Source organism: Protomyctophum bolini (assembly GCF_963924005.1).
Source record: "Protomyctophum bolini genome assembly, chromosome: 2".
NCBI lineage: Eukaryota > Metazoa > Chordata > Actinopteri > Myctophiformes > Myctophidae > Protomyctophum > Protomyctophum bolini.
The window spans coordinates 14,876,554-14,981,827 of NC_137863.1; the positions used below are offsets into that span (position 1 = coordinate 14,876,554).

The window sequence follows — 105,274 nt, forward strand, 5'->3', positions numbered from 1 at the left end:
CATCATTTTGGACCATGGGCTATAGCCCATATCGTACGGCATACTATAGCGCGCCGTTTTTCATCATTTTTGAAGATTTGAAAAAAATGACGAAATGACAAAAACGAAAGGTTATAGCCCATGTTTTTTGAAATTTTGGAAAAAAAAGTTAGCCTTGTTTCTCATCATTTTGGACCATGGGCTATAGCCCATATCGTACGGCATTCTATAGCGCGCCGTTTTTCATCATTTTTAAAGATTAGAAAAAAATGACGAAATGACAAAAACGAAAGGTTATAGCCCATGTTTTTTGAAATTTTGAAAAAAAAAGTTAGCCTCGTTTCTCATCATTTTGGACCATGGGCTATAGCCCATATCGTACGGCATACTATAGCGCGCCGTTTTTCATCATTTTTGAAGATTTGAAAAAAATGACGAAATGACAAAAACGAAAGGTTATAGCCCATGTTTTTTGAAATTTTGAAAAAAAAAGTTAGCCTCGTTTCTCATCATTTTGGACCATGGGCTATAGCCCATATCGTACGGCATACTATAGCGTGCCGTTTTTCATCATTTTTGAAGATTTGAAAAAAATGACGAAATGACAAAAACGAAAGGTTATAGCCCATGTTTTTTGAAATTTTGAAAAAAAAAGTTAGCCTCGTTTCTCATCATTTTGGACCATGGGCTATAGCCCATATCGTACGGCATTCTATAGCGCGCCGTTTTTCATCATTTTTAAAGATTTGAAAAAAATTACGAAATGACAAAAACGAAAGGTTATAGCCCATGTTTTTTTAAATTTTGAAAAAAAAAGTTAGCCTCGTTTCTCATCATTTTGGACCATGGGCTATAGCCCATATCGTACGGCATACTATAGCGCGCCGTTTTTCATCATTTTTGAAGATTTGAAAAAAATGACGAAATGACAAAAACGAAAGGTTATAGCCCATGTTTTTTTTAATTTTGAAAAAAAAAGTTAGCCTCGTTTCTCATCATTTTGGACCATGGGCTATAGCCCATATCGTACGGCATACTATAGCGCGCCGTTTTTCATCATTTTTGAAGATTTGAAAAAATTACGAAATGACAAAAACGAAAGGTTATAGCCCATGTTTTTTGAAATTTTGAAAAAAAAAGTTAGCCTCGTTTCTCATCATTTTGGACCATGGGCTATAGCCCATATCGTACGGCATTCTATAGCGCGCCGTTTTTCATCATTTTTAAAGATTTGAAAAAAATTACGAAATGACAAAAACGAAAGGTTATAGCCCATGTTTTTTGAAATTTTGAAAAAAAAAGTTAGCCTCGTTTCTCATCATTTTGGACCATGGGCTATAGCCCATATCGTACGGCATACTATAGCGCGCCGTTTTTCATCATTTTTGAAGATTTGAAAAAAATGACGAAATGACAAAAACGAAAGGTTATAGCCCATGTTTTTTTAAATTTTGAAAAAAAAAGTTAGCCTCGTTTCTCATCATTTTGGACCATGGGCTATAGCCCATATCGTACGGCATACTATAGCGCGCCGTTTTTCATCATTTTTGAAGATTTGAAAAAATGACGAAATGACAAAAACGAAAGGTTATAGCCCATGTTTTTTGAAATTTTGGAAAAAAAAGTTAGCCTCGTTTCTCATCATTTTGGACCATGGGCTATAGCCCATATCGTACGGCATTCTATAGCGCGCCGTTTTTCATCATTTTTAAAGATTTGAAAAAATTATGAAATGACAAAAACGAAAGGTTATAGCCCATGTTTTTTGAAATTTTGAAAAAAAAAGTTAGCCTCGTTTCTCATCATTTTGGACCATGGGCTATAGCCCATATCGTACGGCATACTATAGCGCGCCGTTTTTCATCATTTTTGAAGATTTGAAAAAAATGACGAAATGACAAAAACGAAAGGTTATAGCCCATGTTTTTTTAAATTTTGAAAAAAAAAGTTAGCCTCGTTTCTCATCATTTTGGACCATGGGCTATAGCCCATATCGTACGGCATACTATAGCGCGCCGTTTTTCATCATTTTTGAAGATTTGAAAAAAATGACGAAATGACAAAAACGAAAGGTTATAGCCCATGTTTTTTGAAATTTTGAAAAAAAAAGTTAGCCTCGTTTCTCATCATTTTGGACCATGGGCTATAGCCCATATCGTACGGCATTCTATAGCGTGCCGTTTTTCATCATTTTTAAAGATTTGAAAAAAATGACGAAATGACAAAAACGAAAGGTTATAGCCCATGTTTTTTTAAATTTTGAAAAAAAAAGTTAGCCTCGTTTCTCATCATTTTGGACCATGGGCTATAGCCCATATCGTACGGCATACTATAGCGCGCCGTTTTTCATCATTTTTGAAGATTTGAAAAAAATGACGAAATGACAAAAACGAAAGGTTATAGCCCATATTTTTTGAAATTTTGAAAAAAAAGGTTAGCCTCGTTTCTCATCATTTTGGACCATGGGCTATAGCCCATATCGTACGGCATACTATAGCGCGCCGTTTTTCATCATTTTTGAAGATTTGAAAAAAATTACGAAATGACAAAAACGAAAGGTTATAGCCCATGTTTTTTGAAATTTTGGAAAAAAAAGTTAGCCTCGTTTCTCATCATTTTGGACCATGGGCTATAGCCCATATCGTACGGCATACTATAGCGCGCCGTTTTTCATCATTTTTGAAGATTTGAAAAAAATGACGAAATGACAAAAACGAAAGGTTATAGCCCATATTTTTTGAAATTTTGAAAAAAAAGGTTAGCCTCGTTTCTCATCAGTTTGGACCATGGGCTATAGCCCATATCGTACGGCATTCTATAGCGCGCCGTTTTTCAGCATTTTTAAAGATTTGAAAAAAATTACGAAATGACAAAAACGAAAGGTTATAGCCCATGTTTTTTGAAATTTTGAAAAAAAAAGTTAGCCTCGTTTCTCATCATTTTGGACCATGGGCTATAGCCCATATCGTACGGCATTCTATAGCGCGCCGTTTTTCAGCATTTTTAAAGATTTGAAAAAAATTACGAAATGACAAAAACGAAAGGTTATAGCCCATGTTTTTTGAAATTTTGAAAAAAAAAGTTAGCCTCGTTTCTCATCATTTTGGACCATGGACTATAGCCCATATCGTACGGCATACTATAGCGCGCCGTTTTTCATCATTTTTGAAGATTTGAAAAAAATGACGAAATGACAAAAACGAAAGGTTATAGCCCATGTTTTTTGAAATTTTGAAAAAAAAAAGTTAGCCTCGTTTCTCATCATTTTGGACCATGGGCTATAGCCCATATCGTACGGCATACTATAGCGCGCCGTTTTTCATCATTTTTGAAGATTTGAAAAAAATGACGACATGACAAAAACGAAAGGTTATAGCCCATGTTTTTTGAAATTTTGAAAAAAAAAGTTAGCCTCGTTTCTCATCATTTTGGACCATGGGCTATAGCCCATATCGTACGGCATTCTATAGCGCGCCGTTTTTCATCATTTTTAAAGATTTGAAAAAAATGACGAAATGACAAAAACGAAGGTTATAGCCCATGTTTTTTGAAATTTTGAAAAAAAAAGTTAGCCTCGTTTCTCATCATTTTGGACCATGGGCTATAGCCCATATCGTACGGCATACTATAGCGCGCCGTTTTTCATCATTTTTGAAGATTTGAAAAAAATGACGAAATGACAAAAACGAAAGGTTATAGCCCATGTTTTTTGAAATTTTGAAAAAAAAAGTTAGCCTCGTTTCTCATCATTTTGGACCATGGGCTATAGCCCATATCGTACGGCATACTATAGCGCGCCGTTTTTCATCATTTTTGAAGATTTGAAAAAAATGACGAAATGACAAAAACGAAAGGTTATAGCCCATGTTTTTTTTAATTTTGAAAAAAAAAGTTAGCCTCGTTTCTCATCATTTTGGACCATGGGCTATAGCCCATATCGTACGGCATTCTATAGCGCGCCGTTTTCAGCATTTTTAAAGATTTGAAAAAAATGACGAAATGACAAAAACGAAAGGTTATAGCCCATGTTTTTTGAAATTTTGAAAAAAAAAAGTTAGCCTCGTTTCTCATCATTTTGGACCATGGGCTATAGCCCATATCGTACGGCATACTATAGCGCGCCGTTTTTCATCATTTTTGAAGATTTGAAAAAAATGACGAAATGACAAAAACGAAAGGTTATAGCCCATGTTTTTTTAAATTTTGAAAAAAAAAGTTAGCCTCGTTTCTCATCATTTTGGACCATGGGCTATAGCCCATATCGTACGGCATACTATAGCGCGCCGTTTTTCATCATTTTTGAAGATTTGAAAAAAATGACGAAATGACAAAAACGAAAGGTTATAGCCCATGTTTTTTGAAATTTTGGAAAAAAAAGTTAGCCTTGTTTCTCATCATTTTGGACCATGGGCTATAGCCCATATCGTACGGCATTCTATAGCGCGCCGTTTTTCATCATTTTTAAAGATTAGAAAAAAATGACGAAATGACAAAAACGAAAGGTTATAGCCCATGTTTTTTGAAATTTTGAAAAAAAAAGTTAGCCTCGTTTCTCATCATTTTGGACCATGGGCTATAGCCCATATCGTACGGCATACTATAGCGCGCCGTTTTTCATCATTTTTGAAGATTTGAAAAAAATGACGAAATGACAAAAACGAAAGGTTATAGCCCATGTTTTTTGAAATTTTGAAAAAAAAAGTTAGCCTCGTTTCTCATCATTTTGGACCATGGGCTATAGCCCATATCGTACGGCATACTATAGCGTGCCGTTTTTCATCATTTTTGAAGATTTGAAAAAAATGACGAAATGACAAAAACGAAAGGTTATAGCCCATGTTTTTTGAAATTTTGAAAAAAAAAGTTAGCCTCGTTTCTCATCATTTTGGACCATGGGCTATAGCCCATATCGTACGGCATTCTATAGCGCGCCGTTTTTCATCATTTTTAAAGATTTGAAAAAAATTACGAAATGACAAAAACGAAAGGTTATAGCCCATGTTTTTTTAAATTTTGAAAAAAAAAGTTAGCCTCGTTTCTCATCATTTTGGACCATGGGCTATAGCCCATATCGTACGGCATACTATAGCGCGCCGTTTTTCATCATTTTTGAAGATTTGAAAAAATTACGAAATGACAAAAACGAAAGGTTATAGCCCATGTTTTTTGAAATTTTGAAAAAAAAAGTTAGCCTCGTTTCTCATCATTTTGGACCATGGGCTATAGCCCATATCGTACGGCATTCTATAGCGCGCCGTTTTTCATCATTTTTAAAGATTTGAAAAAAATTACGAAATGACAAAAACGAAAGGTTATAGCCCATGTTTTTTGAAATTTTGAAAAAAAAAGTTAGCCTCGTTTCTCATCATTTTGGACCATGGGCTATAGCCCATATCGTACGGCATACTATAGCGCGCCGTTTTTCATCATTTTTGAAGATTTGAAAAAAATGACGAAATGACAAAAACGAAAGGTTATAGCCCATGTTTTTTTAAATTTTGAAAAAAAAAGTTAGCCTCGTTTCTCATCATTTTGGACCATGGGCTATAGCCCATATCGTACGGCATACTATAGCGCGCCGTTTTTCATCATTTTTGAAGATTTGAAAAAATGACGAAATGACAAAAACTAAAGGTTATAGCCCATGTTTTTTGAAATTTTGGAAAAAAAAGTTAGCCTCGTTTCTCATCATTTTGGACCATGGGCTATAGCCCATATCGTACGGCATTCTATAGCGCGCCGTTTTTCATCATTTTTAAAGATTTGAAAAAATTATGAAATGACAAAAACGAAAGGTTATAGCCCATGTTTTTTGAAATTTTGAAAAAAAAAGTTAGCCTCGTTTCTCATCATTTTGGACCATGGGCTATAGCCCATATCGTACGGCATACTATAGCGCGCCGTTTTTCATCATTTTTGAAGATTTGAAAAAAATGACGAAATGACAAAAACGAAAGGTTATAGCCCATGTTTTTTTAAATTTTGAAAAAAAAAGTTAGCCTCGTTTCTCATCATTTTGGACCATGGGCTATAGCCCATATCGTACGGCATACTATAGCGCGCCGTTTTTCATCATTTTTGAAGATTTGAAAAAAATGACGAAATGACAAAAACGAAAGGTTATAGCCCATGTTTTTTGAAATTTTGAAAAAAAAAGTTAGCCTCGTTTCTCATCATTTTGGACCATGGGCTATAGCCCATATCGTACGGCATTCTATAGCGCGCCGTTTTCATCATTTTTAAAGATTTGAAAAAAATTACGAAATGACAAAAACGAAAGGTTATAGCCCATGTTTTTTGAAATTTTGAAAAAAAAAGTTAGCCTCGTTTCTCATCATTTTGGACCATGGGCTATAGCCCATATCGTACGGCATACTATAGCGCGCCGTTTTTCATCATTTTTGAAGATTTGAAAAAAATGACGAAATGACAAAAACGAAAGGTTATAGCCCATGTTTTTTGAAATTTTGAAAAAGAAAGTTAGCCTCGTTTCTCATCATTTTGGACCATGGGCTATAGCCCATATCATACGGCATTCTATAGCGCGCCGTTTTTCATCATTTTTAAAGATTTGAAAAAAATTACGAAATGACAAAAACGAAAGGTTATAGCCCATGTTTTTTGAAATTTTGAAAAAAAAGGTTAGCCTCGTTTCTCATCATTTTGGACCATGGGCTATAGCCCATATCGTACGGCATACTATAGCGCGCCGTTTTTCATCATTTTTGAAGATTTGAAAAAAATGACGAAATGACAAAAACGAAAGGTTATAGCCCATGTTTTTTGAAATTTTGAAAAAAAAAGTTAGCCTCGTTTCTCATCATTTTGGACCATGGGCTATAGCCCATATCGTACGGCATACTATAGCGCGCCGTTTTTCATCATTTTTGAAGATTTGAAAAAAATGACGAAATGACAAAAACGAAAGATTATAGCCCATGTTTTTTGAAATTTTGAAAAAAAAAGTTAGCCTCGTTTCTCATCATTTTGGACCATGGGCTATAGCCCATATCGTACGGCATACTATAGCGCGCCGTTTTTCATCATTTTTGAAGATTTGAAAAAAATGACAAAATGACAAAAACGAAAGGTTATAGCCCATGTTTTTTGAAATTTTGAAAAAAAAAGTTAGCCTCGTTTCTCATCATTTTGGACCATGGGCTATAGCCCATATCGTACGGCATTCTATAGCGCGCCGTTTTTCATCATTTTTAAAGATTTGAAAAAAATTACGAAATGACAAAAACGAAAGGTTATAGCCCATGTTTTTTGAAATTTTGAAAAAAAAAGTTAGCCTCGTTTCTCATCATTTTGGACCATGGGCTATAGCCCATATCGTACGGCATACTATAGCGCGCCGTTTTTCATCATTTTTGAAGATTTGAAAAAAATGACGAAATGACAAAAACGAAAGGTTATAGCCCATGTTTTTTTTAATTTTGAAAAAAAAGGTTAGCCTCGTTTCTCATCATTTTGGACCATGGGCTATAGCCCATATCGTACGGCATACTATAGCGCGCCGTTTTTCATCATTTTTGAAGATTTGAAAAAATGACGAAATGACAAAAACGAAAGGTTATAGCCCATGTTTTTTGAAATTTTGGAAAAAAAAGTTAGCCTCGTTTCTCATCATTTTGGACCATGGGCTATAGCCCATATCGTACGGCATTCTATAGCGCGCCGTTTTTCATCATTTTTGAAGATTTGAAAAAAATTACGAAATGACAAAAACGAAAGGTTATAGCCCATGTTTTTTGAAATTTTGAAAAAAAAAGTTAGCCTCGTTTCTCATCATTTTGGACCATGGGCTATAGCCCATATCGTACGGCATTCTATAGCGTGCCGTTTTTCATCATTTTTAAAGATTTGAAAAAAATGACGAAATGACAAAAACGAAAGGTTATAGCCCATGTTTTTTTAAATTTTGAAAAAAAAAGTTAGCCTCGTTTCTCATCATTTTGGACCATGGGCTATAGCCCATATCGTACGGCATACTATAGCGCGCCGTTTTTCATCATTTTTGAAGATTTGAAAAAAATGACGAAATGACAAAAACGAAAGGTTATAGCCCATATTTTTTGAAATTTTGAAAAAAAAGGTTAGCCTCGTTTCTCATCATTTTGGACCATGGGCTATAGCCCATATCGTACGGCATACTATAGCGCGCCGTTTTTCATCATTTTTGAAGATTTGAAAAAAATTACGAAATGACAAAAACGAAAGGTTATAGCCCATGTTTTTTGAAATTTTGAAAAAAAAAGTTAGCCTCGTTTCTCATCATTTTGGACCATGGGCTATAGCCCATATCGTACGGCATACTATAGCGCGCCGTTTTTCATCATTTTTGAAGATTTGAAAAAAATGACGAAATGACAAAAACGAAAGGTTATAGCCCATATTTTTTGAAATTTTGAAAAAAAAGGTTAGCCTCGTTTCTCATCATTTTGGACCATGGGCTATAGCCCATATCGTACGGCATACTATAGCGCGCCGTTTTTCATCATTTTTGAAGATTTGAAAAAAATGACGAAATGACAAAAACGAAAGGTTATAGCCCATATTTTTTGAAATTTTGAAAAAAAAGGTTAGCCTCGTTTCTCATCATTTTGGACCATGGGCTATAGCCCATATCGTACGGCATACTATAGCGCGCCGTTTTTCATCATTTTTGAAGATTTGAAAAAAATTACGAAATGACAAAAACGAAAGGTTATAGCCCATGTTTTTTGAAATTTTGAAAAAAAAAGTTAGCCTCGTTTCTCATCATTTTGGACCATGGGCTATAGCCCATATCGTACGGCATACTATAGCGCGCCGTTTTTCATCATTTTTGAAGATTTGAAAAAAATGACGAAATGACAAAAACGAAAGGTTATAGCCCATATTTTTTGAAATTTTAAAAAAAAAGGTTAGCCTCGTTTCTCATCATTTTGGACCATGGGCTATAGCCCATATCGTACGGCATTCTATAGCGCGCCGTTTTTCAGCATTTTTAAAGATTTGAAAAAAATTACGAAATGACAAAAACGAAAGGTTATAGCCCATGTTTTTTGAAATTTTGAAAAAAAAAGTTAGCCTCGTTTCTCATCATTTTGGACCATGGGCTATAGCCCATATCGTACGGCATTCTATAGCGCGCCGTTTTTCAGCATTTTTAAAGATTTGAAAAAAATTACGAAATGACAAAAACGAAAGGTTATAGCCCATGTTTTTTGAAATTTTGAAAAAAAAAGTTAGCCTCGTTTCTCATCATTTTGGACCATGGACTATAGCCCATATCGTACGGCATACTATAGCGCGCCGTTTTTCATCATTTTTGAAGATTTGAAAAAAATGACGAAATGACAAAAACGAAAGGTTATAGCCCATGTTTTTTGAAATTTTGAAAAAAAAAAGTTAGCCTCGTTTCTCATCATTTTGGACCATGGGCTATAGCCCATATCGTACGGCATACTATAGCGCGCCGTTTTTCATCATTTTTGAAGATTTGAAAAAAATGACGACATGACAAAAACGAAAGGTTATAGCCCATGTTTTTTGAAATTTTGAAAAAAAAAGTTAGCCTCGTTTCTCATCATTTTGGACCATGGGCTATAGCCCATATCGTACGGCATTCTATAGCGCGCCGTTTTTCATCATTTTTAAAGATTTGAAAAAAATGACGAAATGACAAAAACGAAGGTTATAGCCCATGTTTTTTGAAATTTTGAAAAAAAAAGTTAGCCTCGTTTCTCATCATTTTGGACCATGGGCTATAGCCCATATCGTACGGCATACTATAGCGCGCCGTTTTTCATCATTTTTGAAGATTTGAAAAAAATGACGAAATGACAAAAACGAAAGGTTATAGCCCATGTTTTTTGAAATTTTGAAAAAAAAAGTTAGCCTCGTTTCTCATCATTTTGGACCATGGGCTATAGCCCATATCGTACGGCATTCTATAGCGCGCCGTTTTTCATCATTTTTAAAGATTTGAAAAAAATTACGAAATGACAAAAACGAAAGGTTATAGCCCATGTTTTTTGAAATTTTGAAAAAAAAAGTTAGCCTCGTTTCTCATCATTTTGGACCATGGGCTATAGCCCATATCGTACGGCATACTATAGCGCGCCGTTTTTCATCATTTTTGAAGATTTGAAAAAAATGACGAAATGACAAAAACGAAAGGTTATAGCCCATGTTTTTTTTAATTTTGAAAAAAAAGGTTAGCCTCGTTTCTCATCATTTTGGACCATGGGCTATAGCCCATATCGTACGGCATACTATAGCGCGCCGTTTTTCATCATTTTTGAAGATTTGAAAAAATGACGAAATGACAAAAACGAAAGGTTATAGCCCATGTTTTTTGAAATTTTGGAAAAAAAAGTTAGCCTCGTTTCTCATCATTTTGGACCATGGGCTATAGCCCATATCGTACGGCATTCTATAGCGCGCCGTTTTTCATCATTTTTGAAGATTTGAAAAAAATTACGAAATGACAAAAACGAAAGGTTATAGCCCATGTTTTTTGAAATTTTGAAAAAAAAAGTTAGCCTCGTTTCTCATCATTTTGGACCATGGGCTATAGCCCATATCGTACGGCATTCTATAGCGTGCCGTTTTTCATCATTTTTAAAGATTTGAAAAAAATGACGAAATGACAAAAACGAAAGGTTATAGCCCATGTTTTTTTAAATTTTGAAAAAAAAAGTTAGCCTCGTTTCTCATCATTTTGGACCATGGGCTATAGCCCATATCGTACGGCATACTATAGCGCGCCGTTTTTCATCATTTTTGAAGATTTGAAAAAAATGACGAAATGACAAAAACGAAAGGTTATAGCCCATATTTTTTGAAATTTTGAAAAAAAAGGTTAGCCTCGTTTCTCATCATTTTGGACCATGGGCTATAGCCCATATCGTACGGCATACTATAGCGCGCCGTTTTTCATCATTTTTGAAGATTTGAAAAAAATTACGAAATGACAAAAACGAAAGGTTATAGCCCATGTTTTTTGAAATTTTGAAAAAAAAAGTTAGCCTCGTTTCTCATCATTTTGGACCATGGGCTATAGCCCATATCGTACGGCATACTATAGCGCGCCGTTTTTCATCATTTTTGAAGATTTGAAAAAAATGACGAAATGACAAAAACGAAAGGTTATAGCCCATATTTTTTGAAATTTTGAAAAAAAAGGTTAGCCTCGTTTCTCATCATTTTGGACCATGGGCTATAGCCCATATCGTACGGCATACTATAGCGCGCCGTTTTTCATCATTTTTGAAGATTTGAAAAAAATGACGAAATGACAAAAACGAAAGGTTATAGCCCATATTTTTTGAAATTTTGAAAAAAAAGGTTAGCCTCGTTTCTCATCATTTTGGACCATGGGCTATAGCCCATATCGTACGGCATACTATAGCGCGCCGTTTTTCATCATTTTTGAAGATTTGAAAAAAATTACGAAATGACAAAAACGAAAGGTTATAGCCCATGTTTTTTGAAATTTTGAAAAAAAAAGTTAGCCTCGTTTCTCATCATTTTGGACCATGGGCTATAGCCCATATCGTACGGCATACTATAGCGCGCCGTTTTTCATCATTTTTGAAGATTTGAAAAAAATGACGAAATGACAAAAACGAAAGGTTATAGCCCATATTTTTTGAAATTTTTAAAAAAAAGGTTAGCCTCGTTTCTCATCATTTTGGACCATGGGCTATAGCCCATATCGTACGGCATTCTATAGCGCGCCGTTTTTCAGCATTTTTAAAGATTTGAAAAAAATTACGAAATGACAAAAACGAAAGGTTATAGCCCATGTTTTTTGAAATTTTGAAAAAAAAAGTTAGCCTCGTTTCTCATCATTTTGGACCATGGGCTATAGCCCATATCGTACGGCATTCTATAGCGCGCCGTTTTTCAGCATTTTTAAAGATTTGAAAAAAATTACGAAATGACAAAAACGAAAGGTTATAGCCCATGTTTTTTGAAATTTTGAAAAAAAAAGTTAGCCTCGTTTCTCATCATTTTGGACCATGGACTATAGCCCATATCGTACGGCATACTATAGCGCGCCGTTTTTCATCATTTTTGAAGATTTGAAAAAAATGACGAAATGACAAAAACGAAAGGTTATAGCCCATGTTTTTTGAAATTTTGAAAAAAAAAAGTTAGCCTCGTTTCTCATCATTTTGGACCATGGGCTATAGCCCATATCGTACGGCATACTATAGCGCGCCGTTTTTCATCATTTTTGAAGATTTGAAAAAAATGACGACATGACAAAAACGAAAGGTTATAGCCCATGTTTTTTGAAATTTTGAAAAAAAAAGTTAGCCTCGTTTCTCATCATTTTGGACCATGGGCTATAGCCCATATCGTACGGCATTCTATAGCGCGCCGTTTTTCATCATTTTTAAAGATTTGAAAAAAATGACGAAATGACAAAAACGAAGGTTATAGCCCATGTTTTTTGAAATTTTGAAAAAAAAAGTTAGCCTCGTTTCTCATCATTTTGGACCATGGGCTATAGCCCATATCGTACGGCATACTATAGCGCGCCGTTTTTCATCATTTTTGAAGATTTGAAAAAAATGACGAAATGACAAAAACGAAAGGTTATAGCCCATGTTTTTTGAAATTTTGAAAAAAAAAGTTAGCCTCGTTTCTCATCATTTTGGACCATGGGCTATAGCCCATATCGTACGGCATACTATAGCGCGCCGTTTTTCATCATTTTTGAAGATTTGAAAAAAATGACGAAATGACAAAAACGAAAGGTTATAGCCCATGTTTTTTTTAATTTTGAAAAAAAAAGTTAGCCTCGTTTCTCATCATTTTGGACCATGGGCTATAGCCCATATCGTACGGCATTCTATAGCGCGCCGTTTTCAGCATTTTTAAAGATTTGAAAAAAATGACGAAATGACAAAAACGAAAGGTTATAGCCCATGTTTTTTGAAATTTTGAAAAAAAAAAGTTAGCCTCGTTTCTCATCATTTTGGACCATGGGCTATAGCCCATATCGTACGGCATACTATAGCGCGCCGTTTTTCATCATTTTTGAAGATTTGAAAAAAATGACGAAATGACAAAAACGAAAGGTTATAGCCCATGTTTTTTTAAATTTTGAAAAAAAAAGTTAGCCTCGTTTCTCATCATTTTGGACCATGGGCTATAGCCCATATCGTACGGCATACTATAGCGCGCCGTTTTTCATCATTTTTGAAGATTTGAAAAAAATGACGAAATGACAAAAACGAAAGGTTATAGCCCATGTTTTTTGAAATTTTGGAAAAAAAAGTTAGCCTTGTTTCTCATCATTTTGGACCATGGGCTATAGCCCATATCGTACGGCATTCTATAGCGCGCCGTTTTTCATCATTTTTAAAGATTAGAAAAAAATGACGAAATGACAAAAACGAAAGGTTATAGCCCATGTTTTTTGAAATTTTGAAAAAAAAAGTTAGCCTCGTTTCTCATCATTTTGGACCATGGGCTATAGCCCATATCGTACGGCATACTATAGCGCGCCGTTTTTCATCATTTTTGAAGATTTGAAAAAAATGACGAAATGACAAAAACGAAAGGTTATAGCCCATGTTTTTTGAAATTTTGAAAAAAAAAGTTAGCCTCGTTTCTCATCATTTTGGACCATGGGCTATAGCCCATATCGTACGGCATACTATAGCGTGCCGTTTTTCATCATTTTTGAAGATTTGAAAAAAATGACGAAATGACAAAAACGAAAGGTTATAGCCCATGTTTTTTGAAATTTTGAAAAAAAAAGTTAGCCTCGTTTCTCATCATTTTGGACCATGGGCTATAGCCCATATCGTACGGCATTCTATAGCGCGCCGTTTTTCATCATTTTTAAAGATTTGAAAAAAATTACGAAATGACAAAAACGAAAGGTTATAGCCCATGTTTTTTTAAATTTTGAAAAAAAAAGTTAGCCTCGTTTCTCATCATTTTGGACCATGGGCTATAGCCCATATCGTACGGCATACTATAGCGCGCCGTTTTTCATCATTTTTGAAGATTTGAAAAAAATGACGAAATGACAAAAACGAAAGGTTATAGCCCATGTTTTTTTTAATTTTGAAAAAAAAAGTTAGCCTCGTTTCTCATCATTTTGGACCATGGGCTATAGCCCATATCGTACGGCATACTATAGCGCGCCGTTTTTCATCATTTTTGAAGATTTGAAAAAAATGACGAAATGACAAAAACGAAAGGTTATAGCCCATGTTTTTTTAAATTTTGAAAAAAAAAGTTAGCCTCGTTTCTCATCATTTTGGACCATGGGCTATAGCCCATATCGTACGGCATACTATAGCGCGCCGTTTTTCATCATTTTTGAAGATTTGAAAAAATGACGAAATGACAAAAACGAAAGGTTATAGCCCATGTTTTTTGAAATTTTGGAAAAAAAAGTTAGCCTCGTTTCTCATCATTTTGGACCATGGGCTATAGCCCATATCGTACGGCATTCTATAGCGCGCCGTTTTTCATCATTTTTAAAGATTTGAAAAAATTATGAAATGACAAAAACGAAAGGTTATAGCCCATGTTTTTTGAAATTTTGAAAAAAAAAGTTAGCCTCGTTTCTCATCATTTTGGACCATGGGCTATAGCCCATATCGTACGGCATACTATAGCGCGCCGTTTTTCATCATTTTTGAAGATTTGAAAAAAATGACGAAATGACAAAAACGAAAGGTTATAGCCCATGTTTTTTTAAATTTTGAAAAAAAAAGTTAGCCTCGTTTCTCATCATTTTGGACCATGGGCTATAGCCCATATCGTACGGCATACTATAGCGCGCCGTTTTTCATCATTTTTGAAGATTTGAAAAAAATGACGAAATGACAAAAACGAAAGGTTATAGCCCATGTTTTTTGAAATTTTGAAAAAAAAAGTTAGCCTCGTTTCTCATCATTTTGGACCATGGGCTATAGCCCATATCGTACGGCATTCTATAGCGCGCCGTTTTCATCATTTTTAAAGATTTGAAAAAAATTACGAAATGACAAAAACGAAAGGTTATAGCCCATGTTTTTTGAAATTTTGAAAAAAAAAGTTAGCCTCGTTTCTCATCATTTTGGACCATGGGCTATAGCCCATATCGTACGGCATACTATAGCGCGCCGTTTTTCATCATTTTTGAAGATTTGAAAAAAATGACGAAATGACAAAAACGAAAGGTTATAGCCCATGTTTTTTGAAATTTTGAAAAAGAAAGTTAGCCTCGTTTCTCATCATTTTGGACCATGGGCTATAGCCCATATCATACGGCATTCTATAGCGCGCCGTTTTTCATCATTTTTAAAGATTTGAAAAAAATTACGAAATGACAAAAACGAAAGGTTATAGCCCATGTTTTTTGAAATTTTGAAAAAAAAGGTTAGCCTCGTTTCTCATCATTTTGGACCATGGGCTATAGCCCATATCGTACGGCATACTATAGCGCGCCGTTTTTCATCATTTTTGAAGATTTGAAAAAAATGACGAAATGACAAAAACGAAAGGTTATAGCCCATGTTTTTTGAAATTTTGAAAAAAAAAGTTAGCCTCGTTTCTCATCATTTTGGACCATGGGCTATAGCCCATATCGTACGGCATTCTATAGCGCGCCGTTTTTCATCATTTTTAAAGATTTGAAAAAAATGACGAAATGACAAAAACGAAAGGTTATAGCCCATGTTTTTTTAAATTTTGAAAAAAAAAGTTAGCCTCGTTTCTCATCATTTTGGACAATGGGCTATAGCCCATATCGTACGGCATACTATAGCGCGCCGTTTTTCATCATTTTTGAAGATTTGAAAAAAATGACGAAATGACAAAAACGAAAGGTTATAGCCCATATTTTTTGAAATTTTGAAAAAAAAGGTTAGCCTCGTTTCTCATCATTTTGGACCATGGGCTATAGCCCATATCGTACGGCATTCTATAGCGCGCCGTTTTTCAGCATTTTTAAAGATTTGAAAAAATTACGAAATGACAAAAACGAAAGGTTATAGCCCATGTTTTTTGAAATTTTGAAAAAAAAAGTTAGCCTCGTTTCTCATCATTTTGGACCATGGGCTATAGCCCATATCGTACGGCATTCTATAGCGCGCCGTTTTTCAGCATTTTTAAAGATTTGAAAAAAATTACGAAATGACAAAAACGAAAGGTTATAGCCCATGTTTTTTGAAATTTTGAAAAAAAAAGTTAGCCTCGTTTCTCATCATTTTGGACCATGGACTATAGCCCATATCGTACGGCATACTATAGCGCGCCGTTTTTCATAATTTTTAAAGATTTGAAAAAATTACGAAATGACAAAAACGAAAGGTTATAGCCCATGTTTTTTTAAATTTTGAAAAAAAAAGTTAGCCTCGTTTCTCATCATTTTGGACAATGGGCTATAGCCCATATCGTACGGCATACTATAGCGCGCCGTTTTTCATCATTTTTGAAGATTTGAAAAAAATGACGAAATGACAAAAACGAAAGGTTATAGCCCATATTTTTTGAAATTTTGAAAAAAAAGTTAGCCTCGTTTCTCATCATTTTGGACCATGGGCTATAGCCCATATCGTACGGCATTCTATAGCGCGCCGTTTTTCAGCATTTTTAAAGATTTGAAAAAATTACGAAATGACAAAAACGAAAGGTTATAGCCCATGTTTTTTGAAATTTTGAAAAAAAAAGTTAGCCTCGTTTCTCATCATTTTGGACCATGGGCTATAGCCCATATCGTACGGCATTCTATAGCGCGCCGTTTTTCAGCATTTTTAAAGATTTGAAAAAAATTACGAAATGACAAAAACGAAAGGTTATAGCCCATGTTTTTTGAAATTTTGAAAAAAAAAGTTAGCCTCGTTTCTCATCATTTTGGACCATGGACTATAGCCCATATCGTACGGCATACTATAGCGCGCCGTTTTTCATAATTTTTAAAGATTTGAAAAAAATGACGAAATGACAAAAACGAAAGGTTATAGCCCATGTTTTTTGAAATTTTGAAAAAAAAAGTTAGCCTCGTTTCTCATCATTTTGGACCATGGGCTATAGCCCATATCGTACGGCATACTATAGCGCGCCGTTTTTCATCATTTTTGAAGATTTGAAAAAAATGACGAAATGACAAAAACGAAAGGTTATAGCCCATGTTTTTTTAAATTTTGAAAAAAAAAGTTAGCCTCGTTTCTCATCATTTTGGACCATGGGCTATAGCCCATATCGTACGGCATTCTATAGCGCGCCGTTTTTCGTCATTTTTAAAGATTTGAAAAAAATTACGAAATGACAAAAACGAAAGGTTATAGCCCATGTTTTTTGAAATTTTGAAAAAAAAGTTAGCCTCGTTTCTCATCATTTTGGACCATGGGCTATAGCCCATATCGTACGGCATTCTATAGCGCGCCGTTTTTCGTCATTTTTAAAGATTTGAAAAAAATTACGAAATGACAAAAACGAAAGGTTATAGCCCATGTTTTTTTTATTTTTGAAAAAGAAAGTTAGCCTCGTTTCTCATCATTTTGGACCATGGGCTATAGCCCATATCGTACGGCATACTATAGCGCGCCGTTTTTCATCATTTTTGAAGATTTGAAAAAATGACGAAATGACAAAAACGAAAGGTTATAGCCCATGTTTTTTTTATTTTTGAAAAAGAAAGTTAGCCTCGTTTCTCATCATTTTGGACCATGGACTATAGCCCATATCGTACGGCATACTATAGCGCGCCGTTTTTCATAATTTTTAAAGATTTGAAAAAATTACGAAATGACAAAAACGAAAGGTTATAGCCCATGTTTTTTGAAATTTTGAAAAAAAAAGTTAGCCTCGTTTCTCATCATTTTGGACCATGGGCTATAGCCCATATCGTACGGCATACTATAGCGCGCCGTTTTTCATCATTTTTGAAGATTTGAAAAAAATGACGAAATGACAAAAACGAAAGGTTATAGCCCATGTTTTTTTTATTTTTGAAAAAGAAAGTTAGCCTCGTTTCTCATCATTTTGGACCATGGACTATAGCCCATATCGTACGGCATACTATAGCGCGCCGTTTTTCATAATTTTTAAAGATTTGAAAAAAATGACAAAATGACAAAAACGAAAGGTTATAGCCCATGTTTTTTGAAATTTTGAAAAAAAAAGTTAGCCTCGTTTCTCATCATTTTGGACCATGGGCTATAGCCCATATCGTACGGCATTCTATAGCGCGCCGTTTTTCATCATTTTTAAAGATTTGAAAAAAATTACGAAATGACAAAAACGAAAGGTTATAGCCCATGTTTTTTGAAATTTTGGAAAAAAAAGTTAGCCTCGTTTCTCATCATTTTGGACCATGGGCTATAGCCCATATCGTACGGCATACTATAGCGCGTCGTTTTTCATAATTTTTGAAGATTTGAAAAAATGACGAAATGACAAAAACGAAAGGTTATAGCCCATGTTTTTTGAAATTTTGAAAAAAAAAGTTAGCCTCGTTTCTCATCATTTTGGACCATGGGCTATAGCCCATATCGTACGGCATTCTATAGCGCGCCGTTTTTCATCATTTTTAAAGATTTGAAAAAATTACGAAATGACAAAAACGAAAGGTTATAGCCCATGTTTTTTGAAATTTTGAAAAAAAAAGTTAGCCTCGTTTCTCATCATTTTGGACCATGGGCTATAGCCCATATCGTACGGCATACTATAGCGCGCCGTTTTTCATCATTTTTGAAGATTTGAAAAAAATGACGAAATGACAAAAACGAAAGGTTATAGCCCATATTTTTTGAAATTTTGAAAAAAAAGGTTAGCCTCGTTTCTCATCATTTTGGACCATGGGCTATAGCCCATATCGTACGGCATTCTATAGCGCGCCGTTTTTCAGCATTTTTAAAGATTTGAAAAAAATTACGAAATGACAAAAACGAAAGGTTATAGCCCATGTTTTTTGAAATTTTGAAAAAAAAAGTTAGCCTCGTTTCTCATCATTTTGGACCATGGGCTATAGCCCATATCGTACGGCATTCTATAGCGCGCCGTTTTTCAGCATTTTTAAAGATTTGAAAAAAATTACGAAATGACAAAAACGAAAGGTTATAGCCCATGTTTTTTGAAATTTTGAAAAAAAAAGTTAGCCTCGTTTCTCATCATTTTGGACCATGGACTATAGCCCATATCGTACGGCATACTATAGCGCGCCGTTTTTCATCATTTTTGAAGATTTGAAAAAAATGACGAAATGACAAAAACGAAAGGTTATAGCCCATGTTTTTTGAAATTTTGAAAAAAAAAAGTTAGCCTCGTTTCTCATCATTTTGGACCATGGGCTATAGCCCATATCGTACGGCATACTATAGCGCGCCGTTTTTCATCATTTTTGAAGATTTGAAAAAAATGACGAAATGACAAAAACGAAAGGTTATAGCCCATGTTTTTTTAAATTTTGAAAAAAAAAGTTAGCCTCGTTTCTCATCATTTTGGACCATGGGCTATAGCCCATATCGTACGGCATTCTATAGCGCGCCGTTTTTCATAATTTTTAAAGATTTGAAAAAAATGACGAAATGACAAAAACGAAAGGTTATAGCCCATGTTTTTTGAAATTTTGAAAAAAAAAGTTAGCCTCGTTTCTCATCATTTTGGACCATGGGCTATAGCCCATATCGTACGGCATACTATAGCGCGCCGTTTTTCATCATTTTTGAAGATTTGAAAAGAATGACGAAATGACAAAAACGAAAGGTTATAGCCCATGTTTTTTGAAATTTTGAAAAAAAAAGTTAGCCTCGTTTCTCATCATTTTGGACCATGGGCTATAGCCCATATCGTACGGCATACTATAGCGCGCCGTTTTTCATCATTTTTGAAGATTTGAAAAAAATGACGAAATGACAAAAACGAAAGGTTATAGCCCATGTTTTTTTAAATTTTGAAAAAAAAAGTTAGCCTCGTTTCTCATCATTTTGGACCATGGGCTATAGCCCATATCGTACGGCATTCTATAGCGCGCCGTTTTCAGCATTTTTAAAGATTTGAAAAAAATGACGAAATGACAAAAACGAAAGGTTATAGCCCATGTTTTTTGAAATTTTGAAAAAAAAAAGTTAGCCTCGTTTCTCATCATTTTGGACCATGGGCTATAGACCATATCGTACGGCATACTATAGCGCGCCGTTTTTCATCATTTTTGAAGATTTGAAAAAAATGACGAAATGACAAAAACGAAAGGTTATAGCCCATGTTTTTTTAAATTTTGAAAAAAAAAGTTAGCCTCGTTTCTCATCATTTTGGACCATGGGCTATAGCCCATATCGTACGGCATACTATAGCGCGCCGTTTTTCATCATTTTTGAAGATTTGAAAAAAATGACGAAATGACAAAAACGAAAGGTTATAGCCCATGTTTTTTGAAATTTTGAAAAAAAAAGTTAGCCTCGTTTCTCATCATTTTGGACCATGGGCTATAGCCCATATCGTACGGCATTCTATAGCGCGCCGTTTTTCATCATTTTTAAAGATTTGAAAAAAATGACGAAATGACAAAAACGAAAGGTTATAGCCCATGTTTTTTGAAATTTTGAAAAAAAAAGTTAGCCTCGTTTCTCATCATTTTGGACCATGGGCTATAGCCCATATCGTACGGCATACTATAGCGCGCCGTTTTTCATCATTTTTGAAGATTTGAAAAAAATGACGAAATGACAAAAACGAAAGGTTATAGCCCATGTTTTTTGAAATTTTGAAAAAAAAAGTTAGCCTCGTTTCTCATCATTTTGGACCATGGGCTATAGCCCATATCGTACGGCATTCTATAGCGCGCCGTTTTTCATCATTTTTAAAGATTTGAAAAAAATGACGAAATGACAAAAACGAAAGGTTATAGCCCATGTTTTTTGAAATTTTGAAAAAAAAAGTTAGCCTCGTTTCTCATCATTTTGGACCATGGGCTATAGCCCATATCGTACGGCATACTATAGCGCGCCGTTTTTCATCATTTTTGAAGATTTGAAAAAAATGACGAAATGACAAAAACGAAAGGTTATAGCCCATGTTTTTTTTAATTTTGAAAAAAAAAGTTAGCCTCGTTTCTCATCATTTTGGACCATGGGCTATAGCCCATATCGTACGGCATACTATAGCGCGCCGTTTTTCATCATTTTTGAAGATTTGAAAAAATGACGAAATGACAAAAACGAAAGGTTATAGCCCATGTTTTTTGAAAATTTGAAAAAAAAAGTTAGCCTCGTTTCTCATCATTTTGGACCATGGGCTATAGCCCATATCGTACGGCATTCTATAGCGCGCCGTTTTTCATAATTTTTAAAGATTTGAAAAAATTACGAAATGACAAAAACGAAAGGTTATAGCCCATGTTTTTTGAAATTTTGAAAAAAAAAGTTAGCCTCGTTTCTCATCATTTTGGACCATGGGCTATAGCCCATATCGTACGGCATACTATAGCGCGCCGTTTTTCATCATTTTTGAAGATTTGAAAAAAATGACGAAATGACAAAAACGAAAGGTTATAGCCCATGTTTTTTTAAATTTTGAAAAAAAAAGTTAGCCTCGTTTCTCATCATTTTGGACCATGGGCTATAGCCCATATCGTACGGCATTCTATAGCGCGCCGTTTTTCGTCATTTTTTAAGATTTGAAAAAAATTACGAAATGACAAAAACGAAAGGTTATAGCCCATGTTTTTTGAAATTTTGAAAAAAAAAGTTAGCCTCGTTTCTCATCATTTTGGACCATGGGCTATAGCCCATATCGTACGGCATACTATAGCGCGCCGTTTTTCATCATTTTTGAAGATTTGAATAAAATGACGAAATGACAAAAACGAAAGGTTATAGCCCATGTTTTTTTTAATTTTGAAAAAAAAAGTTAGCCTCGTTTCTCATCATTTTGGACCATGGGCTATAGCCCATATCGTACGGCATACTATAGCGCGCCGTTTTTCATCATTTTTGAAGATTTGAAAAAATGACAAAATGACAAAAACGAAAGGTTATAGCCCATGTTTTTTGAAATTTTGAAAAAAAAAGTTAGCCTCGTTTCTCATCATTTTGGACCATGGGCTATAGCCCATATCGTACGGCATACTATAGCGCGCCGTTTTTCATCATTTTTGAAGATTTGAAAAAAATGACGAAATGACAAAAACGAAAGGTTATAGCCCATGTTTTTTTAAATTTTGAAAAAAAAAGTTAGCCTCGTTTCTCATCATTTTGGACCATGGGCTATAGCCCATATCGTACGGCATACTATAGCGCGCCGTTTTTCATCATTTTTGAAGATTTGAAAAAAATGACGAAATGACAAAAACGAAAGGTTATAGCCCATGTTTTTTGAAATTTTGAAAAAAAAAGTTAGCCTCGTTTCTCATCATTTTGGACCATGGGCTATAGCCCATATCGTACGGCATTCTATAGCGCGCCGTTTTTCATCATTTTTAAAGATTTTAAAAAAATTACGAAATGACAAAAAAGAAAGGTTATAGCCCATGTTTTTTGAAATTTTGAAAAAAAAAGTTAGCCTCGTTTCTCATCATTTTGGACCATGGGCTATAGCCCATATCGTACGGCATACTATAGCGCGCCGTTTTTCATCATTTTTGAAGATTTGAAAAAATGACGAAATGACAAAAACGAAAGGTTATAGCCCATGTTTTTTGAAATTTTGAAAAAAAAAGTTAGCCTCGTTTCTCATCATTTTGGACCATGGGCTATAGCCCATATCGTACGGCATTCTATAGCGCGCCGTTTTTCATCATTTTTAAAGATTTTTAAAAAATTACGAAATGACAAAAAAGAAAGGTTATAGCCCATGTTTTTTGAAATTTTGAAAAAAAAAGTTAGCCTCGTTTCTCATCATTTTGGACCATGGGCTATAGCCCATATCGTACGGCATACTATAGCGCGCCGTTTTTCATCATTTTTGAAGATTTGAAAAAATGACGAAATGACAAAAACGAAAGGTTATAGCCCATGTTTTTTGAAATTTTGAAAAAAAAAGTTAGCCTCGTTTCTCATCATTTTGGACCATGGGCTATAGCCCATATCGTACGGCATACTATAGCGCGCCGTTTTTCATCATTTTTGAAGATTTGAAAAAAATGACGAAATGACAAAAACGAAAGGTTATAGCCCATGTTTTTTGAAATTTTGAAAAAAAAAGTTAGCCTCGTTTCTCATCATTTTGGACCATGGGCTATAGCCCATATCGTACGGCATTCTATAGCGCGCCGTTTTTCATCATTTTTAAAGATTTGAAAAAAATTACGAAATGACAAAAACGAAAGGTTATAGCCCATGTTTTTTGAAATTTTGAAAAAAAAAGTTAGCCTCGTTTCTCATCATTTTGGACCATGGGCTATAGCCCATATCGTACGGCATACTATAGCGCGCCGTTTTTCATCATTTTTGAAGATTTGAAAAAATGACGAAATGACAAAAACGAAAGGTTATAGCCCATGTTTTTTGAAATTTTGAAAAAAAAAGTTAGCCTCGTTTCTCATCATTTTGGACCATGGGCTATAGCCCATATCGTACGGCATTCTATAGCGCGCCGTTTTTCATAATTTTTAAAGATTTAAAAAAATTACGAAATGACAAAAACGAAAGGTTATAGCCCATGTTTTTTGAAATTTTGAAAAAAAAAGTTAGCCTCGTTTCTCATCATTTTGGACCATGGGCTATAGCCCATATCGTACGGCATACTATAGCGCGCCGTTTTTCATCATTTTTGAAGATTTGAAAAAATGACGAAATGACAAAAACGAAAGGTTATAGCCCATGTTTTTTGAAATTTTGGAAAAAAAAGTTAGCCTCGTTTCTCATCATTTTGGACCATGGGCTATAGCCCATATCGTACGGCATACTATAGCGCGCCGTTTTTCATCATTTTTGAAGATTTGAAAAAAATGACGAAATGACAAAAACGAAAGGTTATAGCCCATGTTTTTATAAATTTTGAAAAAAAAAGTTAGCCTCGTTTCTCATCATTTTGGACCATGGGCTATAGCCCATATCGTACGGCATACTATAGCGCGCCGTTTTTCATCATTTTTGAAGATTTGAAAAAAATGACGAAATGACAAAAACGAAAGGTTATAGCCCATGTTTTTTGAAATTTTGAAAAAAAAAGTTAGCCTCGTTTCTCATCATTTTGGACCATGGGCTATAGCCCATATCGTACGGCATTCTATAGCGCGCCGTTTTTCATCATTTTTAAAGATTTTAAAAAAATTACGAAATGACAAAAAAGAAAGGTTATAGCCCATGTTTTTTGAAATTTTGAAAAAAAAAGTTAGCCTCGTTTCTCATCATTTTGGACCATGGGCTATAGCCCATATCGTACGGCATACTATAGCGCGCCGTTTTTCATCATTTTTGAAGATTTGAAAAAATGACGAAATGACAAAAACGAAAGGTTATAGCCCATGTTTTTTGAAATTTTGAAAAAAAAAGTTAGCCTCGTTTCTCATCATTTTGGACCATGGGCTATAGCCCATATCGTACGGCATTCTATAGCGCGCCGTTTTTCATCATTTCTGAAGATTTGAAAAAATGACGAAATGACAAAAACGAAAGGTTATAGCCCATGTTTTTTGAAATTTTGAAAAAAAAAGTTAGCCTCGTTTCTCATCATTTTGGACCATGGGCTATAGCCCATATCGTACGGCATACTATAGCGCGCCGTTTTTCATCATTTTTGAAGATTTGAAAAAATTACGAAATGACAAAAACGAAAGGTTATAGCCCATGTTTTTTGAAATTTTGAAAAAAAAAGTTAGCCTCGTTTCTCATCATTTTGGACCATGGGCTATAGCCCATATCGTACGGCATACTATAGCGCGCCGTTTTTCATCATTTTTGAAGATTTGAAAAAAATGACGAAATGACAAAAACGAAAGGTTATAGCCCATGTTTTTTGAAATTTTGAAAAAAAAAGTTAGCCTCGTTTCTCATCATTTTGGACCATGGGCTATAGCCCATATCGTACGGCATTCTATAGCGCGCCGTTTTTCATCATTTTTAAAGATTTGAAAAAAATTACGAAATGACAAAAACGAAAGGTTATAGCCCATGTTTTTTGAAATTTTGAAAAAAAAAGTTAGCCTCGTTTCTCATCATTTTGGACCATGGGCTATAGCCCATATCGTACGGCATACTATAGCGCGCCGTTTTTCATCATTTTTGAAGATTTGAAAAAATGACGAAATGACAAAAACGAAAGGTTATAGCCCATGTTTTTTGAAATTTTGAAAAAAAAAGTTAGCCTCGTTTCTCATCATTTTGGACCATGGGCTATAGCCCATATCGTACGGCATTCTATAGCGCGCCGTTTTTCATAATTTTTAAAGATTTAAAAAAATTACGAAATGACAAAAACGAAAGGTTATAGCCCATGTTTTTTGAAATTTTGAAAAAAAAAGTTAGCCTCGTTTCTCATCATTTTGGACCATGGGCTATAGCCCATATCGTACGGCATACTATAGCGCGCCGTTTTTCATCATTTTTGAAGATTTGAAAAAATGACGAAATGACAAAAACGAAAGGTTATAGCCCATGTTTTTTGAAATGTTGAAAAAAAAAGTTAGCCTCGTTTCTCATCATTTTGGACCATGGGCTATAGCCCATATCGTACGGCATACTATAGCGCGCCGTTTTTCATCATTTTTGAAGATTTGAAAAAAATGACGAAATGACAAAAACGAAAGGTTATAGCCCATGTTTTTTTAAATTTTGAAAAAAAAAGTTAGCCTCGTTTCTCATCATTTTGGACCATGGGCTATAGCCCATATCGTACGGCATACTATAGCGCGCCGTTTTTCATCATTTTTGAAGATTTGAAAAAAATGACGAAATGACAAAAACGAAAGGTTATAGCCCATGTTTTTTTAAATTTTGAAAAAAAAAGTTAGCCTCGTTTCTCATCATTTTGGACCATGGGCTATAGCCCATATCGTACGGCATACTATAGCGCGCCGTTTTTCATCATTTTTGAAGATTTGAAAAAAATGACGAAATGACAAAAACGAAAGGTTATAGCCCATGTTTTTTGAAATTTTGAAAAAAAAAGTTAGCCTCGTTTCTCATCATTTTGGACCATGGGCTATAGCCCATATCGTACGGCATTCTATAGCGCGCCGTTTTTCATCATTTTTAAAGATTTTAAAAAAATTACGAAATGACAAAAAAGAAAGGTTATAGCCCATGTTTTTTGAAATTTTGAAAAAAAAAGTTAGCCTCGTTTCTCATCATTTTGGACCATGGGCTATAGCCCATATCGTACGGCATACTATAGCGCGCCGTTTTTCATCATTTTTGAAGATTTGAAAAAATGACGAAATGACAAAAACGAAAGGTTATAGCCCATGTTTTTTGAAATTTTGAAAAAAAAAGTTAGCCTCGTTTCTCATCATTTTGGACCATGGGCTATAGCCCATATCGTACGGCATTCTATAGCGCGCCGTTTTTCATCATTTTTAAAGATTTTTAAAAAATTACGAAATGACAAAAAAGAAAGGTTATAGCCCATGTTTTTTGAAATTTTGAAAAAAAAAGTTAGCCTCGTTTCTCATCATTTTGGACCATGGGCTATAGCCCATATCGTACGGCATACTATAGCGCGCCGTTTTTCATCATTTCTGAAGATTTGAAAAAATGACGAAATGACAAAAACGAAAGGTTATAGCCCATGTTTTTTGAAATTTTGAAAAAAAAAGTTAGCCTCGTTTCTCATCATTTTGGACCATGGGCTATAGCCCATATCGTACGGCATACTATAGCGCGCCGTTTTTCATCATTTTTGAAGATTTGAAAAAATTACGAAATGACAAAAACGAAAGGTTATAGCCCATGTTTTTTGAAATTTTGAAAAAAAAAGTTAGCCTCGTTTCTCATCATTTTGGACCATGGGCTATAGCCCATATCGTACGGCATACTATAGCGCGCCGTTTTTCATCATTTTTGAAGATTTGAAAAAAATGACGAAATGACAAAAACGAAAGGTTATAGCCCATGTTTTTTGAAATTTTGAAAAAAAAAGTTAGCCTCGTTTCTCATCATTTTGGACCATGGGCTATAGCCCATATCGTACGGCATTCTATAGCGCGCCGTTTTTCATCATTTTTAAAGATTTGAAAAAAATTACGAAATGACAAAAACGAAAGGTTATAGCCCATGTTTTTTGAAATTTTGAAAAAAAAAGTTAGCCTCGTTTCTCATCATTTTGGACCATGGGCTATAGCCCATATCGTACGGCATACTATAGCGCGCCGTTTTTCATCATTTTTGAAGATTTGAAAAAATGACGAAATGACAAAAACGAAAGGTTATAGCCCATGTTTTTTGAAATTTTGAAAAAAAAAGTTAGCCTCGTTTCTCATCATTTTGGACCATGGGCTATAGCCCATATCGTACGGCATTCTATAGCGCGCCGTTTTTCATAATTTTTAAAGATTTAAAAAAATTACGAAATGACAAAAACGAAAGGTTATAGCCCATGTTTTTTGAAATTTTGAAAAAAAAAGTTAGCCTCGTTTCTCATCATTTTGGACCATGGGCTATAGCCCATATCGTACGGCATACTATAGCGCGCCGTTTTTCATCATTTTTGAAGATTTGAAAAAAATGACGAAATGACAAAAACGAAAGGTTATAGCCCATGTTTTTTTTAATTTTGAAAAAAAAAGTTAGCCTCGTTTCTCATCATTTTGGACCATGGGCTATAGCCCATATCGTACGGCATTCTATAGCGCGCCGTTTTTCGTCAATTTTAAAGATTTGAAAAAAATTACGAAATGACAAAAACGAAAGGTTATAGCCCATGTTTTTTGAAATTTTGAAAAAAAAAGTTAGCCTCGTTTCTCATCATTTTGGACCATGGGCTATAGCCCATATCGTACGGCATACTATAGCGCGCCGTTTTTCATCATTTTTGAAGATTTGAAAAAAATGACGAAATGACAAAAACGAAAGGTTATAGCCCATGTTTTTTTTAATTTTGAAAAAAAAAGTTAGCCTCGTTTCTCATCATTTTGGACCATGGGCTATAGCCCATATCGTACGGCATACTATAGCGCGCCGTTTTTCATCATTTTTGAAGATTTGAAAAAATGACGAAATGACAAAAACGAAAGGTTATAGCCCATGTTTTTTGAAATTTTGAAAAAAAAAGTTAGCCTCGTTTCTCATCATTTTGGACCATGGGCTATAGCCCATATCGTACGGCATACTATAGCGCGCCGTTTTTCATCATTTTTGAAGATTTGAAAAAAATGACGAAATGACAAAAACGAAAGGTTATAGCCCATGTTTTTTTAAATTTTGAAAAAAAAAGTTAGCCTCGTTTCTCATCATTTTGGACCATGGGCTATAGCCCATATCGTACGGCATACTATAGCGCGCCGTTTTTCATCATTTTTGAAGATTTGAAAAAAATGACGAAATGACAAAAACGAAAGGTTATAGCCCATGTTTTTTGAAATTTTGAAAAAAAAAGTTAGCCTCGTTTCTCATCATTTTGGACCATGGGCTATAGCCCATATCGTTACCGTCCAGTCTGAGATGGCGGGTTGAGGCGGGCTTGGGTTGCTGGGAGGTTGCGTGGTGGCGGGGCTGCGGGTGGCGGTGAGGACGCGCCTGGCGCGCTGGGTCGTCTGGATGGGTGGAGGGAGGGTTGGTGCCGGTGGTTGGTTGCGGGTCTCGCGACCCTTCTTCTTCTCTGCGCGAAGCCTTCGGATGCGGGCTTGAAAGCGGCTCCGGATGAGGCTTTGCCTGGAAGGCTGGGAAGCGGCGGCCTGGGGGGCTGTGGTGGGACGGCTGTCAGCGTCGCTGGACGAGGCAGTGTCCGAGATGAGCGTTGGGCTCCCTTGGATGCCCTCGGGGAGATCGGGGTCGTCGCCCGAGGTGGAATAATCCATGGCAGGTGAGCCGGTTGCTGGTTTCGAGTTGCTGGTTTTTTCCTTGCTGGTCGTATGTGTACGAGCGTTTCTGCGAGTACGAGCATGCATACGAAAAGCATAGAGGATGCTGGGTTGTATTGGGCGGGTATAAGTAGGCTCAGGTTGATTGTCATGGAGGGCGGAGGATGGCGTGAAGGTATGGTCATGGTGTGTTTCTCCGCCTCCTGAACATCAGTTGTTCCAACTACATTTATAGCCCATGTTTTTTGAAATTTTGAAAAAAAAAGTTAGCCTCGTTTCTCATCATTTTGGACCATGGGCTATAGCCCATATCGTACGGCATACTATAGCGCGCCGTTTTTCATCATTTTTGAGGATTTGAAAAAAATGACGAAATGACAAAAACGATGGGTTATATCCCATGTTTTTTGAAATTTTGAAAAAAGAAGTTAGCCTCGTTTCTCATCATTTTGGACCATGGGCTATAGCCCATATCGTACGGCATACTATAGCGCGCCGTTTTTCATCATTTTTGAGGATTTGAAAAAAATGACGAAATGACAAAAACGATGGGTTATAGCCCATGTTTTTTGAAATTTTGAAAAAAAAAGTTAGCCTCGTTTCTCATCATTTTGGACCATGGGCTATAGCCCATATCGTACGGCATACTATAGCGCGCCGTTTTTCATCATTTTTGAGGATTTGAAAAAAATGACGAAATGACAAAAACGATGGGTTATAGCCCATGTTTTTTGAAATTTTGAAAAAAAAAGTTAGCCTCGTTTCTCATCATTTTGGACCATGGGCTATAGCCCATATCGTACGGCATACTATAGCGCGCCGTTTTTCATCATTTTTGAGGATTTGAAAAAAATGACGAAATGACAAAAACGATGGGTTATAGCCCATGTTTTTTGAAATTTTGGAAAAAAAAGTTAGCCTCGTTTCTCATCATTTTGGACCATGGGCTATAGCCCATATCGTACGGCATACTATAGCGCGCCGTTTTTCATCATTTTTGAGGATTTGAAAAAAATGACGAAATGACAAAAACGATGGGTTATAGCCCATGTTTTTTGAAATTTTGAAAAAAAAAGTTAGCCTCGTTTCTCATCATTTTGGACCATGGGCTATAGCCCATATCGTACGGCATACTATAGCGCGCCGTTTTTCATCATTTTTGAGGATTTTTAAAAAATGACGAAATGACAAAAACGATGGGTTATAGCCCATGTTTTTTGAAATTTTGAAAAAAAAAGTTAGCCTCGTTTCTCATCATTTTGGACCATGGGCTATAGCCCATATCGTACGGCATACTATAGCGCGCCGTTTTTCATCATTTTTGAGGATTTGAAAAAAATGACGAAATGACAAAAACGATGGGTTATAGCCCATGTTTTTTGAAATTTTGAAAAAAAAAGTTAGCCTCGTTTCTCATCATTTTGGACCATGGGCTATAGCCCATATCGTACGGCATACTATAGCGCGCCGTTTTTCATCATTTTTGAGGATTTGAAAAAAATGACGAAATGACAAAAACGATGGGTTATAGCCCATGTTTTTTGAAATTTTGAAAAAATAAGTTAGCCTCGTTTCTCATCATTTTGGACCATGGGCTATAGCCCATATCGTACGGCATACTATAGCGCGCCGTTTTTCATCATTTTTGAGGATTTGAAAAAAATGACGAAATGACAAAAACGATGGGTTATAGCCCATGTTTTTTGAAATTTTGAAAAAAAAAGTTAGCCTCGTTTCTCATCATTTTGGACCATGGGCTATAGCCCATATCGTACGGCATACTATAGCGCGCCGTTTTTCATCATTTTTGAGGATTTGAAAAAAATGACGAAATGACAAAAACGATGGGTTATAGCCCATGTTTTTTGAAATTTTGAAAAAAAAAGTTTGCCTCGTTTCTCATCATTTTGGACCATGGGCTATAGCCCATATCGTACGGCATAATATAGCGCGCCGTTTTTCATCATTTTTGAGGATTTGAAAAAAATGACGAAATGACAAAAACGATGGGTTATAGCCAGGGGGGCAGTCAGACGGATATTTTGTGAAGCCACTAAGGAAATGAAAGTTCATATAATGGCCTGTTGTGGCGCTGTCATTGGGCTCAAAAAAACCCATAGCCCCATAGAAGTCCATGTATTTTGGCCCAACTTCACCTAGACTGTATTACCTTAATAAACATGGTCATGAATACTTTTTGCTTCCAGTCACTAGTTTAAAGTCTCATTTCTAATGTCATAATATTCTTTTTGGAAAATTATGGTCCCATTTATTAAAAACATGACCATAAAGTCGCGCATGTTCTGAGGGGCGTGGCTACCGTTACAGTCTATGAACGGGATCCCCCACCCACTCGAGTCAAAATAAAAACCAACGAAGAAGAAGGGGGAAGTCCCGCCTCGTTGTCTGGGCCAGCCAATGGCCAGCTGGGCCCAAACGGATCTAGAAAGATGGCGACTTCCATTGCAAGGACTGACAGGCTTCATTTTACGTTCACGTTAGACCCGTGGAACGCTTTGTCCATATTTTTTACAGTCTATGGTTATAGCCCATGTTTTTTGAAATTTAGAAAAAAAAAGTTAGCCTCGTTTCTCATCATTTTGGACCATGGGCTATAGCCCATATCGTACGGCATACTATAGCGCGCCGTTTTTCATCATTTTTGAGGATTTTTAAAAATGACGAAATGACAAAAACGATGGGTTATAGCCCATGTTTTTTGAAATTTTGAAAAAAAAAGTTAGCCTCGTTTCTCATCATTTTGGACCATGGGCTATAGCCCATATCGTACGGCATACTATAGCGCGCCGTTTTTCATCATTTTTGAGGATTTGAAAAAAATGACGAAATGACAAAAACGATGGGTTATAGCCCATGTTTTTTGAAATTTTGAAAAAAAAAGTTAGCCTCGTTTCTCATCATTTTGGACCATGGGCTATAGCCCATATCGTACGGCATACTATAGCGCGCCGTTTTTCATCATTTTTGAGGATTTGAAAAAAATGACGAAATGACAAAAACGATGGGTTATAGCCCATGTTTTTTGAAATTTTGAAAAAATAAGTTAGCCTCGTTTCTCATCATTTTGGACCATGGGCTATAGCCCATATCGTACGGCATACTATAGCGCGCCGTTTTTCATCATTTTTGAGGATTTGAAAAAAATGACGAAATGACAAAAACGATGGGTTATAGCCCATGTTTTTTGAAATTTTGAAAAAAAAAGTTAGCCTCGTTTCTCATCATTTTGGACCATGGGCTATAGCCCATATCGTACGGCATACTATAGCGCGCCGTTTTTCATCATTTTTGAGGATTTGAAAAAAATGACGAAATGACAAAAACGATGGGTTATAGCCCATGTTTTTTGAAATTTAGAAAAAAAAAGTTAGCCTCGTTTCTCATCATTTTGGACCATGGGCTATAGCCCATATCGTACGGCATACTATAGCGCGCCGTTTTTCATCATTTTTGAGGATTTGAAAAAAATGACGAAATGACAAAAACGATGGGTTATAGCCCATGTTTTTTGAAATTTTGAAAAAAAAAGTTAGCCTCGTTTCTCATCATTTTGGACCATGGGCTATAGCCCATATCGTACGGCATACTATAGCGCGCCGTTTTTCATCATTTTTGAGGATTTGAAAAAAATGACGAAATGACAAAAACGATGGGTTATAGCCCATGTTTTTTGAAATTTTGAAAAAAAAAGTTAGCCTCGTTTCTCATCATTTTGGACCATGGGCTATAGCCTATATCGTACGGCATACTATAGCGCGCCGTTTTTCATCATTTTTGATGATTTGACAATATTGAAAAAATGAAAAAAACGATGGGTTATATTGAAGCGTGCACCTACACACGCACATGCGTATGCACACCTGGACCTGTAAATGAAAAACACAAAAACTAAGGCACTGGTGTCGGACTTCTGGTTTACCGGAACGGGGTTCAACTCCCTGCAGTGCCCTGCTCAATGTGTTGTATTTACCGGAAAGGATGGGAAACATTAGCAAATTGCATCAAACAATGCATCAAAATATCACTTTCACCTAGAAAGCTAGAAATGTTTTGTAGCCCAATACATTCTCTATCTATGGCAATAGCACAAACTTTGGCATGCTACTAGTCCTACATACTTACACCTAGAAACCCCATTCAAACCCATTTAGGTTCATCTTACGGTGGACATTTGCCTGAAAAGGAATCTTTGAAATGTTTCATAGTTTTAGAAATATAGTGCTTCCAAATTTGAGACATTTATAATGGGGCTCAATGACAGCTCTATGGCACGTCAAAAAGTCACTTTCACCTAGAAACTACATTCACACTTATAATTATAATTATTATAATTCAGCTTACTGTGGGCACACATGCTGGAACTTTTTACTTTGAAATGTTTGTAGTTTCTGAGTTATTTAACTTAAACGCCCAATGCATTCTCATGGCAATAGCACAAACTTTGGCATGCTACTAGTCCTACATACTTACGCTTACGGTGGACATGTTTGCCTGAAAATGAATCTTTGCAATGTTTATATAGAAATATAGTGCTTTTAAATTTGAGAAATGTATAATGGGGGTCAATGGCAGCTAGATTTCTGCACGTAAAAAACCCTTTTGTTTTCCTTGTTCTATAAGTCTCTCAGTGAATCCAGTAAGTGGCGGTGGCATGAGGCTCGATCCTGCAAGTGCAGTAGTGCAAACACCCAGGAATCAGCGATCTATCCGCTCCACCATCACTACCTTTGCCGGACTGGGTGAGATTTCCGTGCACTTTAATCTTCTCCTTCCTTCAAAGTAAAGTTTCAGAGTAGCCTATAGAGCAGAGTGGGATTTGAACCCACAATGTCTGGATCATGTGGACAGATAATTAACACTGTGAGCTAGCTGTGTTCTATCTTGGTTTCTGATGATATTTCTAATGTGTTTAATCCGTTCTCAAAATGGCTAAAAGTGTGATGTCATGCTCATTTCAGCACAGCTGGAAAGCCTATTTCAATTTTCAACCAATTGCTTGGTCAGTACTTGGTACTAATATAAATATTTCATTCCACTTTTGTCGCGACTCCTCTGTGTACCACCAGGGGGGGGGCTCAAGTACCACCAGTGGTACTAGTACCAGTGGTGAACATTTCAATGTTTGAACATTGGCTCCATCTGGTGGCAGATGAAGTTGAAGCACTTCTAAATGTGGCCAAAAGAACAGTACAGCCTGTACCACTTGCAGCAACTCCACTCACATGTACAGAATGTACAGTTGCTCTGCAGTTGTTAGATCCATAGGCTAAGGCAGTTCCATAAATACAGTGAGGTGATACTGTTAAGAAAATATTAAATTACATGGTCTACAGTACACATTTCCTATCCTTTTCACTTTAACTGTAAATGACTGCAAAACATCAAGTTAAGAAATAAAAAATAAGCAACCATTTAATCATCATAAAAACAGTGCATTGTGTACAGCGAACATAAAAATAGTAGTGAACACAATGATTCAAAGCCACATGGCAACTCTGCAGCAGAACTGTAGCCTATGTATATTGACCTTTGAGACGGACAGTAGTTTGTACCGATAGTTTAGTTTACAGTTTTTACTATTTCAACTGCCTCCATTTTAGCCAATTAATGTTTGATACGCTAAAATGGTTGATATTAATTATCAAATAAAAAATAAATATAAAAGAAAGGAGAAAAAACTGTTTAACACAATACTGTATTAATAGGCGTGGCTACAACTCAAATAATGAGTCACATTCAAATTTATACAAACTTTCAGATAGAGGCACCAATAAACATGAATCTTTTTGTCAGTCCCCTTTCTACATGTTATATAGGCCTACTTGTAGGACATCAAGTGATGATCAAATATATCTGATACTTTCTTCTTCTTTGTATTTTTTTGTAGTTATCTTTTTGTATTTTTTTAAAGCAACACACTTTCCAAAATGGAATCTTAATGTTATTAAATTGGCAATTTAATATGACTATTTCAAAGGGGCAATACCTTAAAAGAAAATAACTTACAGTAAGACCAGATAGTTATAACACAACGAGGGCCAGCCAGATGTTGTTCATTAAAGGCCAATCCACCAATGCAACTCCTTGCAACTTCTTGCAACATGCAACTACTTTTGTTTTGCAACCACCAATGCAAGGAGTTGCATTGGTGTGGACTGGCCTTAAAATTGTTTTGTTGCAAGTTGTTGCAAGGAGTTGCGACTAGTTGCATTGGTGCGGTTTCTGGCAGTATTACTATTGGAAGGGCAACTCATGACACTCATGACCTAGATTTATATGTCATTAATCAATAATGTACATCATATTGTTAATTAAATATAAGAATAGTGAACAAGACCCATGAAACCTAATTTCTAGGGATAGAATGATGGCAGAAGCCCTCTTGAGCATACCGTATCAACAGTATGGCTGTACTGGCTTGACCTCATGGCAACGAAACCTTCTGTATTCTTGCCGTGCGCTTGCCCTTATGGAGATAAAATTTTCATTTGACACGATTACCTCCTATTCTGCAATACCCAACTCCACAAAACCATCTGAATCATCCTCTTCCAAAGACTCCTCCAACTCCTGCGCCGCTACAATTTCATCTGTGACCTCCTCTTCTGCCGTTTTCTCAGGTAAATCATAATTATCAACTTCCTGTTCTACAAACTCCTCCTCCTGCTTAGCCTCCTCCTCCACCTGCTCCTCGTCGTCTGGGCTATTCGTGACTTCCTCTACATGTTCTGACCCTACCTCTGTGGCATGCTCCAACTCTTTCTCCTCACCCTCTTCTTTCTCCTCCTCCACCACCTCTTCTTCCTTTAGCTCCTCTGTGGGAGATGCGACCACCTCCAGCTCCTCAACAGCTGGAGAAGCCTCCACATCAGACTCAGCATCAGTTGACTGAGAACTGGGTTGACCTCCACTCAGGAGCTGGAATACAGAACACATGCAGGCAACATTACTGTGACAGGAATGTCAGTTTGGAAGGCATTAGTCATGACCTGTATACTGTGGAGAAATTTGGTTTTCTGTGAGCAGGCCTAATTGGTGTACAACTGTACACAGGAACAGATAGGGCCTGCAATTACACTATTACACATTACAATCCAATCTAATATAGTTTGTGGCTTTATCTACTCCTAGGAAGTTATGACAAATTTGATTGTTCCTCAGTGTGAGGAACAATAAAATTTGTCAGAACTTCACACCACTATTTTGCTTGTTTTCCCACAGCATGTGATGCTGCCAAGATCAGCAACAGATCAGCATGACGGAGTTATTCATACATAGCCACTCAAAAAGCCAGCGTATCATACTTGGCTATGGACGTTCTTCAGCTGAGCCTTGATGTTAGTGTGGAGGGACTGTGATGTGATTAACTGTTCATCCAGGGTCTTCTCCACTGAGCTGAGTTTCTTCTCCAACATCAGGGCCCTCATTGCTTGCTCTGCCTCAACCAACTGCCTGAAATGCACACATAAACAATAGCATACAAGTATCAATATTTTCTCTTTTCCCTGATAGGATTCAATGCCTTATATGATTTGAACCCTAATCCACTTAGCTGTGTACCTTTGTCGCACAACAAAATAGCTGATCTACAAGCCTGCAATGTGTAACAGCGCCACACTGTGAGCTTGTAGATCTGCTATTTTCGGTGCGGAACGTCACCGTAGCAGAACTAAGAGTAAATCAGCTATATACACAACACTTACTTTATCATAACCACATCTTGGCTGTTTGCATAGAGCGCGATTTTGTGAAGATCCAGGGCCACTTTCATGTCGTTCAGCTCAGACGCATGTCCCTCCATGCGCGCATTAAGCGCGTCCATCACGTTGACCTGTTCGTTCAGTCTGGAGTTTGTGCTGCCCACGGCGCTGTTTAGCCCAGCCACACCCGCCGCCAGTACAGAGCTGGAGCTCAGAATGTTCGCCACGCTCTCTTTCACGGCATCAAACTCCTCGCTCTTGTTCCTGAGCATGGCATGGAGCATGGCGGTGGATGCTGCGACCTGCTGCATCTGGGCCAGCTGGCCATCAATCTCGGAGTGAAGAGACCAGATCTGGGAGTGCAAGTCGCTGTTCTTCAGACTCTCTGACGTTTCCAGGGCAACCTCCGCCTTCTGCTGAGCGTCTTTCTGAGCTTCTTCCAGAGCCGATATCCTCTCCTCTATCTCCACTTCTGAATGCATCTACCAAGTGACGCGCGCACACACACACACACACACACACACACACACACACACACACAATTGCATGATTGCATTTAGTATCAATATATTTTACAGTATCATTTGTAGGATTATAATAACAGGTAACTAATGAACAATGCTGATTGCTGAAACACACTAATAAGCCAGTCCTGACTGGTGGTAGTGTCTGTCGACGATGTCACACTGTCACAGACAGTCGCACTGTCAACGTGCAGAGGAGAAACGTGATCAGGAAACTGTCTACACATGACTAAAGATAGAAGACACACATGTCGCATAGGCCTACATGCATGCATGCCTATTGCCTAACAGGTCAGCAGTTTGAAAATCACTGAGCTATCATATCATGTTTTAAAAATGTGCAGTTAATTTACTTATACTTTAAAGCAACATTTGTAAGAAAACAAACATAGTTTACTGAATGATTAATTTCATGTTTTGAGAGTAGCTATATGCTATTACCTGTGCGTCTTTCATACCCAACACGTGCTGGAAGTTTGTGATCCTAGTTTGCATCGCAGTGAAAGACTCCGATAGCTGGCCCAGTGTGTCTTGCTGCTGCATGCAAAAGACACCGAGAGTGGATCCACCAATTCCGATGATAAGGAACAATAGACCCGGCAGGACATAGCTGCTTGTTCCACCCGACTGGTGCGCTGACGATTCTATCAAATATGAGCCGTCTTCCTGCTTGCTGCCAGGCTTAGATTTGCGCTTGGTCATTGTAAAGTAATTTTATATATTATTAATAATATTTATGATAGAGAGACCGCACGGAGTGGTGCTTTAGAGTGTAAGTGGCAATGAGTGTCTGCTAGGTACCCACGCTGTACTGTCCCTGCCTCCCTGGATCTTGTCATTCATTGGACCACTATGTGCAGGGGAAGTGTTGGGAAGGGGGCGTGGCGCGATCTTATGTAAGGGAAGGGAAGCCCTTATAAAAGAATATCGATCATATATGTCGATATATATGCACATGATACTGTGGGACACACGATGAGATGAGACATTATGCACAAACATTTTATTCAAAACAATAAATGTATTCATTACAATACAATAGTTTCATCATGTCATGACTCATGACCAAAACAAGCTCTTCTATGAAGTACGTATAGTGACTATTAATTGTTTGACTTTGAATTGACTATAGGGAATAGGGACACAACAGAGTTGAGAAATTGGGTATTTAGTATGCAGTAGCAGTAGTAGCCTAGATAATAAATGGGCAGTTGATGTCTTCATGGTCTTTTAAGTATTTTATTTGTTGTCAACATAACATTTTTGAATATTTTGCCTTCTATAAGTTGTTAATGGTATGGTCACATAGGCCAAATTGCTCAACATATGCAAGTTAGCATCCGGCAATTTCTACATGCTGGGGACCCATATACTCAACATTTCTAACATAAAACCTTGGTGTACTCAACATGTCCGGGTTCACAACGGGGCTCTATGGGCTGGCTACTAGACTATTAGTGTCTAGGCTTTTCAAGTGCCTACTCTGCTTTAGTGCAGTTTACCTGAGCCCACTTTGTTTTGGTGCCCAGTTCACATACTAGGCCTATATTCCATGTACTGGGGGCATAGTAGCCGGGCCCGGACAAGGCCAGACTAATAGAGCTATATTTATTCATTGCACTGGCAAATTCGTCTGGTTTCCAGGTTAGAGGCATACATTGTTGTGTAATAGTTACAGTACAACAGGTTACCAATTTTCAACATAGTCTTCATATAACTGGTAGTCCTACTCACTAATGTTCATTATATAATGCGGTATAAATTTCTGTCTACTTTTTTCCTCAGAGGTTTCTTGTGACTGCCGCAGTGACTGCACTCTGACTTCTGGTGCGATATCCACTCAAAATAACATCATGAAAACCAAAAGTACTGGATCGCACACAGTGGCAAGAGTACATTTCAATTATTTTACTACATAATAGTATCAAGTATGAATGAAAACTACCACAACTTAAAGCTCAAATACACAGTATCAGCAGCCAATACTGAATTGAGTAGAGTAGCCTAGTGCACAAGGTCTAAGAAACGTCTATCACACCAATGCATCATTCCAACATACAGTATCCTTCATTCAGGTTGCACGTTCTCTTCACCCTGTAAAGAAAAATAAATAAGTAAATAACACAGAAAATGTGATCACAGAAACACTTGCATTGCCTACACCAGTGGTTCTCAAAGTGGGGTCCAGGGACCCTCAGCGTTCCTTGAGGCGGTTCCAAATGGACCCTTAGTTACAGGTCTGTATGTGAGAGTTTACAAATGAAGAGAGAGGGTACTTAATAAAGGTTTGGCCCGGGCCGCCGGCGTGGTGGTCCAGGCACACTAGGCTGCAATGCCAGCCTGACAACTTGTCGCGGGTTCGAATCCCAATCGCAACAACCTTTGCTGCGCGCTACTCCCCTATCAATAAAGGCATAAAAGCCCAAAAATGTATCTAAAAAAAGGGGGGGGGTTGAGAACCACTGGCCTACACACTTGTGTTGCTCCAACAGTGAGTGTTCAACTTGTGAATGTGTGTACCTTTGACACTCAGCATCATTGAGCACTCAGCTGTCCCAAGCGAGTTGTTCAGGGCGATTGTGTATTCCCCAGTGTCCTTGGGTCCAACTCTCAGTAGCAGCATGGAGCACACCCCGCATACGTTGGTGATGTGATAGTTGCTGTTGGTGTTCAGACTGATGTTGTTACGATACCAGGTCACACACGGGGTGGGATTTCCCGTGACAGCGCAGGTCATGTAGCACTCGTATCCCTGTGGGGCCAGACGCTGCTTCAGGGGGACAATAAATGACGGAGGTGTCTGGAAGTCAAGGCCTTTTGACTCTGGCATGTCCAGTTTGAACGTCACTGGGTGGCAAAGGAAGGGAGATCATAGAAACAGTAAAGTATGCATTGTAATATACGGTAAACAAATATATGCACTCTTGCAAATTAATTATTGTACACACAATGAGGGAAACTGTTTCCACTCATCTTAAAATAGTGTTTATAAAACATATCAGCAAAAAAAACTATTGACGATGTTTTTCACTTTAAAGAAACTAAATGCACATACCTTTTTCCTTTTTGGTTTCCCATTTTGGGGAGACAGATGGCACAGAGAGACCCATGTCATTTTTAGCAAACACCCTGAACAAATACTCTCGTCCAGGTATGATGTTGACGACTGTGAACTTATAGTTGAAGAGGTTGTCTGCCACTGTCCTCCAAGTGGGCTTGAATGAGTCCTTCTTAGCTATCATATAATGCAGTCTGTCATCCCTTTTTTCATCGGGAGAAGGAGTCCAGGACAGGGTCACTGTTCCTCGGACATTCTCATCCAGCTCCACTGGGCCTGGAGGTTTGGGATCATCTGAAATCAGGGTAGAATACAGAGAAACACATTACAGATGATACAAGATTCTTTATCATTATACATACATACATGCATAATAGAGTACAATTATTGGGTTTTGGATCGCTGACATTGCAGCAACAAGAAAAATCTTGTGTGTGGGATGTGTTTAAATAATATAAATAATATGAGTCTTTACCGGCCACGCCTCGGTCTTAACTGGCCATATAGGTCGGACTAATGGGATGTTGGACTTATGGGCAGTCCCTGTGTGGGACGTGGGTCCTGCTTTAATGAATACTACAGTGTAGTGTAAAAAGTGTACAGTAGGCCTATATGCATGTAGTAATAATAGGCATTAGAACTCCATGTCAACGGATTAACATTCACCTGTAACTCTGATCTCAATATTGAAGGTCTCTTGCCCCACAATATTCTTCACGATAATGGTATAGATGCCAGTATCAGAGCGCTCAGTGGTTGGGATCAAGAGCTGCGAGCCGCCGTCACAGTTGGTAATTGATACATGTTTGAGCACAGGAAGGCTGTCCTTCAGCCAGGTGATATCTGGAAAGGGAGAAGCCTACAGACAGAATGCAAGAATTGAGGGATACAATCTGGATAATATTTAAGAACATGCTTTCTGCAGTGAATCCATTATTACCAAGAAATGCTGTGTAGCATTACCTCAAAGAGGATGTTGACACGGACAGTATTCCCTGCTTTCACAACCATAAAGGTCTTCATTTTGCCATCTTTAAACTTTGGCCTCACTTTGAGAGAAAATGTGAGATAACATTTCTTTTTTTCATTACTTGATATTAGTTCTGCACATGCACTCTCAGTTCATTAATTGAGCCAACTTTGATGTAAGCGCATCATTATCTGGCTTATACAGCATCTAGAAAACTTTTCCAATACACCACTCATCCTTCTATGATGTGTTAAATAATAATGTACCTTCTTTGCCAGACTACCACATTTGCACCATAATATGTCAGATATGAGTTTAGAAGTTTCGTTTTATATATATACTGTATCTATTCACTTAAGCTGAGAAATCACCAATAATTTATTTCAAAATGTAAATATTTCTTACCAGGGGGAGGCATAGCAATGACATAATTGTCAAAGCTACAAGGCAATCCATCACCTCCATAATTGGTAGCAATCACTCTCACCCAGTATGCAGCCATTGCCTTCAAGCCAACCACGGTAAAGGATGTTCGATTAACTGGGTTGGCATTACAGCGACTCCATTCAATGTCCTCAATGGGTCTGATCTCCACAAAATACCCTAGGGCTTCATCCACTTCATCTTTCACCACCGTAGGTTTAGTCCAAGCCAGGGAAAATGTGTTGTAATCAGAGGATGTTAACTTCAGGTCTATGACTTTACCTGGAGATTCTGGAAGGAAAGTGAATGAATGTGTTACTGGCTTAGCGTAAATAGTATTCTTTGTATATTATAGTGTATATTCTATTCTTTGTATATTATATTTGTGTATATTCTTTGTACATTCTTTGTATATTATGGTGTACATTTGCTGGTAAACTTTAAAATAGAATGGAGAGGTCGCACAACTCGTAGTCCCGATGCATACATGCTGTGCTTTGACACTGTATTTACAGTCAAAGAGAAAATGCAGATGCGTCAAGATGAAAGAATCCAGTATTCATTGACTTACTCATAGGATCTCTTGCAAAGACTGTATCACATGGAAGGCTAGGATCACCAGCGCCAGACAGATTGACAGCAGACACCCTGAACTCATATGCTGCACCCTCGAAAACATCTTTTACTGCATACTTTGTATCTAAGAGAAAGGGAAATAGAACATCATATGAAATGAAAAAAAGCATATCTTGTTTCATACACATATGCAGCATGGCAGGCATAAATCTCCAAATCCTCTGCAAATTAAGTATATTCTTGTAAATGCTTTCCCAGTAAGCTTTACCAATGAAGCATTTCAACTCAATCTGCCACTGAAGATTAACAGAGAGGGTAAAGCTATGAAAATTGTATTGAAAAGGATTGTGCCGTTTTTGTGCAGTTCTTTTGCTTGATTATTGTACACACATTCCACAAATGACCTCTTATTATGTCTCACATTTCTAGAACGTATGTATACTGTACTCATGTGAGCACTGCAGTACCTTTGATTGGCTCATTTTGGTTCACAAGAGTCCAATAGTTGCTGCCGCTCTTGTGCTTTTCCAGGTTGTATCCCACTATTTTGCTTCCGCCAGTGTCACAAGGAGGAGACCATGTCAGATTGATGCAGTCTTTGAAAGCACTGGCCACTTTAGGGGCTGCTGGAGATCCAGGGAATCCTGTAACAACAAAATTGGAGCATTTTCTTACTCTATCTATATTGTGGTTTATAAACATTTATTAGTTAGTCAACCGGCAGCCTTTTGATCACAAGACAGCTGAGCTGCCCTAAAATAAGTCTACCCCTCTGCCGCTCAATTTAAGTAGCCAGGAGACCATGCATTCGCCCTTGTGTATTGGTCTGGCTGTCTGTGTCTGTCCTCAGATAATCTTACGTACTAGGACGATCAGTGTCAAATTCATTGTGCATGACACTGTTGGAATATGGCAGCGACAAATGTAAAAAAAATAAAAAATTAAAAAATTAAAAAGATATCCGCATAGCAATCCTATGGCTATGGTGCCACGAAGCTATGGACTGGAATTAGCAAACTGTCTGTTCATCCAGATTATGGGATCTACAGTATATCAACTGTCCAATTACAATGCTTGATTCTGACCCTCCAGTTTATGGGACTAGACCAGTACGTGCCCGGTCTGTAGAGCACCGAGTCGGTAACAATGGAAGTTGAAGATCCATGTCCCACCCGGCTATGCAATACCCATTCCACCCATCTGTCCGTGTCCCTTTTATAACCCATACGGTATATGGAGATTTCTATATCTGTCTCTCTGTGTCCCTTTATTCCTATATATGGAGTGTCAGGCATGCCCAAATATGGAGTGGTGTGATGTCAGAACAGGCCAGCTCCATATATAGACTAAGTAGAGCCCGGGCAGAGGCCTTTTGTGGCGGTTCTGGTCTGGACAACCGTGGGTCCGACACCGGGCAATGCACTCCCTGTGGGGATGTAGAACGCATGTGTTGAATTTTAAGTCGGTTGGGCTAACGGTTCTCAAGTTACGTGCATTACAGCCGTACACACGTACAGTATGTACGTACAGAGACATGGCACCACTCGCCAATTCCAGACATACAACTTTGCTGGTAGAAGCCGATGTTATATTAACACCAAAATATACATTTATACTTGTGACACCAAACCCAAAAACTTCCCACGTCTTCATGTCACTACACATTCAACTCAGTTTGAGCTGTCAATACAAGGCCTAATACAGTGCCGTCTTGGAATCACAGACAGAGTTGCCGAACAAGCATGCTGGAATTGACAATAAAATATTTTGGGAGATTAGTGTAATCCTTAGAGCAATCCTTCTCTTTTTTCTCTTTTATTACTTTCTTTCTGAGGACTATTTCCTGAGACTATGCTCTCATGGTCTGCCACCTTTCAGATATCGATGTGTACATCTCATCCTGCAGGCCATTACTGTTACATTTGACTGTATATAGAGTAGCGGTAATGTCAATGACATTACAGAACCTCCTCTCACAAGGTTTCACAAAGTGAATGTGGGTCAGTGAAAACCTGACACTTAACATTTCACAGACTGACTAGCGATACAAACATAATTGGCACAACAATATTAAGGCGCAGGGGGATTGGGGATTTGAATAACAGAAATCTGAGAAAAGGTATTTTCAGAGTTGGGAAGAGAGTAGAGACAATGTACAACTGGTAATCACATGCTATAGGTGGTTATTAGGGCATACTTTCTGGTAGAGAATTACACCTTTCTTCAGTAGTTCCCATTATGCCATTATGCCTGCAGATGAGTGATTGTGTTCTGACTGATTTATATGAATACTTACGTAATACACCAGCTGGGATATCTTCGGACTCAAGGTAATCACTGACTCCTTCTGCATTCTTGGCTCTGATTCGATAGCAATACCTGCGTCCTGGGTCCACATCTGTGTCTTTGTAGCTAGTATTGTTACCAGGGATCTCACCCAGATCAGTCAATTTATTGCGGCCAACTTGTTGGCGTTGCAGGAGATAATGGGTCACCGGACAACCACCAGTATCCTTTGGCGGCTTCCATTTGAACTCAACAGATGATGAAGTACTTTCAATAATATCTACTGGTCCTTGTGGTGGGGTGGGTTTGTCTGTTGAGACAGAACTGAATCAATATCTCTTTAGTAAAAGGAACATCCGGAGAAACGACATTCATGACCTTAAATAAGCCTGCATTATAAAATGCTTAATCATAATCAAGTTTTCAACAGACAATATTTGTTTTTGTTCAACTCACCGAGGACAATAAGCCTAGAAATCGCCTCTAGTGTCCCATATTCATTCTTAATTTTGATTTTGACTTCACCACAGTCTTTTCTTTGGCATTTCAAAAGACGCAGCTCACTCTCTGTGTCGGATGTGTCAATCCTTACTTTCTGGCCAGCCAGAAGCTCATCACCATCCTTGTACCACTGCACAGTCAGTGGTGAACCACCAGAGAAAGGCAGATTCCAATCTGCATTTTCACCTGCCTTTATAATAACTGATTCAGAGAATTTGAGCAGGGCGTCCTTGTCAATTTTTGGTGGGTCTTCAATTTGTGAAAAGAAAACAAGATATATATTACATATTATTGTCATATAAAGAAATAAAGACTGCAATCTTTCAAATCAAATACAAAAACAAACATTTCCAACAACACTAACGATAATCCTCACCTCCAATATTAAGTGTCGCTTCAGATTTACGCCCATCTGCCTCAAAACGATAGACACCTGCATGATCTTTCATACAGCAGTCAATAACCAACTTGTGGCAAGCTCCATCTTTGATGATCTCTACCCCATCTCCACTAGTTAGCTGGTCAGAAAAAAACATGTTGAGCATTAAGTTATTGAGTCATTATTTAATTTATTGTACTTGAAGCTGTTAACAAGATTGTGGCATTTGACTTACCAAAACGTCATCTTTATACCAACATCCCTCACTGGTTTCATTGCTCAGTTTGCAGCTTAGCTCTGCCCGTTCACCAACATTAGCTGCAGTATCTGACAGTCCACTTAAAAAGCGAGCACTCTCATCTGTAAAACAATATGGCAGAGATTTCAACTAAGATAACTCCACAGGTATAAAGTTACAGTATATATGTACTACTAAGCATTACATTTCAGATATTTGAAATAGTAGTAAAGTATCTGTCAAGAATTACAACGCAAATGATTATGCTTAAAAGGGCTATCAAATTTGGAAACAGGACAGAAATTATGTTACACAATTCTCTCATTATACTTGGCATAAGAAAACCAAACATAGTGATGCTTGGAATTGTCCAGGGTCACTTTCCCAATGATTCGTATACAGTATGTCTCTCTCTAGTGGTCTACATGGGGTACTGCAAGAGGTGTCCCTGCCAACTCAAAATTAAATTTCAAATGGCTCCAAACAACTAAATTGCATCACATTTTCATTGGAAATGTTTTCTGAAGTGTATTAGTTCACAGCTTCAAAACTGTGAATGACCCAGTGGTCCTTGAGGGGGTTCCAGGGGGTCTCCAGCAAGATATCATTAAAATCAGTTCAACCACATTAACACTATTTTAATACAAGGCTATTCAAAAATAGCCAATTGACAAGCTCACAACGTATCACGGTGAGCTACTAAATCTGCAATTTTCTAAAAAGGGTTCCTTGGCACAAATACTTTTCAGATGAGGGTCTCGGTGGCCAAATACATACAATAACTTGCGTGTCCTTGACATGAAAATGTTTGAGAAAAACTGTTCTTACCAATGACCAATGTTTCAGGAACCAAGGGACCAATTCGGGCTCGCTTCTTTGTCTTATCACTTCCATCCCCCTCCTCCTTGTTTTCACCGTCTCCCTCTGCTCCATCCATCCTATTCTTGCCATCTCCTTCTCCACCATCTCCACCTGCACCATTGCCAGAACCGTCACCGGAACCATCACCGGAACCATCACCAGAACCATCTTTCCCATCTCCTCCATCCCCACTTGCAGCTGCAAGTTTAGCCAGGTCCTCTCCCCCTGTTGCAGCTTTCTTGCAACCTTTACCACCACTTGGGTCCGCTGAGTATAGTAACAGTCACACAGGAAAGAGAACGAGAGAGAAAAAAATACAGTACCGCACGCACACACACACACACACGTTTGTTTAGTAACAGAGGTCCCCCCTTCTCTCCAGCTCTTTAAAAAACAAAATTCTCAGGTCAGGTTACCAATTTTATGTCGGGTTACCAATTTCATCCAATCATAAATGATACAGGATAAATCAATTTTAAGTAATGAACAAAAGGGTTTTCTCTGATTGGATTAAATTGACCTGAACATTTATTTTCTGCATGTCTAACCCATGTTACTGAACAAATCCATCTTTAAGTTTCAATTCCAGCACAAGAATAAGGTCTTAAAGCAGTCCCACCTTCCACTGCGAGAGAAGCGCTGCTTTTGGCAAGACCCGCGATGGCATAAAAGGTACCCTTATCTTCCATTGCAAGGTCTTTCACTGTCAATGTGTGAATGAGTTTGTCCTCTGAAACTGTGATTTCATATTTGTCTCCAGGTTCAAGCGACGAGTGCTCTGTAGACCATGTAATCCTGTTGAGGGGTGTTGACAGGACACATTGGAAGACAGCGTCTTCATATTCAACAGCCTTGACATCCTTAAGGTTGGCAGCAAACTCAACCGATGGGACTAGAAGAGTGCAAGAGAAAGATAGTGTGCGAGGTAAAACTTTTTTTTTCTTCCTTTTTCTTCATTAGCAAGACAATGATTGCTTTTTAATAAAACAAAGGGAGGTTAGATTATGCCTTACTTTGAAGATCGGTGGCGAAAACATTGGTGTCATCCACATCAACCTGATAAAACCCAGCATCGTCTTGCTCAGTACCATTGATACTGAAAACATACTTTGTCCCAACTTTGTTAAGAGTGTGCTTCGCTCCCTCACCCTCACCATATTCAACCGATTCGCCATCCTTGATTTGGGAGAGAGTAGGCCACATTTTAAAAGTAAAGTACATTTGGGCAGGGATGGCTTAAAGATGGAGAAATTATGAAAGCAACGTTCACCTTACCTTATATAAAGTAACTGTACTGTTGGGATCCTTTAGCTTCAAGTCCAGCTCAAATTCCGCTTTGCCACTTGGTTTCAACTCTATTTGTTTCACATTGTCAATTTTCTCCACAACCTTAGAGTCAATCATAGGAGATAGGTGATACAGATTACACTGCAAGGACAGTGCTTGCTTATGTACATGGATAAATGTTACTACTACAATTATACCTAATTACTGATCCAACTTTATGTCTGTCTTCAACTTTATCAACCTACCTGATTCATCACAAAATCCTTTTTATTTGTGTATAAAAACATTAAATATCCAAACAATATTCATATAGCAAGATTTGCCATTTGTTCGACTGTGAATTTTGCCATGGAATATGCTCACAATTAGTATAACTTGTGTTAAGTTAATAGTATACGTTTTGCATCGTGTTACCTCAATTTGAGACAAAAATGACAAGACATCATAAAAAAGGCATCAGTAGAGAGACAGCATCTCATCATCATTAAAGGATTCACCCATTTTCAACCCAACTTCATATAATTGGTCCTCACTAATGCTCATGATAAAACTGTGCCATTTTTTTCTACTCCGTCGAGTCTCATAGGAGGGCAGTGTTTTCAAACAAGATTCTTCTTTTTAAGATTTGTATTACCACAAGAACAATGGCTTCCATTATAGCATAGCAAATTTACCAGGAATATAAAGCCTGCAGTTTCCATAAGCTTTGATTCCTATTTCCCAATAGATGAGGTCACTGGTAGGCGGGTTTCTGAACTGTCAACAGCCCTCCTCTGAGACACATACTAAGAAATCCTGTGTCTCGTGTCAGTCACATCCCCATATATGGTTGCCAATCCATCATGTCTCATCATCATACGCTGTACACTCAAGACACGCTCCATATATGGCCAGTACAGAATTAATTCCCTATGTGGATCTGATCCCCCATGCCAAAGCACCAGCGCTTGCCCAGCAGTCTGCCGTCTGCCGTCACCCAGGCGGATGCATGCACGCGACCTCGTCCTTTACGGCCAAGGTCGCTTCTCTTCGTTTTTATACTGGTATACAAAGATAGGTTGAAAATCGGTGAAGTCGTCCTTTAATAACACACCTTTTTCTGTTCATCCTCTCGTTCCTTCTTCAACTGGTTGAGTCTCTTCAACAGCCAACGGAAGTCAGAAATGCCAAAGTCATAACAGATTCTTTCATAGTCCTTCTTTTTGGCACATAATAGCAGTTCCAGGAGCTTGGGGTCAATCTCTCCCTCTTTTGGTGGGAGTGGTTTTTTCTTTTTTACAACAACACTGGGCAGAGACACAAGAAAGAATGGTTCATACTAGACTAAGATCTTTTTGCTTAAATTGTCTTGCGAGACAGATTCAAATTGAACTATGAAAAGTATTGTTTCTTTCTTTCTTTTACGTTTTTTTGAGCATTTTTCTGAAATCTTGTTCTTCACCTGCAAGACAATCAAATCAATATTATGAACATGGACATGTGAATGAATAAGATAATAACAATCTGGTTTAGGTTACTTTGAATGATGAAATCAAACGTTTTGGGCCAAACAAATAATTAGAAAAAAGAAAAACAACAAAATAAGTGTTTTACCCTGCCCTTTTTTACTTCTTTCTAATTATTTGTTTGTCCCAAAAAATTGTGTTTGTTGTCATGAGTTGTTACGATCCGAGTTGGCTTTCTTTGAGTCGTAAAGGTCTTTAAATAAATACTTTCTGAAACGTCTATGGGAAAAATGTATTAGAAATTGTCAGCGACACTCTCCAATTTCCCTCCAAATATTTGCATACGGGGACCTGGTTGGTTATAGCCTGGTTAGCCTGGTTCGAATCTGGTTGGCTCGTCACCATTTCGGCCGTGATTTCCTCCCACAATTGAGAGGGGCCAGATTTACCGGGAATCTGACTGGGGCAATATTCATTGCAAAGGCAGATGAAGGCTGGCTCTAATATTGCAAGTATGCTAATTAGCATCATCCAAGGACAGAAAAGAGTAAAATTCATACTTTACCTTCCTTTTTTTTGTCCGCTCCACCTGAGAATTAAATGTTTTTCATAAGTATCTAGTCCAACTGTAAAATATGGCAGTCATAGAATGAATGAATTGCTAATCTATTAAATATTAAATTGATCTCTCACCTTGTAAAACATTCAGTAAAGCAGTACAATTTGCCATTCCAAATTCATTGGTGACAACACATTTGTAAGTGTCAGAATGTTCTGGAAGCGCATTGGTTATCTGTAAACAATATTGTCATACTGTAAATTGTATCCAGAGTGCATATATTGATATTTTCACTCAGATATTTACATGCACAACAAGCTGCTCTAATTAATCAAAGTTGGGTTATTGTGTGCGTGTGTGTGTGTGTGTGAGAGTGTGTGCTGTGTGTGTTTTAACTTATATTTTCTATTATCTCACCTCAAGAACGTGTTCTTTATTTCTCTCATTGTATGTAGTCTTATATATCTCTTGATTATCGCATTTTATTTTACTGTGTTCTCGTTCCCATGTGACCGTTGGTGCCGGCTGCCCACTGACCATTACTTTGAAAATGACCTTTTTACCTGAAAAAATAAATAAATAATATTATTATATATAATAAATACATAACATAAATTAAATAAACGTATACATGTATATGAAGGAATTATTACAATATAACAACAAAACCAAAGTACATAAGCCTTCTCATATTTAAATGACCAAAGCAGATCATATACAGAAAATAATATTTTACCCTGTTGAACTTTCAGTGGTAGGGGTTTATGGACGATATCTGGGGTTGTCTTTCCAAGGGGCACTTGCTCAACATACTGCGTGATCATGACCCCGGGAACTCTGGATCTCTTTTGGATGCACACTATGAGATAAATAAAATCACACTTTAATAATACCAGCCTTGGGGGAGGGGGATAAATGCACAGTATGAGTCCTTTGAGAATCTGCCAGAAATCTAATAGTAGTGCTTCTCATGTTTTATCATTTAAAATGTATCTCATGCAGTCATATTGTAAAAGAAAAAGAAGAAGACGAAGACGAAGACGAAGAAGAAGTTGTATCTACAAGGAAGTAATTCGGAGAAAAGCTGTCAAGATAGCAAATGACCCCACTCTGCAGGGAGTTCGAACTACTTCCCTCTGGTAGACGGTACAAAGTAGGCTACCTAAAGCTAACCGTAACATCTTAAACCTGTTTTTAATGTATTTTTCACTGTTGTCCTGCTTGTTGCCATGAACATAATTGTGTGTCTTTTTTATATCAATCAAGTTGCCTTAATTCAAGTGGCACATGCCAAAAAAATATATATATATATTTATATTTAAATGTGCCTATATATTTTAGGGGCATGTCTGTCATGTGGTCTGCATGAACAGCCTTTCTGATACTGGTAGATCACAATACGTTTTGGCCACCCATGTGTTACTAGGTTCACATAATATGACAGGAAGATTCCTCCATGTTTAGGTTGTATTTCAGCAAAACCACCACAAGAGGTCAATGTGTCCTTTCTATAATTAAGTCAGTTAAATGAAGGCATGTGGCATGCAGCTTTTCATTAATCACAGTCTAGGCCCTATAGAGCGTCGCAGTCCCACCCCCTTTCAGAACGAGTGGCCCCAGGAAATGAATCCCAATGCATTTTTCCCATAGGCTTTTCTTAAAGTATTTATTTAAAGACGGTTACACTGCGGACAAAGCCAACTCGGATCGTGACAAATCATGACAATGAACACTATGTTTTGGGCCGATCAAATAATTTATAAGAAGAAAAACAAAACAAATAGTGTCCTGCCTTTATTTTCTTCTTTCTAATGATTTGATCGGCCCAAAATATTGTGTTCATTGTCATGATTTGTCACGATCAGAGTTGGCTTTGTCCGCGGCGTAACCGTCTTTAAATAAATACTTTAAGAAAAGCCTATGGGCAAAATGCATTGGGATTAATTTCCTGGGCCACGTCGTTCTGAAAGGGGGTGGGACTGCGACGCTCTATCCCGCCCCCTCGAGAGACCCGGAAAATAAATCGCCGTTCATTTTCCTTATAGGCATTTCTTAAAGTATTTATTTAAAGACGGTTACGCCGGACAAAGCCAACTCGGATCGTGACAAATCATGACAATGAACACAATATTTTGGGCCGATCAAATCATTAGAAAGAAGAAATAAAGGCAGGAGACAACACTATTTGTTTTGTTTTTCTTTACCTTAGGGTACTTATAGGTGGCGATTGCAAAAGTTAAGATATTACAAAATGCAGTGTCTTTTCAAGTCCTTCAACGACGGAATTGTTTTCCCTATCGATAAACAGTTGTTTAGTAGCCTACGGGGCCCTGAAACCAGATGAAATCATTCAGTAAGTATATATAGGCTACGATTTACCTTGTGCGAACATCGAAGGCCTAATGACTGTTTAGGCTATTGCACTGTAGTCTGCTATAGAAGACTGAGTCCAGACCTAACGTGTGTTGAGTCTGATCCATACCGTCGGTCTAGCTCTGGGCAGTCAATATAGCGTGCCGTGCATGGACCTGATCCCGTCGGTCCAAGCTAGGTGAAAAGTAGTATAGCCTACTGTAGGTTCTGTATTTTTATTTTATTTAATTTCAGGTGCCCATATAGGCTACATGAAACGAAAGGCACAAGCTGGTGGCGGTGCTGATAGGTGGTGGTTCTATCATCAATATAAAAGAAAGAATGGGGTCAGGGAATGAGCATTTATAGGAGGTTATTATCCAAGGATTATAATAATAGGCCTAAGGATGTAGGCCTACGCAACATTCTGTGATTGCTTCACCACTTTATCGGGATCCCCACTGAAACGTTTTGTTCGACGATGAAGGAAGGTGATGATCATGGTTGGTAATGAACAGAATAGCCTAAATTTAACAAAGTCCTATAGTCCTACTTAGCTGCATGGTGTGTGTGTGTATACGGTAAGTTAATTATGGAATGCAATTTTGTTTGTTATAACACCATTCTGCACCACACCTCGTCATCGTTCTATATTTCATCTTATGAAGGTCAAAAGGACAGAAACATAATTATTTTAAGAAGCTACAGGATCTGGCCTTGATACCTCTTCCCTTCTGTTACATTTCATTTCATCAGCAGCAGGCTTAACTTTGTGCATGCCAATATTTTCAGTTAGGCCTATACAATCTCTCTGTAAAAGGTTCTCCTGAAAAATTGTAGTAATATAATATTTTTGTTCATTTATGTATTCAGAAGTAATAGTAGTAATAGTTTATTTTGGTCATGAAATTAACATTTAAACATCTGATCTTATTTTTTTTCTTACAACTTCTGCATAAGACCAAAAAGGTTTAGGCTGAAGCTATTGGCTTATTTTGCCTATCCTCGTATTTTGGTGGTTGGAAGCTGATATTGCTTGAAGAAAGCCTCCTCCCATACTTGAATGAGAACAGATTTTTCACGAAGTAGACTGTGTGAAGAGAAAAGGTTGCTTTCTCAAAGGTTCTAAAAATACATATGCATGCACTCATTATTCAGAAACAAACAAACAAATAAGTGGGACTTTCCGTCCCACTGAAGGTCTTTCTTTCAATTCTAATTTATGTTTTAGGGCTACAACAAAAGAATGATAAATGTTGCTTACCTTGCCCACCTGGGCCCGTCGTTCCAGATGGATTCATTGTGGTGTCTTTGATTGTTGTTCAAATCAGTGTTCTTTAATGTCTAGTGACTGAAACAGAAAGTGAAAAATATTCAGATTTAGTGCTGGAATATTTTTGCACAATATTGATTTTTTTAAACAGATACCGATAACTTACCGCTCCTCAAGACCGATACCGATACGATAACCGATAATATATATATAATCTTTTAAAATTATGAATCATTTTAAATGCATATTCACATGTAGTTTTGACATGATAATTACTATGAACAAACAAAGCCAAGAACAGTTTTGACTCTTCAAATAAAGTGACTATTTATTTTTCCAAATAAATAATTGAGTCAATCAATCAATGTCAATCACAATTCACAATGGCATGTGTTCCCTGAAAAATGACTGGACTAAATCCAAATGGTCTTTGACTCTTTGTGCTTTGTTGTGGTCTTGGTCCATAAATAAATGGAAACAAACAAGTGTTATTACTTGGCATTAGGACAGCAAGACTATCTAACATTTGCCAAAATAAATAATAAAGTATGAAAAACAAAGTTTAGTATTGTCAGTCAATAACTAACCTGTAAAGTTAACTTGTAAGCATAGTAACATTGTAAGATGTAAACATCTGTCATATAAAAAATAAAGGCCTCTGCAGTGCATAAGGATTCAATACTATTACTGACCAGTAACACTGTCAGACATGTCTCTATGTAAACAAACTGAATGTGCATTCCTCAGTCCTCACTCCTCACAGTAACAAAACACGTTAGTCAGACAACAGACTGACATGTAACCAACTACTGTAAGAAACTGAAAAAGTGCATCCCACACAGTAACAAACAAGCTGCTACTGAAACAAGTTAGACTATGTCTATGTAACACAAAACTGAAAAAGGTGCATTCCAAAAGTCATTTTACAGAATAAATTATTATTGGCTTCCCTGCCTTATAATCCACATAAATGACAGTGTTGTTCACTCACTTTTCACAAAACAAAAGCTTATTTTTTTCTCATGTGAGAGGGAGGGGAGAGGGCGAGGTGGGGTGGGGTGGGTAGGGAGAGAGAGAGAGAGAGTTGATTGAACTGCATCGTTACTTTGACTCCCTTTACAACAGTAACTAATTCGTCTACACTTTCTTTTTTAATTCTGGTCGGATCAGTGGGAGATTATTTTCTACGAAGAGCAGCTGCTCAGCCTTTTAGCATGTGATGCGGTTTCTTTGCGGGTTCATCACGTTTCCAGCAGCAGATACAAGGAGCTGACAGATAATTTCGAGCAAGTTGGGCCAGGTACTGGAAAGTGGAAACGGGACAGGTTGATTCTCCAGTATTCCAGCGGGCAACTCTTCAAAGGAAGCGTGGGAGCCTCCGACAGATGTGACTGGAGCTGATAGTAAAAAATAAAACACAAAAGAACATCCAACAACAATTATAATGATGTTCTAAATACCCGGTTAACACAAGTTATACAGTGAGTGTTCATAAAACATGAATTAAAAATAAAATATATACCGGAACACCGGTATGCACTTACGTCTGCGTCCACTCTGCTGTTTTACTGTCCAGTGGCAGTTTCCTCTGTGTTTTCTTCGAGGATTCAAAACATTTGTTCCAACAGGGAGCTGTTGTTGTTGTCTTCGACAATGGAAAAGGGTTGGTCGTCAAGTGCCATCATTTCTGTGACCAAGTCAGTGATCGCCTTACCCCTAGGGCCTAGAGGGTCATCTTTGGAAAACTTCTTGCATTTGTCAAAAGCCTCGTCGATCGATACAAGCCCCGAGGCAGCTGGCTTTGGATTTGCTGCTAGTTTAGCTGCCTGCGCGTCCTCGTAATCTTTTAACACACCGTTGTAACGGTGGTGATGTTGCAGGTGACTTTTCAGGTTGTATGTATTAAAGCTAGTTATCTTTTTCCCTCCTCGTGGAACATTTGCGTTGCATTTGTTACAAATAGCAAGTCCAATGTTGTCCTCTGAAACTTTGAAAAACTCCCACACTACAGACGCCATGTTTGTTTTTACTATCGCTCACTGCAAGTCGCAGGCGTTTACGTCACAGCCAGGGAGCGCTGGATTTGTTAAAAGCTAGAAAAACTCCTATTCCTAAACCACAGTGATACCACAGTACAGGCAAAACGGGAGGAGCCTAGGAGAAAACAAGCGCCTCTCATATTATTTTTTTTGCCCAAAAGATATGTATTATCGGCGCTATTATAATGTTATCGTCATAATTGCTAATATCGGGTCTACAATTATCGTGCATGCCGGATTGTAATGCTGCTTGTAGTGAGTTCTGCTTGTATATAAAAATCACACCCGTGTGAACTGAGTGGTGCAATCCCCCCCACCACCACCTATCTCTCTCTCTCTCTCTCTCTCTCTCTCTCTCTCTCTCTCTCTCTCTCTCTCTCTCTCTCTCTCTCTCTCTCTCTCATTAGCAGGCAACAGAGCATGCACTATCCCTCTCTGTTTCTGGCGCCCCCTACTAATAAGTCATATACTCGTGCTCATGGCCAAATGCCAATGCCACATAGGTAGGTGTACACTGTACACGGACATTGCTGGTTGGTTGCGCCACTCAAAAAGAATCACACTTGTGTGAAGTGAGGGGGGCTCGTATCATCATAATCATACATCACATTCCGTGCTCAGCCAATCAAATCGTGTGTGTGTGTGTGTGTGTGTGTGTGTGTGTGTGTGTGTGTGTGTGTGTGTGTGTGTGTGTGTGTGTGTGCGCACACGCGTGCGTATGTGTTTGTTTTTGTCTCCAGTTTTGTCTGGTCTTCACCTCATTATATGATGGCCTGATCTCATGACGAGTCTGATATCACGCTATTTTCATCTGTGGGTCGTGCCTTGGGTTGGCTTTAAGGACACTTAAAGGCATGCCGACAGACTATAAATGTGGAATGTGAAATTCCACCTTGTAGGCTGTGGCTGACTCTGACTTACCCATGGAGTCAGCTGGCTGTGCCATCAGTTTAATCACTTAAACACCGGCATCCCGAAAATAGGCAAACATTTGGCGAAAACAGCAGATCTACAAGCCCACAGCAAATTGTGAGCGTGTAGATCGGTTGTTTTCAAGTATAGACCACTGGGGGACCCCCGGCAACGAAATATAGGGTTTAACCTGAGACCTGAGGCCGATTATGCCTTAATTCTAAATCAGTAGTTCTCAAACTTTTCCTTGCTAATTAAGGACCCTTTTTGGCTGTGGAGCCCCATCTGAAAATATTTTGTGCCACAGATCCCCCAGACTTTTCAGCCCGGCACGGAGTGATGCGATGTGAGCTTGTGCATGTGCTATTGTTTGAAAACCAGTGTTCTAAACCAGTGTTCCAAGAAGAGTTTCCTATAAAACGTATGGTGTATAATGCCTATATTGCTCAAATTTAAAATGACACAGCTTCTCTGGTTTGAATGGGTTAAGTGGTTAAGGAAACTTGATTGATTGGTTGAATATGTATTCAATTTCAACATGTTTGATAGAGTGAGTTTATTTAAACTCATACGTTATTCATCTTCCCTTCTACAGGAATCTGAGTTGTCTCAGCAGAAGGATACCATTGATTGAAATTCTGAAGGTCAAACATAGCTACAGAAGTGCAGGAAATCATCCAGCAGGCTCTCATAAATCCAGAGGCCACACTAACAGGTAGGGGTCATCGCTTTATGTTACTGTATAGCATTTGTATAACTACAATTCCTAAAGGAAAACAGTTTCTGCACACTGTGTGTGTACTGTGTTCTGCTTTTCTGTGATGTTTGTGTGCTAAACGTGTGACTATGACACCTAGGTCCACTAGTATCTTGCCATCATAGCAGACTTCAGCAATGAATAGATCTTTTAACATATGACTGAATGATCGTATGAAAAGCTCACTGTACATTATCAGCTGATGTGATTTATTAGTGCACAGAGCGAGGCAGACAGGTGAGACAGGGTGAGAGAGAGAGTTGGCTTAAATGCAAAGAGGCAGCCTGAAGATGTTTTTCCACCTGTTTGGGTGGGACAATTGACGTCAATTATTATTTATGATTTGTTAACGGAATTGTGGAATTTCTTTTGTCTGAGCATAACCACATTAAAGTCAAAGTTCCAGTATAGTTTACAAAAATATATAAAAAATAGGAGACACTACTATTATGTATAAAACCTTAAATCATATTGTTATGGCTATTTTGGATTTGTGTTTCTAGTGGCTATAAGTTGACAATGTAATTGGTTTGTCAATAAATGCACATGCATGCCCTGGAGCTATCGGTAAAGGCAGGGCTGTCACGATTACAAATTTATGTTGACGATTGTCACTCAAATATTTGGGATTAACAATTTGATTGTGTGTTTGGCCTTGAACATTATGAAGCCGTTTAGGCTTTGTAATCAATAAAAATTGCACAGGGCAGATATGACAAATAACTGAAATATACATAGAAATGATTGACACATTCGTCACTTCTTGACGCGTTGTAGATCTGTTATTTCTGCATTTCTTCAATATTTGAAAATGCATAAAAAAACATGGAAATGATTGTGACGATTATGCAAAGATAATTGTGATTACACCATTATGTAATAACTGTGACAGCCCTAATGAAAGGTGAAATGTTCTGTGCAAAACTAAGCTTAAATAGAATATGTAAAATAGAATATGTTCTGACCAGTCACACATCCTAAAGGCTAATTAATACTTAGTGTGTCGATCACTTTAAAGCAGAAAATGCAAAGCGTGGTGTTTGAAAATTATTTTCAGTATAAATTACTAGGCTTAGGTCATATATCCAGATTAAAAATAAAATGTGTTAGGTTGCCATTATTTTTTCAGGACCACTGAGCGTTCAAAATAAAGTCAAAGTCACGTTGTTCCAAAATTACAAATATGCAGATCTCACACATTGACTTTAAACACTGGAACAGTTTCATTACTGTATGTATGTAAACCATAAGCGTTTACTTAGAGAGCATGTATAGTACAATATTTTACAACCTGACCAATTTCACGCGTATAATATGTCACCAGATATTCTCCATCAAGTCAAATAAAACTTTCAGCAGCTGCAGTGAAATGTATGGACATGGAACCAATGGAAGAAGAAAAAAAAGAAAAACCCCTACTCACCTTTGAGTTGTATGTCCACTGTGTTAAGCTCTTCCACTTTAGCCTTTGCTCTTAACACTATCTGACACATCCAAGGTGACACCCCTTTTTGTTAGGTAATAAAACATTAAGAACCGCTGAATCCCTTACATGGGGAGAATCCCCTTGGTAAAAACGCGTATTTGTGGCGATGGTAAAAGGGTGGTTCTTCTTACCCTAATCCCATGAAACAGATCACTTAACACAGTTGGCATTGGCAATTACATACTGTATGCCATCCAATACTCCTAAACCTTATGGCCTGAATCCAGTGAACGGGTTTTGGCAATCTCTGACAAACATAATGAACCAATATTAATCACATGTTGATATCAATATTGTTCTTCTATTAATACTATATCCAAATCCACAAAAAACATTGTTCTGTTGATTTATGGATCCACAATGTCCATGCTTTTCCTGGATCACTTGACCTCGTGTAATACGATGACTGCACTGTTTTTATGTATTGGTCTGTAGATACTGTACATGAGACGTTTTATTTGGTAAAATAATACCGGGTTAGTAATACCGTTTTGGCATGTTAAGTACAATATGGCTGGCAGTGGCCCCATTTAAGCTTATATGGTGTTCATGGAAATTCTGACAAGACGTTTCTCCAAAGAAAGCAAATGATGCGTTCAGTGAGTCGCCACTGGTTCAATACTCTTGGCATTATAAAAAGGGGGTTGCCTGGATAGTGGCGCTTTAGTTTCACACTGACGGTCCGGAGTTTAGTCAGGCGTAACATACCCAGAATGTTTGAATAGCGCTAACACACCATAGCCTCATAAACGATAAGGTTGTGACCCAGCAATAATAAAACCAAAAGACAAGATAGGAGGACAAACAAAAACAGCACCCTCTGACCTGACAGAGGAAACAGGGTAAGTGTTCTCCTACAAAAACTCTACAATTAGCCTATACATGAACTCATTTTTTAAAACAATACTGTAATATCTCACTCTTTGCTGATAAAATCATGCTGTGCCAATCATGGAAATATTGCAGGTGTGCTCAGCAGCAGGTAGTACTGCTTCGTACTTACTATTCAACAGAAAACTATTCGTATCATATTGTGGACAACATTAAGCGAACTAGACTTTATTTTCAGGACAAATGTATGATTGCACCTCTTTGAGCATTTGTTATATCCTTCAGAGCAGGTTTCTTCAAAAAGTTGAAAATTATGTCTTGACAAATCTAACACTATCTTCCTTTCATGGTCCGATGTAAGAAGAACTTATTCTATATTTGCAGTGCATGATCATCACATAGCCAATTTATCGGTGGGCTTAAGTAGATATTCTTGGCTGTGCAATTAAAATGTACTCTTGACTCAGGTGTCGAATGTATGTGCCTGATGCGACAAGCTCTTGGATTCCTGAATTGCTGGAAGCATACAGTTGTCAAGTGCTAATCATACTGGCACTGCAGTTCGAAATCTTGCTGATTTGTATGAACAATAATGGTTTAAATATGTCAAATTCCAGTTCTGGTGTTGGATATGGCCTGTGGCCACTGAGTTCATTCTTCAGTAGCCAGTAATGATTTTTGTAAGAATATGAATGCAGAGTGAAACAAAAGCAGCTGCAAAAAGACAACAGACCAAAAGTATGGATGGATTTTATGAATATGCTTTTTATTACAGATAACAGATCTTGATTTCTTCAAGAATAACATTTGTGATGATAAGATACATTGATGACAAGTGCATTTTTATATTTATAGAATAATTGAGCAAAGAAGTGAGAGCATTGTGGCTAGTTTGATATAGTACTATTCTAAATACAAACATTCTTGGGAGCCCCTCTAAAATGAGATGGTACATCTCAAGGGGTCCTTTTCCTAATAAAGAAACTTGAACCATATCATTCTATGTCACCAATGCGTTAAATTAAATATTCATCTGTCTCCTAAATAAACCCAACAGGAGAGAGAGATATCGGACCTGAAGCAATTCTTCATGCTGATTTCAATCTGTGGGGAAGTCATGAAGAAAGATGACATTAGCATTATATGTTTAATTAGAAAAAGAAAGAAAGAAAGAAAGAAAGAAAGAAAGAAAGATAAATTATCATGGAGGAAGTTAGGTTTTAATTAAAACAAACCTTACCCCTGACTTTAAGCTTAGTGGAGCACTCTGCATGGCCAAGGGAGTTGACTGCAACAACTTTGTATTCGCCACTGTCCTCCGATCTGACTCTGATTATGGAGATGGAGCATATGCCATATGCATTGGTGATGTAGTAGTTTTTGTCCGAGTTGATGCAGACGTCATTCAAGTACCACTTCACATTGGGTGTGGGGGTTCCTCGGACAGCACATGTCATGTAGAGCTGGTAGCCTTTAGGTGGTGCGTGAATTTTCAATGGGACTAGGATGGATGGGGATCTCTCCATGGTGAATGCCGATAGGGCCCCTCCACCAGTTAACGCCACTGGAACTATATAAGGGAAGACAAATCAATGTGGGTGATTGTATGGACTGGGTGTTATACATCCCAAGCAGAAAGTGCTTTATGTTTTAAGATTAAGCCTAAAAGTTCATGATGACTGCCAATGAACCTCTTGCAGGTTACAGGATTTGTTACTTGAACTTAAAGGGTAGAGTAAGTGATATTTCTCTATGTTCTGATCGCCATTGCTATAGCGTGTTTGTTCAGTAACGGGAGTCTTCCTGTCTCTCCAGTACTTTATAAACAAAAATGGCATTTTCAGGTCAGGATGCCAATTTAGGAGAGAGAACGTGTACAGTACACTGATCAAAAATGAAATTGGAAGTGGTGACAAAGAAAATAGCAACAATTTAAGCTGATAAATGGGTACTCTCTCCTGATTGGTTGAAAATTTCAATCTTCCTAAAAATGTATTTTCTGTTTACTTTTTATGTCCCGGATTTCTTCTAAATAAAGGCACTAGAGCGCCCAGCAAATGAGGCAGATTTTACTCTGAAAAGCCCTGCCTTCCATTTCCCCCCCAAACCGGGAGGTATAATGTTCCATTTGATTACTACCTCACTAACGCGCGTTGCCTACCAACGGCCGCTGTCAAAAAATGGATTTTAGAGGTCGAGTTCTATATCATTAAAAAGGACCTAAAGAAGTCTCCAGGCCTGGTCCTCCTACGGGTGTAATTATAAAGACGTGTGGGGACGTCTTGGGCGCAATAAGTGTTAATTAAAGAGGTGGAGAGACAGCTGGGAGACCCCAGTTACTGAACATTATACTCAGCAATGACAAAAAACAGTATGTTTTACTAAAAATATCACTTACCCTATACCTTTAATTAAATAGGTTTAAAGTTATTGGTGGAAAGTTATGCCACACCAAAATCTAGAGCAATGTCCCTGGTTTGGTTTGATTAATTGATCAAACTTATTTGACGCAGGAAATTAACTCACCTCGGTTGCTGTTCGCACCCCATGTTGGTGACACAGACGGATCTGAAAGGCCCATGTCATTCTTGGCATAGACGTGGAAATGGTACTCTCTCCCGTCTTCGATGTTGATGGCTGTGAATGTGTTGCCATAGAGACGGTCTCCTATGTTTTTCCACATCCTTGAGGTTGAGTTGTGTTCAGCCACCACATAGTACATGCGATCATCCAACTCTTGGTCAGGAGACGGGGCCCAGGATATCAGGACTTTGCCCTGGACAGTTTGCTCTAGCGCTATTGGGCCTGGGCTCTTGGGTTCCTCTAGGAGCGTGAAAAGTGAAAATTTGAGTTATTATTGATTAAAAAGAAAGGAATCCAAACATTTACTATTGACCCCTAATTAGTTTTATTTTGTAGCGTCCTTCATTACGATTTGAGTTGTTTTACAGTTTCTGTTAGTTTTTGAGTGATGCAACCACTCCAAGGAACAGCAATGTCCGTGTTCACCTATGTGACGTTAATGAGCACCAGTGGTATGACTATGAGTACCAGTAGGGGCGCTGTTGTGCCAGAAACAGAGAGAGAGAGATAGTGCTGCATTGTTGCCTGCTAATGAGAGAGAGGGAGAGAGAGAGAGAGAGAGGAGGAGGGGGGGGGGTGGGGGAGTTGCAACACTCGGTTCACACGGGTGTGATTTTTTCTTACCTGTGACTCTGACCTCAATGTCAAATGAGGCCTCGCCCGATGAGTTTTTGACTTTTATAGTGAATATGCCTGAGTCAGAGCGCTTTGAGGAGGGGATTACAAGCTGTGACATTCCCTCTGTGTTGATAACAGTTGTCCAGACGTCTATAGGCTCATTGTCCTTCAACCAAGTGATCTCTGGTGCAGGCTCCGCCTGAAGATAGCAATTTAAAAAAGAAATATGAGACTCAATTTCATACTGATGTTGGCATTTCTTGTTTTATTTTATTTTAATGCATATAAGAAAAAGGTCCTTCTGGACACCTACAATGGATAGGTGCGTCAGATAACTGGAACTGAGAAGTAGGAAAAAAAAGAACCCCACACTGTCTTCACTCCTCAGAAGGGAAAAAACATTTTTTTAATGTTTTTTTTTGTGGCTTTCACCTTTATTTTTATATATTTTATGGAGGGACAGACAGTAGGCTGACAGGAAATGGGGAGAGATGGGGGGAAGACATGCAATAAAGGCCGTCGGGATCGGGAGTCGAACCCCCGGCACACTGCTGTCTGCCAAACTGGATTACCAGCCAAGGTGCCTGGACCACTGAACCATGGCCCAGGTGCCTGGACCACTGAACCATGGCCCAGGTGCCTGGACCACTGAACCATGGCCCAGGTGCCTGGACCACTGAACCATGGCCCAGGTGCCTGGACCACTGAACCATGGCCCAGGTGCCTGGACCACTGAACCATGGCCCAGGCCGAGTTAAATATATTGAGCAACGTTTCGGTCGTCATATCAGATCAGATGCCTGATGAAGGTCTGACGACCGAAACGTTGCTCAATACATTTAACTCAAGTGATGACAGTGTGCGGGATTCTTTTTTTCCTCTATTTTATTTTAATTAAAAATAAATTCATAGGCTGACAAGACTACAGTTTGGCTGTCAGCTGTAGGCCTAATTCATGATTGATATTCTTGTGCCGCAATATGCAGTTTACTTTTAGAACTAACTTGAAATGTCACATCGGTCTTCTCAAACAAGTGAAAGGACCATGCTTGGGGTCGGTTTAGCCCATTGCCCATGACTCGCACATTATTTGACTTTACTGCTGTGCTGACCATTTTCCAATAATAATATGTGTTTTTGAGGAAGCCATTGGATTAAATACATTTTAGTACAGTATGGAAAACAACTTAAATTTCCAAGTCAAAGACTTGAAACTTACTTGAGTTACCTTATCATTGAGTTTTTATGGATTTTGAAGTGTGATTTGAATAGTGTAGCCTAAAAGTAATCTCTGGAGAAAAGAATCAATTACGAACTAAATTCATATTTCAAGTCAGCGATGTAATTAGTGAAAGTTTTTGCCGCACGCACTCGAGCCATATGTCAAATCGACCGGCTTCATCGGGAATCGTGTGCTTGCTCATTGCTAAGAGATCCGTTGTATAGTTTAATTGATATTAATTAATTAGTTCTCCATATACTTATAATGGGAAGATCGAAGACTAATTAAGGCTCCAATTTAAATATTTTTTCCTTTGGAGACCATAAGCGCTATATTTACAAGACTTGGGGGAGGTTCATAATAATTATTAAAATTAATTGAATTAATAATTACATCAGTCGGCCTCATGGTGGCGATCAACTCTTGAACCGTAAAGGCTCGGATTTTCGGTGGTTAGGTGACCACCGAACTACAACATCACGTCACGAGCCGCGGTGAAGAGCAAACCACCGCCACCGCTGCAGCCCTTCTCTCTGTTTTTACTCACCACCGCTCAACGTTATTTCAGCTCCGGTGGTCAGCTCACCACCGGTCACGTCATCACCAAAAAACCAGACTATGAATGAGCCTTAAGTCGTAAAATCATTTTTGTCAGGGAAAAAAAATCCTGAAAATTTGAATTTTTTCCAAAACACACTTTTGGCTCCTCCTCCTGCAGAATTTTGGTAGTGCGTATCGTTCGGCCGTAAATCGCCGTCCGAAGATAGTAGTAGGGGCCTATTTTACAAAACATGCCATAAATCACGAACGGAATGTCCAATCCATCCCAAATTTGAATCACATGTCGGGGGTGGTTCAATCAACCAAGTTCCAAAAGCAATTACATTTTCATCCATAGGGGGTGCCGCAAATGCGAGAAATGTAACCGTTTGTCGCAAAAACATGATTTTTGGGGGATAAATCCCCTCCGAATTACTTACGCATGATCACAGGGGTGACGTGACATGTAATTGGATGGCAAAATTAGTGGGAGGGGCCTATGTAAGCGACTGCGTCAACCACCTTTCTAGTTTGTTAGCTGTAGTTAAAACTTCAAATAATGTTTACAACTGATTTCGAAAATTATCTTTAGCAACAACTGCTCAACCTACCATCATGGTGATGTATGGATACAATTTTGGGTAATTTAAAATTGTGGGATTGAGGGAGAATTGTAAGAACTGTACATACCTCATAGTTTATTTTGATGCGTATAGAATTTCCTGCTCTGACGACCATGAAATCCTCTGGATCTTTAAAACGAGGTTTCACTGGATAGGACACACACACACACACACACACACACACACAGACACAGACACAGACACACACACACACACACACACACACACACACACACACACACACACACACACACACACACACACACACACACACACACACACACACACACACACACACACACACACACGTTAGAGAACATGAATCACCATGAATTGTAACTAACTATAAACTCTAAGGACACTCGCAGGCATCGTGATTACTTACTGTTAGGATTCTTTGCACACACCATGTTGGAAGGAGGGCTTAGATCTCCAGCACCAGACTTGTTGATGGCCGCAACTCTGAATTCATACTCTGATCCCTCAGTGACAGCTTTAACTGCATAGCTTTCACCTGCAGTACGACAAGGCATGTTCATTTCATAACACTCTGCGTTTTGACATCCCATTTTCCAAAAATACAGTAGAGGAAAATGTGTTTTCTACCACCATCCCATCCTCCTGCTATCAATTCAAAATATGCCATATCCCCTCTTGACAGACCTTCAATTGGCTCATTCACGGGGTTCAGGGCAATCCACTGGCTCGTGTCTTTCTTGCGTTTCTCCAACTGGTAACCAATGATGGGTTCTCCTCTGTCATCCTCTGGACATGTCCAGGTCAAGTTGATGCAGGTCTTAGAGGCACTGACCACGTTCGGGGCTCCAGGTGGGCCAGACAGTACTAAGAAATGACGAGAAATGAAATTAACAGGATACGGTAGGTTGTAGGTTGTAGATTGTATGACATTCAATTATTACAATATACTGTAAATTGTAGTGAAGTTAAGATTATTGTCTCTATATTTTACTCTAGACGCCTATTATATCACTGATTTAGTAATACAGGAATATCCAGAAAGGTCTTCGTGGAACAGCATTTTACAACAGCATTGCAGCAAAATGTAAACACGTGTCCCTCTACACTGGCTAAATTATTTACTGTCAGCCTGGTGATAAATGATTTGACGTGTACCAGAAACCTATCCAGAGGCAGTTTTCATCATTACAAACATCATTGAACAAATTAGCATTAGATCCACTGTGGAATGCATAATCAGAATCTGTATAATTCTTGGCTTACTCAGTACACCAGCCATAAATGCATTTTCTGTCTCTAGGGCGTCACTGAGACCCTCTGGGTTTTCAGCATAGATCCGGTAGTTGTACTTTTTGCCATGGTTCACATTCCTGTCTCTGTAGGTGGTGGTATCAGCTGAGACATCCCCAAGCTTTGTCCACTGGCCTTGGGTTGTTTGCTGTCGTTCTATGATATAGGTGGTGACAGGGGAGCCTCCGTCGTCTTTAGGGGGGTTCCACATAATCTCAATCATAGAAGACGAAGTTTCAACCAGTTCCACTGGACCTTCTGGTGGACCTGGCCTGTCTGTTTGGGGAAACATGGTATTAAAAGGCATTTGTAGATGGGTTATTATTATTATTATTTTTAGATTTGTGCAGAGGGGAAAATAGTTGATAAAAAGCAATAATTGCTTCACTTTTATCACCACAAATCTTGTTTTATCTGCATATTTTCATACCAAGGACAATAAGCTGAGTGGTGGCTTCCACAGTCCCAAATGGGGTTTTGAGTTGGATCTTGACCTCCCCTGTGTCCGTACGCAGACAGTCTCTAAGCAGCAGCCGGCTGTGGTTGGGTTCCTTACTTATTTTCACTCCTCCTCCATCCTTCAACCCAGAGCCATCCTTAAACCATGTGATGTCCACGGACTTCTGAGGAGGAAATGGCATCTTGAAAGTGGCAGTCTGTCCCACTTTAACTATCACCGGCCTCGAGAACTTGTGAAGATCATCAGGGTCAAATTCAGGTACATCTGTGAACCAAAAAAGGTCTTGATCAGATGAATGCATTTGTGAACAATTATGTGATTTGTCAGTTATTTGCTGGGATATTGCTGGATAGATGCAAAAGAATTGCACAAAACAGCCTTTTATTGTTGTTTTGAAAAACCAAGTGGCTATGACCAAATTTTGCAGGCCCTGGGTAGGCAACCTGGCTCTCATGGTCTGCCACCTTTCAGATATCGATATGTACGCGTACATCTCATCCTGCAGGCCATTACTGTTACATTTGACTGTAGTAGCGGTAATGTCAATGACATTACAGAACCTCCTCTCACAAGGTTTCACAAAGTGACAACCTGACACTTAACATTTCACAGACTGACTAGCAATACAAACATAATTGGCACAACAATATTAAGGCGCAGGGGGATTGGAGATTTGAATAACAGAAATCTGAGAAAAGGTAGTAATGTGTAGAAGCAGAGTTGGGAAGAGTAGTGACAATGTACAACTGGTAATCACATGCTGTATTACTATTTCATTATCTAGGTGGTTATTAGGGCAGAGAATTACACCTTTCTTCAGTAGTTCAATTTTCACCGGACAACCACCAGTATCCTTTGGCGGCTTCCATTTGAACTCAACAGATGATGAAATACTTTCAATAATGTCTACTGGTCCTTCTGTTGGGGTTGGTTTGTCTGTTGAATAACTGTTCTTACCAATGACCAATGTTTCAGGAACCAAGGGACCACTTCGGGCTTGTTTCTTTGTCTTATCACTTCCATCCCCCTTCTTCTTGTTTACACCGTCTCCCTCTGCTCCATCCATCCTATTCTTGCCATCTCCTTCTCCACCATCTCCACCATCTCCACCTGCACCATTGCCAGAACCGTCACCGGAACCATCACCGGAACCATCACCAGAATCATCTTTCCCATCTCCTCTCCCATCATATCTTTCCCCACTTGCAGCTGCAAGTTTAGCCAGGTCCTCTCCCCCTGTTGCAGGTTTCTTGCCTTTACCACCACTTGGGTCCGCTGAGTAGTAACAGTCACACAGGAAAGAGAACGAGAGAGAAAGAAATACAGTAACGCACTCAAGCACACACACACACACACACACACACACACACACACACACACACACACACACACACACACACAGTAGTTAAAATAGGTGTCAATAGCTCTATATTCCTATAGTAATAACTTCTATAGAGTGTTTGTTTAGTAACAGAGGTCCCCACTTCTATCCAGCTCTTTAAAAAACAAAATAGATAAATAATTAATTTTCAGGTCAGGCTACCAATTTTATTTCGGGTTACCAATTTCATCCAATCATATTGACCTGAACATTTATTTTCTGTCCACCCCATGTTACTGAACAATTCAGCACAAGAATAAGGTCTTAAACCAGTCCCACCTTCCACTGTGAGAGAAGCGCTGCTTTTGGCAAGACCCGCGATGGCATAAAAGGTACCCTTATCTTCCATTGCAAGGTCTTTCACTGTCAATGTGTGAATGAGTTTGTCCTCTGAAACTGTGATTTCATATTTGTCTCCAGGTTCAATCGACGAGTGCTCTGTAGACCATGTAATCCTGTTGAGGGGTGTTGACAGGACACATTGGAAGACAGCGTCTTCATATTCAACAGCCTTGACATCCTTAAGGTTGGCAGCAAACTCAACCGATGGGACTAGAAGAGTGCAAGAGAAGGGACGGGGGGATAGTGTGTGGAGTAAAACTTGTTTTCCCCCCTTTTTCTTCATTAACAAGACAATGATTGCTTTTTAATAAAACAAAGGGAGAAGGTTAGATTATGCCTTACTTTGAAGATCGGTGGCGAAAACATTGGTGCCATCCACATCAACCTGATAAAACCCACCATCGACTTGCTCAGTACCATTGATACTGAAAACATACTTTGTCCCAACTTTGTTAAGAGTGTGCTTCGCTCCCTCACCCTCACCAAATTCAACCGATTCGCCATCCTTGATTTGGGAAAAAGTAGGCCACATATTAAAAGTATGGGCAGGGATGGCTTAAAGATGGAGAAATTATGAAAGCAACGTTCACCTTACCTTATATAAAGTAACTGTACTGTTGGGATCCTTTAGCTTCAAGTCCAGCTCAAATTCCGCTTTGCCACTTGGTTTCAACTCTATTTGTTTCACGTTGTCAATTTTCTCCACAACCTTAGAGAGTCAGTCATAGGAGATAGGTGATACAGATTACACTGCAAGGATAGTGCTTGCTTATGTACATGGATAAATGTTACTACTACAATTATACCTAATTACTGATATAACTTTGTCTGTGTTCAACTTCATTATGAACCTACCTGATTCATCACAAAATCATTTTTATTTGTGTATAAAAACATTAAATATCCAAACAATATTCATATAGCAAGATTTCCATTTGTTCGACTGTGAATTTTGCCATGGAATATGCTCACAATTAGTTTAACTTGTGTTAAGCCAAGTTAATAGTATACGTTTTGCACATGTTACCTCAATTTGAGACAAAAATGACAAGACATCATAAAAAAGGCATCAGTAGAGGGACAGCATCTCATCATCATTAAAGGATTCACCCATTTTCAACCCAACTTCATATAATTGGTCATCACTAATGCTCATGATAAAACTTTTTTTCGAGTCTCATAGGAGGGCAGTGTTTTCAAACAAGATTCTTCTTTTTTAAGATTGTTATTACCGTGAGAACACTGGCTTCCATTATAGCATGCTAATTTTCCAGGAATATAAAGCCTGCAGTTTCCATAAGCTTGGATTCCCATTTCCCAAAAGATGAGTTAACTGGTAGATGGGTCCACAGTCATCCACAGCCATCCTCTGAGACACAAAGTAAGTAGAAATAGCAGAAATGGTACCATTTTATTATGAGCATTAGTGAGGACTAATTGCGACCGAAGGTCGCATTTACTAAGAAATCCTGCGTCTCGTGTCAGTCACACACCCATATATGGTTGCCAATCCATCATGTCTCACCATACCCTGTACACTCAAGACACGCTCCATATATGGCCAGTACAGAATTAATTCCATATGTGGATCTGATCCCCCATGCCAAAGCACCAGCGCTTGCTCAGCAGTCTCTGCCGTCACCCACGCAGATGCATGCACGCGACCTCGTCCTTTACGACCAAGGTCGCTTCTCGCCCTCAGGGCGTCTTCATACTGGTATACAAAGATAGGTTGAAAATCGGTGAAGTCGTCCTTTAATAACACACCTTTGCCTGTTCATCCTCTCGTTCCTTCTTCAACTGGTTGAGTCTCTTCAACAGCCAACGGAAGTCAGAAATGCCAAAGTCATAACAGATTCTTTCATAATCCTTCTTTTTGGCACATAATAGCAGTTCCATGAGCTTGGGGTCAATCTCTCCTTCTTTTGGTGGGAGTGGTTTTTTCTTTTTTACAACAACACTGGGCAGAGACACAAGAAAGAATGGTTCATACTAGACTAAGATCTTTTTGCTTAAATTGTCTTGCGAGAAAGATTCAAATTGAACTATGAAATGTATTGTTTCTCTTTCTTTTTACGTTTTTTTGAGCATTTTTCTGAAATCTTGTTCTTCACCTGCAAGACAATCAAATCATTATTATGAACATGGACATGTGAATGAATAAGATAATATGGTTTAGGTTACTTTGAATGATGAAATCAAATGTTTTGGGCCGAACAAACAATTAGAAAAAATAAAAACAACAAAATAAGTGTTTTACCCTGCCCTTTTTTCTTCTTTCTAATAATTTGCTCTGCCCAACACATTGTGTTTGTTGTCATGAGTTGTTACGATCCGAGTTGGCTTTCTTTGATATATAGCCTGGTTAGCCTGGTTCCAAACAAATCTGGTTGGCTCGTCACCATTTCGGCCGTGAATTCCTCCCACAATTGAAAGGGGACAGATTTACCGGGAATCTGACTGGGGCAATATACATTGCAAAGGCAGATGAAGGCTGGCTCTAATATTGCAAGTATGCTAATTAGCATCATCCAAGGACAGAAAAGAGTAAAATTCATACTTTACCTTGTTTTTTTTGGTCCGCTCCACCTGATAATTAAATGTTTTTCATAAGTATCTAGTCCAACTGTAAAATATGGCAGTCATTGAATGAATGAATTGCTAATCTATTAAATTGGTCTCTCACCTTGTAAAACATTCAGTAAAACAGTACAATTAGCCATTCCAAATTCATTGGTGACAACACATTTGTAAGTGTCAGAATGTTCTGGAAGCGCATTGGTTATCTGTAAACAAGATTGTCATACTGTAAATTGTATCCAGAGTGCATATATTGATATTTTCACTCAGATATTTACATGCACAACAAGCTGCTCTAATTAATCAAAGTGTGGTTATTGTGTGTGTGTGTGTGTGTGTGTGTGTGTGTGTGTGTGTGTGTGTGTGTGTGTGTGTGTGTGTGTGTGTGTGTGTGTGTGTGTGTGTGTGTGTTTTTAACTTATATTTTCTATTATCTCACCTCAAGAATGTGTTCCTTATTTCTCTCATTGTATGTAGTCTTATATATCTCTTGATTATCGCATTTGATTTTACTGCGTTCCCATGTGACCATTGGTGCCGGCTGCCCACTGACCATTACTTTGAAAATGACCTTTTTACCTGAAAAAATAAATAAATAATAATATTACATATTATTATAATATTATAATAAATACATAAAATAAATGAAATAAACGTATATGAATTAATTATTACAATATAACAACAAAACCTTAGTACATTAGCCTTCTCATATTTAAATGACCAAAGAAGATCACATACAGAAAATAGTTAATATTTTACCCTGTTGAATTTTCAGTGGTAGGGGTTTATGGACGATATCTGGGGTTGTCTTTCCAAGGGGCACTTGCTCAACATACTGCGTGATCATGACCCCGGGAACTCTGGATCTCTTTTGGATGCACACTATAAGATAATAAAATCACACTTTAATAATGCCAGCTTTATGATATGGGGGAGGGGGATAAATGCAGTATGAGTCCTTTGAGAAAGAAAGAATCTGCCATAAATCTATAGTGCTTCTGCATGTTTTATCATTAAAAAAATGTATCTTGTGCAGTCATAATCCTAGAAGAAGAAAGGAAAAAAGTATCCTATCGTGAGATGGCTCTGGCCTAATTACTGAACCTGTTCAAGGAAAGCCTAGCTGGTAACGAAAAGAAAGGCTATAGTTCAGGAAGTGACATATTAGCCTACATATTAGCCTACAGTGGTTGTCAAACTTCAAGGAGACCCATAACTCTGAGAGTGTAGGAATTAGTTGTTTGTTTCCAGTTAGCCAGCCCAATATGCACGTCAGTAGGTGATTATGTTAGACCAGGGGTAACCACACGTTTTTGGACAGCTCAACAAGATCGACAAAAAATAGCCTACCTGAGGGGGCTTTGGAATAGCATTATTGGCATTACATATATAACTGTAATACTTACTGATTTTTGTGTGCAACACAAAGTATTGTATTGTGGGTTTGAGCTGACAGGCCCTTTTTGATGTCAATCAATCAAGTTGCCTAATTCAGCAGATGCCAAATATACCGTATATTATATGTTTTATATTTAAATTGGCATGTCTGTCATGTGGTCTGCATGAACAGCCTTTCTGAATACCTATGCCACCCATGTTTGATTACTTTGTCTCCTTACTATTTGTATATTACTTTGTATGTCCCTTAGCAGCATATGATATGATGTCATATGCTGGCACGAAGCAGACCATGCAGGTATGTTTTCCGTCATGCTACGAAGCGTATGTCCCATGACGTGATGAAGATATGTACCAATGTCCCTTAGCAGCAAAATATATGACGTCATATGCTGGCACGGGACATACAGAAGCAGACCGTGCAGGTATGTTTTCCGCATATGTCCCATGACGTGATATAGATATGTACCAATGCCAGGGTATAATTGGTTTACGATGGTGACGTAATGATGATATGTTTCAGTGTCAGGTGGATTTAAAAAAGGGACATACGCATCAAACCACCCGAGTAACCACATTATACCACTAATCAACTCAAATTACATATACATATACACATATGACGTGATGAATATATGTACCAATGCCAGGGTATAATTGGTTATCGATGGTGACGTAACGATGACAGCCCCTATGTATACATGTATGTAATCTGACACCCCTGCCATAACAGGCATAAGTAATCATTACCACTTCAAAATACTACTTTTTCTCCTCCAAAAGCAAGGTACGTAGCAAATAGCTAAACCTAATAATTCAATATTGCAAACGTTCTTTCACAGACAGGCTGAGATTTGAAAGTTAGTAGCGGTCTACAGTACTTGCACGCTCTGCTTGCGCACTAGTAGGTGGCCTACTAGTGTGCAACAAGCAAGTAGGCACTCGACAGAGTGCAGTTGTATTATCTTTGGTGAGAAACACATATAAGCCCTCCATGAGACCCCAAACCCTAACAGAGAGGTTGTTCCCGTGCCTCAATGCACATACAAAACTACGTTTTGGTACAGTTATTATTATGAATTACATGGCTGTGATTCCTCCTCTTCCCATGTGTCTCAAAACGTAAACGTTTAACCACATTATCAGCAGCCCCTCGAACATGGTCAAAACTCACTGACCATCTGTAAGTAGCCTATTCTATATAAAATGTACAACACCATCACCTCCTGGGCAGTTTTCAGGAGAGGAGAGGGTTTGCATGTTTTAAACATGTACCGGTAGTTAGTGTTGGGCTGCAAAACCCATGCACCTCAGAGAAATTAAGGAAGAAAAACAACCGCGGCAGCTTACCGGTGTTGACAGTTGTGGAGCTTTCATTAGCAACGTCTCGATCTCCTCCTTTTCCCATAAATCCAAAAATAGTAATAATATAATTCCCAAAGTGGGGTCCAGGGACCCCCAGGGGTCCTTGAGCGAGTTCCAGGGGGTACCCAGCTACATGATAGTTTAGACCCTTAGTCATGTTGGCAACTGATGTGGACACTCTCAGAGTTAAATTAACATTGATTTTACATTATCAATTGGAGTCCCACAGGTAGAAATGGCATTAAAAGAGCGTCCGACTCCGTAGCCTAATGGCATTCATGCTTGTCAAACTGGGGGTCCTTGAAATTAAACAGGTTGAGAATCACTGCTGTATAAATCTTCTCTTATGGGGATCCCTGGCATATCTCTTCAAATGATGTCCATTTGGGGGTCCTATTAGTGACCCCCAAACTATTAGTGATGCACTGACATGCACACATGTTACAAGGATGTGCAGAATATCCATGTAAGCTATGAATGTTACACCTGAAAATTGTGCACATGTCTGGTGCAAAAAAGCAATTGCATTCTAGTTTTTACTGTTATCAGACATCTACCCTCTGCAAGTACTGGTTGAATACTGTACATGAGCTGTTTCCATATTGTAATTTTGAACAGTAAACAGTTTTCTGGACACTGAGCTTGCTATTACATCCAATAGGGGCTAGTTACTAAAAGCATATTGGCCTATAAAAACCTTGACTATTATGTGGCACAGATATGTTTTTACATGTTTTGCTGCTGTTTTTCAGCAGCAAAACAGCCTATCTAGCTGTTTGTTATAACACCATACTGCACCACACCATACTGCATCACCGTTCTGAAGGTCAAAAAGACAGAAACATTATTTTTAAAGAAGCTACAGGATTTGGCCTTGATAGAGCATTGCACCTCTTCCCTTCTGTTACAATTCATTTCATCAGCAGCAGGCTATTCAGAAGTAATAGTAATAGTTTATTTTGGTCATGAAAGGATCATTTAAACATCTGATCTTATTTTTTTTCTTACAACTTCTGCATGAGACCAAAAAGGTTTAGGCTGAAGCCAATGGCTTATTTTGCCTATTCGCGTATGTTGGTGGTTGAAAGCTGATATTGCTTGAAGAAAGCCTCCTCCCATTCTTGAATAAGAACAGATTTTTCACACAGTGTGAAGAGAAAAGGTTGCTTTCTCAAAGGTGCTAAAATACATTATTACATATTCAGAAACAAACAAACAAATATGTGGGACTTTCAAAGTCCCACTGAAGGTCTTTCTTTCAATTCTAATTTACGTTTTAGGGCTACAACAAAAGATAAATGTTGCAGCGTTGATGCTTACCTTGCCCACCTGGGCCCGTCGTTCCAGATGGATTCATTGCAGTGTCTTTGATTGTTGTTCAAATCAGTGTTCTTTAATGTCTAGTGACTGAAACAGAAAGTAAAAATTATTCAGATTTAGTGCTGGAATATTGTAATGCTGCTTGACTGCTTGTAGTGAGGAGTATTCATACAATGTTGTTTAGTAGTTACCTTTGTGTTCTACAAAATGCCTCAGACAAACCTTTGTATACAAAACTCACACTTGTGTGAAGTGAGGGGGGCTCTTATCATCATACATCATCATACATCACATTCTGTGCTCAGCCAATCAAATCATTTCCGTGGTACACACAGACAAACAAAGCTATAGTGCCCCTCAAAAAATAAAAACAATAATGTGTGTGTGCTGTGTACCTTTCAGTCAATCAGCTTATTCCACAGTAAATATTGTATAGGCTGTCATTCAGATCACTCCATACAGTGTTTTCAGTCACTTCACTTCAAAATCTGGATTAAATTTTGCAGTTTGTTTTTGTCTCCTGCAGTTTTGTCTGGACTTCACCTCATTATATGATGGCCTGATCTCATGACGAGTCTGATATCACGCTATTTTCATCTGTGGGTGTGGGTCGTGCCTTGGGTTGGCTTTAAGCACACTTAAAGGCATGCCGACAGACTATAAATGCGGAATGTGAAATTCCACCTTGTAGGCTGTGGCTGACCCATGGAGTCAGCTGGCTGTGCCATCAGTTTAATTACCTAAACACTGGCATCCCAAAAATAGGCAAACATTTGGCGAAAACAGCAGATCTACAAGCCCACAGCAAATTGTGAGGTTTAAGTGGTTAAGGAAACTTGATTGATTGGTTGAATACGTATTCAATTTCAACATGTTTGATAGAGTGAGTTTATTTAAACTCATACATTATTCATCTTCCCTTCTACAGGAATCTGAGTTGTGTCAGCAGAAGGATACCGTTGATTGAAATTCTGAAGGTCAAACATAGCTACAGAAGTGCAGGAAATCATCCAGCAGGCTCTCAGAAATCCAGAGGCCACACTAACAGGTAGGGATCATCGCTTTATGTTACTGTATAGCATTTTTATAACTACAATTTCTAAAGGAAAACAGTTTCTGCACACTGTGTGTGTAGGCTACTGTGTTCTGCTTTTCTGTGATGTTTGTGTGCTAAACGTGTGACTATGACACCTAGGTCCACTAGTATCTTGCCATCATAGCAGAATTCAGCAATTAATTGATCTTTTAACATATGACTGAATGATCGTATGAAAGGCTGACTGTACATTATCAGCTGATGTGATTTATTAGTGCACAGAGCGAGGCAGACATGGTGAGACAGGATGAGAGAGAGAGTTGGCTTAGATGCAAAGAGGCAGCCTGAAGATGTTTTTCCACCTGTTTGAGTGGGACAATTGACGTCGATTATTTTTTACGATTTGTTAACGGAATTGTGGAATTTCCTTTGTCTGAGCATAACCACATTCAAGTCAAAGTGCCAGTATAGTTTACAAAAATATATAAAAAATAGGAGATGCTACTATTATGTATAAAACCTTAAAATATTGTTTAGATCTGGCTATTTTGGATTTGTGTTTCCAGTGGCTATAAGTTGTCATGTTAATGTAATTGGTTTGTCAATAAATGCACATGCCCTGGAGCTATCGTAATAGCAATTGCAATTAACGATTTGATTGCGAGTTTGGCATTGAACATTATGAAGCCGTTTAGGCTTTGTAATCAAAAATCGCACAGGGCAGATATATGACAAATAACTGAAATATACAAAGAAATTATTGACACATTCGTCACTTCTTGACGCGTTGTAAGCTTGTAGATCTGCTATTTCTGCTTTTTTCAATATTTGAAAATGCATAAAAAAACATGGAAATGATTGTGACGATTGTCACCATTATGTAATAACTGTGATAGCCATAATGAAAGGTGAAATGTTCTGTGCAAAACTAAGTTTAAATATAATATGTAAAATATAATATGTTCTGACCAGTCACACATCCTAAAGGCTAATTAATACTGTGTCGATCGCTTTCAAGCAGAAAACGCGAAGCGTGGCGTTCCATTATTTTTTCAGGACCACTGACCATTCAAAATAAAGTCACGTTCCAAAATTACAAATATGCATATCTCACACATTGACTTTAAACACTGGAATAGTTTAATTAACTCACCTTTGAGTTGTATGTCCACTGTGTTAAGCTCTTCCACTTTAGCCTTTGCTCTTAACACTATCTGACACTATCCAAGGTGACACCCCTTTTTGTTAGGTAATAAAACATTAAGAACATTAAGAATCCCTTACATGGGGAGAATCCCCTTGGTAAAAACGCGTATTTGTGGTGATGGTAAAAGGGTGGTTCTTCTTACCCTAATCCCATGAAACAGATCACTTAACACAGTTGGCATTGGCAATTACATACTGTATGCCATCCAATACTCCTAAACCTTATGGCCTGAATCCAGTGAACAGGTTTTGGCAATCTCTGACAAACATAATGAACCAATATTAATCACATGTTGATATCAATATTGTTCTTCTATTAATACTATATCAGAATCCACAAAAACATTGTTCTGTTGATTTATGGATCCACAATGTCCATGCTTTTCCTGAATCACTTGACCTCATGTAATACGATGACTGCACTGTTTTTATGTATTGGTCTGTAGATACTGTACATGAGACGTTTTATTTGGTAAAATAATCCCTGGTTATATAATACCGTTTTGGCATGTTAAGTACAATATGGCTGGCAGTGGCTGTCCCATTTAAGCTTACTGTATATGGTGTTCATGGGAATTCTGACAAGACGTTTCTCCAAAGAGAGCAAATGATGCGTTCAGTGAGTCGCCACTGGTTCAATACTCTTGGCATTATAAAAAGGGGGTTGTCTGGATAGTGGCGCTTTCTGCTTCTTGGAGTTTAGTTTCACACTGACGGTCCGGAGTTTAGTCAGGCGTGACATACCCAAACGGTTTAGCGCTAACACACCATAGCCTCATAAACGATAAGGTTGTGACCCAACAAAAAGAAAACCAAAAGACAAGATAGGAGGACAAACAAAAACAGCACCCTCTGACTTGACAGAGGAAACAGGGTAAGTGTTCTCCTACAAAAAAAAAAGAAAAAAGTATAAACTCAAAATAGTCATTTTTTGAAACAATACTGTAATATCTCACTCTTTGCTGATACAATTCTTCGTACTTACTATTCAACAGAAAACTATTCATATCATAGTGTGGACAACATTAAGCTAACTAGATTATATTTTCAGGACAAATGTTGTACGATTGCACCTCTTTGAGCATTTGTTATATCCTTCAGAGCAGGTTCCTTCAAAAAGTAGAAAATTATGTCTTGACTATCTTCCTTTCATGGTCAGATGTAAGAAGAACTTATTCTATATTTGCAGTGCATGATCATCACATAGCCAATTTATCTGTGAAAATATCGGTGAAATATTGCTGATTTGCATGAACAATAATGGTATAAATATTTCACTTGCCAGTTCTGGTGTTGGATATGCCCTGTGGCCACTGAGTTCATTCTTCAGTAGTCAGTAATGATTTTTGTAAGAATATCAATGCAGAGTGAAACAAAAGCAGCTGCAAAAAGACAACAGACCAAAATTATGGATGGCTTTTATAAATGTGCTTTTTATTACAGTAAAATATAACAGATCTTGATTATTTTTTCTCTTTTTCATTATTTTCTTCAAGAATAAAATTTGTGATTTTTATATTTATAGAATAATTTAGCAAAGAAGTGAGCATTGTGGCTATTTGGATGGTTTGATATAGTACTATTCTAAATAAAAACATTCTTGGGAGCCCCTCGAAAATGAGATGGTACATCTCAAGGGGTCTTTTTCCTAATAAAGAAACTTGAACCATCATTCTATGTCACCAATGCGTTAAATTAAAACAATATTCATCCGTCTCCTAAATAAACCCAACAGGAGAGAGAGATATCGGGCCTGAAGCAATTCTTCATGCTGATTTCAATCTGTGGGGAAGTCATGAAGAAAGATGACATTAGCATTATATGTTTAATTAGAAAAAGAAAGAAAGAAAGAAAGAAAGAAAGAAAGAAAGAAAGAAAGAAAGAAAGAAAGAAAGAAAGAAAGAAAGAAAGAAAGAAAGAAAGAAAGAAAGAAAGAAAGAAAGAAAGAAAGAAAGAAAGAAAGAAAGAAAGAAAGAAAGAAAGAAAGAAAGAAAGAAAGAATGAATGAATGAATGAATGAGAAATTATCATAGAGGAAGTTAGGTTTTAATTAAAACAAACCTTACCCCTGACTTTAAGCTTAGTGGAGCACTCTGCATGGCCAAGGGAGTTGACTGCAACAACTTTGTATTCGCCACTGTCCTCCGATCTGACTCTGATTATGGAGATGGAGCATATGCCATATGCATTGGTGATGTAGTAGTTTTTGTCCGAGTTGATGCAGACGTCATTCAAGTACCACTTCACATTGGGTGTGGGGGTTCCTCGGACAGCACATGTCATGTAGAGCTGGTAGCCTTTAGGTGGTGCGTGAATTTTCAATGGGACTAGGATGGATGGGGATCTCTCCATGGTGAATGCCGATAGGGCCCCTCCACCAGTTAACGCCACTGGAACTATATAAGGGAAGACAAATCAATGTGGGTGATTGTATGGACTGGGTGTTATACTGTACATCCCAAGCAGAAAGTGCTTTATGTTTTAAGATTAAGCCTAAAAGTTCATGATGACTGCCAATGAACCTCTTGCAGGTTACAGGATTTGTTACTTGAACTTAAAGGGTAGAGTAAGTGATATTTCTCTATGTTCTGATCCCCATTGCTATAGCAGCGTGTTTGTTCAGTAACGGGAGTCTTCCTGTCTCTCCAGTGCTTTATAAACAAAAATAGCATTTTCAGGTCAGGATGCCAATTTAGGAGAGAGAACGTGTACAGTACATAATATGTACTGTACACGTTCTCTCTCAGTATATTATACTGATCAAACATGAAATTGGAAGTGGTGACAAAGAAAATAGCAGACACAATTGAACATATTGAAAACAATTTAAGCTGATAAATGGGTACTCTCTCCTGATTGGTTGAAAAATTCAATCTTCCTGAAAATGTTTTTTCTGTTTACTTTTTATGTCCCGGATTTTTTTCTAAATAAAGGCACTAGAGCGCCCAGCAAATGAGGCAGATTTTACTCTGAAAAGCCCCGCCTTCCATTTCCCCCCAAAACCGGGAGGTATAATGTTCCATTACTACCTCACTAAGTCTGCATCTCTCTTTAGAAGCGTTCCAAATTCCAAATGAGATGCTTGGTTAAATCAGAAATTATGACTTTCTGATCAAAACCATGGAGAACGACGTAGATTCAGAGATAATAGCAAGTTTTGTCGGCCCGTAAACAACAAAGTGAAGGGCTGCGTGCGTAGCCTGATTGTTTGATAAAAATTTGACGCAGGAAATTAACTCACCTCGGTTGCTGTTGGCACCCCATGTTGGTGACACAGACGGATCTGAAAGGCCCATGTCATTCTTGGCATAGACGTGGAAATGGTACTCTCTCCCGTCTTCGATGTTGATGGCTGTGAATGTGTTGCCATAGAGACGGTCTCCTATGTTTTTCCACATCCTTGAGGTTGAGTTGTGTTCAGCCACCACATAGTACATGCGATCATCCAACTCTTGGTCAGGAGACGGGGCCCAGGATATCAGGACTTTGCCCTGGACAGTTTGCTCTAGCGCTATTGGGCCTGGGCTCTTGGGTTCCTCTAGGAGCGTGAAAAGTGAAAATTTGAGTTATTATTGATTAAAAAGAAAAGGAATCCAAACATTTACTATTGACCCCTAATTAGTTTTATTTTGTAGCGTCCTTCATTACGATTTGAGTTGGTTTACAGTTTCTGTTTTTTTTTTTTTCTTACCTGTGACTCTGACCTCAATGTCAAATGAGGCCTCGCCCGATGAGTTTTTGGCCTTTATAGTGAATATGCCTGAGTCAGAGCGCTTTGAGGAGGGGATTACAAGCTGTGACATTCCCTCTGTGTTGATAACAGTTGTCCAGATGTCTATAGGCTCATCGTCCTTCAACCAAGTGATCTCTGGTGCAGGCTCCGCCTGAAAGTAGCAAAAAAAACCCCATGAGGCTCAATTTCATACTGATGTTGATGTTGGCATTTCTTGTTTCATTTTATTTTAATGCAAAATAAATTTATAGACTGACAAGACTACAGTTTGGCTGTCAGCGGTAGGCCTAATTCGTGATTGATATTCTTGTGCCACAATATGCAGTTTACTTTTAGAACTAACTTGAAATGTCACATCGGTCTTCTCAAACAAGTGAAAGGACCATGCTTGGGGTCGGTTTAGCCCATTGCCCATGACTCGCACATTATTTGACTTTACTGCTGTGCTGACCATTTTCCAATAATAATGTGTTTTTGAGTATGGAAAACAACTTAAATTTCCAAGTCAAAGACTTGAAACTTACTTGAGTTACCTTATCATTGAGTTTTTATGGATTTTGAAGTGTGATTTGAATAGTGTAGCCTAAGAATAATCTCTGGAGAAAAGATGAATTTACGAACAAAGCGATGTAATTTGTTAGATGTAGTTAGAACTTCAAATAATGTTTACAACTGCTCAAACTACTATCATGGTGATGTATGGATAAAATATTGGGTAATTTAAAATCGTGGGAGAATTGGAAGAACTCATCTGTACATACCTCATAGTTTATTTTGATGCGCATAGAATTTCCTGCTCTGACGACCATGAAATCCTCTGGATCTTTAAAACGAGGTCTCACTGGACACACACACACACACACACACACACACACACACACACACACACACACACACACACACACACACACACACACACGTTAGAGAACATGAATCACCATGAATTGTAAATTTGTAACTAACTATAAACTCTAAGGACACTCGCAGGCATCGTGATTACTTACTGTTAGGATTCTTTGCACACACCATGTTGGAAGGAGGGCTTAGATCTCCAGCACCAGACTTGTTGATGGCCGCAACTCTGAATTCATACTCTGATCCCTCAGTGACAGCTTTAACTGCATAGCTTTCACCTGCAGTACGACAAGGCAGGGAACATGTTAATTTCATAACACTCTGCGTTTTGACATCCCATTTTCCAAAAATACAGTAGAGGAAAATGTGTTTTCTACCACCATCCCATCCTCCTGCTATCAAATCAAAATATGCCATATCCCCTCTTGACAGACCTTCAATTGGCTCATTCACGGGGTTCAGGGCAATCCACTGGCTCGTGTCTTTCTTGCGTTTCTCCAACTGGTAACCAATGATGGGTTCTCCTCTGTCATCCTCTGGACATGTCCAGGTCAAGTTTATGCAGGTCTTAGAGGCACTGACCACGTTCGGGGCTCCAGGTGGGCCAGACAGTACTAAGAAATGATGAGAAATTAAATTAACAGGATACGGTAGGTTGTATGAAATTCAGTTATTACAATATACTGTAAATTGTAGTGAAGTTAAGATTATTGTCGCTCTATGTTTTACTCTAGACGCCTATTATATCACTGATTTAGTAATACAGGAATATCCAGAAAGGTCTTCATGGGGTTGGAGCAAATGTGGATATGATAAACGGTGGGCCTTCTTGGAACAGCATTTTACAACAGCATTGCAGCAAAATGTAAACACGTGTGACGTGTCCCTCTATACACTGGCTAAATTATTTACTGTCAGCCTGGTGATAAATGATTTGACGTGTACCAGAAACCTATCCAGAGGCAGTTTTCATCATTACAAACATCATTGAACTAATTAGCATTAGATCCACTGAGGAATGCATAATCAGAATCTGGTTAATTCTTGGCTTACTCAGTACACCAGCCATAAATGCATCTTCTGTCTCTAGGGCGTCACTGAGACCCTCTGGGTTTTCAGCATAGATCCGGTAGTTGTACATTTTGCCATGGTTCACATTTCTGTCTCTGTAGGTGGTGGTATCAGCTGAGACATCCCCAAGCTTCGCAAACTGGGTTTGGGTTGTTTGCTGTCGTTCTATGATATAGTTGGTGACAGGGGAGCCTCCGTCGTCTTTAGGGGGGTTCCACATAATCTCAATCATAGAAGACGAAGTTTCAACCAGTTCCACTGGACCTTCTGGTGGACCTGGCCTGTCTGTTTGGGGAAACATGGTATTAAAAGGCATTTGTTTATTATTATTTATTTTAGGAATGATTACAGTACGTCGAATATGAATCCACATGAAACCCAGCGTCCCTATTCTGGTCATAATTGGTGAACATTCCACTAACGTAACCGAACTAAATCACAATTCGTCTCCCTGCACCATGTTATGAGCCTGTACTGTAGATGGGTTATTATATATATTTTTTTTTAGATGAGGGGAAAATAGTGGATCAAAAGCTAAAATTGCTTGTTCACTTTTATCACCACAAATCTTGTTTTATCTGCATAATATTTTCATACCAAGGACAATAAGCTGAGTGGTGGCTTCCACGGTCCCAAATGGGGTTTTGAGTTGGATCTTGACCTCCCCTCCATCCGTACGCAGACAGTCTCTAAGCAGCATCCGGCTGTGGTTGGGTTCAATCATTATTTTGACTCCTCCTCCATCCTTCAACTGAGAGCCATCCTTAAACCATGTGATGTCAATGGACTCCTGAGGAGGAAATGGCATCTTGAAAGTGGCAGTCTGTCCCACTTTAATTATCACCGGCCTCGAGAACTTGTGAAGATCATCAGGGTCAAATTCAGGTACATCTGTGAACCAAAAAAGGTCTTGATCAGATGAATGCATTTGCGAAAAAGTATGTGATTTGTCAGTTATTTATTCAGCTGGGATATTGCTGGATAGAGGAAAGAGAAATGCACAAAACAGTCTTTTATTGTTGTTTTGAAAAACCAAGTGACTATGACCAAAGTTTGTGGACCCTGTGTAGGCAACTGGCGGAGAGTGGAGACCTGTGCTCTGAGGAGCACACTTTTATATTATTATTATTACAATTATTATTGTTATGTCATACCTCCAACAATGAGTCTTCCTTCTGTACTGTCTCCCGACACAAAACGATACAGCCCTGAGTGATCATCTTCACAGCTATTGATTGTCAGCTTGTGTGAAGTTCCATCTTTGGTAATGCTAGCACCATGGTTGGAAGTTAACTGGTAAGACAAAGACAGAGATTAGCCATATTGTGCATTAAATGAACCAAATGTAACAAATACCTAGTTCGCTTTACCTGGCAATTCTGTTATGCAGGACCAAACTATAGGGGCATTTAAATACTTCTTATATACCTGTATGTGAGTATGTATGTTCCTTCACTTTCACTATATTGCAGGTCTTAACTTATTTTAAAACCTTTTTAGAGCATGCCTCTGCAAGAGGCTAGCCGTTTATGACTTGCATGTGTGCGCACCTGTGCATGTGGGTGGATACATGTGTCTGTCAGTTTGTTTGTCTCTAGTCTGTCTTTCCAGAGCTACAGTATAAAGTTCACATGCTGATGATCAAATGCCAAATGCACGATGCCAGTAGTACCACAGTGGACCTTAATAAATTCCATGATGTCATACAACTGACATCATAGATAGATGGAGGGATGTCTGATGTTACAGACTGGTCACATGAAGTCTGAGATCCACATCGGAGTTACGCCGTTTCTATGTGGACTCAGAGATAGACAGTTTTCTAATGTTTTAGGTATGGTGATCAAAGAATCTATTTTGGCTTAGATGTTGCACATATTGTAAGTTAGGGTTATCAGAAAAACATTAGCCACTGTAGATACATTAAATGTACATTGTACATTAAAGGAAAAAAGCTAGCATGGAGATTAATTAAACCATACCTCTTCCCCATCCTTGAACCAAGTCCCGATAGCATCAGTATTCATCTTAATTAAAAGTTCAGCAGACTGACCACGAACAGCATAGATATCAGATAGTCCACTTATAATTTCAGGGTCTATGTGACAGGAAAGAAAGAAACAATTATACACTGTATTTTGATTTGGTTATCACAGGCTTATAATAAGATACATGGACTGGATTGCCTGGATTTTCACAATATGATCCAATGATACCTGTTTTTAGGTTTTTCATGTACCAGTAGGGAAGTAGTCTTTCATGTGCAGACATTTTACTAACAAAACAAGATATCCCGGTGGAATATAACCTCTGTTGAATGTGTGGACCTAATGGGCTTTTCTCTAGCACTCGCATGACTAAGAGGTCATTTTGAAAGTGGGGCTGATTATTTCTCCTTCCATGACCATCATCATTCCATCATCTCAGAATTTTCTTTTACATCTGAAACATTTTCTAAATTTGAATTGAAGTACATGCTACTTCTGTCACATTTTACTTAATGCGAGTGCTAGTTAGTACTACCATTGGCTATTCCACACAGGGAGCATACTTTGGTCCGACATATCATTGGTCCGACTCGGGATAGGGTTGGTGCTCGCGGTTATGGTTAGGGTGAGGGTTTGGGGTAGGTAGTCGATCGGACCATGTCGGACCAAAGTATAGTAACCATTCCACACAAGATATCTCATACTCTAAGGCAGGATGAACACTATTGTTGTGACCCATGGCCTTACTTCTAGCACCACCTTTCGGACACCATTTCCAGGTGGGTGTAAGGAGAAGCACGGCCTTTAGGGGCTGCTCCTTAGCAGACTTCTACAACATTAATGATTTCTAGTAATTTGTATTGCTTCGAATTGGGCCTGAAATTGTCATGCTGATTAGACTGCAGTCCAACGACATTCTGTTCTAAACTGAAGTGACTGTACCAACAGAACCAGATGTTAAACCGTAGCCTGAGAAAATGATTTCTGAACCCAAACTCAGTCTGACCATCACCAGCCAGAGTCTGAATAACACCAGATATAATATATAATATATATAATAATATATCAGCATGTCTTCATTAACAGTAGCTATCATTATGGCCTGTTAATGTGTTGCCATAATGACTGCCATATATGTATATATATCATTATATTTCAATCAGTCTCGTTCAAAAGATACAAATTAAGTAAAACAAACAAAATAATGTTTTTAGTAAGGAATAGGGACAGAGATGTGTAGCGTAGAGTGTAAGTGCATAATTCAAGTAACCTGTCAGTTTGATCTGATTATGTATTTGACTTTAGGAATTTTACATTGCAAGATCATGACACAAGCAAGGACCATGCTAAGAAACACAGAAAGCCATTCCTAATGTCAGCATACATACTTGGGGAATGTGATGATTCAGTGTACAGTACTGACATTAGATAGTAACCGTAATTTCCGGACTATAAAGCGCACCTGAATATAAGCCGCACCAGCTGAATTTAGGGGGAAAACCAAATGTGTACAATTTGTACATATACAAGCCGCACTGGACTATAAGCCGCATAGAGGCCATAGAGATAGATTTAGAAGGTCCCCTAGTGGCCTTTAGCTGTAAAAATCCATAGATTAGCCGCACCGTTGTATAGGCCGCAGGGTTCAAAGCATGGGAAAAAAGTAGCGGTTTATAGTCCGGAAATTACGGTATTTGAAATTAGAACTCACCTTCACTCTGGAATTATTATTAATTATTTTCCCACCTTCTCACTCACAGAAGTAAAGGGTGTCTGTTCTATAAGGATTTCTTGTTAGAAATGTTACAGTCTCGTGCCTAGCCATTGATATTATATTCTTAGACTGCTGCATTAATTGTTTCCTGGATTATTCCATAACAATTTATGTTATTACATTCATCCTATTCTATGGCTTACCATGTCCTGCCTCTGTACTCGATTGGACAAGCCCTGTGACACCAGCAACAACATTATATTTTAAAGTAACTTTTTCTCCCCTAATGCCAAAGGAATATGTATGAGGATCCACTCAAAGCATGTTAGACATTATTGTGATCCGTCTTACCACATCCTGAAAGACCATCTGCTTTTGCTTGTTTAGACCTATCACAATTACCTGTCAGTAATCAGTTAGCAGTTAGTGGCTATATGTATATCACTTCTAAGTATACTTATAACTACATTAAAGCAGTTATAAGAAGTTATTTAAAATTTCACCAATGCTTTTCTGTAGGAAAAGCATTATGTTTAAGCAAGCAGTTTAAGTTACAACAACATATTAATATGTTCTCAACATATTAACATTTTAAGGCCTATTATTCTGCCTCGTGAATAGAGTTACGAACACACTGACTTCTGAAGCCATTATATCTCAAATGGCTTCCATATTCAGAATTATATAATCCATGCAGAAATTAACACATTGGTGGAAGTTTCTTACCACTGCTAACCACATCCACCACCTGTGGATCAGAACCCTTTATACTCACTGCTGATGCTCCACTTTGACCTATCAATCATCAAAATCAATCAATGAAGCTGCTATAAGAAATGATTTTTTCTCATACCAACTAGATAAGTGGTTCCCAATTATTTTTAGCTCGAGACCCAAAGAGAAATTTGATTTTTCCCAGGGACCCAAACCAGTGAAAATAGAAGATCAACAAGCTCACAACGCATCTGTGTTGAGAGTCTGCGCTCGAGACCCAAAAGAGAAATTGAATTTCTCTCAGGGACCTAAACTAATTCTAAACCAATCTACAAACTCAGCTTGTAGATCTGCTATTTTCACTAATTCTAGTTTTTTTTTGTTTTTCTTTCAAAATGCTATAAGTTGGACTGTATCAAATCTGGTCTTTGACACAAAGAAATTCTAAGAGCAATAATCATTTAATTGAATAAATTAAATGCTTAATTTGTTATTATTGGAAAGTATATGATTATGCTGTTTGGGCATATAAAACGTTACTTAATGAGTCTGGTGTTCTTACCAATGCCTTTTGGTGCCTCAGCTGGAGCAGTAGCTGTTGGAGTAGGAGCAGGAGCTGCAGGAGTTGGTGCAGGAGCTTCTGCAGCAGCTTGTTTCGCAACTTCAATCTGTACTTTCTTTTCCTCTTTCACCTGCTCTAGTTTTACCTGTTGCTCTTGAGCAATCTTTGCAAGGTCCTCTCCAGATCCCCCTGCCCTTGTCGTTTTTCTTTCTGTCTTTTTGCCCTTTGGTAAACTTTTGTCAGCTGGATAATGCAAAAAGATGCTCATGTAAGAGGAACACACCACAGCTTAGTTGATACCCACAACCCCTTTGTCCAACTGACAAGTATACATTTTCCTTAAGTAAGCCTTATCATAATACAAAGAGAACATTTATGTCATCGTTATCATCCTATTACCAGTCGTTCTTACCCCACTATGTACCATTATCAATTATGTTATGTCACGATCAAACATTATATATTTTCCGCTGAATGTTGTGTAATGGCTTACCTTCAACAAGGAGCCATGCATTGCAAGATTTTATGCCTGCACAGGCTGAATAAATGCCTTTGTCCACTATCAGGCAATCTTTGACCACCAGCCTGTGAATGAGCTTGTCTTCTGAAACCTCAATATCAAATTTGTCCCCTTGTTCCAGTGGTAAATTCTTGCCAAACCACTTGATCCTGGAGAAGGGATTTGAAAGGACCAATTCGAAGACGGCATCTTCTCTCTCCGTTGCCTTCACTTCCTTCATTTTGACCAAGAAATCCACCACAGGAACTAAAAATGATATTATTAATCAGATGTTATTTAGACTCAGAATTTGAACTATGTGAAAGTGTGTTAAAAGTAACAGACTTCATATAAGGCCAACATAAGCCTGATTTTTACTTGGTTGGGCGCAGGTGTCACGCACCGAAAGAGCAGACCTAAAAGCTCACAACGTGTCATACTGTGAAGCATCATGTGAACAGTTTGGCTACTTCCCGTGCATCGGTGCATGACACATGCGCAACTAAGTACAACTCAGGCTTTTAGGCGATTCACACTGAGTCAAGTGCAGAACCTACTTTTGAAATCTGTTGAAAATACATTGGTATCTTCAACATCCACCTGGTACAATCCTGCATCATCTGGTAGGAGGTCCTTAATGCTGAAAACATACTTATTGCCTGATTTATTGAGGACGTGCTTCATTTTCTCTGCCTCCTCTCTGCTGTATGCTACCATCTCACCATCCTGTGGGGTAGTTACACGCAATGTAATTTACTTTGAAAGAGGAAAATGTAAATGCCATTGGAAAATAAAGTTGTAAGGCAATGCACCATTCAAATGAAAGGAAGAGAAGGAGGACATGTAGCATTAATTTTGTCACAGGCATAATCCTCTTTAGATTGACACCATTGAGACATTACAGCAAGAATTTGATTTTAAAAATGAAATGATAGTTGCATGTTTCAAAGACATTCATAATTGACAGATTTACCTTGTACAGAAATATGGCACTGTTTGGGTTAATGAGATCCATGTCAAATTCAAAGGATGCTGAGCCATCAAAATTGACGTCGATTGGTTTCAGTTGAGAAATGTTTTTGATGAACTGAGTGAAAGTTATTCAATAAAAGGGAGAAAATAAACATAATATAAGTAAACTGTTTAAATACGGTAGTCCGGTATTTGTTTTTAAGATACATGATTACTATTAAGGTAAATAAATAAAATGTTTTTCTCTTATAAATGACAAACCTCTGCTTGCTCTTCTTCCCTTTCCTTCTTCATCTCATTAAGTTTCTTGAGCATCCAGCGGAAGTCAGTGATTCCATACTCTGCGCAGATACTCTCATACTCCTTCTTGTTAGCACTAAGCAAGAGCTCCCAGAACTTTGGGTCTAATTCGTCTTTGTTTTTTAACTCTTTGGGACGGACCTTACTATAAATCAGAATAACATCTCATCAATTGAATATCCTTGCACATTAGCATAACATTTATGAAATTAATATCCAAATGTAAAATATAACTAAATTATAGCAGCACCTTTTCCTAGTCAGTACCCTCTTAGTAAAGTCTTCTGTCTTTTGTTCTGTTGCCTTGTTCTTTTGGAAACCAACTAAAAGGAGAAAAAAGAGGACATGCTTTACAATGTAAACTGGAGTATGATTAAACAATGATGAAGAGAGCATTCTAAGTGATGATTATTAGAATATTTTTAACCAAGGAAAGCAAATATAATTTGAAATAATTGTAACATGTTATAGCAAGTAAACATTTGTCTGAGGTGCTCAAAACATCAACTTATTGGTCATTGGATACATGCACAATGGGAGTATGAAACAGTGTGTGGGTTGCAGACATCTAGCAAGGAAACAGCTCTACCTGCAATTACATTCAGCACAACTGTTACAGTTGCTCTCCCATATTCATTTATGGCAATGCATTTGTAGGTGTCTGCTTGATCTGGTTTAACATTTTGCATCTGGAGAAATAAAAGAAAACACCCAAAGGGCAAATAAACAAGTGAATGGGGACATTACAGATGTAAATTGAGCAGTATGAAGTTAACCTGTCACTCAGTCTTTCACATAGTGTGACAATGTAAATATGGGGCTGCCAGTTCCTTTCTGGAATGCGTTTCTATGGCGAAGACATGATGTAATGTTTCTTTTCCAGCACCGCATCTCGCGTTTCAGCGCTTTTTGGCGAAGCACCCTGGGCGTTTCAATCACAAAATTAATTGTTAAACATTTGGGCAGGAACGCCGCTCATCAATGTCACGTTTGATCCTCCTGGCTGTGTCTTACAACCCGAATCATTTAACATTCGTTTGACATTTGGGCATCATTTGGCATGGGCAACAACATTTGTGTGACATTTGCCATCTGGTGAAAAAAGGAGAAAATACCCAAAGGGCAAATAATCAGGTGAATGGGGACATTACAGATATAAATTGAGCAGTATGAATTAAGTTATCTTGTCACTTAGTCTTTCTCATAGTGTGACAACGTAATTATGTTAACATGGGGCTGCCAGTTCCTTTCTGGAATGCATTTCTATGGCGAACACGTGCTGTAATGTTTATTTTCCAGCGCTGCATCTCGTGTTTCAGTGGTTTTTGGCGAAAGCACCATGGGCGATAGGGTTCTTCCTGGCTGGGTCTTACAATCCGAATCGTTTATGACCGGACTTAAAAGTTACCCCAACCATGAGAAGTCCATGTTTACTGGAGGCAGTAAACACATGAGTGCATGAGTGCATAAACACATTCAAATGGTAACAAAATCCAGTTAAGACAGAGAGAAAGGGGCATAACAAATGCACCGAATGGTGCAGTGGGATAGAGAACAATACTGACCCAATCAAATGGCTGTCATTGACACATTGGATTTATTTGCTTTAGCCCTCGTGTTTCTTCTCTTCGTCTCGTTTTCTTTCTCCCTCTAAAATAGTCTCCTTCTGTCTCCCATTGTTGGACTTCAACCATGGAAACCATAGCATCTTACTGATGTGTGAGTGTGACAGACTGTACTTTATCACTTACCTCGAATAGATGCTCATTATCTACTTCGTTATATTTGGGCACGTATCTTGTTGTGTCAGATACATCTCCATTATTTCTGGTCCATGTTACAGTGGGTGTTGGATCCCCATTAACAATGGCTTTAAAGAATGCAAATTTGCCTGTATAAAATATAAAGAAACAATAAAACAGAGTCCTTTCACTTGCTATGAATCGCTTTCCAGATGGGAAGTTACTTGAGGCTGCTTTCACCACATTGAAAATCAAACTGTATGACATACATTGTAGTCTAACTTGCTGAGGATAGCTTTATACCCGCCATAACCTTTTGAGGAATCCACATAAGATTAACAGGATGGGGTTTTGGTCACCTAATCCCAGTTCACAATTTAAAATGGAGTCAATTGACTTGATAAATAATCCTGCTTGGTTTAAATAGCTGGGGCCCAGAAATGACATGACAGGCCCTTTAGCTTTTCCCCCAGTTTAACCCCTGCCCATTATGACTCTGGAATGGATCTAGGAGTCTAGGAGTCTGCACAGTATGAAAACCTTGTCATGTGAGAGCATTTAAAATAACACATTTATACAGTGATTCATTTTCCTCAGGCGTACCCTCTTGGATGGTCAGAGCAATTGGCTTGCGGGTGAAGTCAGGATGGTTCTTTCCCTCCGGTATGGTCTCAACAAACTGTACGATCATAACCCCAGGGACTCTCGATTTCTTTTTGATCTCCACTGTGAAAAAGGACAAGATAAAATGTTACCCGTTGACGGTTTAAAAAAGATCAAGAAAATTAGTACAACACATTAAAAATATTCAGTTGATTTATAATGGAACTGCATGTCACCCACATCAACCATGCTGAAACACATTCTAATACAAGATATATTAGAATGTTTACTGTTATTAAAATTAATTGTATTTCATTGGGTACATAAAACCCATTGATTATTTATATCATGTTCACGATGTATTAGAAAATACGAGCCTTTGTCATCATTTAACAACATATTATTCCCATAACGGTTTGCCTTGAAATTCATGTGTATTCATGCCAACACTGTGTACAGATATGTAGGAGTATTCCTACATATCACACGCACAAAGAAACTGTGCGCTCTTCTCTTGTGTACAACTCATCAACAAATATATCTGTTCTTCATGCCTTGAAGGAGCAGGAACAAAACCAGTTGGGGGACTTTCTAGTTATTGTCGCCTACTGTAAGCCTACCTTCTGTACCATCAGAAATGTCTGCATCAGGACCTGATGAAGCACATTTTGTTTTGAGGAGCACATATAGGGCATGTCATGTCAGCGGGTTATTAGAACTGTAGGATTGGTCTTTAATTGTAAAGTTATAATGTGCAAACAATAACCACAATGTGAGTCTCCACAGGTCACAACCATGTTTGAGTTCAATTATACAGTTGGAGGCAATGCTGCTACATCTCAGAGGCTCAAGATTTAGAGACTAAAGGGCAGTCCATACTGTCTCCGACCATCAAACTTTTCGTCGGAAAGCTCCGGTACAACTACAACATGACAACATGACTACAACATCTGGGAGCTGCACTCCCAGATGTTGTGACTCACCGAACGCTACTTCGGAGAAAGAATTTAAGTCTGATCTTTCCGACGAAAAGTTTGGTGGTCGGAGACAGTATGGACTGCCCTTTTACATTTACGTGTTCTACACAGATGAATGTATGTGGATTAATGCATTTAATCAACAACTACTGTGAGCTAGTGCAAGCACAATCCTTGGTTAAATTTTAACCCTATTCTTCGTCAGCCCTATGTTGCTACAGCCCAATCTTTTCTCTGTAGATTACCAACCCCCTTTTGGCCCCCATCCCCATTTCTTCAATGGATTTCCATTTTGATTTTTAGACAAACAGTAGCCTATGTAATAGTATATAGTATAGTTATTTAGTGTTTCACCTATAGAGTATGACATAGTGTGTACTAGTGTAGTCTAATAAACTGTACTGTAGTGTAAAGTAGATATCACTAAACTAGTGAACATATGAGTACTATTGCTTTTTACTTTACGAGTGTATGATGCGTATACTGTATGAGTTTGTAGCAAGAAAGAAACACTATACGTGTTATATTCCAAATATAATGAAATAACCTTAAAAAAAAGGGGGAAAAAAGAAATCTGGGCAATATTACTAAGCGAACATAAGGCTGATGAAGTACAGTACCATTGGGCCTATTCTTTTGTTGGTAGGATAGATCTTTGTGTTCAGAGAATATTTGGGCGGATCCCCAGATGACGGTAAAGTGAGAGAGAGAGAGAGAGAGAGAGAGAGAGAGTAAAGTGTCAATTTAAAAAATGAAAAGAAAAGCAAAAGACCTTTACTTCATCAAAAGTAATCAAGCTAAAAAAGCTATTCTCCTGAACGCTGCCTTCCGGCATGGCATGGAAAGGAGAGGAGGACATTTGCATTTCTTTCACCACAGTAAATGCTGCATTCGTGGTCTGGGGAGGGCAGTCGTTTTACAGACGGGTAAAAGGGCAGGGGCTGAAGCCCCCATTGATGTCTATGTGTGCACATCCCTGGACAATAGCATGTCAATGCAGCAGAAAGCCCATGTAGATGTTGGCATGATGCTGCTGTTCATTAGAGATTGACACAGACAGGAGTGGATTTTCACTCCCGTCCCACAGAAAAAAATCGTAGTGGAAGAAGAATCTCACTCACCTTGGCCAGAGGCCATCCCGATTGTGTCTTTTGATTTATTAATCATCTTGCATTCGTTGATTACTGAATGCACTCTGCAATGTGTCTGTCTGTAATACACGGGGAAACACACACACACACACACACACACACACACACACACACACACACACACACACACACACACAAGTTTTTTATAATCTTTCACTGGTATGTTACTCACAATAGCCAACTTCTGTATTTTAGTGTTAATAAAGACTATTTCTAACGTGTTGCTGCATTCCAAAATTTCCTCGGGTGCCCAGGACCCTGCAGCATTAGTCTTTCAGTGGTAAGGTAACTAGTTCCATAATGTGTCTCCAAAATGAATGAGTTTTAATCAATTTAGTCTAGAATGTTAATGGCATAGCTTAAAAAAATACTATACATAATTTAAATTTGATGATTTTTATTATATAATTTTTATTGTGAAAAAATTATAAATATATTTGAAGGTGTGAATTTGAAATGACCTCAGTTAACCTTTAATACCGTTTTCTTTTTTAAGGTCCACGTGAAGCATTGAAATGAAACACGAACATCTGTGAATGTTCAGTATGTCAAGTGAATGTTCAGAACTTTCGGTACAGGGTGACTAGTGCACAGAGCATATGCTAGTGAGCACGAGGCCCTGAGCTTGAATCAGACCCCCCTGTCTTGTCTCGCATGTCTCTCCTCCCTTTCTCTTTCTTCCCATCTCTACACTATGTGCATAAAATTCACATAGTGACAAAAAACAGTTGAAACAGTATACTATTACATAATAATAATAATAATACAAAAACATAATCCATGGAGGCATGCATGCTGTGCTTATTTCAAATACATTTCATACGGATTTAATTTTAGCTGCGATATTCATTGATATGTCACTTAACACGGCCTTCTTTCATTACCTATCTTGCTAAAGTAAGAATTAATGATTGATGTCACTTGCTTATGAAGCATAATAGGCTATCACTATAAATGTAGATTCACAGACACCCCGTTTTCCAGTTTACATGATGGATAGACGTAACTTTGTGTACAAGTCACAGGTTAAGTAATATGACAGCAAGGTGATGACATTAGCCATCATGGTAGGTGGCACCTGATGGCTTTCTGAAACCCGATCCCCATGCTTTTTCCTTGGGCCCACGTTTGCTCTGACAGTCTGTTCCGTCATTGAGTTTCAGTCTCTAGATTGCCGGCAATATGTCTCCTAAAGGAATTTCTTGTTGACATGCTGTGTTTGTGTTTTCACTTTAGGATACTTGTTGAGGACTCCACTAAATCTTACTTGAGAAAAGGTATGAGAAAACATGTCCATATCGGCTATACTTGTCAAGCATCACGCATGATGAGAAACATTCCTGTGTTGAAGCTGGTGTCGTCATGTTTATTTATGGAAGAATAGCAGCAAGAAAATGAGTGACAATTTCTGCCAAGGGGACAGCCATATAGTGATGTTTTTTAGAAAGTTTTAGATATTATTACATTTCTACTTAAAGCCATGTGAGATTAGCACAGCATACCAGTTTGACATAATCTCATTCATCTGTACTCTTTTCCTCTTTCTCATATATATTAATCGTCTACCGCTCTCCATTTTTCTCTCTGATCAATCACATCACCCAAAACGTGCTAAAGACTGACCGATATTTTGGTTGATATCAGCTTGTACTGGCAAACGTGTGTCTGCGCTTGGCTTGTTCTGTTGCCTCCAGATGGAGCTATACTAATTGGCTGACCCGCCACTCGCCAGTGTGCACAACAAATATGACACTGATTGGCCTAGTGCCATGAAGATTGATGGTGCGTTCACACGGGCAGTTGAAACAATGCAAAAACACGTTGCGAGTTGATTTGGAGGAGGTACATGCATCATTGCGCCGTCATGTCACTGGCTTCCTTTGACAATGAATGGTATACTGCATTGTTTAATCTGACCCGTGGGGAAAGAAGAAAGAAAGCTATTTGATTTTAGACGTATTTGGATAGAAATGTGTCTGGCTTTCAAAAGATCTAACAAAAAATAACATGGTTTTGTTTTAATATGAGGGCCATCTGCAGTAAATTCATGAACTCAACGTGACTGTAGTTTAGATGCGTTGTAATGTTGTAGTAGGGCTCATCCAATAAGGGCTGCTGCTGGTACTGTAAGTGAGAACTCTGGCTAGTGGCCAGTCATGATAGGTCAAATGCCACATAAAACTATGATACACCAACCATCTTAGGTGTCATGCCGGTTGGCCTGATGAGCAAGACTATAATCAGCTCAAATACGTCAGCAACTATGTATAAAATCAGCTCAAATGCAAATACGTCATCAGCTATGAGAGAAATTGGTTGAAAATCTATTCTCCATGAAATAAATAAAATAGATAAATGCTCAACACCCTTCAAGTAAAGTAAAGTCACGTCACCTCCCCTTCGTGCATTGCTGTATGACTTCTTAACATGCTTTTGCAGCTGCACCTATTTTGGTTTGAGGCATATTAAAAGAAGCCACTTGGCTACTGACGAGGCATTTTGTGAACAGTAATCGTTAAGATGAGGCCTGGTTTTATGGGACCACTTGGCTCGCCCTGCACGCTCATGTATTCCTGCCACCATCTTATGTTACCATGCTGAAATCTAGCACGGGGCAGTATGGTTGTCAGTTGACTGAGCCCGTCATAAACATGATTAAAAGACACTGATGGCAAACCGTTCAAAAAGTCTTGTGGCTGTATCCGTGAGAGCGACAGACCTGCTAAATTGGGATTATCTTTGAGCTCACTTTTAGGATTAGGATTAGGCTATGACATCCCATGGTTTACAGTGTCTTCATCTTTATATGAATTATAAGGTAGGATCTGGTTGGACTGATCAGTGTTTTGATATATATATATATACACTGTGTGTGTGTGTGTATATATATATATATATATATATATATATATATATATATATATATATATATATATATATATATATATATATATATATATATATATATATATATATATATAAATTGAATCATTGATGCCACACCCGGGGGGGTGGTTCTGTATAATGAATGTCCCTATATATACTTGACACATTCACACCTCTGTATAGCACCTGACGAAGCTCACGGCGAAACGCGTCGTGCTAATAATGATGCAGTACGTTGTCCGTCTCTGTTCCCTGCAGTGTGCAGTCCCTTCCTTGGAAGGTTTTTCTCTTTTTTGAGATATATATATATATATATATATATATATATATATATATAATATTTACCAAAACACTGCTCAGTCCAACCAGATCCTACCTTATAATTCATATAAAGATGAAGACACTGTAAACCATGGGATGTCATAGCCTTATCTTATATATCTCATAGCCTTATCTTGAACAGGGTTATAAGAAAGGAAAAGAAAGCCTAAAGATAAACGTATATAAACATTTGAAAACAACTACTGTACCAATAGCTACAATGTAAACATAAACAATCCAGTACATTGTGTTGGCCTCATCTATATTTAACCATTCCTAGTTTTGATATAAAGTGAGAAAAACCTTGAGTCCCTGTTTCCATTTAATATCCTGGCACATCAATTATAATTTGAGGGATTAACATAAATTACGGTAGGAATTTGAGCCTTGACTCTGCCAGCCCTATAACACCTGAATCGGAAAAGATTACACCAGGATATTTGAAATTTGCAATATGCCGGCAAACCTAGGAATAATTTTTTGAAGTGAAATATTTTGAATAATTACAGATAATGTAAGGTGTCATCAGGCTTTAAAAAAAAAGACAACTAAACATGTTTTATAGAATTACACTGACACATTCCATACTTAATTGCATTAAAGCAGTCTTTACTTTAGATTAGAACACAATCTATAACGACACAGTATGTAATTTAGAAAATAGAGCCACACCTTCAAGGACTTACCTCAGCACTCAAATCCTCTCTAGTGGTTCTGCTACCCACTTCTGATATTCAAGTGCTGCCTGCTTGCGCCACAAGCTAATAAATCCTGCCAGGAATGCCACTAATTCTGCAACAAGCTTGCTCGTTCACAGCCATGGTGCCGGACAGGCGAGTAAATTGCCATTTGTCTATGGCTCACACACCAGCCCCCACCGAGGGGAGGAGAGAGGTCAAGGTATGGTACAAGCTTCCCAGATGGATGACTTCCCAGCTTGAGTCTCCCACGCTGATACAGTCATCGTAAAGTACCTCATTACAATTCACTTGAATGTCTGATCAATATTATGCTAACAGCTCTCAACCAAAGTTGCAGAGCATGCTTTTTGAAGTATTTTTGTCATTTGCTTGAGTTCAGACATAATGCAGTCTTTGATATACAAATCCTCTTGAAGTAGCATAGATAATCTTGCCCTGGAACTTGATCCACTGATGGCCATACAGGATAATATCACATTCACCTTTTCTGAACACACACTAACTAAATTAACATTAAGCAATACTTTTCTATGGTTATAAATCCATAGCACAGACTTTGTGTCTCTTGATTTTGTTGGTATGTTTGGAACGGGAAAGCTAACCACTTCTGACAGTGCTAAATACCACCCACTCAGTATGAAGAATTAGTCACCTTGTAGTCACTGTTCAGTGTTGACGGGAAAGTATGTTTGCATTTAGATATCTTTATATAAAGACTAATCTCCTATTAAGCCATAGGCTCAAAATAAGATCAGGTGTATGTCTCACAGACAGACACACAATATGTGACTAGAATTAGTTTACTTAAGAAATATGATTTCATACGCATAATTATATAATTTCAAATAAATAAAAACAGTCCACGGTTAAGCGGTAAATGGACTGCATAAAGAATGCCCTTGCACTACTGTAATTGCACCAACAACTTCACATTCAACCACTTACAGTAACACACGGTAACGGCAGAACACCAGTAGCCTACGCATGCCATGTTAAGGTGCATTCAGACTGGGCATGACGCAATGTTTGCATAGCATAGAATTTTAATTACCTTTATACAAGAATAATGTCCTTGGGTCATCACCTGCACCGAGACTTGATGGTCCAAGTTCCTGTTGAGTTGAATTGTGCATATTGGCAAGCATGGCCACATTCAGAAGTTCAAGGTTGCAAACTCATTGAGATTTTATATGTGCTTAAACCACCACATGGCAATGTACAGCACTCTGGTATTTAATGTCCCCTGTGACTGGGTATGTCGTCATGCAGTACCGGAGGCTGCAGTTTCAGGACCACATTTCTAGGGAAGTTGACACCAATGCAAAACACGAAAAGATAATTTTAAACTGCTCGTCAAAAGGTTTTAGCTCAGCACAGGGCCAATACAATAGTGTAATTGTGGTCCACAAATAGGTTGATGTAATTCCATTCTTATAAAAGTGACACATTGACAGCTGCCACACTGTGGATTCCATAATAATTCCATAATAATTATGCTACGTTAATCACTGGATTACCTCATTACACATCAAAACACATATGAAAATGCATTATGAGCCATTTTCTCTCATTTTTACATGATAAAGTATTTTATTCTAATGAGTGGAAGTGCTGTCAATCAATAGTTCATTATAACAGTAGCAGAACAATACCTTGTTGCCAAAGATAACTTAAGACATCTGGACCATCTGACAATATACTGTAGGCTGTTTTTCACTTTTTTGTCTATACAGTTTGTAGGCTACAGTCTGTAGTTTGTATAATAGCTTCTGGTACCTAAAGGTGTTATTATACACCTACAGTACCAACCATCCTACAAAAGCCAAGGCAGAAAGCACCAGATCTTCACTAAATCTTACTCACTAAATTTCCACTGTGATTCACCCTTTCATCAATATGTACCAAGTCACTTCCTCTTGAATTTGTGAAAGTTAATACCTGATTTGCATCTGGATAGATATTCTATCTTGTCACAATAGCTTTTGCCTCCAAGGTTATCAATCTTCTGTGAGTTGAATCAAATCTTTATAGAGCGTGCAACATGTTTAGGAAACATATGGAAACATAAGGACTAATGAGATTTGCCTGTCAAATTTGTCAGAATCTTGTATGTCTAAATATGTTCAGTATTCTAAGGCACAGGGCATTAAGCGCTCTGATTTACTTAATAAAAAGAAACGCTCCAACACCTCACACCTCACAATTTTGTTACAAAATACAGTAATGTTTTTACTAATGCAAGTAACTTGCATTATCAAAAACAACTGGGCCATCATATAGTGATTCCACCCTTGGTGTTTCCTGGTGAACCTCCTTAGATTTATTTTAGACAACACAATTACTTACCTCCAACTTATAACAATCAGAACCATAAAATTGTATGTTATATTAAAGAACTAAAATAAATAAAAGGTCCTTACCGGCATCAGTAATTCCCTTTCATCCAAAAGCTCTGAAGCGATTCAAAGCTAAACCTTCAGAAATGTTCCTTGACCAAACTTTTCTTCTTCCAGATCTCAAAGTTTTCCAGCCCCACTACTCTATTTCTGATTATGGTTTAGTATTGGCCTTAAAAGAGTTTCTTTGACAAACCACCACCAAACACTCTTTTGATACCTGAAATGGAATCCCCGCCTCACTTCCTGTACTTTTATGGATGTTCCTGGTACCTCACTTCCTGGAACTATTGCCCCACAGCTCCCCCTATGATCAAACCTTGTCAACAGAAAATGAATGACCACCATGGTTTAACTACACAAAACAAAACATATTTTCCGTACACTACATTTCAAGGTTAAATATTCAACCTTCAACTAATATATTCCCTTGTTATCGCGCAGTATGTTATGTTTAATTTTCTTTCAATACTCATACCAGGACAGGAAATACATTTACAGATTCACAGATAAATGCCATTTTCAAATAGCTCCACCTTGGTCCTCAGTCATTTTCTCCATGAGATATATTTGTTGTTGTGGTCAAGTGTAATGTAAAACCATGAGTAACATTATTGTACTCTTAGCTATGCTCAGTTTTAGCACGATTGATTGTGTGCTGGAGATATTTCAGGCAATGCAATAAAAGTTGAAGCTTGACAGGAACTATGACTGTACTCAGGTATGGGAAGCTGATATGAGAGGCTTGATGTTCTTTAAAGGAATTTATTACAAGGGTCAGCAAAGGCTTGAGCTTTGAATTTTGTTCATACCAAACAATGCAGTGTGACTTGACATGGCACAACCCATATATTTGACAGGAACAGTGATACAGTGACACTTACTGCACCTCTATTTGTTTACACATTCTAAACAAGGCAGGTATGAGGTTACTAAATATTCTTTGCCTAGCTACACTTAAGCACAGAGACAAATGGCATGGATGGAATCTTGGGGTTACAAGACAGGCACGTGGCAGGGAAAGTAAAGGATGTTTCATATGCTTGTAAATGTCTCTACTATTTGATTTAATGCCCTCTGGTCCATATAGCCTTACTCATGGACCAGAGCTACATCCCTACCTGCTTTCTCTGCACCATTTAAGGCCATTTCCAAATGTTAAAATGTAAAAGACCAATATTATTATGAAGAAAACAAGATAGTAAGACAGCTAACACAAATAGAATAAAGTTTACCTCCAGAAAAAGCATTGTTTATGGCTTCTGAATGTAGGTCTTTTAACATGTAATGTCTATGGAGTGACATCACGTCAACACCATTAGCTCAGAAAAGGGGGCGTGGAAAGGGGGGGCGGGGAAGGGCTGTGAGATAGGCCTATTATACAATCTCCCACATCTGGATAAATATAGTTGTCGCAGTCACGCCCCCAGACGAGTGGCCCGGAAGAGAATTTCCCATACATTTTTCCCATAGACGTTTCACAAAGTATTTATTCCAAGACCTGTAAGCCTCGGCAACTCGGCTGCTGACAAATCATGACAATAAACTTGGTCCAAATAATTAGAAAGAAGAAAAAAGGGTACAACAATTTAAGTTTTTCTTCTTTCTCATGATTTCTTCGGCCCCCAAAAATGTGTTTATTGTCATGATATCTCAGCAGCCGAGTTAGCTTTGTCCGAGACTTAAAATAAAGTCTTTAAAATAAATACTTTTTGAAATGTGAAATTCTCTTCTGGCTCGCTTGTCGTTCTGAAAGGGGGCTTAGTTCTGGTCCATAGCCAATGCTTCTATGATTCTGCCCTGCATTGACTATGCTACTTTCGCTTTTAAATCTCACATGGAACTCAGACCAGCCTCTCCTCTTTAGCGCATTTCAAACTGCAACACTCTATTGAGAATCAAAACAACCTTTATTGGGAAAAACTAGTGTTGTTAAGAAATCTAAATCAAGACAAACGTGCAAATTATAAATAAACAAATAAATAATATGCCTTCCCCTCCAAAAGTAAAATAAATTAGGCCATTACAAATAATTAACAAAGAATAAGATCAGCCTCCAGATAAATGCTACACAACAACAAAGCTAATAAAAAATATCAAATAGACTCCATTTGTTTGTAGTTACAGAGACGAAAGCAAAACAAATTAATGGCAGCAGATAACAGTATTCTATAGTTGCCATGACAACAGAGCCAGAGCTCTGCCTGAAGCCCACCCGTGTCTCACCTGCCAGTCCTAGAGGGAATTACTCCTGCTGGCCTGTGCATAGAGAGAGGCTGCTACCCTCACCCTAGGAAGGAAAGTACAGAAACATTATGCTGCATGACACTATACAACTAAAGTAGACCCAAAGAAGTCCCTCCACCTCTATGGCACAAACGATGTTTAGTTCTATCCCTGAGGACCTGTCCACAAACGCATGGCTGGCGACTTCATGGAAGCAGGAGTGGGATTCGGCCAGACCCACACACACACATGGCTCTATCTCCTTGTGCTTATAGTCAGTATGTTGTCAGCCGTAACCATAGCCTACAATGCAGCTACGCCCACATATGTGTGTCTAACCTCAATGTGTCAATGGCATCAGGCGCAAACAAATCAGTCAGCTCCATATATGGGAACTAAAGGGGGCATGCCAATATGGGCATATTCTGATGGCACCAGGGATCTGCATTGATACTGTACTTTAAGTTAGCAGCGAGAGAGATACAGGGAAGGGGAACCTTCTTTTCCTTTTTTCTGTTCCCTTCAGGGGTCGCCTCCATCTCACCCTGTTCTCTGCCTCCTCTTTTTTCACACCAACTAACTTGTCCTCTTTCACTACGTCCATAAATCTCAGCAAATGGCCTTAACCTGGGTCGACTGTGCACATACTGCACCTTAATGGTATGCAATCTACTAGCTGAGTCCCCAGTCGACCCTCAACCTAGATATACTTAGTTTGGGTCCATAGCCAATGCTTCTATGATTCTGCCCTGCATTGACTATGCTACTTTTAAATCTCACATGGAACTCAGACCAGCTCCTTTTTAGCACATTTCAAAAGAACGTTTTTGCTACTCACCAAAACAAAGGTGGGTTGTGTCATTAGAAAGCCTACTTTCCTTAGTGGACGAATTCTGAGCCCCCCACCACACTTATAAACGGTACTTTTTGGCCAGAAAGGGATTTCTTTCACCGGAGGAAAGATATTCTCTATCAGGCAGTTCTCTGGGCAATAGAGTGCGTCCACTAAGGAAAGTAGGCTTTCTAATGACACAACACGCCTTTGTTTTGGTGAGTAGCAAAAACGTTATTTTTATTTACGCTAAAGAGGAGAGGCTGGTCTGAGTTCCATGTGAGATTTAAAAGCGAAAGTAGCATAGCCAATGCAGGGAAGAATCATAGAAGCATTGGCTATGGACATGAGCTAAGATATGCTGTAGTCTGATGATGACACAAGTTGTCTCTCTGATTTGCTTGCAAGAAGCCCATGCCTCTCTAATCATATACCCATCGCAGTAAAATGTGTTGCATTATTATAAAATAATGTCAATATATTAATAATGATTAATATATAAAAATCACCTTGTTGGACCTTTTCTAGTTTACAATAAATGCATTTGTCTTAAACTGTGAGTTAAAAAAATTATTGGTGCTTAGATTAAACCATAAGGAAATGAGGGCATGCTGTCGCCCCCTGGTGGCCACTGGGGCCATATGCAACCATACACAGTAGTCCTGCATAGCCAGCCTTCATCTGCCTTTGCAATGCATACATTGTCATTGCCCCAAGCAGAAGTCTGGCTCCCCTCTATAGAGCTTCGCAGTCCCGCCCCCTACCAGGAACCAGGAAATGATTCCCCATTCATTTTCCTCATAGACATTTCAAAAAGTATTTATTTAAAGACCTTTTAAGCCTCGTACAAAGCCAACTCGAGTTGTGACAAATCATGACAACAAACCGAACAAATAATTAGAAAGAATAAGAAAACGGCAGGTTACAACCATAGACTGTAAAAAATATGGACAAATCGTTCCCCGGGTCAAACATGGGCGTAAAATGAAGCCTGTAATTCCTTGCACTGTAAGTCGCCATATTTCTAGATCCGTTTGGGCCCAGCTGGCGGTTGGCTGGCCCAGACAACAATGCGGGACTTCCCCCCTTACTCTTCGTTGGTTTTTATTTTGACTCCCAATCTTCCGCCGTAGTCTGAAAACCCACCTTTTCAGACTCCATCATGGCCCATAGCACTTACCCCACCCCCTTAGATAGCATTTCTGTAGACTTAGATTTTGACACAGACTTATAGCATGTTATGAAGACAGCACTATAATTGCATTGTATGTAGTCATAGCACGTCATAGTACATATGTAAAGCATAGTAGTTTATATGTATAGTTTCATTATATAGATATTCCACTGTTACTTTCTTAGCTTTAATACGCATGTTTCATGATAAATGTTTTTATGTGATGTATTCCCATGCTTTTTTGTTCTTGTTTAATGTAAGTCGCTCTGGATTAAGAGCGTCTGCTAAATGCCTAAATTGTAAATTGACTGAACGGGGGGTGGCTCCCGTTCATAGACTGTATTTCCTCAATTTCCATTTTCGCAATTTCCGCAATTTCCATTTCCACCATTTCCGCAATTTCCGCAATTACCATTTCCGCAATTTCCACAATTTCCGCAATTTCCATTTCCGCAATTTCCGCAATTTCCATTTCCTCCATTTCCGCAATTACAATTTCCGCAATTTCCATTTCCGCAATTTCCACAATTTCCGCAATTTCCATTTCCATT

At 38.3% G+C, this 105,274-nt stretch overlaps 4 protein-coding genes across 6 annotated transcripts; all 4 read right to left on the reverse strand.

The window, feature by feature from the left end:
• Positions 1 to 34,289: 34,289 nt before the first annotated feature.
• On the reverse strand, positions 34,290 to 37,941 carry LOC308336418 (uncharacterized protein). Its single transcript, XM_080793781.1, has 4 exons — positions 37,569 to 37,941; positions 36,607 to 37,085; positions 36,208 to 36,355; positions 34,290 to 35,821 (listed from the first exon to the last, which is right to left on the reverse strand). The coding sequence occupies exons 1-4, from the start codon at positions 37,827 to 37,829 to the stop codon at positions 35,408 to 35,410; spliced, it is 1,302 nt and encodes a 433-aa protein (XP_080649907.1). The 5' UTR covers positions 37,830 to 37,941; the 3' UTR covers positions 34,290 to 35,407.
• A 172-nt stretch (positions 37,942 to 38,113) lies between these two features.
• LOC308331530 (immunoglobulin-like and fibronectin type III domain-containing protein 1) lies at positions 38,114 to 58,528 on the reverse strand. Its single transcript, XM_080786994.1, has 24 exons — positions 58,467 to 58,528; positions 53,327 to 53,413; positions 50,447 to 50,569; positions 50,128 to 50,273; positions 49,845 to 49,944; positions 49,717 to 49,740; positions 49,111 to 49,147; positions 48,800 to 48,992; positions 47,695 to 47,808; positions 47,433 to 47,595; positions 47,039 to 47,311; positions 46,387 to 46,686; positions 45,556 to 45,680; positions 45,318 to 45,459; positions 44,897 to 45,190; positions 44,451 to 44,750; positions 42,622 to 42,798; positions 42,150 to 42,278; positions 41,561 to 41,869; positions 41,149 to 41,234; positions 40,852 to 41,044; positions 40,183 to 40,479; positions 39,648 to 39,974; positions 38,114 to 39,221 (listed from the first exon to the last, which is right to left on the reverse strand). Exons 2-24 carry the CDS (start codon positions 53,361 to 53,363, stop codon positions 39,217 to 39,219), a joined length of 3,894 nt encoding a protein of 1,297 aa, XP_080643120.1. The 5' UTR covers positions 53,364 to 53,413; positions 58,467 to 58,528; the 3' UTR covers positions 38,114 to 39,216.
• Positions 58,529 to 60,099: 1,571 nt separating this feature from the next.
• Positions 60,100 to 77,325, reverse strand: LOC308331554 (immunoglobulin-like and fibronectin type III domain-containing protein 1). Its single transcript, XM_080787039.1, has 21 exons — positions 77,254 to 77,325; positions 75,065 to 75,151; positions 71,741 to 71,863; positions 71,418 to 71,557; positions 71,085 to 71,184; positions 70,964 to 70,987; positions 70,476 to 70,512; positions 70,166 to 70,358; positions 68,994 to 69,107; positions 68,741 to 68,903; positions 68,336 to 68,608; positions 67,633 to 67,950; positions 66,646 to 66,939; positions 66,189 to 66,491; positions 65,610 to 65,789; positions 65,332 to 65,460; positions 65,014 to 65,093; positions 62,568 to 62,760; positions 61,887 to 62,183; positions 60,601 to 60,930; positions 60,100 to 60,464 (listed from the first exon to the last, which is right to left on the reverse strand). The coding sequence occupies exons 2-21, from the start codon at positions 75,099 to 75,101 to the stop codon at positions 60,460 to 60,462; spliced, it is 3,333 nt and encodes a 1,110-aa protein (XP_080643165.1). The 5' UTR covers positions 75,102 to 75,151; positions 77,254 to 77,325; the 3' UTR covers positions 60,100 to 60,459.
• A 1,473-nt stretch (positions 77,326 to 78,798) lies between these two features.
• LOC308331537 (immunoglobulin-like and fibronectin type III domain-containing protein 1) lies at positions 78,799 to 98,236 on the reverse strand. 3 transcript variants are annotated; one of them, XM_080787005.1, is made up of 23 exons: positions 98,081 to 98,236; positions 94,158 to 94,242; positions 92,060 to 92,182; positions 91,466 to 91,605; positions 90,304 to 90,403; positions 89,965 to 90,037; positions 89,676 to 89,859; positions 89,416 to 89,529; positions 89,000 to 89,168; positions 88,437 to 88,709; positions 87,944 to 88,186; positions 87,394 to 87,462; positions 84,948 to 85,063; positions 84,120 to 84,258; positions 83,563 to 83,856; positions 82,948 to 83,250; positions 82,329 to 82,508; positions 82,044 to 82,172; positions 81,801 to 81,880; positions 80,998 to 81,190; positions 80,548 to 80,844; positions 79,373 to 79,702; positions 78,799 to 79,088 (listed from the first exon to the last, which is right to left on the reverse strand). In XM_080787005.1, the coding sequence occupies exons 2-23, from the start codon at positions 94,201 to 94,203 to the stop codon at positions 79,084 to 79,086; spliced, it is 3,600 nt and encodes a 1,199-aa protein (XP_080643131.1). In that variant the 5' UTR covers positions 94,204 to 94,242; positions 98,081 to 98,236; the 3' UTR covers positions 78,799 to 79,083. The 3 variants fall into 3 exon arrangements, with proteins under 3 accessions (XP_080643131.1, XP_080643132.1, XP_080643133.1); XM_080787006.1 differs by having other exon boundaries at positions 98,067 to 98,236; XM_080787007.1 differs by lacking the exon at positions 87,394 to 87,462.
• Positions 98,237 to 105,274: the final 7,038 nt, after the last annotated feature.

Coding starts and splice junctions, on each gene's coding strand:
- LOC308336418 (XM_080793781.1), bottom strand. CDS start 37,829: ATGACCAAGCGCAAATCTAAGCCTGGCAGCAAGCAGGAAGACGGCTCA. Junction 37,086..37,568: donor TGGGTATGAAAGACGCACAG/GTAATAGCATAT, acceptor GTCACTTGGTAG/ATGCATTCAGAAGTGGAGAT. Junction 36,356..36,606: donor CAAGATGTGGTTATGATAAA/GTAAGTGTTGTG, acceptor TGTGCATTTCAG/GCAGTTGGTTGAGGCAGAGC.
- LOC308331530 (XM_080786994.1), bottom strand. CDS start 53,363: ATGAATCCATCTGGAACGACGGGCCCAGGTGGGCAAG. Junction 45,460..45,555: donor GGTATAAAGATGACGTTTTG/GTAAGTCAAATG, acceptor TTTTCTGACCAG/CTAACTAGTGGAGATGGGGT. Junction 41,870..42,149: donor CTTTGCAAGAGATCCTATGA/GTAAGTCAATGA, acceptor CTTTCCTTCCAG/AATCTCCAGGTAAAGTCATA.
- LOC308331554 (XM_080787039.1), bottom strand. CDS start 75,101: ATGAATCCATCTGGAACGACGGGCCCAGGTGGGCAAG. Junction 65,461..65,609: donor CGTGAATGAGCCAATTGAAG/GTCTGTCAAGAG, acceptor GTCGTACTGCAG/GTGAAAGCTATGCAGTTAAA. Junction 62,761..65,013: donor GCATCAAAATAAACTATGAG/GTATGTACAGTT, acceptor TGCTATCTTCAG/GCGGAGCCTGCACCAGAGAT.
- LOC308331537 (XM_080787005.1), bottom strand. CDS start 94,203: ATGATTAATAAATCAAAAGACACAATCGGGATGGCCTCTGGCCAAG. Junction 89,530..89,675: donor GGGAAGAAGAGCAAGCAGAG/GTTTGTCATTTA, acceptor ACTTTCACTCAG/TTCATCAAAAACATTTCTCA. Junction 82,509..82,947: donor ATTTATGGCTGGTGTACTGA/GTAAGCCAAGAA, acceptor ATCATTTCTTAG/TACTGTCTGGCCCACCTGGA.